Source organism: Ranitomeya variabilis, chromosome 1 (assembly GCF_051348905.1).
Source record: "Ranitomeya variabilis isolate aRanVar5 chromosome 1, aRanVar5.hap1, whole genome shotgun sequence".
NCBI classification, from domain to species: domain Eukaryota; kingdom Metazoa; phylum Chordata; class Amphibia; order Anura; family Dendrobatidae; genus Ranitomeya; species Ranitomeya variabilis.
The window spans coordinates 146,174,281-146,318,459 of record NC_135232.1 but is presented as its reverse complement, the minus strand read 5'-3'; positions in this window follow the sequence as shown (position 1 = coordinate 146,318,459).

The following is a 144,179-nucleotide window of genomic DNA, read 5'->3' as shown; positions in this document are numbered from 1 at the left end:
CACTATAAACTTGTGCATTTATTGAAGATGTAATGACAGCCATCTCCCCAGTGCCTTTACCTGACATGCAGCTCCATATCATCAATGACTGTGGAAATTTGCATGTTCTTTTCAGGCAGTCATCTTTATAAATCTCATTGGAAGGGCATCAAACAAAAGTTCCAGCATCATCACCTTGCCCAATGCAGATTCGTGATTCATCACTGAATATGACTTTCATCCAGTCATCCACAGTCCACAATTGCTTTTCCTTAGCCCATTGTAACTTTGCTTTTTTTTGTTTAGGTGTTAATGATGGCTTTCGTTTAGCTTTTCTGTATGTAAATCCCATTTATTTTAAGTGGTTTCTTACAGTTTGGTCACAGACGTTAACTCCAGTTTCCACCCATTCGTTCCTCATTTGTTTTGTTGTGCATTTCCTGTTTTGGAGACATATTGTTAGGTGTTGAGTTCCTGCCGCTGCACAGGGGGGATTCTCGAACCATCTCCGCTGCAGTCTCCCATTCTCTCCAGCCGCAGTGGAGCCTGCTCAGCAGAGACATCAGTCCCAGCGTCTGGCTTAAGCTGATACTGTGTGGCTGGTTACTGCTGTCCTTCCAGGCTCAGCCATTGTAACCAGTACTGATCAGCGGAGGGCAGGCGTCCCTGGGACTAAGGGTACTGTCACACAGTGCCATTTTCATCGCTACGACGGCACGATTCGTGACGTTGCAGCGTCGTATGATTATCGCTCCAGCGTCGTAGACTGCGGTCACACGTTGCAATACAAGGCGCTGGAGCGATAATTTCATGACATATTTGCGATGTAGAAGCCGTTGGTTACTGTGCGCACATCGTATACAACCTGTGTCACACGATGCAATCATGCCGCCACAGCGGGACACTAGACGACGAAAGAAAGTTTCAAACGATCTGCTACGACGTACGATTCTCAGCGGGGTTCCGGATTGCAGTAGCGTGTCAGACACAACGATATCGTAACGATATCGCTAGAACGTCACGAATCGTGCTGTCGTAGCGATGAAAATGGCACTGTGTGACGGTACCCTAAGTCCTGCTTTTCTTCTTCTGAGCATGCCCAAGGGACAACCTCTCATTGGAGGTTGGGGGTCACATGCTCAGGCCCTGTAGCAGCTCCTATTGGACCACTAGGAAGGTCCTGTGAGCTTCTGCTATAAAAGGTTCGCATGGCCACATGGCCATGGACTAGTACAATCTTATTTACGTGTGTGTGGATGTAAGCCTGTCGATGGATGAAAGCTCCGAATCATTCCCATCCCTAGTGTTGTTGACTGTTCGCGAATAGTGGAAGCTACCTAGCGCCTGACAGTGCTATTCCACACAGCTAGCACACGATACAGCATCTGATAGCAGTGACCGCCAGTGTGGCGCCGTGCGCTAATAAAGAGCTTTCCTGGCCTAAGTCTGGGTGGTTAGTGGCGTCCGCCAGAGCGGCACTGCACGCACTCTTGTGCATTAAATTATTATTTCTGTTAATCTCTGACACCCCAGTAGCGGTGTCGAGCGCAAGAGGTCTAGAGGAACTCTTTCCCTGAGTCTTGGGACAGAGTTCTGTGACTCCTTGCTTGCGCTCTTTGTGCGGTACGACGGCCCTGTGATGCAACAGGGATCGCTTCCTTCATACCGGGTGAAGCTAACCCATGTGTGTATCCACATTATACCATCATATAGTCCGTCATTACTCAGCAGCAGGTTCCATCTCTGCATGGTGGACCCCAGGCTGTGAACGCACCTTATACCATCCTTCTAATTATTTGGTGCGTTCCGCTAGCCCTAACATATATTGCTTGAAGTTTCCGGTCTTGACGCTTTGATGTCTTCCTTGGTCTACCAGTATGCTTGCCTTTAACAACCTTCCCATGTTGTTTGTATTTGGTCCAGATTTAAGACACAGCTGACTGTGAACAGCCAACAACTTTTGCAACATTGCGTGATGATTTACCCTCTTTTAAGAATTTTATAATCCTCTCCTTTGTTTCAATTAACATATCTCGTGTTGGAGCCATGATTCATGTCAGTCCACTTGGTGCAACAGCTCTCCAAGGTGTGATCACTCTTTTTTAGATGCAGACTAACGAGCAGATCTAATTTGATGCAGGTGTTATTTTTGGGTATGAAAATTTACAGGGTGATTCCATAATTTTTTCCTCAAAATTGAGTAATTCCATAGTTTTTCCCCTATGCTTGGTTAAAAAAAAGTTACCATTACTGACTAGCACATTTTTTATCTTGATTTCTTTTAGTGTTTCTTAAAGCCAGAAAGTTGCCATTTGAATTTATTTTAGTTTTTGCCATGTCTATGATCTGCTTTTTTTCTACAAAATGAAACAACTGAATGAACATCCTCCAAGGCTGGTGATTACATAATTTTTGCCAGAGGTTGTAGAATTTGCTTGACAGCATTGGCAAAATGGCAAGTATTAGTGAAGTGTAAAGGAAATGATACATGGTTATCTAATTTGTTTAAAAATAAAATAAAAAAATTGCGGAGTTCATTCAGCCCCTTTAACAGTACTTTGTAGGACCACCTTTCGCCTCAATTATTGCTGCAAATCTTTTGGAGTATGCCTCTACCAGCTTTGCACATCTAGAGAATGACATTTTTACTCGTTCTTTATTGCACACCAGCTCTAGCTCAGTGAGATTGGATGGAGAGCGACTTTGAACAGCAAGTTACAAGTATGGCCACAGATTTTCAATGGGATTACCACTATATCTTTCAAATAGTGCAATATAAATATCAAGTGAATAAACTCTGTCAAGGTCAGAAGCCATTTCACACTGTTAGCAGCGGGCTAATCAGCGTGATGTCCACAACGAGCAACAGAGAATGTTCATTTATTAAGAATTAAGAACATCCAGCTTACAACATGAGAACAGGATCAATCTGGTTTCTGAGAGAGAGAGAGATCTGCTGTGACCTTCAGCTTCAGCTGCACACACAAGAATGTGCTCACAGGGAAGGGGGAGGAGGAACATCCTGTCTGTAAATGAGGACTTTTTTTTTTTAACTTTGTTGACATGTGAACAATATGCATGCAGATATATAAATCACATCATATTAAACAAACAATAGTTGTTGCAATACATACAGATCAATATGCATTAGGCCAACACCCCCACTCAACAACTACTTATTCTGTCAGTCCCATAGTGGTTATTAATTCTTGGAACCTAGGTCGTGGCAATGGCTTGGTCAAAATATCAGCTAACATTTTATAGGTTTCACAATAAACAAACTGAATTACGCCACGATCTATTAAATCACGTAGATGATGACATCTGACGTCGATGTGCTTAGTTCTAGCACTGATCTTTTCACTGCATGCAAGTTTAATGCATCCTTGGTTGTCCTCATATATCACCGTTGGCTGAGTTAACAGTTTACCAAGATCATCCATGAGTTGTCTTAGCCAAATGATGTCCTGACTTGCATAGGCTGCGGATACATACTCAGCTTCTGTAGATGACAAAGCAACAGATACTTGTTTTCTACTGGACCAGGAGATTGAACTTTCTCCAAGTTTAAATACGTATCTGCTTGTGGATTTACGATCTTGCGAATCACCAGCCCAATCTGAGTCAACATAGCCGGTGAGTTTTAGATTTCCTGCTGCAGATATCTTTAAATTTACACCTTGTGTCCCTTTTAAATATTGGAGAACTCTTTTATCGGCATTCCAGTCCTTTTGGCGCGGTTTCTACACATATCTGCACAATATTCCAACTGCTGTTGTAATATCCGGTCGAGTCATAGTTGATATATATAGAAGTGCCCCCACTGCCTGTCGATATTTCTCATTGTTAGGCAACAGGACATCTTCTTCCAGTTTCAGGTAGGATGATTCCATTGGCGTTGATACACCTTTGGCCTCCGTCATTCCGAACTGATCCAAAATTGAATTAATCTTTGCACTTTGATTTAAAAGAAAACTTCCATCTTCCTCTCTGGATGTGGATTCCTAGATAATATGTCACATTTCCTAGGTCTTTCGTTTCAAAATGCTGGTTCAAAATTTTAGTAATTTTCCCAATTTCAGCTTCTTCTTGATGAACTACAATTACATCGTCCACATATAAGAGAATATACATCCATTTTCCATCTGTATATCTCGTGTACAGGCATGGATCCGCTTGACCTCTTTTAAATCCTTCTTCTAACAAGACTTTGTTCATTTTAGTGTTCCATGCTCTCGCCAATTGCTTAAGACCATAAAGAGATTTTTGTAGTTTGCAAACAAGATTCTGTTCACCTTCCTTTACATAACCTTCAGGTTGAGTCATGTATAAGTCCTCCTCAATGTCACCATTTAAAAATGCAGTTTTGATATCCAAATGTCTGACAAACATCCTTTGTACTGCAGCTACTGCCAACAATGCTCTAAATGTTGTCTGCTTAGCGACCGGGGAAAAAGTAGCATCATAGTCTTCGCCATATTTTTGAGAATATCCTTTTGCGACCAACCTCGCTTTAAATCTGTGGACTTTACCTTCAGAATCATATTTGGTTTTAAATACCCATTTGCACTTAATTACCTTTTTATCCTGTGGTAACTCAGTGAGTTTCCAAGTTTGAAGTTGATGAAGCGAGTTCATTTCTTCATTCGCGGCATTGATCCACTTTGTTCTTTCATGGGCGGGTAGTTTCTGCATTTCATCCCATGACTGTGGTTCTGACTCAGGCAGTGTCTTCACAACGTAGGATAAACGTTTAGCTGGTATTCCTTTGTTTGATCTTGACGACCGTCTAATTTCAGGTTCACTTAGGCCTTTTGTTGTTCCTTCAGTGGTTGAAGAGTCCAGCCAGACTTCTACATTCTTTTCTTCGTTGTCTTGTAATTATGATTGAGATTGTTGTTGTTGCTTCATCTGGACTACTGGCATAATGTCATAAAACTTGGATGACACGAAGTTTTCATCAAACACTACATCTTTACTTATTTTGACCTTGTTTGTCTCTGGGTGTAAAATTCTATAACCTTTCTGGGTTTCACTGTAGCCTACCAGGATGCCTTCCTTGGCATGAGATTCCCACTTAGTTCGTTTTTCTTTGGGAACATATGCAAATGCTTTACTTCCGAAAATCCTTATGTGTTGTAGTTTTGGTTTTGTACCATTCCATTGCTCAAATGGAGTTTTCTCTGTCGCTTTACTTGGTAGTCTGTTCTGAAGATAACAAGCCGTCATAGTAGCTTCGCCCCAATATACTGTAGGCAAATTTGCATCAAATAACATACTCCTTGCGCTTTCACAGAGTGTCCGGTTCCTTCTTTCTGCTACACCATTTTGCTCAGGGTTGTATAGTACAGTAGTTTGAAATATGATTCCATTTTTCTTTAAAATGCTCTGTGTTTCATTACTTGTATACTCAGTTCCATTATCTGCACGTAAAGTTTTTGGCATTCTTCCAAACTTGTTATGTACTTCAGCTAGATATATTTCAAGTTTCTCTGGAACTTCATTTTTGCTGTGAAGTAAATAGACAACTGTATATCTTGAATTGTCATCAATAAATGTAAGAAAATATCTATTTTTTCCAGGGGTCTGAGTACGCATTGGACCACAGATATCCGTGTGTACTAAATCTAGTGGTTGTTCTGTTCTTGTAGTACTTTTCTTAGGAAAGGCCTTTCTGGACATTTTCCCTTTGATACAGCTGGAACACCTCATTGTCTGATTACATGAATCAATTGTAATATTGTCAGCTAATTGTTCTTGAAATAACTTTCTTATTGCTTCTGGGTCTCTATGCGCAAGCCGCCTGTGCCATACATGAATACAGTTCTTGTGCCGTTCTTGCTTAGCTGTGCATACACACTCTTTACATTTCAGCTGATACAGTTCATCTCTGATTTTTCCTTTTGCTAATGTGTGACCCTCTTTTGAGATGATGCAGCTATCTTCCTTAAATGTAACTTCATTACCTTGTTTTGTGAGCTTTTTCACAGATAATAGATTACTTTCAAGACTAGGCACATATAGTACATCTTTTACATGGATCCTTCTACTTTGTGTTGCAGAGATGTTACAATCAATATAACCGTCTCCTATGCATTCTGAGTTCATGCACTGACCGTTCGCCATTATCACTTTCTCTGACTTATTTTGGTTAAGCTTAGTAAAGAAGTCTCTGTCATTGGTCATGTGACTGGTTGCACCAGAATCTATACACCACGCATGCTTTGATTTAAATGCATTGACTGACGTGAATGCAGCTTCAGTATTTGCCAAATCATTTTTTCCAGATACAGCACTCTTAACTCTCTGTTGACTGTTTTGCTTTTTCAGCTGATTCATTTTAGCTTTCCAGACTCTGCATTTAGCTTTTAAATGACCTGGCTTCTTGCATACAAAACATTCACGTGTCTCTTTAGGGTGGTTTCTGCTGGTGGGCACATCATGTGTTTGTAAAGCAGTTTCCTTGTTACATATCTTGCTGCTCACATTTTCTGCCTTTCTCTTATATTCATCTACAAGCTTTCCTCTGACGTACTCCAATGTCAGCTCATCATCTGGGAGTGCATCTAATGCAGTTACAAGCGTGTCATAGCTTTCTGGGAGACCACTAAGTAATAGTGCTGCTACATGGAAGTCCTTCATATCTTCCCCAATGCCCCGCAGGCGCTCCACGGTCTCCAGAGTATTTCTAATGTAGTCCTGCATGTCCTGGTCATTGTGTAGCTTAGACTGATACAGCTTTCTCATTAGATAGAGTTTATTACTTAAATTTATTCTCTCATGTACTTTCTGCAACTGCTCCCACATTTCCTTTGCAGATTCACACTTACACACATGCACAATCTGATCATCCTCTATACTGAGTGATATGGTGCTCTGTGCTTTCTGATCTATTTCCAGCCATTCCTGTGGTACTGGGTCAGGCTTAGGGTCCTGAGTGTATTTCCACGTACATTCTCTTATCAGCAGCATCTTCACCTTGAATTTCCAGGATTGGTAGTTCTGGTTATTCAGGCTTGGCACTGTGAACTTTGTTGAGTTGCTGCTGGCGGCCATTTTACTTCTTTTCAGTTTGCTGTTGTCTTTCTATCTCTGTGCTCTGGAGGTTTGGGATTGCTTTGACTCCTGGGCCATAACCTGTTAGCAGCGGGGTAATCAGCGTGATGTCCACAACGAGCAACAGAGAATGTTCATTTATTAAGAATTAAGAACATCCAGCTTACAACATGAGAACAGGATCAATCTGGTTTCTGAGAGAGAGAGAGATCTGCTGTGACCTTCAGCTTCAGCTGCACACACAAGAATGTGCTCACAGGGAAGGGGGAGGAGGAACATCCTGTCTGTAAATGAGGACTTTTTTTTTTAACTTTGTTGACATGAGAACAATATGCATGCAGATATATAAATCACATCATATTAAACAAACAATAGTTGTTGCAATACATACAGATCAATATGCATTAGGCCAACACACACATTATCGAAGATTACATCAGCCAGAGAGTAGACTCGCATGACATAAGACATAGTCACACAGGCTTCCCATAATGACTTTAGACACATCAAAATAAAACTGGAGCAATAATCCAATAAAAATATCACAATTTATTTATTCAAAAATAATTACATCAGCAAAAAAGTCAAAAAAGTAAAAGAAATACTGAAAAATTCAATACAAAGGTATGAACCAGGTGACAAAGGAGGGCATAGTGAGAATAAAATCTACCTACTCATCCATAAAACAAGTAAAATGAATATGGGAAGAACATACTAGAATATAAATTAATATCATATCGCAAGAATTTCCTTCAGTAAAGTGCAAGTGCTTATAGCAGTTCCTGATATCATAGAATACAGCATAATGTTGGTAAGGGGCATGTAATCAAATGTAAATTAACAACCACAAGTTTCCTAAGGTAAAATAATTAGTATCTCAGTTTCCTCATTACATCTAACGCGTTCGCCAGGGCTGTGGGGTACCCAGAATCGGACCGAACAGTTCTATGGGGGAGGTCACGGGGCCGTGATCCATTTCCGTGGCCCTGGCCGTGTCATAAAATGGAGGATAATGATGTGGTGTTTGGTCGTGACGACACCCGTGGTGTTCGGCAATGGGTGGCCGACGCTGCGGTTTAGGTCACCTGGGGTTGATGGTGATGCAGCAAAGTTGGTTCAGCTCCCCATGGGTAGAGCGAAGCCCCAGGGCAAATATAATTGATTGTTCAGATGGTGGTGAACGTTGGGGTGCAGAGATGTTATGATCTGGTGACCTTGGAGCCGCATGAAACTTTCTCTGGAGTCGGTGGAACCTGTACTGACCGCAAATCCTGAACTAACACCGCAACTAGAAGTAGCCGTGGGGTGTGCCTAACAAACCCTAGACACCTCGACACAGCCGGAGGACTAAATACCCCTATAGATGGAAATAGGAATGCTACCTTGCCTCAGAGCAGACCCCCAAAGGATAGGCAGCCCCCCACGAATAATGACTGTGAGTAGGAGAAGAATAGACACACGCAGGTAGAAAACAGGATTTAGCAAAAGAGGCCACTCTAGCTAAATAGGAAAGGATAGGACAGAATACTAGGCGGTCAGTATTAAAACCCTTCCAAAAATATCCACAGCAGAAAATACAAAAAGTTCCACAATCTAACTAAAGACATGGAATGTATATCTGCCACTCCAGAGAATCCAACAAGACTGAGAAGATACTGACACAATCTAAGCTGGACAAGAAAACACAAAGAATAGCACTGAATTGTGAAGCACATAGCATGTGTGCCACAGGAAAAAAAACCAGACACTTATCTTTGCTGATTTGGCAGAAAGGCAGGAGGAACCAAGCAGAGGTCCAACACCTCCCAACAACAATTGACAACTGGCAAGGACTAATGAATCCTGCACGCCTAAATACCCCAGTCAGAACTGCAATCAGCAGATACACCTGACCAGGACTGCAACTCAGGGGCAACTGCATTACCACCTACAACCACCGGAGGGAGCCCAAAAGCAGAATTCACAACAGTACCCCCCCCTTGAGGAGGGGTCACCGAACCCTCACCAGAGCCCCCAGGCCGATCAGGACGAGCCAGATGAAAAGCATGAACCAAATCAGCAGCATGGACATCAGAAGCAAAAACCCAAGAATTATCCTCCTGGCCATAACCCTTCCATTTGACAAGGTACTGAAGCCTCTGCCTCGAAAAACGAGAATCCAAAATCTTCTCAACCACATACTTCAACTCCCCATCAACCAAAACAGGGGCCAGAGGATCAACAGAGGGAACAACGGGCACCACATATTTCTGCAATAAAGATCTATGGAAGACATTATGGATAGCAAAAGAGGCCGGAAGCGCCAATCGAAAAGACACCGGATTAATAATCTCAGAAATCCTATAAGGACCAATAAACTGAGGCTTAAACTTAGGGGAAGAGACCTTCATAGGAACATGACGGGAAGACAACCAAACCAAATCCCCAACCCGAAGCCGGGAACCAACACGCCGACGACGGTTAGCAAAACGTTGAGCCTCCTCCTGAGACAACACCAAATTGTCCACCACATGAGCCCAAATCTGCTGCAACCTGTCAACCACAGAATCCACACCAGGACAGTCAGAAGGCTCAACCTGCCCAGAAGAAAAACGAGGATGAAAACCAAAATTACAAAAAAAAGGCGAAACCAAAGTAGCCGAACTAGCCCGATTATTAAGGGCAAACTCGGCCAATGGCAAAAAGGCCACCCAATCATCCTGATCGGCAGACACAAAGCATCTCAAATAAGTCTCCAAAGTCTGATTAGTTTGCTCGGTCTGGCCATTTGTCTGAGGATGAAATGCACAAGAAAAAGACAAATCAATGCCCAGCCTAGCACAAAAGGCCCGCCAAAACCTAGAAACAAACTGGGAACCTCTGTCAGACAAAATATTCTCCGGAATACCATGCAAACGAACCACATGCTGAAAAAACAACGGAACCAACTCTGAAGAGGAAGGCAATTTAGGCAAAGGCACCAAATGAACCATCTTAGAAAACCGGTCACAAACAACCCAGATAACCGACATCCTCTGGGAAACCGGAAGATCAGAAATAAAATCCATAGAAATATGCGTCCAGGGCCTCTCAGGAACCGGCAATGGCAAAAGTAACCCACTAGCACGGGAACAACAAGGCTTGGCCCACGCACAAGTCCCACAGGACTGCACAAAAGAACGCACATCACGTGACAACGAAGGCCACCAAAAGGACCTACCAACCAAATCTCTGGTACCAAAAATACCAGGATGACCAGCCAACACAGAACAGTGAACCTCAGAAATCACTCTACTAGTCCATCTGGCACAAGACTCCTCAGCCAGCCATAAATAAAGAGGGAAGAAAAGACAAAACAGACTACAGAAAAAAAAATGGCTCAACACCTTTCTTCCCTTCTTCTGAGATGCATTTAACTCATTATGGGCCAGTTGTACTGTTATGATCTGGTGACCTTGGAGCCGCATGAAACTTTCTCTGGAGTTGGTGGAACCTGTACTGACCGCAAATCCTGAACTAACACCACAACTAGAAGTAGCCGTGGGGTGTACCTAACAAACCCTAGACACCTCGACACAGCCGGAGGACTAAATACCCCTATAGATGGAAATAGGAATGCTACCTTGCCTCAGAGCAGACCCCCAAAGGATAGGCAGCCCCCCACGAATAATGACTGTGAGTAGGAGAAGAATAGACACACGCAGGTAGAAAACAGGATTTAGCAAAAGAGGCCACTCTAGCTAAATAGGAAAGGATAGGACAGAATACTAGGCGGTCAGTATTGAAACCCTTCCAAAAATATCCACAGCAGATAATACAAAAAGTTCCACAATCTAACTAAAGACATGGAATGTATATCTGCCACTCCAGAGAATCCAACAAGACTGAGAAAATACTGACACAATCTAAGCTGGACAAGAAAACACAAAGAATAGCACTGAATTGTGAAGCACATAGCATGTGTGCCACAGGAAAAAAAAACCAGACACTTATCTTTGCTGATTTGGCAGAAAGGCAGGAGGAACCAAGCAGAGGTCCAACACCTCCCAACAATTGACAACTGGCAAGGACTAATGAATCCTGCACGCCTAAATACCCCAGTCAGAACTGCAATCAGCAGATACACCTGACCAGGACTGCAACTCAGGGGCAACTGCATTACCACCTACAACCACCGGAGGGAGCCCAAAAGCAGAATTCACAACACAGAGAATAAGTGAAGGACACAAAGAGGTGCAGTTTTCTTTACCTTTTACTTGAAAGTAGATGCAACCTGGGGTACCAATTACAGATGATGGATTGAGTCCGGCTTGCCTGGAGGCTTTCAGGGGATCCACCCTGCCAGGTGGGGTTGGGTACCTTCCTTCTGCGCTCTCTTTTAGGGTCTTTGCTGCTTGTAGCTAAGCTGCGGCCCTCTCCTGCGTGATGATTTCTAACCTGTATGGCAGACAGCGTGAGCCTATTTCACGGGCACTGTCCTTTTCACCGTCAGCCCCGGACTTTTGGTCTGCTTCTGTGCCTTCAGGTGTTTGGTGTGGCCAGGGAACTTGCAGTCCCCTGCCCTCCAGATTCGGCTGTCAGGGCGTACAACACCCGCCCAGCCAAGGACTCTGGCATCCCTTTTTGTCAGCGCTCCGCTCTGGGGTCAGCTATATGCAGTTTTTATTCCCATGAGCTCTTGTCTCCGCTCCTGTCCTTTCCTTCTCCACAGACCAACTGCCAACTCTCCTCTCAACTGTCCTGTCATGACGTACAGCTGGCTCCCATTTCCATGACAACTCCCCTGTTTACTCTATCAGCTTACTTCTTTCTGACTTACTAACCCCACCTGCTGGCCAGAATTTATAAGGAAGCTCCCCTTTCTGGCCTGGAGCAGGAATTGACATGTACACTGTGTTACCTGGCATGGGGACCCCCTTCCTCAAGGCATAACATCACCCCTTGGAGAGAGGCAATGTCACTGTGGAAACCGGACTCTGGGGTGCCACATTCCCCTCAGTTAAATTCAGTACTCCTGGACTGAGGTAACATAACAAGAGCTGTTAACAACAACAATAAATGAAAATCTGCAGTCTTAAAAATGTAAAAATTATCAAAACCTAACAAAAAAACAACAGTTACTGCAGCAACCAGTCCTTACACTGCCGACCAGGAATTGTCTTTGTCCTTGTACCTGGGGTTTGGTTGGTGGGAATCGCCTTAGCCCACGTTGTGTGTCGTCTCTGGGCATGGCTACAGGGCACTCTGAAGATGGGCCTGTTTTTTTGGTTACTTATTTTCAAGGCCAAGTTAGGGTAACTATTTGCTAATAAAGTCCTGACCACACATAGTCCTGTGGTGAAATTGTCCTTCAACTGGTTACTGCGAATACTCAAAAAGTTCATACAGTAAGTCTCTGTAGGCTCTCATGCTTAATGGTTACAACTATACATTCTTATTAACTTGTTTATATTATGTATTCTCTATAACGGACAGGGATCTGACCTCTGGTACTACGAGTGGATCTACACAGTACAGGTATCTCCAATGACCTGACCTGTTCTCTAGTGTCTACTGCTGGTGCAGCGAGTGCACTGGTCGCTATGCTATAAGTGGACCTGTGTAGTATTGGTATTCTGGACTGCCTTCTCCTGACTCTTAGACTCACCATGAGACTGACAGATTCGCCTCTAGCAGGGGGCAGATTTCTGCTTTCCACTGCAGATGTGGCATCTGTTACTGGAGCCGTTTCATTAAGAGTCTCTGCTTCATCTGATGCAGTAGGCTGGTGAAAGGTTAGGACTGGTACTACAATAGCCTGATTCACTTGTGTCCACGACCGAGGAAATTCTCCAATGATAGTATGGATCTTCTCTTCCACCTCTACTGTGTGCCGAGGGGTGTCTTGGACTTCCTCTTCGTCTTTCAGTTGATCAGGGCACACTTTTAAATTCTATTTATTTTTTTGGTATATGGGATTTGGGTGTTTTTTGTTTGCAAATCATAGAGGGACTAACTAAGGATTGTCCATGTATTCTAGGGTTATTATTGGGTAAAGTAAAAGATTGAGCTCAGCGTCTACTTAATGTCCCTGTGGTAGTTACCATTTGTCACTCATCTCAAAGGGGATGCAATGTGATCTGCGTGTGTCTGTGTTGTAATGATAGGCGCCGTGTTCCCGACGGCGCCCAGGATGTGACGCGTGCGGGTCACTGACATCACTGGGGATTTCTCCTTACCCACGGCATCACATGGTATGCCGGAAGCAATGCTCAGAGCACATCTTAGGCTACTTTCACACATCAGGTTTTTGTCATCAGGCCGAATCTGGCGTCGCGCCGGAGCGACTAGCAGAATAAGCAAAAAAAACTGATCCATTTCATCAATTTTTCATCCGTTTCGTCCGTTTTTTAATCCTTTTTATGATGGAACCGGTTTTTAAAAACGCCCATGGGAGGCTCCCAAATGTGATTGGCTACTGGAAACCTATATATACTGTGTTCCTACAGCCCATCTTTGAAAGGTTGTAGAGGAGTAAGTGGCGAGGAAGGCGTAATGGCAAACATTCTGAAGATTAATGTGGATTTTACTGTTGAGAAGAATCATTTGAAAGTGATTGTTCTGGAGAGGGAGCTAGAGAGACAGCGCATCATGCGTCTGCGCTGATGACATTTGTGGATCCACCCCATCACAGCACACAGAATGACGCGTGGGGTGTATTCTACACTATACATGGAGCTAGAAGGAAACCCTGATAAATTTTACTTATATGTGCGGATGCAAATGGAGGACTTTGATTTATTGGTGGAACGAATTGGACACATCATCAGATGAAGTGACACATATTGCAGCTTCTCCATTTCACCGGCGGTGCGTCTGATGGTGACTCTTTGGTAAGCCATTTTTATTGTATCTCCTCCTGTTAAAGCACACTTATAACAGTAATGTTGTTGCTGGTAGTTTTTAATAATTATTTTTATTGTATCTCCTACTGTTAAAGCTGACTTATAATTGTAATATTATTGCTGGTATTTTGTACTCATTTTTCCCTTTTTTTCACAGATTCCTTGCAACTGGAGAATCCCTGTTGTCACTCCACTTCCAGTTCAGATTTGGGATTTCCACCATCTCTGGAATTGTGAAGCACACCTGCCATGCATTGTGGGACTCTTTACATGGCGAGTTTATACCACATTCCACAACGGAGAGTTGGCTGGAAATAGTGGAAAAGTTTCAACAAATCTGTCAGTTTCCCAATTTCTTGGGTGCAGTGGACGGGAAACATATTCGCATCGCCAAACCTGTTGGATCTGGATCGAAATATTTTAACTATAAAAAATATTTCTCCATTGTGCTCATGGCCATCGCTGAATACAAATTTATAGCGGTCGATATAGGGGCCTATGGCAGCTCCAATGATTCACAAGTTTTTAAATTGTCTGCAATGTAATCTCTATGAAAACACCTTCCAATTTCCACCCCCAAGACCGCTGCCTGAAACCTCTGGGCCACCAATGCAATTTGTTTGTGTTGGAGATGAAGCCTTCCAACTCTCAGAACACCTGCTGAAACCATACTCCAGTAGTGGATTGACGGCAACTAAAATAATTTTTAATTACCGCCTCACACGAGCACGAAGAATGGTGGAGTGTACTTTTGGGATTCTGACAGCCAAATGGCGAGTTCTATTGACCACTATCAACCTGAAGACTGACACTGTGGACGAGGTGGTGAAAGCTTGTGTGGTCCTCCACAATTTTGTTATATGCAAGTGCAGCGCCCCCACTGCCGCAGGGCCGAGGGGTACCCGGTACCGGGCCTCTGAGTCTCTGCTCTGGGGTTGTCACGGTGGCTAGGCCCGGTCCGTGACCCTGCCGAGGGGCGCACAATAAAAGGTGGTGGTATGGTGCTGATGTTATGGTGCGGTGTAGTGCCGGTCGCGGTCAATAACAAGGACACCAGGTTGCAGTCTCTTTACCTCTTTACTGAAGGCTTCTGAGTCCTCAATCCGGAATACGGTTAGCCGGGCTGCACAAGTCCGGCCGGTCCGATGGCACCTCCAGAGTTCCCTTTGCAGGTGGAAATCTGTGCCTACCTTCCTGCGCTTGTGTGTTGTGGTCCTCCCCTGCTGTGCTTACGGGATAGTCCCCACAACTGTTGTGTCTGTTTCTCGTGTTCCCTCACAACTCGATTCTGATGTTCTCCCTCTACGTCCTTCTGATCTTACGGATAGGACGCACCCGTATGACGGGGAGGCTCGGAGCTCTTCCGGGACTCCAGCGTCGCTCCACTCCTGTTGTTACCCCCCTGTGTCTTCCTGGGTCTGGGTGAGACAGCCTGCCTGTAACTGACTGTCCTGCCGTAGGTTTGAAGTTTGGCTTGGAGCTCTATACTTCCTCGGCGTTCCGGCCACCGGTTATGCGCCTCAATAGGATGTTGCCTCGTCTTACAGCACGACTCCTACTGGTATTCTCCTTGTTGCGTTGATCTCGTTTCTCACTCAGCACAATAAACCTCGCTTCTTGTCCTTTCTTGGGGTACCGCCGCTATATCGTGCAGGCGCGGTCCCGTAACGTTCTCTCTGGTTGCTAGGCCTCTGTCAGGATCCCACCTCTGACAGGGACCTCTCTGAATCTTCCCCTACAACACCCTCTGCCACAAGGTGTTGCCTGGTTCCAACCCAGTCAGCTTTCTCCCTAACTTCCTGCCTAACCCCCAGTTTTACCAGATTGTGAGGAGTGGCCTAATAAATAGAACCCTTAGCTCCCCCTGGAGGCCAGACTGTGAAATGTATTGGTGTCTGTGATACCTGGTCAGATGAACTCCTTCGGTGCCATCAGACGTACCATAGCCCCCCTTAGCGGCGGAGCAACAGTACTGCAACGACCAGGACTCTGGGGCGCTGCACAAGGAACAGATTTCCATTGATGGCCATGCTGAAGAAACCACCTTGCATGATTATCACAATGTTACTTATAGAAGTTCTGTGTCAGTTTCCAGAATGAGGGACAAATTTGCTGAATACTTTATTTCACCTCAAGGAAGAGTAGACTGGCAGGATGAGAGCGTTTGAAAAATTGTCTTGGACCTTGTTACCCAAAGTATTTGGCCTTCTTTACCCAAAGTATTGTACCTGGTTGGGTTTTCCTAAAGTATTTTACCTTCTTTACCCAAAGTATTGTACCTGGTTGGGTTTTCCCAAAGTATTTTACCTTCTTTACCCAAAGTATTGTACCTGGTTGGGTTTTCCCCAAAGTATTTTACCTTCTTTACCCAAAGTATTGTACCTTGTTTTAACAAAAGTATTTAACCTTATAAATTAATAAATGAAAGACAAAATTTTTAAACCAACAAACTGTGTTTTTATTAACAATTTTTTAACAAACAAAATCTTTATAAATTTAAATAGTGTGGGGTGGAGATAATACTGGAGGGGCTGTCAGATTGGGACACTTCGACATTGGGAGTGTGGAGAGAGGAATGTGGTGGTGTTGATGGATCAGTATGTAAAACAGGTGCAGGGGTGGAGAAAGAAAGAGAACGGGTGGACATGAAACCGGGAGTAGTGTTTGGAATTTGTAAGGTTTGGGGGTGGAGTGGGGGAATTGGGAGGCAGAAGAGGTGTTGGGTGGAGAAGAGGGTTGTGTTTGGGGCATGTTGGGTGTTGAAGAAGACTGGTGGTAGTGGGCAGGGATTAGAGGTTGGGCAGGGAGCGAGGCGCAGATGATGTGGTTGGGAACTGGTATGGGGCAGGATGCTGGTACGGGGCAGGATGCTGTTACAGGGCAGGATGCTGGCACGGGGCAGGATGCTGGCACGTGGCAGGATGCTGGTACGGGGAGGATGCTGGTATTCTCTAGGAGGGGGAGGAGAGACAGTGGCTGGAGGGGGGGCAGGTGCGGGAGGAACTAGTGGGGTGTGTTGTGGATTCTGTTTGTGGGCTCCCTCTGGTGGTTACTGCTGGTACTGGGTGACTTTGGTGGGTTGCGGCCTTTGGTTTCCACCTGTCCATCAGAGGCTGGGTGTTTCCTATTTTACCTGGCCTTTCTGTCATTCCCTTGCCGGCTATCAATGTATTCAGATGTGCTCTGTTTGGTTCCTGCCTACCTGCTCCCAGATCTTTCAGGATAAGCTAAGTGCTGATTTTCAGTTGTTTGGTTTTTTGTCCAGCTTGCTTATTATGTCTCTATGCTAGCTGGTAGCTCTAGTGGACTGAGGTTCTCCCCATGTGCCATGAGTTGGCACATGGGTTCTTGTAATCTCAGGATGGTTTTTTTGATTAGGGTTTTTTGCTGACCGCTCAGTCCCCTTTTGTATCGTTCTGCTTTCTAGTTTACAGCGGGCCTCAATTTGCTAAATCTATATATATCATCTCTATGTGTGTGCCTTCCTCTCATTTCACCGTCAATACATGTGAGGGGGCAACTATATCTTTTGGGGTTCATTCCTCTGGAGGCAAGTGAGGTCTTTATTTTCTCTGCAGTACTAGTTAGCTCTTAGGCTGGTGCGTGGCGTCTAGAACCAACGTAGGCACGCTCCCTGGCTATCTCTAGTTGCGTTTGTCAGGCGTAGGGCAGCGGTCAGCCCAGGTTCCATCACCCTAGAGCTCGTCCATTATTTATTTGTACTTTGCTTGCCCTGTGCTATCCCTAGCCATTGGGGATTCATGACAGTATAGCCGGCCCACAAAGTGTTAATTGTTTGGGCTGAAGCAGGAGAAAAAGAAGTGTTTAAGGGAAATTTTTTTTTTTTTCCCCTTCAGAGTTTTGCTGCCTAGCCCTTAATTGCTGTCTAGCTGCTTCTTACCTCCTCTTAACCCTTGAATGGCTCTGATCTTAGCTGTTTAACATGGATGTCCAGAGTTTGGCTTCCAGCCTGAGTAATCTCGCGGCAAAAGTTCAAAACATACAGGATTTTGTTGTTCACACTCCCATGTCTGAACCTAGAATTCCTATTCCAGAGTTCTTCTCTGGAGATAGATCTACCTTCCTGAATTTCAGGAACAATTGTAAATTGTTTCTTTCTTTAAAATCTCGCTCCTCTGGAGACCCTGCTCAACAGGTCAGGATTGTAATATCTTTCCTGCGGGGCGACCCTCAGAATTGGGCATTTGCATTGGCACCAGGGGATCCTGCATTGCTCAGTGTGGATGCGTTTTTTCTGGCATTGGGATTGCTCTATGAGGAACCCAACCTGGAGATTCAGGCTGAAAAGGCTTTATTAGCCCTCTCTCAGGGGCATGATGAAGCGGAAATATATTGTCAAAAATTTCGGAAATGGTCGGTGCTTACTCAGTGGAATGAGTGCGCCCTGGCTGCAAACTTCAGAAATGGTCTTTCTGAGGCCATTAAGGATATTATGGTGGGGTTCCCTACGCCTACAGGTCTGAATGAGTCTATGGCTATGGCCATTCAGATTGATCGGCGTTTGCGGGAGCGCAAACCCGTGCACCAGTTGGCGGTGTCTTCTGAACAGGCACCTGAGACTATGCAATGTGATAGAATTCAGTCCAGAAGTGAACGGCAAAATTATAGGCGGAAAAATGGATTGTGTTTTTATTGTGGTGATTCAGCTCATGTTATATCAGCATGCTCTAAACGCACAAAAAAGCTTGATAAATCTTTTGCCATTGGTACTCTGCAGCCTAAGTTCATTTTGTCTGTGACTCTGATTTTTTCACTGTCTTCCATTTCCGTTGATGCCTATGTGGATTCGGGCGCTGCCCTGAGTCTTATGGATTGGTCATTTGCTAAACGCTGCGGTTTTAGTCTGGAGCCTCTGGAAGTCCCTATTCCTCTGAAGGGAATTGACTCTACACCATTGGCTATGAATAAACCGCAGTATTGGACACAAGTGACCATGCGCATGACTCCCGTTCATCAGGAGGTGATTCGCTTCCTTGTACTGTATAATTTACATGATGTACTAGTGCTGGGTCTGCCATGGTTACAAACTCATAATCCTGTCCTGGACTGGAAAACAATGTCTGTGTTAAGCTGGGGATGTCAGGGGATTCATGATGATGCACCTCCGATTTCTATCGCTTCATCTACTCCTTCTGAGATCCCTGAGTTTTTGTCTGACTATAGGGATGTTTTTGAGGAGCCTAAGCTCAATTCGCTCCCTCCTCATAGAGATTGTGACTGTGCTATAGAACTGATTCCTGGCAGTAAGTTCCCTAAGGGTCGTTTATTTAATCTGTCACTGCCAGAGCATACTGCTATGCGGAATTATATTAAGGAGTCCTTGGAAAAGGGACATATTCGTCCATCTTCGTCCCCTCTGGGAGCAGGTTTTTTTTTGTGGCAAAAAAAGATGGTTCCCTGAGGCCTTGTATAGATTATCGCCTTCTGAATAAGATTACAGTCAAATATCAGTATCCATTGCCATTATTGACTGACTTGTTTGCTCGCATTAAGGGGGCTAGGTGGTTCACTAAGATAGATCTTCGCGGTGCGTATAATCTGGTGCGGATAAAACAAGGTGATGAGTGGAAAACCGCATTTAATACGCCTGAGGGCCATTTTGAGTATTTGGTAATGCCTTTTGGACTCTCCAATGCTCCGTCAGTCTTTCAGTCCTTTATGCACAATATTTTCCGTGAATATCTGGATAAGTTTATGATTGTGTATTTGGATGATATTTTGGTGTTTTCTGATGACTGGGAGTCTCATTTTCTACAGGTCAGGAAGGTGTTTCAGGTTCTGCGGGCCAATTCTCTGTTTGTGAAGGGCTCAAAGTGTCTCTTCGGAGTCCAGAAGATTTCTTTTTTGGGGTACATTTTTTCTCCTTCTACTATTGAGATGGATCCCGTTAAGTTTCAGGCAATTTGTGACTGGACACAACCTACATCTGTTAAGAGCCTTCAGAAGTTCTTGGGGTTTGCTAATTTTTATCGTCGGTTCATTGCAAATTTTTCCAGTATTGTTAAACCTTTGACTGATTTGACTAAAAAGGGTGCTGATGTTGCTAATTGGTCTCCTGCGGCTGTGGGGGCCTTTCAGGAACTTAAGCGCCGGTTTTCTTCTGCTCCTGTGTTGTGTCAACCAGATGTTTCACTTCCTTTTCAGGTTGAGGTTGATGCTTCCGAGATTGGAGCGGGGGCGGTTTTGTCACAGAGAAGTTCTGATGGCTCGGTGATGAAGCCATGTGCATTCTTCTCTAGAAAATTCTCGCCCGCCGAGCGCAATTATGATGTGGGTAATCGGGAGCTTTTGGCCATGAAGTGGGCATTTGAGGAGTGGCGTCATTGGCTTGAGGGTGCTAAACATCATGTGGTGGTCTTGACTGATCACAAGAATCTCATTTACCTTGAGTCTGCCAGGCGTTTGAATCCTAGACAGGCTCGTTGGTCGTTGTTTTTTTCTCGTTTCAATTTCGTGGTTTCATACCTGCCAGGTTCAAAGAATGTGAAGGCAGATGCTCTTTCCAGGAGTTTTGTGCCTGACTCTCCTGGAGACTCTGGGCCTACTGGTATCCTTAGGGATGGGGTAATATTGTCCGCCGTATCCCCAGACTTGCGACGTGCATTGCAGGAGTTTCAGGTGGATAAACCGGATCGTTGTCCACCAGAAAGACTGTTTGTTCCGGATGATTGGACCAGTAGAGTCATCTCCGAGGTCCATTCTTCTGTGTTGGCTGGTCATCCTGGAATATTTGGTACTAGAGACTTGGTGGCCAGGTCTTTTTGGTGGCCTTCCTTGTCTAGGGATGTGCGTACCTTTGTGCAGTCTTGTGTGTGCTCGAGCTAAGCCTTGCTGTTCTCGGGCCAGTGGGTTGTTGTTATCCTTGCCCATCCCGAAGAGGCCTTGGACGCACATTTCCATGGATTTTATTTCTGATCTCCCGGTTTCACAGAAAATGTCCGTTATCTGGGTTGTGTGTGACCGCTTTTCTAAGATGGTTCATTTGGTGCCCTTGCCTAAGTTGCCTTCCTCCTCTGAGTTGGTCCCTTTATTTTTTCAGAACGTGGTTCGTTTGCATGGGATTCCGGAGAATATTGTTTCTGACAGGGGATCCCAGTTTGTGTCTAGATTTTGGCGGACGTTTTGTGCCAAGATGGGCATTGATTTGTCTTTCTCGTCTGCATTCCATCCTCAGACGAATGGCCAGACGGAGCGAACTAATCAGACCTTGGAAACTTATTTGAGGTGTTTTGTTTCTGCTGACCAAGATGACTGGGTTGCTTTTTTGCCACTGGCCGAATTTGCTCTTAATAATCGGGCTAGTTCTGCCACGTTGGTCTCTCCTTTTTTTTGTAATTCGGGGTTTGATCCTCGTTTTTCCTCTGGTCAGGTGGAGTCTTCGGATTGTCCTGGAGTGGACATGGTGGTGGACAGGCTACATCAGATTTGGAATCAGGTGGTGGACAATTTGAAGTTATCTCAGGAGAAGACTCAGCAGTTTGCTAATCGCCGTCGCCGCGTGGGTCCCCGACATCTTGTTGGGGATTTGGTGTGGTTGTCTTCTCGTTTTGTCCCTATGAAGGTCTCTTCTCCTAAGTTCAAGCCTCGGTTCATCGGTCCTTATAGGAACTCGGAGATTCTTAACCCTGTATCTTTTCGTTTGGATCTCCCAGCATCGTTTGCTATTCATAATGTGTTCCATCGGTCGTTGTTGCGGAGGTATGAGGTGCCCGTTGTTCCTTCGGTTGAGCCTCCTGCTCCGGTGCTGGTGGAGGGAGAATTGGAGTATGTTGTTGAGAAGATCTTGGATTCTCGTGTTTCCAGATGCAAACTCCAGTATTTGGTTAAGTGGAAGGGTTATGGTCAGGAGGATAATTCCTGGGTGGTCGCCTCCGATGTTCATGCGACTGATTTGGTCCGTGCCTTCCATAGAGCTCACCCTGATCGCCCTGGGGGTTCTCGTGAGGGTTCGGTGACCCCTCCTCAAGGGGGGGGTACTGTTGTGGATTCTGTTTGTGGGCTCCCTCTGGTGGTTACTGCTGGTACTGGGTGACTTTGGTGGGTTGCGGCCTTTGGTTTCCACCTGTCCATCAGAGGCTGGGTGTTTCCTATTTTACCTGGCCTTTCTGTCATTCCCTTGCCGGCTATCAATGTATTCAGATGTGCTCTGTTTGGTTCCTGCCTACCTGCTCCCAGATCTTTCAGGATAAGCTAAGTGCTGATTTTCAGTTGTTTGGTTTTTTGTCCAGCTTGCTTATTATGTCTCTATGCTAGCTGGTAGCTCTAGTGGACTGAGGTTCTCCCCATGTGCCATGAGTTGGCACATGGGTTCTTGTAATCTCAGGATGGTTTTTTTGATTAGGGTTTTTTGCTGACCGCTCAGTCCCCTTTTGTATCGTTCTGCTTTCTAGTTTACAGCGGGCCTCAATTTGCTAAATCTATATATATCATCTCTATGTGTGTGCCTTCCTCTCATTTCACCGTCAATACATGTGAGGGGGCAACTATATCTTTTGGGGTTCATTCCTCTGGAGGCAAGTGAGGTCTTTATTTTCTCTGCAGTACTAGTTAGCTCTTAGGCTGGTGCGTGGCGTCTAGAACCAACGTAGGCACGCTCCCTGGCTATCTCTAGTTGCGTTTGTCAGGCGTAGGGCAGCGGTCAGCCCAGGTTCCATCACCCTAGAGCTCGTCCGTTATTTATTTGTACTTTGCTTGTCCTGTGCTATCCCTAGCCATTGGGGATTCATGACAGGGGTGGGTGGATGGGGTTGAGAGCTAACATGCGCTAGAGCAAGCTGGCACGATTGCATTACATGCATCTGCTGATCAGGAGATAGCTTGTCCATGCGCTCGAGTACTGCCTGGAAAAAGGAGTGGTTTGGTGATTTACTTGCATCTGAATGCATCCTATCCTGGTGTGTGTGCAACTCAAGAATACTGTTGCCGAGCAAATTAAATCCTGCAGTCATTTGCTCAGACAACAGTTTGAGACAGCTCTGGAAGGCTGCATTCAGATGCAAGAACTCGGGTGCATAGCTCTTTTCCTGACCAATCTGGCGCTGCCTCCCAGAACCCACAGGTGTTCTAGAGGTGGCAGCAGTGTCAGAGGGGTGGGGTAAAGGAAAAGCTATATCCTCACCAGCCGCTTCTTGTAACGCAGTCGGCCACAATGCTCCAGCGCTGGTGGATGGGACCGAGGGATCAGATGTGAGGGAAGGCTGGGAAGGTGCAGATGGGTCGGGACAGTCGAGGTGTCCCTCAGTGGCGGACTCCTGAGGGATCGCCCCAGAAGGATTCAACACGGCAGTCTCCCGAGTGCTGCAGATGGTGGTGAGGAGTAAAGAAAAAAAATATAGCTAATATATTGATATTGAATGGCACTGGTTGAAACCCAAAAAATATGTTAGACATGTAAACATTTTTATTAAATGGGGTGGGTAATATTTTCCTTCTGCTCACCATCGTTGACTGGAGGAATGACAGGGCCCTTGCATACTTGTACTTGCTCCTGTGTCCTCCCGATCCACTCGGGGCCTGCATTTCCTTGTTAAACTCTTTCTTGAAGTGATCCCTGATTGACCGCCACCGCTTGACAACGCTCTCGCCTGAAAAGGGAAAGCACAAATTGGTTAGTATACAACACATTACATCCAGCAACATAACTGAACTGTGAATACTTACACGCTTGATTCTGGGCCGAACAACAAGGTCCTCCCAGTTGTCCACAACTTCATGGCACATTTGCTCCCAGAGTCGACGGGTCACAACGATATCAGTGTGGTGTTGGTCCCCCATGTTCCACAGCGGCTCCCGCTCTCGAATTAGATCGATGAGGAGGTCGATGTTTAGCCCGGCCTCCTCACCGTCTGAGTCAGGAGCACGCTGTGAAGCCTGTTAAAAAGACAAAAAACAAAGACATTAGATTCAAAACAACAACATAAATTTGAAAAAAAAAGAAAAAAAAAAAGGTACTTACTCGATGGCGACCGCCCTGATGCTCACACTGACGACCCTGGGAGGTGCTTTGAGGACCTCTAGATTGAGCTGCAGAATAAGAAGCCTAAAAGAAAAAAAAAGAAAATTATGTGCTTGGATGTGCATACGGTGATGTCTGTAATAATTTATTTTTGTGTTGTGTGTACTGTGATGTGTGTGATGATGTGGTTCTGCAATGCATGTAAACTTACCAATTGCGAGCCCAGTCCGGGTATCTCTCCACCCCTTACGTCTCCTTCTAGAAGCACCTCTTCTGCTGCAGCTTCCTGTTATACAAAAATTATATATATATATATATATATATATATATATATATATATATATATATATATGCACTGCTCAAAAAAATAAAGGGAACACTAAAATCCCACATCCCAGATATCACTGAATTAAATATTCCAGTTGTAAATCTTTATTCATTACATAGTGGAATGTGTTGAGAACAATAAAACCTAAAAATGATCAACCTAAATCACAACTAATATCACACGGAGGTCTGAAGTTGGAATGATGCTCAAAATCAAAGTGGAAAATGAAGTTACAGGCTTATCCAACTTCAGTGGAAATGCCTCAAGACAAGGAAATGATGCTCAGTAGTGTGTGTGGCCTCCACATATGACCTCCCTACAATGCCTGGGCATGCTCCTGATGAGGCGGCGGATGGTCTCCTGAGGGATCTCCTCCCAGACCTGGACTAAAGCATCTGCCAACTCCTGGACAGTCTGTAGTGCAACGTAACATTGGTGGATGGTACGAGACATGATGTCCCAGATGTGTTCAATCGAATTCAGGACTGCGGAGCGGGCGGGCCAGTCCATAGCTTCAATAACTTCATCTTGCAGGAACTGCTGACACACTCCAGCCACATGTGGTCTGGCAATGTCTTTCATGAGGAGGAACCCAGGGCCAACCACTCCAGCATATGGTCTCACAAGGGGTCTGAGGATCTCATCTCGGTACCTAATGGCAGTCAGGCTACCTCTGGCGAGCACATGGAGCTCTGGCTCTGGTGGCAGGTTCAGCTCGGGCTCTGGTGGCAGGTTTAGCTCGGGCTCTGGTGGCAGGTTCAGCTCTGGCTCTGGTGGCAGGTTTAGCTCGGGCTCTGGTGGCAGGTTCAGCTCTGGCTCTGGTGGCAGATTCAGCTCTAACTCTGGTGGCAGGTTCAGCTCTGGCTCTGGTGGCAGGTTCAGTTCTGGCTCTGGTGGCAGGTTCAACTCTGGCTCTGGTGGCAGGTTCAGCTCTGGCTCTGGTGGCAGCTTCAGCTCTTGAGGCAGGTGTTCTCTGTCTTGATGGCTGCTAAATGGATGAGTGAAGGCCTCACTGGCATTGTTTACATCTGTTTCCTGGGGGCTGGCTAATTGTATCGGAGCATGCTCAGTTAAAAAAAATGGAATCTGGCGCCGGATCTGTAATTTTCCGGAACCAGTGCCTTTCAGCGCCCATAGGCTTCCATTCTAGCAAAAAGCCAGAAGCGCCGGTTGTTGTGAATTCCGTTCTTGGGCTCCATCCTGTGGTTATGAATGGTATTTTTGGGAGTTCTGCTCTTGGGCTTCCTCTGGTGGTTTCGAGTGGAACTTAGCAGCTGCTTTCACTAATTTGTTCCCTGGCCTTGTTATTTAACTGGGCTCTAGGCTGTAGTCGATGCCAGCTGTCAATGTTTTCCTGTTGGATTCTATCCTCTCCTGGAAGTTCTCTGTTGGCCAGTCCATTTCAGCTTAAGATAAGTTCTGTTAGTTCTTGGGTGTTTCCCTGCTTTTGACCTTCTATTCAAGTTACAGTTATGTCTCTTTTGTCCAGCTTGTCATTATGAAATATTTAGGCTAGTTGGAAGCTCTGGGGTAGCAGATTTGCTCCTCCACACCGTGAGTCGGTGTGGAGGTTATTTTTTGTAAACTCTGCGTGGATATTTAGTTTTTTATACTGACCGCACAGTATCCTTTTCTATCTCTGTCTATTTAGATAGTATTGGCCTCCTTTGCTAAATCTAGTTTCATTTCTGAGTTTGTCATTTCCCTCTCCACTCACCGTCAATATTTGTGGGGGGCTATCTTTCCTTTTGGGGGTTTCTCTGAGGCGAGATAGTTTTCCGTTTCCATCTTCAGGGGTAGTTAGTTCTTAGGCTGTGACGAGGCGTCTAGGCAGAGATAGGAACGTCCCACGGCTATTTCTAGTGTTGGTGTCAGGAGTAGGGATTGCGGTCAGTAAAGCTACCACCTCCTCAGAGCTTGTACATTATTTGTTTTACCCACCAGGTCATTTTCAGTGCTGCTCCGTAATCACCAGGTCATAACAGTGATTGCTGTCGGTAGAGCTGCCACCTCCTCTGAGCTTGTCCATGATTGGTTTTACCCACCAGGTCATCTCAGTGCTACTCCGTAATCACCAGGTCATAACAGCCGGTGTTGTCCGGTTTTTCGCCGCAGACAAAAAGCGTTACTGTCTACGTTTTTTCCAGACGCCGGCGAAAACCGGACGCAATGTGAGGCAATCCGGTGCTAATACAAGCCTATGAGAAAAATACGGATCCGGCGGCAGCTTTCGCCGGTTCCGTTTTGTTTTTTTTTAAATTCGCCGGATTCAGCCTGACGGCAAAAATCTAATGTGTGAGAGTAACCTTACTTCAGCACACATGCGCAATAGATGGGTCACTTGATAGATTTCACCTGGAGCTATGGGTATATTAGGTAGACTGGCATATAGTTGGATACAGCCCAATGCAAAATGCACTTAGGGGCTACGCTGGCTCATTCAGGTGGCACTAATATGGGTAAGAACCTGGATCATGTGATTTAAAATTAACTACAGTATATGGATGTAATGGGGAAACTGGGATACTGATTATTTTAGGGAAAGGAAACTTGTGGTTGTCAATTTACATTTGATTGCATGCCCCTTAACATCATTATGCTGCATTCTATGATATCAGGAACTGCTATAAGCACTTGCACTTTACTGAAGGCAATTCTTGCAATAGGATATTAATTTATTTTCCAGTATGTTCTTCTCATATTAATTTTACTTGTTTTATAGATGAGTAGGTGGATTTTGTTCTCACTATGCCCTCCTTTGCCAAATGGTTCAAACCTTTGTATTACATTTTTCAGTCTTTTTTTTTTTACTTTTTTGATGATGTAATTATTTTTGAATAGATAAATTGTGATATTTTTATTGGATTATTGCTCCAGTTTTGTTTTGATGTGTCTAACTCCATGCATGGAGTGTCCTTAGTATATTGGGCTGAACAAGACCACTTGTCTTGGTGGAGTTCCCAATCTAACTTACTATGTTTTCTGCTTTAGTATTATTGCTTTCCGTAATAGCTTGCAGCTATTGCATCACATAGTCTAGAGAAGTCAATCAAGAAAGACTATCAGAACCACTATAAAAGATGAGACAGGGAAAGCCATTTTAGGCCATGTGCACACGTTCAGTATTTTTAGCGTTTTTTTCATGTTTTTTCGCTATAAAAACGTGATAAAAACGCGAAAAAAACGCTAACATATGCCTCCCATTATTTTCAGTGTATTCCGCATTTTTTGTGCAAATGTAGCCTTTTTTTCCGCGAAAAAATCGCATCGCGGAAAAAAAAGCAACATGTTCATTAAAATGCGGAATTGCAGGGGATTCCACACACCTAGGAGTCCATTGATCTGCTTACTTCCCGCACGGGGCTGTGCACACCATGCGGGAAGTAAGCAGATTGTGTGCGGTTGGTACCCAGGGTGGAGGAGAGGAGACTCTTATCCACGCACTGGGCACCATATAATTGGTCAAAAAATAAGAATTAAAATAAAAAACAGTCCTTTACTCACCCTCGATGTCTTCCCGCCTCTCCGCTACATGCTGCCGCTTCGGTTTCTGTAGCTGGTGTGCGGTGAAGGACCTGTGATGACGTCACTGTCTTGTGATTGGTCGTGAGCAGTCATGTGACCGCTCACGTGACCGCGACGTCATGGAAGGTCCTGCGCGCACACACCAGCTATAGGAAGAGGAACGGACGTCGCTGAGATCGTCTGGGTGAGTATAAGCATTTTTTTATTTTTTTTATTATTTTTAAACATTCTCTCTTTTACTATAGATGCTGCATAAGCTGCATCTATAGTAAAAAGATGGTCACACTTGTCAAACACTATGTTTGACAAGTGTGACCAACCTGTCAGTCAGTTTTCCAAGCGATGCTACAGATCGCTTGGAAAACTTTAGCATTCTGTAAGCTAATTACGCTTGCAGAATGCTAAAAAAACCGCGAAAAAAACGGAAAAAAAACGGAAAAAAAAAATGCGGATTACTTGCAGAAAATTTCCGGTTTTCTTCAGGAAATTTCTGCAAGAAATCCGGACGTGTGCACATACCCTTAGTGTCTGACAGCTTTGATGTAAAAGGTTAGAGAGCATGGCTCCATATCAGAGATAAGGACATAAAGGTCTGAAAGTGTGATGTATTATTGCAGAGCTGTAGATTACAGAAAATGAGAGTGGTAGTCTCAGTTTGTGACTAATAATACATAGATTCAAGTGATAGATAGGCGTGGGACCTTCAGAGTCTATGTGACTGTGAATTAATTGACTCATGATAATATTGATTATTTTGGTTACCAATTTTCTTGTCAAAGGGGTGCAGATTTAATGGAGTAAAAAAATTAAAAGAAAAAAAGAAAAAGTTTAGCATTTTGCATATCTGTTTACTAATCCAAATTAACAACTGTATGTGCCACAACAATACTGTCAGATGTTACAAAATCTCCCTTTCCTTGCATGTAGTGTAAGATGGCTGCCCGGGCACATAGTGGATGGGAGATATGTGACACAGAGGTGGATGTCCTCTCTGATAGAAACCAGGAGTAATCTTCTAGTTCACATAGTACTAAGAGGGGTTAATTGGCCATGTTAAATCCAGCTCTAATTGTGAGCAGTTGAAGAGTTAGGGCTGGTAAGCTGCTCACCATATCTCCACCACTTTGTGTGGTTCACAAAATAAAATGGAGTCTGTTTGTTTGACACATGACATGTATGTCTGGAGGTAAGAAGACCTACTGTGTGATGCCTCCAGACTCAGCTGGTATGCTGGATGCAATATCTCCTTTCGAGTGATTGAAAAATTCTAACCCAGAGTCAGACAGGGAGATTTGGACCGCAAGATCAGCGTCGGACTGGGGTGTCTGGAGCCCACCAGAGGAATGGACTCTAGGGGCCCACCCTACAGCTATATGCAAATATCTGTCATTATAGTGGAGCATCAGCTGTAAAACACCGGCGACGGCCGCACATCTACTGTGTGCCCCAATAACTGGGATGTATAATTACGGTAGTTTACATTAATGTGGTTCTTGGTAAAACAAGTTATCACTGATCCATGGGCTCCACAGGATAGGTGATCGCTTAGATCCGACCATTAGAAACTGGGGAAGTTTTATCCCTGACAGGACACTTTTATCACTATTTTAAAATGCAGCGGCAGGTGGGATTTCTGACCGCATCTCCATTCATTCTCTTTGGGGCTTCCAGAAAAAAACAAGAGCAGCCACTAAGGGAATGAATGGATCAGAGATCTAGTCGGACATGCCACTCCAGTCTCATGGGGATAAAAAGTTCCACATTTTGCTGAATGGGTCAAAGCAATCAGACCCCCACCAATCAATATGTTATCACTTATCCTGTGGAGAGGTGATTACTTTTTTCCACAGGAAACCCCTGTAAGTGCATCTCCGCCGCTGTGTACAAAGCATCACAACTCTAATGGAAATAAAGAATCTTCTCCTAATTAATATCAGAGAGTGACGAATGACGGCAATACACAACACAATCCACTATACCAAGACCAATAATACCACATACAGGAAGAAATACCACCACACCATGACCAGACCACATAGTGACCGAATAATACTACATACAAGGGACAAATACCACCGCACCATGTCAAGACCACATATTACCACCGCTTGGTGACCAAATAGCACATACAAGGGACAAATACCACAACACCATTTTCAGACCACATATTACCACCACATAGTGACTGAATACTACAATACTGATCAGAAATAAAAAAAAACAAAAAAACCCACAATGTGTCTCCACATGTGCCCCAGTGTGTCTCCAGCATTCTGCCCCAGTGTGTCTCCAGCAATCTGCCCCAGTGTGTCTCCAGCAATCTGCCCCAGTGTGTCTCCAGCATTCTGCCCCAGTGTGTCTCCAGCAGTCTGCCCCAGTGTGTCTCCAGCAATCTGCCCCAGTGTGTCTCCAGCAATCTGCCCCAGTGTGTCTCCAGCAATCTGCCCCAGTGTGTCTCCAGCATTCTGCCCCAGTGTGTCTCCAGCATTCTGCCCCAGTGTGTGTCCAGTATTCTGCCCCCCCAGTGCCCCCCCGGCCGCCACCCACCCTCCTTGAAGACGATACTCACCCTGCTGCCTGCTCCAGCGATGGTCTCGGCGTCTGCTCTGCACTGCATCTTCTTCCTGCTTGAGCTTGTGCGGTCATGTGATACTGATTAAAGTCATGAATATGCACATATTCATGACCTTAATGAAGCGGTACCACGTGACCGCACAAGCAGGAAGAAGATGCAGTGCAGAGCAGACGCCGAGACCATCGCTGGAGCAGGGTGAGTATCGTCTTCAAGGAGGGTGGGTGGGGGTGGCCGGGGGGGCCCCCGGAGCAGTGGGGGCCCCTGGAGCAGTGGGGGCCCTGCCAGCAGGTGTCAGTGCCTGGGCCCACCGGAGGATCCTCCGGTTCTCCGGTGGGCCAGTCCGAGCCTGCGCAAGATTATCGAACATGAAACTCGCTGGATTCTCTTAGCCCTAAAGGGCTTAATGTGCAAAAGAGCTTCGCTAGTTTCATTTAGCAATATGGTCCCAGATAGGTCCAGCATGCTTTGCATATGTAAGTTCAGTCTTGAGCTATTATTAAAGGGAACCTGTCACTCCCAAAATCGAAGGTGAGCTAAGCCCACCGGCCTCAGGGGCTTATCTACAGCATTCTGTAATGCTGTTGAGGGCAGAGCAAAGTACTGCCTGCGCACTGCAGTACTTTGCTCTGCCCTCAACAGGGCAGATAAAGTACGCCTGCGCAGGAGCCGCAGCGTGAAGACAAGAATAGGATGTCATCGTAAGAAGATGGGAGGCCCCGGACCACGACACCCATGGGACCAGAACAGAACCGGGACCGCCCCTGGGTGAGTAAAATCTAACCTCTTTTTCTCATCTTTCAGGATACATGGAGGGCTTATCTACAGCATTAAAGAATGGGCTGGTGGAATGCATCCTGCGTCTCACGGCTCTCCAGGCCGATGCTTACTTCACTTCCAATGCGCGGGACTTCACTTCCAGTGCACGGGCCAGTGGTATGCATCCTGCATTCCATAGTCAAAGGCACAGGCCACACATGCTGGAGGTCGCAGAGATGTAGTGTACTTTGCGATCCACGTATGTATTCAATCCATGTGGAGGCAGAAGTAAGGGCATGGCCTGTTAATGGCACCAGATATAAATATACAATGCCAGCACCTTGACTCTGATGCACACAACATTAACTTTGGCCAGGGGAAACATTAAAGCTCCCAAACTCTGGATCCTCTGATGAACCCTTATATCTCTTAAGGGTGTAACGCGTCGGGAATAGTAGGGAGCTGAATAGTGGAAAAGTACCACAATTATGTGGAACCTTTCTTTCATGGTTATTAATAACTGTTTATGTACCCACTTGCTTGTTGGTTTTTGGGAGTTGAAGAGAGTGGATTGCTGACTAATATCATCACTGTGTGGGATCTTTGCATGGTCATCTGATATCCAGCTATGCATCCACCTCTTGGTTGCTCTCTGGCCATTAGAGAGAACAATATTGGGAATTTTCTATAAGTACCATGATTATTCGGAACTTTTTTTTGTGCACCCATTTGAATTTTGTTCTGTAGGAAAAAAAGAGATATCTATACTATAGGACTACATGACTATTATGGGCATTGTGCAATAGATTTACAGATAACAGATTTCTGGTCAGACTGCAGCCTGAAATGACCTAGTTACCACTAATGTGATTACACACTTAGGTCTAATCCATTTTTTTGTTTTGGGTTACTGATGTGACTACACATCTTGGCTGCACCTCCCTGAACTTAAAGCAATAATTACGAGACATTTATCTTTTTAACCAGACCTTGTTTGGTCTGTATGTTTAGGGTACTTTATCTAACTGTTTTTGTATGTGTGTGTTTTTGTGTATATTTAGTGTTTAGTATGCTAAAGGTACCTTCACACGAAACGACTTTGTAACGATATCGCTAGCGATCCGTGACGTTGCAGCGTCCTGGCTAGCGATATCGTTTAGTTTGACACGCAGCAGCGATCAGGATCCTGCTGTGATGTCGCTGGTCGCTGAATAAAGTCCAGAACTTTATTTGGTCGTCCGATCGCCGTGTATCGTTGTGTTTGACAGCAAAAGCAACGATACCAGCGATGTTTTACACTGGTAACCAGGGTAAACATCGGGTTACCAAGCGCAGGGCCGCGCTTAGTAACCCGATGTTTACCCTGGTTACCAGCGTAAAAGTAAAAAAAACAAACAGTACATACTCACCTGCGCGTCCCCCAGCGTCTGCTTCCTGACACTTACTGAGCGCCGGCCCTAAAGTGAAAGTGAAAGCACAGCGGTGACGTCACCGCTGTGCTGTTAGGGCCGGAGCTCAGTCAGTGTCAGGAAGCGGACGCCGGGGGACGCGCAGGTGAGCATGTACTGTTTGTTATTTTTACTTTTACGCTGGTAACCAGGGTAAACATCGGGTTACTAAGCGCGGCCCTGCGCTTAGTAACCCGATGTTTACCCTGGTTACCCCGGGACCTCGGCATCGTTGGTCGCTGGAGAGCGGTCTGTGTGACAGCTCTCCAGCGACCAAACAGCGACGCTGCAGCGATCGGCATCGTTGTCGCTATCGATGCAGCGTCGCTTCGTGTGAAGGTACCTTTAGGGACATCGATGTTGAGTCGGGGCGCCATCACGTCTACAACCAGGGTGCCAACCTCCGATGACAGGTAGGGCAATTATTAGGGCTCATCTAGGGAGAGAGTAGCCCTTTAGATATGTTACAGTGGGGAAATAAAGTGTTTAGTCAGCCACAAATTGTGCAAGCTCTCCCACTTAAAAAGATGAGAGAGGCCTGTAATTGACATAATTTGTAGACTACAACTATGAGAGTCAAAATGAGAATACAAATCCATAAAATCACCTTGTCTGATTTGGCAAGATTTTTTAAAAACATGCAAGATTTCTGGCTCTCACAGGCCTGTAACTTTTTCTTTAAGAAGCTCCTCTGTCCTCCACATTACCTGTAGCAATGGCACCTGTTTGAACTTGTTATCAGTATTAAAGACACCTGTCCACAACCTCAAACAGTCATACTCCAAACTTCACGATGGTGAAAACCAAAGAGCTGTCGAAGGAAACCAGAAACAAAATTGTAGCCATGCACCAGGCTGTGAAGACTGAATCTGCAGTAGGCAAGCAGCTTGGTGTGATGAAATCAACTGTGGGAGCAATAATAAGAAAATGGAAGACATACAAGACCACTGATAATCTCCCACGATCTGGGGCTCCACACAAGATCTCACCCCATGTCAAAATGATCACAAGAACGGTGAGCAAAAATCCCTGAACCACATGGGGGGACCTAGTGAATGACCTGCATAGAGCCGGCACCACCGTAACAAAGGCTACCATCAGTAACACACTACACTGCCAGGCTGTTTGGTAGAAACAAAACTCGTCGTGTTTGGAGGAGAAAGAATGCTGAGATGCATCCAAAAAACACCATACCTACTGTGAAGCATGGGGGTGGCAACATCATGCTTTGGGGCTGTTTCTCTGCAAAGGGACAAGGACGACTGATCCATTTACATGAAAGAATGAATGGGGTCATGCATCGTGAGATTTTGAGTGCAAACCTTCTTCCATCAGCAAGTGTAATGAAGATGAAACAAGGATGGGTCTTTCAGCATGATTATGATCCCAAGCACACTGCCAGGGCAATGAAGGAGCGGCTTCATAAGAAGCATATGAAGGTCCTGGAGTGGCCTAGCCAGTCTCCAGATCTTATCCCCATAGAAAACCTTTGGAGGGAGTTTAAAGTCCGTGTTGCCCAGCGACAGGCCCAAAACATCACTGCTCTAGAGGAGATCTCCATGGAGGAATGGGCCAACATGCCACCAACAGTGTGTGCCAACCTTGTGAAGACTTACAGAAAACTTTTCATCTCTGTAATTGCCAACAAAGGATATATAACAAAATATTGAGATTAACTTTTGTCAATGAGTCTGACCAAATACTTATTTTCCACCATAATTTTCTAAATATATCTTGCCAAATCAGACAAGGTGATTTTCTGGATATGTTTTCTCATTTTGACTCCGTTAGTTGTGGTCTAACTATGATGTCAATTACAGGCCTGTCATGATTCCCCAATGGCATGGGAACATCAGAAACACAAAATAACAGACTAGCCCTCGGGTGATGGAAACTCAAGCTGACCGTGACCTAAATCTACCACACAACTAACAGTAGCCAGGAAGCATTCCTACGGCTGCCTAGATGCCATGCGCCAGCCGGAGAACTAACTACGCCTGGAAGAGGAAGGAACAGACCTGGCTTACCTCTAGTGAAATTCCCCAAAGATGATAGTAGCCCCCACATATATTAACGGTGAGTTCAGAGGAAAAGACATACACAGTATGAAGGTAGATTTAGCAAAGCGAGGTCCACTTACTAGATAGAGGAAGGATACAAAAGAGGACTTCACGGTCAGCTGAAAAACCCTTTCAAAAACCCATCCTGAAATTACTTTAAGACTCCTGTGTCAACTCATGACACAGGAGTGGCAATTTCAGTCCACAAGAGCTTCCAGTGTTGTGAATTTGGTTTTTGGGCTCCCCCGGTGGTCGCTGGTGGTACTGGACTTGTGTGCTTCACTTTCTCTGTTCACCTGTTTCCATCAGGATGTGGGAGTATCCTATTTAGCCTTGCTGCTCAGTTATTCTAGTGCCGGCCATCAATGTAACCAGAGCCTTTCTGTTGCATGTTCCTGCTTCTAGACTACTATCAGCTAAGTTGGACTCTTAGTCCTAAGTTTGTTTGCATTTTTGTTCCAGTTCACAGTTATGTTATGTTTCTGTAGCTGGAAGCTCTTGTGGGCCGAAATTACCACTCCGGTGTCATGAGTTGACACATGAGTCTTTAAGTAATTTCTGGATGGTATTTTAATAGGGTTTTCAGCTGACCGTGAAGTTCCCTTTTGTATCTTCTTACTATCTAGTAAGCGGACCTCGCTTTGCTGAACCTACCTTCATACTGCGTATGTCTTTTCCTGTGAACTCACCGTCAATATATGTGGGGGGCTTCTGTCTCCTTTTTGGGGGAATTTCCCTAGAGGTAAGCCAGGTCTGTTTTTTCCTCTATTAGGGTTAGTTAGTTCTCCGGCTGGCGCTGGGCGTCTAGGGATAAAACGTAGGCACGTCACCCGGCCACTGTTAGTTGTGTGGTAGGTTTAGCTCACGGTCAGCTCGAGATTCCATCACCCAAGAGCTAGTCTGTTATGTAAGTTCTCTGACGTTCCCTTGCCATTGGGAACCATGACAGTATGGCCGGCCAAGGGTTAAAACCGTTGGCAGAAGAACGGAGAGAAAAAGAAGTCTGCAGATTTTTTTTTTTTTTCTTCTGAGCTTGCTCTATTGTTGACTCAGTTGCATTTCTGCTCTAATTGCAGCCTTTGCCTCTCTCTCTCCTTCTAATCCTTGAATGGCTCTGATCTCACCTGATTAAAATGGATCCTCAGAGTTTGGCTACAGGTTTGAATAATCTTGCTACGAAGGTTCAAAATTTACAGGATTTTGTTATTCATGCCCCTATATCTGAACCTAGAATTCCTATACCAGAATTTTTCTCCGGGGATAGATCTCGTTTCCTGAATTTCAAATATAATTGTAAATTATTTCTTTCCCTGAGATCTCGCTCCGCTGGAGATCCCGCACAGCAGGTTGGGATAGTGATTTCCTTGCTGCGGGGTGACCCTCAAGACTGGGCATTTGCATTGGCACCCGGGGATCCTGCGTTGCTCAATGTGGATGCGTTTTTTCTGGCTTTGGGGTTGCTTTATGAGGAACCTAATTTAGAGATTCAGGCTGAAAAGACCTTGATGGCCCTATCTCAAGGGCAAGATGAAGTTGAAATATACTGCCAAAAATTTCGTAAATGGTCTGTGCTTACTCAGTGGAATGAGTGCGCCCTGGCGGCGAATTTCAGAGAGGGTCTCTCTGATGCCATTAAAGATGTTATGGTGGGGTTCCCTGCACCTACAGGTCTGAATGAGTCCATGACAATGGCTATTCAGATTGATCGGCGTTTGCGGGAGCGCAAACCTGTGCACCATTTGGCGGTGTCTTCTGAGAAGGCTCCAGAAAATATGCAATGTGATAGAATTCTGTCCAGAAGCGAACGGCAGAATTTTAGGCGAAAAAATGGGTTGTGCTTCTATTGTGGTGATTCAACTCATGTTATATCAGCATGCTCTAAACGTACAAAAAAGGTTGATAAGTCTATTTCAATTGGCACTTTACAGTCTAAGTTTATTTTGTCTGTGACCTTGATTTGTTCATTATCGTCAATTACCGCGGATGCCTATGTCGACTCTGGCGCCGCTTTGAGTCTCATGGATTGGTCCTTTGCCAGGCGCTGTGGGTTTGATCTAGAGCCTCTGGAAGTTCCTATACCTCTGAAGGGTATTGACTCTACACCATTGGCTAGTAATAAACCACAATACTGGACACAAGTGACTATGCGTATGAATCCAGACCATCAGGAGACGATTCGCTTCCTTGTGTTGTACAATCTACATGATGTTTTGGTGCTCGGATTGCCATGGTTACAATCTCATAACCCAGTTCTTGACTGGAAAGCAATGTCTGTGTTAAGCTGGGGATGTCAGGGGGCTCATGGGGACGTACCTTTGGTTTCCATTTCGTCATCTATTCCCTCTGAGATTCCAGAATTTTTATCTGATTATCGTGATGTTTTTGAGGAGCCTAAGCTTGGTTCACTACCTCCTCACAGAGATTGCGATTGTACCATAGATCTGATTCCGGGCAGTAAATTTCCAAAGGGTCGTTTATTTAATCTGTCTGTACCTGAACATGCTGCTATGCGAGAATATATTAAGGAGTCCCTGGAAAAGGGACATATTCGTCCTTCTTCATCTCCCTTAGGAGCCGGTTTTTTCTTTGTATCTAAAAAAGATGGCTCTTTGAGGCCGTGTATTGATTATCGACTCTTGAATAAAATTACAGTCAGATATCAGTATCCTCTGCCACTGCTGACTGATTTGTTTGCTCGAATAAAAGGGGCGTATAATTTGGTGCGAATTAAGCAGGGGGATGAGTGGAAGACCGCATTTAATACGCCCGAGGGCCATTTTGAGTATTTAGTAATGCCTTTTGGTCTTTCAAATGCCCCTTCAGTCTTTCAGTCCTTTATGCATGACATTTTCCGGGAATATTTGGATAAATTCATGATCGTGTATCTGGATGATGTTTTGATTTTTTTCGGATGACTGGGATTCTCATGTCCAACAGGTCAGGAAGGTTTTTCAGGTTTTGCGGGCTAATTCCTTGTGTGTGAAGGGTTCTAAGTGTATTTTTGGGGTTCAAAAGATTTCTTTTTTGGGGTACATTTTTCCCCCTCTTCCATTGAGATGGATCCTGTCAAGGTTTGGGCTATTTGTGATTGGACGCAACCTTCTTCGCTTAAGAGCCTTCAGACATTTTTGGGCTTTGCTAATTTTTATCGTCGATTTATAACTGGTTTTTCTGATGTTGCTAAACCTTTGACTGATTTGACCAAAAAGGGTGCTGATGTTGCTGATTGGTCCCCTGCTGCTGTGGAGGCCTTTCGGGAGCTTAAGCGCCGCTTTTCTTCCGCCCCTGTGTTGCGTCAGCCTGATGTTACTCTTCCTTTTCAGGTTGAGGTCGATGCTTCCGAGATCGGAGCTGGGGCGGTCTTGTCGCAGAAAAGTTCCGATTGCTCCGTGATGAGACCTTGTGCGTTCTTTTCTCGAAAATTTTCACCCGCCGAGCGAAATTATGATATTGGTAATCGGGAGCTTTTGGCTATGAAGTGGGCTTTTGAGGAGTGGCGTCATTGGCTTGAGGGGGCTAGACATCAGGTGGTGGTATTGACCGATCACAAGAATTTGATTTATCTTGAGTCTGCCAGGCGCCTGAATCCTAGACAGGCGCGCTGGTCGTTGTTTTTCTCTCAGTTTAATTTTGTGGTCTCATACTTACCAGGTTCTAAAAATGTGAAGGCGGATGCCCTTTCTAGGAGTTTTGAGCCTGATTTCCCTGGTGATTCTGAACCTACAGGTATCCATAAGGATGGGGTGATATTATCTGCTGTTTCCCCAGACCTGCGACGGGCTTTGCAGGAGTTTCAGGCGGATAGACCTGATCGTTGCTCGCCTGGTAGACTGTTTGTTCCTGATGATTGGACCAGTAGAGTCATCTCGGAGGTTCATTCTTCTGCGTTGGCAGGTCATCCCGGAATCTTTGGTACCAGGGATTTGGTGGCTAGGTCCTTCTGGTGGCCTTCTCTGTCTCGAGATGTACGAGTTTTTGTGCAGTCTTGTGATGTTTGTGCTCGGGCCAAACCTTGTTGTTCTCGGGCTAGCGGATTGTTGTTATCTTTGCCTATTCCAAAGAGGCCTTGGACTCACATCTCTATGGATTTTATTTCTGATCTCCCTGTTTCTCAGAAAATGTCTGTCATCTGGGTGGTGTGTGACCGTTTTTCAAAGATGGTTCATTTGGTGCCCTTGCCTAAGTTGCCGTCCTCTTCCGAGTTGGTTCCTCTGTTTTTTCAAAATGTGGTTCGCTTGCATGGTATTCCGGAGAATATCGTTTCTGACAGGGGGACCCAGTTCGTGTCTAGATTTTGGTGGGCGTTCTGTGCTAGGATGGGCATTGATTTGTCTTTTTCGTCTGCGTTCCATCCTCAGACTAATGGCCAGACTGAGCGAACTAATCAGACCTTGGAGACTTATTTGAGGTGTTTTGTGTCTGCGGATTAGGATGACTGGGTTGCCTTTTTGCCGTTGGCGGAGTTTGCCCTCAATAATCGGGCTAGTTCTGCCACTTTGGTTTCTCCTTTTTTTTGCAATTCGGGGTTTCATCCTCGCTTTTCTTCTGGTCAGGTGGAGTCTTCGGATTGTCCTGGAGTGGATACTGTGGTGGATAGGTTGCATCAGATTTGGGGACAGGTGGTGGACAATTTGGAGTTGTCCCAGGAGAAGACTCGGCATTTTGCTAACCGCCGTCGTCGTGTTGGTCCTCGTCTTCGTGTTGGGGACTTGGTGTGGTTGTCTTCTCGTTTTGTCCCTATGAGGGTTTCTTCTCCTAAGTTTAAGCCTCGGTTCATCGGCCCGTATAAGATTTTGGAGATTCTTAACCCTGTGTCCTTTCGATTGGACCTCCCGGCATCTTTTTCTATCCATAATGTTTTCCATCGGTCATTATTGCGCAGGTATGAGGTACCGGTTGTGCCTTCCGTTGAGCCTCCCGCTCCGGTGTTGGTTGAGGGTGAATTGGAGTACGTTGTGGAGAAGATCTTGGACTCCCGTGTTTCCAGACGGAAACTTCAGTATCTGGTCAAGTGGAAGGGCTACGGTCAGGAGGATAATTCTTGGGTGACAGCCTCTGATGTTCATGCCTCTGATTTGGTCCGTGCCTTTCATAGGGCTCATCCTGATCGCCCTGGTGGTTCTTGTGAGGGTTCGGTGCCCCCTCCTTGAGGGGGGGGTACTGTTGTGAATTTGGTTTTTGGGCTCCCCCGGTGGTCGCTGGTGGTACTGGACTTGTGTGCTTCACTTTTCTCTGTTCACCTGTTTTCATCAGGATGTGGGAGTATCCTATTTAGCCTTGCTGCTCAGTTATTCTAGTGCCGGCCATCAATGTAACCAGAGCCTTTCTGTTGCATGTTCCTGCTTCTAGACTACTATCAGCTAAGTTGGACTCTTAGTCCTAAGTTTGTTTGCATTTTTGTTCCAGTTCACAGTTATGTTATGTTTCTGTAGCTGGAAGCTCTTGTGGGCCGAAATTACCACTCCGGTGTCATGAGTTGACACATGAGTCTTAAAGTAATTTCTGGATGGTATTTTAATAGGGTTTTCAGCTGACCGTGAAGTTCCCTTTTGTATCTTCTTACTATCTAGTAAGCGGACCTCGCTTTGCTGAACCTACCTTCATACTGCGTATGTCTTTTCCTCTGAACTCACCGTCAATATATGTGGGGGGCTTCTGTCTCCTTTTTGGGGGAATTTCCCTAGAGGTAAGCCAGGTCTGTTTTTTCCTCTATTAGGGTTAGTTAGTTCTCCGGCTGGCGCTGGGCGTCTAGGGATAAAACGTAGGCACGTCACCCGGCCACTGTTAGTTGTGTGGTAGGTTTAGCTCACGGTCAGCTCGAGATTCCATCACCCAAGAGCTAGTCTGTTATTTAAGTTCTCTGACGTTCCCTTGCCATTGGGAACCATGACATTCCAGTAACAGGAAATGACAAACTGTAAACTGGACAAAAAATACAAAACAAAAAGGACAAGAGTCCACTTAGCTGATCAGCAGACTGGTAGCAGGAACATGCAACTGAAAGACTCAGGTTACAATGATGACCGGCAAGGAAGTGACTGGAGAGCAAGGCTAAATAGGGAACTCCCAAAACTGATGGAAGCAGGTGAGCTGAGGCAGAAAAGAACACACAAGTCTCCAGTACCACCAGCCACCACTAGGGGAGCCCAAAAAGCGGATCACAACAGTACCCCCCCCTTAAGGAGGGGGCACCGAACCCTCACAAGAACCGCCAGGGCGACCTGGATGAGCCCTATGAAAGGCACGAACCAAATCCGAGGCATGAACATCAGAGGCAGTTACCCAAGAATTATCTTCCTGACCATAGCCCTTCCATTTAACCAGATACTGGAGTCTCCGCCTGGAAATACGGGAGTCCAAGATCTTCTCTATAACGTACTCCAATTCACCCTCAACCAGCACAGGAGCAGGAGGTTCAGCAGAAGGAACCACCGGCACCTCGTATCTCCGCAACAACGACCGATGGAATACATTATGGATAGCGAAAGATGCCGGGAGGTCCAAACGAAAGGAAACAGGGTTAATAATCTCCAAAATCCTACAGGGACCGATGAACCGAGGCTTAAATTTAGGAGAAGAAACTCTCATTGGGACAAAACGGGAAGACAACCACACCAAGTCCCCAACACGAAGGCGAGGACCAACCCGACGCTGGCGGTTAGCAAACCGCTGAGTCCTCTCCTGGGACAAATTCAAATTGTCCACCACTTGTTCCCAAATCCGAAACAACCGATCTACCACAGCATCTACTCCAGGACAATCCGAAGACTCCGCCTGACCAGAAGAAAAACGGGGATGAAACCCCGAATTGCAAAAGAAAGGGGAAACCAAAGTGGCCGAACTAGCCCGATTATTAAGAGCAAACTCCGCCAACGGCAAAAAGGCAACCCAATCATCCTGATCCGCAGACACAAAACACCTCAAATACGTCTCCAAAGTCTGATTAGTTCGCTCCGTCTGGCCATTAGTCTGAGGATGGAAGGCAGACGAAAAAGACAAATCAATGCCCAACCTGGCACAGAATGCCCGCCAAAATCTAGAAACGAACTGGGTACCCCTATCAGAAACGATATTTTCAGGAATACCATGCAAGCGAACCACATTTTGAAAAAACAAAGGAACCAACTCAGACGAGGAAGGCAACTTCGGCAATGGCACCAAATGAACCATCTTAGAAAAACGGTCACACACCACCCAGATAACAGACATCCTCTAAGAGACAGGAAGATCAGAAATAAAGTCCATCGAGATGTGCGTCCAAGGCCTCTTCGGAATAGGCAAGGGCAACAACAACCCGCTAGCCCTAGAACAACAAGGCTTGGCCCGAGCACACACATCACAAGACTGCACAAAAACACGCACATCTCGAGACAGAGATGGCCACCAGAAGGATCTAGCCACCAAATCCCTGGTACCAAAAATTCCAGGATGACCCGCCAGCGTAGAAGAATGAACCTCCGAGATGACTCTACTGGTCCAATCATCAGGAACAAACAATCTACCAGGTGGGCAGCGATCAGGTCTATCCGCCTGAAACTCTTGCAAAGCACGTCGCAGATCTGGGGAAATAGCGGATAATATCACCCCATCCTTAAGGATACCTGTAGGTTCCGAATCACCAGGGGAATCAGGCTCAAAACTCCTAGAAAGGGCATCTGCCTTCACATTCTTAGAACCTGGTAGATATGAGACCACAAAATTAAACCGAGAGAAAAACAACGACCAGCGCGCCTGTCTAGGATTCAGGCGCCTGGCAGACTCAAGATAAATCAGATTCTTGTGATCAGTCAAAACCACCACCTGATGTTTAGCACCCTCAAGCCAATGACGCCACTCCTCAAATGCCCACTTCATGGCCAAAAGCTCCCGATTACCGACATCATAATTTCTTTCGGCGGCAGAAAATTTTCGAGAAAAGAACGCACAAGGTCTCATCACTGAGCAATCGGAACTTTTCTGCGACAAAACCGCCCCCGCTCCGATCTCGGAAGCATCGACCTCAACCTGAAAGGGGAGAGAGACATCAGGCTGGTGCAACACCGGGGCAGACGAAAAGCGGCGCTTAAGTTCCCGAAAGGCCTCCACAGCGGCAGAGGACCAATTGGCAACATCAGCACCCTTCTTAGTCAAATCCGTAAGAGGCTTAGCAACACCAGAAAAACCAGTTATAAATCGACGATAAAAATTAGCAAAGCCCAAGAACTTCTGAAGACCCTTTAGAGAAGTAGGCTGCGTCCAGTCACAAATAGCCCGAACCTTGACAGGGTCCATCTCAACAGAAGAAGGGGAAAAAATGTACCCTAAAAAGGAAATCTTTTGAACCCCAAAAACACACTTAGAACCCTTTACACACAGAGAATTCTCCCGCAAGACCTGAAAAACCCTCCTGACCTGCTGAACATGAGACTCCCAGTCCTCAGAAAAAATCAAAATATCGTCCAAATACACAATCATAAATTTATCCAGATATTCACGGAAAATATCATGCATAAAGGACTGAAAAACTGAAGGTGCATTAGAAAGGCCGAAAGGCATTACTAAATACTCAAAGTGGCCCTCAGGCGTATTAAATGCAGTTTTCCACTCATCCCCTTGCTTAATTCGCACCAAATTATACGCCCCACGGAGATCAATCTTGGAGAACCACTTAGCCCCCCTTATGCGAGCAAACAAATCAGTAAGCAGTTGCAACGGATACTGATATTTGACAGTAATTTTATTCAGGAGTCGATAATCAATACAAGGCCTCAGCGAGCCATCCTTTTTAGAGACAAAGAAAAACCCAGCTCCTAAAGGTGATGAAGAAGGACGAATATGTCCCTTTTCCAGGGACTCCTTAACATACTCTCGCATGGCAGCATGCTCAGGTACAGATAGGTTAAACAAACGACCCTTTGGAAATTTACTGCCTGGAATCAGATCTATGGCGCAATCACACTCTCTGTGGGGAGGGAGAGAACCAATTTTAGGCTCTTCAAAAATATCCCCAAAATCCGACAAAAATGCCGGAACCTCAGAGGGAATAGATGACGAGATAGAAACCAAAGGTATGTCCCCATGAGCCCCCCGACATCCCCAGCTTAACACAGACATAGTTTTCCAGTCCAGTACTGGGTTATGAGATTGCAACCATGGTAATCCAAGCACATCAAACACCAAACACATCATGTAAATTATGCAACACGAGGAAGCGAATCATCTCCTGATGGTCTGGAGTCATACGCATAGTCACTTGCGTCCAGAACTGTGGTCTATTACAAGCCAGAGGTGTAGAATCAATACCCTTCAGAGGTATAGGAACTTCCAGAGGCTCCAAATCAAACCCACAGCGCCTGGCGAAGGACCAATCCATGAGACTCAGAGCGGCGCCAGAGTCCACATAGGCATCCACGGTAATAACTGATAATGAACAAATCAGAGTTACAGACAGAAGAAATTTAGACTGTAAAGTGCCAATAGAAACAGACTTGTCAACCTTCCTAGTACGTTTAGAGCATGCTGATATAACATGCGCGGAATCACCACAGTAGAAGCACAAGCCATTTTTGCGCCTATAATTCTGCCGCTCGCTTCTTGACAGAATTCTGTCACATTGAATTTTCTCTGGCGTCCCTTCAGAAGATACCACCAAATGGTGCACGGGTTTGCGCTCCCGCAAACGCCGATCAATCTGAATCGCCATTGTGATGGACTCATTCAGACCTGTGGGCGTAGGAAACCCCACCATGACATCCTTAACGGCATCAGAAAGGCCTTCTCTGAAAACCGCCGCTAGGGCACACTCATTCCACTGAGTAAGCACAGACCATTTACGAAATTTTTGGCAGTATATCTCAGCTTCATCTTGCCCTTGAGACAGGGCTATTAAAGCTTTTTCAGCTTGAATCTCCAAATTAGGTTCCTCATACAGCAACCCTAAAGCCAGAAAAAACGCATCCACATTGAGCAACGCAGGATCCCCTGGTGTCAATGAAAATGCCCAATTTTGAGGGTCACCTCGCAGCAAAGAAATCACAATCTTAACCTGCTGAACAGGATCTCCAGAGGAGTGAGGTCTGAGAGAAAGGAATAATTTACAATTACATTTGAAATTCTGAAACCGAGATCTATCTCCGGAAAATACCTCTGGTGTAGGAATCTTAGGTTCAGAAATAGGGGTACGTATAACATAATCTTGTAAATTCTGAACCTTCGTAGCAAGATTATTTAAACCTGCAGCCAAACTCTGAGAGTCCATCCTTAAACCGGAGAGATCAGAGCCATTCAAGGATTAGAAGGAGAGAAAGGCAAGGCTGTAAATAGAGCAGAAATACAACTGAGCCAACTAAGTAGCAAACATGTGAGGAAAAAAAAATAAAAAAAAAAAAATAAAAATCTACAGACTTCTTTTACTCTCCTTTCTTCTGCCAATTACTTTAACACTGGCCGGTCATACTGTCATGATTCCCCAATGGCATGGGAACATCAGAAACACAAAATAACAGACTAGCCCTCGGGTGATGGAAACTCAAGCTGACCGTGACCTAAATCTACCACACAACTAACAGTAGCCAGGAAGCATTCCTACGGCTGCCTAGATGCCATGCGCCAGCCGGAGAACTAACTACGCCTGGAAGAGGAAGGAACAGACCTGGCTTACCTCTAGTGAAATTCCCCAAAGATGATAGTAGCCCCCACATATATTAACGGTGAGTTCAGAGGAAAAGACATACACAGTATGAAGGTAGATTTAGCAAAGCGAGGTCCACTTACTAGATAGAGGAAGGATACAAAAGAGGACTTCACGGTCAGCTGAAAAACCCTTTCAAAAACCCATCCTGAAATTACTTTAAGACTCCTGTGTCAACTCATGACACAGGAGTGGCAATTTCAGTCCACAAGAGCTTCCAGTAACAGGAAATGACAAACTGTAAACTGGACAAAAAATACAAAACAAAAAGGACAAGAGTCCACTTAGCTGATCAGCAGACTGGTAGCAGGAACATGCAACTGAAAGACTCAGGTTACAATGATGACCGGCAAGGAAGTGACTGGAGAGCAAGGCTAAATAGGGAACTCCCAAAACTGATGGAAGCAGGTGAGCTGAGGCAGAAAAGAACACACAAGTCTCCAGTACCACCAGCCACCACTAGGGGAGCCCAAAAAGCGGATCACAACACAGGCCTCTCTCATCTTTTTAAGTGGGAGAACTTGCAAAATTGGTGGCTGACTAAATACTTTTTTCCAGACTGTATACTACACCGACACCGACTGCTTCTCCCTGGCTGAGGCTACGCTATGTCAGCTCCAGCAAGCAGACCGGCTGGCAGAGGAGTATTTCTCTGAGATTCACAGGTGGTACACTGACACTAACTGGAGTGACCCCTCGCTCTGTAGCCAGTTCAGTCAGGGGGTTTCTGTGAGGGTAAAAGTTGCCTTTTACCCTGTATGAGACTCCAGTTTCAATGAGATGGCCATGTTTCTGTCAATCGGTATGGACCGCTGTCTTTGCCAGAGACATAAATAGACACTCCAATTTGCGGGGGGGATGGTTAATGGAACCTAGGTCAACTTGGGAACCCTGTCCAGTGTTTGCCACATGCCTCTGCTATGTATACTCGCCTCTGGCAATCAGAATTGCCAGTGTTAGTTTTATACTGCCTGGTGTGGAGTTGGAGGCGTTTATTGAGAAGGCCTTTTGTGTGTTGTTCTAAAGACTGTTGCATGGTGATTTTGTGTGTTTATATCTTTATTATATACCATATTTGGTTGTTCCTTCCTTTTACTTTCCGGTGTTCCACTCTGTTGTTTGTGAGTGGATATTTGTATGATTGGTATATTCATTTATCCCTGTACATCTTCTCTTGTTAGTCTGGTTTGTGTATTCTTATATACAATTACTCCCCACCTCATTGGGTGGGGGAGGGGACAGATAAGGTTTGATTCTGGAGCTCAGCAAGGTTCGTGGCCCCGGCATCTTTATCATTAGAAGTAATCAGGGGACCAGGGATAGCTAGTGCGCCCCTTGCTTTAGGGATAAGGAAGGAGCTCCTAGCACTGGGATATTAAACTACAGTCACATGACAGAGGACTTCCCACACTCACTCGCTCAGTCACCTATCACAATAGGCTAATAATGAGATCACATTTTTTGCTGCCACCACTCGCCGTTTTGAAAGACAAACCGTACTGTGTCACACACTAGCACACACACAACCCAGCTTTCCAGAACACAGTGTTTGTTTGTACATTCATTTGTTCCTCAGGGTTTGTTCGTACGTTTAAAGCAGGAAGTAACAAACTTATTACATTTTTTTTAATATACAAAAAGAAGTTCAGTGCTTAAAAAGGTTATAAAATATAGAATAATAAAAAGACATACATAAAGGCAAACAGTATAACAGTATACAACAAAACAGTATAAAACAAAACAAAAGAGGTAAAATACAGTTATGGCTTCAAAATTGGATCCGTGAAATTTCTGGTGGAGGAGAATGCTGCTGGAAATAGGGACAGATCTTCAAATATTCATTATTTCTCCTAAGGTCTGACATAGATATACCTTAGAAGACATGTTATAAAGGATCTTACCAGATCCCTCAGTCGTCCCTTCGCTGAGGTAACAGAGGGACAGCTGATTAGATTTTAATTCAGTTTTAGGCTATATCCTGTCAGTCATATTTTCCCCCAGGAACCTCAGACAGAGACCATATAGCTGTCATCTTACTGAACATCCTTCAATCATCTAGACAGACACATGAACATGACATATCCACAATTTAGGGAGATATTGCATTTCTATACATTCTCACAGCTCTAAGCTTTACCAACAGATGTGAATATCCTCCCCGATCATGGATCTATATCTATGGATTATGTCAAACTCAGACATAGAATGAAAAATGTTGTACCTCAATTGCCTTGTATGGTCTCTGATATGGAGCCGTACCGCATGCATTAAGGGCAGATATTTTCACCTTGCATTGATTACCACTTTTTTTGTAATCGGGTTGTTCACAGTCAAAGTTTGCCCTTCCAACAACTGTCAGCTACTTGTTAATTACTCTGTATACATACTCAATGTCTGCTCTCCATCAGATAGCCTGTTTCAATTAATTGTTCACAGCAGAGGGTGTAGGAAGAGATCCAATGGCCCCAGCCTTAGCTGTGTCCAACTCATAACACCATTTATGACAATATTGTGTAGTTACTGCCTTGCCACTTCCGTTGCCCTACCCACACACATCTCCTACTTGTCCAGTGATTTGTATTGTTATACTATGATGCTGTTGGAAAGAGAACCCCTTTCAGGGTAACAAACATGAAACTGCTCCCAAAAATACCCCTTAGACCTCAGTCTAGAGCCTCTCTCCTAGACAAATGAGTTCTCATACTTTGCACTGATGACAGCCAATAGCCTGAAACACCGTGTTTGTAAATTGAGATTTTGATTTGACTTTTATCCTAAGTAGTGATGAGCAAGTGTACTTGTTGCTCGGGTTTTCCCGAGCACGCTCGGGTGACCTCCGAGTATTTATGACTGCTCGGAGATTTAGTTTTCATCGTGGCAGCTGAATGATTTACAGCTAGTAGCCAGCCTAAGTACATATGGGGGTTGCCTGGTTGCTAGGGAATCCCCACATGTAATTAAGCAGGCTAGTAGCTGTAAATCATTCAGCTGCCGGGAAGAAAACTAAATCTCCGAGCAGTCATAAATACTTGGAGGTCACCCAAGCGTGCTCGGGAAAACCGAAGCAACAAGTACACTCGCTCATCACTAATCCTATGTCATATTGCAATACACATTAAAGGGTTGATTGTGACTTGTCGGATCGCTACTTCCAACAGGTATAGAGTTCAAGTCCTCTTTCTCTCTGAAGAGGCAATTTGAATATTAAATTTCCCAGAGGAGCATTGCACGGTGAATACCTCCTTTCCTTGGCAAGCCAGAGCTGGTATGTCACTCTCCACAAGGAGAAATCTTAAGCCGGGTTTATACTGCGTTAAAGCAGCCCGTTCAACGCATAGCGTTGACGGGCTGCATTAACGTTATAGCATAGACGCCATCGCGTTATGCTATACCGCTAGCGCAGATGATTCATCTGTGCTAGCGGTGACAAAGCCTCAGACGCTGCAGCCCGCGTCCGAGGTTCCGTCACTGAATGACGGCACATCGCTAGGGCATGCCGATTATGGCATGCGTTGGCGATGCGCCCGATGATAGGGGGTAATGGCAGCGTTAACGGACTGCGTTACACCGCGTTATGCCTTTGTGTAACCTAGTCTGTCTAACGGACTGCCATAATGCAGTATGAACCCAGCTTTACCCCTTAGACCTCAGTCCAGAGTCTCTCACCTAGTCAAATCAGTTCTCATACTTTGCACTGATGAGGGCTAATAGCCCGAAACACCGTGTCTGTGCGAATTGAGATTCTGAGTTGGCTTTTATTCTAAATCATATTACACGACTCGTTAAAGGGTTGATTGTGACTTGTAGGATTGCTGCTTCCAACAGGTGGCGCCATAGAGTTCAAGTCCTCTTTCTCCCTGAAGAGGCAATTTTTAAAAAAAGCCATTGTAATTGCTTATTCATTTTTCAATAGCAAACCTATCATGGATCCCAAAAAAGGGATACATTTTTCACTCATATTTGAGAAGCCATTGCTTCTTCACTTATTTCTGTTCTGTTAATAAAAAAAGCAACTTGCATGGCTTGAGAATGCATCATTGTTTCTTGAATTTGCAAATAACAAACCTGTGATGAATCCCAAAAGAGTGATATTTTTTATACGGCTTGTTAAGAACTTGACATTGCTTTTTTTTGCCTGCCATCTGCTGATTCCTTTCCAGAACAGAGATAATTGTGAAAAAGCTATTATTTCTTGATTTAGCAAAGAACAAAACTCTTTATACACCCAAACAGTAAAATTTTTTTCAACACCTCTTGTGAACAAGGATTCTGCCTTGTGCATCACCTGCACATAAGTATCTGCCACCCAAAAGTCATACATTTTAGACTATTCGCACAATTAAAAAAAAGAATAAAGTGTGCTTGTGCAATATGTCAAATAGGTTGTTGCTTTCCACCAATTACTTTCTTTTTATATCATGAAGTCACTTTGAGGTTTCTAAGGCTATATGTGCATTAAAGGAAATTAAAGGAAAGGGGCTAAATACAGTTCTAGGAAACCTCAGAGTCTTACACATCTTTTCATGACAACTAAAGGCTTAAAAATACTAGAATTTCATGCAACTCTATTCATTACAAATTGTGTCAAACTTTTAATTTAATTTAAAATTTAATTTAATTTAAAACATTTAATAATTTCTAATTGTTTGCCATTTTTTCCCCAATAAGGCTGAAATGTAGAAAATAGCAATGGATATTTTTTCCCCACGAGGTTGAGCTGTAATAACAAACTCACATCTACTCAAGTTCCCCAGGTCCAGAGCTGCTGCTCTATTGCTGCTCTCATCTTTGTTGACAGGCTGCAGCATTTAGGGCACAACTACAGAACAGCAACAACAACAACAGCTAACATACTGTAGTTATGGAATCTTCCATAAAATCTGGCAGAAAAAAAGCTTTCTAAATATGAAATTTAATATTAACCATACAGAGAAAACATACTGTGCCAAAAGACTCCCATGGATTTGGCATTATGGCTCCCTTTCATCTTAGACTGTGTAAAGAGCCCAAATATCCATAATAACTTATTAAATATCAAATAAGTAAATATGTGAAATAGTAGTTTAAAAAATTATAGTCAACAGATGCAGATCAACTGGGTACATAATTTAGAGCTGCCAATGTTATTCTATATAGCTATACAAATCATCAACTCCTCAATCTTCAATAGTTTTGACGCTTTTGCATTTTCAGCCACTTTCTTTAGTGATACTTTCACATAAAGTAAACTGTTCCCCTGCAAAGTTTACTGTTTTACTTCCCAGCAGGGTTGTTCAGAGGCTCCTCTGAATCTGCAGAACTCCAGCTTCCCATCTAGAAATGTTCTTTTTCCACATGCCTTCCCTCTTTTATTAACAGTCACCTGCTGGTTATGATGTCGTCAACAATGTGACTTTCCACTAATTTATTTAACACTCTGCGATTTTTACAGCTCATCTTGTTTGGTCTTGAAACTAATTCCTAATTAATTGTACACAAGCTTACACATACTTTACTTTGCAGTAACCCCAGTAGTTCAGCCTCTGAAGGATTTCAGTGTTGCCAGAAGATGATTCGTCAAATAAAATGATTGACTAATTTGTTTCCAGGTCATAATAGTATTTCTGGCAGATGAAGAAGGGGATGTGTTTTATACAAATATCTCTTAAGTATTTTGCAATGTTTGTAAGAAAATACTGTAAAAGAATAGAAAAGATGTTTAGCTACTGGACTGTTAGGATAGGACTGCATGGCGAATTTATCTGTTACAATTGTCTTGTGCAGACCTGGGCAAAGTGCGGCCCAGGGGCTGGAAACCAGAGGTCCGTCCACGGGCTGCAGCGTGCCTGCTTGCTCTCTGTCTCCAACCGGCATCTGCTGTGACTTCTTTGGTGGAGGAGGGACCTCTGGCCACTTCCTCCACCAGTTAGTGTGTGAAATAGCTGACGTGATGACGTCATTTCATCGCGTCAGCTGTGTACTGTGGAGAGTCAGCACACAGGAGGCAGGGAGGGAAACAGAGCGCCGAGAAACAGGACCGAGGTGAGTATGTGGTGTTCTTTTTTTCATGTGTATGGGATGTTTGGGTGGGTATGGGAATGTCATGCTGCACATGGGGAGGCTATGGGGTTGTCATTCAGCATATGAGAAGGTTATGGGGGCGTCATACTACATAAGGGGAGGCTATGGGGGCGTCGTGCTGCACATGAGGAGGTTATGGGGGAATCATACTGCCCATGGGGAGGATATGGGGGTGTCATGCAGCATATGAGGAGGTTATGAGGACATCATACTGCACATGAGGAGGTTATTGGGGTGTCCTACAGCAAATGGGGTCCTACAGCAAATGGGGAGGTTATGGGGGTATCATACTGCACATGGGGAGGCTATGGAGGTATCATGCAGCACATGAGGAGGCTATGGGGGCATCATACTGCACATGGGGAGGCTATAGGGGTGTCATGCTGTACATGGGGAGGCTATGGGGGTGACATGCAGTATATAGGAAGGCTGTGTGGGGCTCATGTCATGTATATGGGGAGGCTGTGTGGGGCTCATGCAGTGTATATAGGGAGGCTGTGTAGGGCTCATGCTGTATATAGGGAGGCTGTGTGGGGCACATGCCGCACGTGGGGGAGGCTGTGTGGGGCTCATGCTGCATATGGGGGAGGCTGTGTGGGGCTCATGCCGTATATGGGGGAGGCTGTGTGGGGCTCATGCCGCATATGAGGGAGGCTGTGTGGGGCTCATGCCACATATGGGGGAGGTTGTGTGGGTTCATAACGCATATGGGGGAGGCTGTGTAGGGCTCATGCTGTATATAGGGAGGCTGTGTGGGGCACATGCCACATGTGAGGGAGGCTGTGTGGGGCTCATGCCACATATGGGGGAGGTTGTGTGGGTTCATGATGCATATGGGGGAGGCTGTGTAGGGCTCATGCTGTATATAGGGAGGCTGTGTGGGGCACATGCCACATGTGGGGGAGGCTGTGTGGGGGCTCTTACAGTATATAAGGGGCTGTGGTGGAGCTCATGTCATACTCGGGTTCAAACGATATGTAGAGGGATGTCAGCATATTTAATTCTGATCAATATTAAGGGATACAATTAATATTAATGTAATTATCATTATTATAATAATTATAATATATCGATATTAATATTGAGCATAATTAATTTCAACCTATTGGTTTGGCCCTCCACAACTGTCACGGTCTCTCATGTGGCCCCTCGGGAAAATTAATTGCCCACCCCTGGTCTTGTGGATAAAGATCGCACTGTGACAAAGCTATAGAGACACAAAAGGAACAAAAGTCCAAGTCATTTAAATATTTTTCACTACTTGTGCATCATTGTTACAGTCAGTGAAAATTATGCATTCACTTACATTATGATGCAACATAGCAGCAGCATACCATGGTCTTTAGCTGTGAGAGCTGTGCCACAGCCAAGGTTACCATGAAACTGCGGCCTTATGGTCATGCAGATGTTAAAACAATTTCAATCATCTGAATGAATAGGTTACTTACAGAGAAATATTCTGAACATTATTAGTGTCACGGAGTTACTGCGACAAAGCAGTGCCAGAAGACCACAGCGTCTGATGGCTCCTGCTTTGCACCTGAGAAGAAGCACTTCTCCAGTGTATTAAATGTGTTTGTTTTCTTTCAGTAGGACAGGGGTTAATTGGCCATGTGGAAATCCCTGCATTCAGCTGTGCTCGGTAAGCCACTCCTGTCTCCTATAAAAGCTAGGCTTTCTGGCCAGGTCCTTGTCTTAGTTAGTGGAGCGCCCCCAGACGCAGGGCCGTGGGGTACTCGGTACCGGGCCTCTCTGTCTCAGTTCTGGGGTTGTCACGGTGGCTAGACCCGGCCCGTGACCCTGCTAAGGGGCGTCCAATGAAAGATGAGATAATGGTGCGTGGTGTAGGTCGCGGTGAATAAGGAGGACACAGGGTTGAAGTCTCTTTACCTCTTTACTGAAGGCTTCAGGATCCTCAATCCAGAGTACTGTTAACAGGGCTGGCTGAGACCGGCCGGTCCGAAGGCACCTCCAGAGTTCCCTTTGCAGGTGGAAATCTGTGCCTACCTTCTAGTGCCTGTGTGTTGTAGTACTTCCCTGCTGAGCACCACGGGATAGTCCTCACAACTGTTGTGTCTGTTTCTGATGTTCTTTCTCACAACTTATATCTGTTCTGATGTTCTTCTCTGTCCCCCAGATGATATGGCTAGGACGCACCCGTATGACTGGTAGGCCTGGAGTTCTTCCGGGACCCTAGTGTCGCCCCTCTCCCACAGTTGCCCCCTATGTCTGCTTAGGTGATTTAGGTGAGACAGCCAACCTATAATTAACTGTCCTGCTGTTGGTTTGAAGTAATGCTTGGAGCCCAATACTTCCTCGGCGTTCCGGCCACCGGCTACGCGCCTCAGTAGGATGTTGCCTCGATCTTACGGCACGACTCCTACTGGTGTTATCTCCTTTTTGCTGTGATCTCGTTTCTCACTCTTCACAATAAACCTCGTTTCTTGTCCTTTCTTGAGATACCGCCGCAATGTAGTGCAGGCGCGGTTCCTTAACGCTCTGTCTTGTTCGCTAGGCCTCTGTCAGGATCCCACCCCTGACAGGGACCCACCTGAATCTTTCCCCTGCAACACCCCCTGCCACAGGATGTTGCCTGGTTCCAACCCAGTCAGCTTCTGTCTAACTTCCTATCCAACCCCCAGTTTTACCAGAGTGTGAGGAGTGGCCTAATACATAGAACCCTTTGCTCCCCCTGGAGGCCAGACTGTGAAGTGTATTGGTGTCTGTGATACCTGGTCAGGTGAACTCCTTAAGTGCCATAAGACATACCATCACTCCCCTTAGCGGCGGAGCATCAGTACTGCAACGACCAGGACTCTGGGGCACTGCACTCCCCCCCGGTTAAATCCAGTACTCCTGGACTGGGAAGAAAACAACAATACATGTCAGCAAAAGACATACAAATTTTGAAATGCAATAAACAAGTAATAAGTAATAATAACAGTGCTTCCCTTTATGGGAGGTGAGGACTCTTGAACGTTACAAACAAAACATGGTTAAATATTTTAAATAACATACTATAAATAACTTCTATTACCCAGCCGGGTATTCTACTAAGTGCAAATTCTGAACAATAATTTAACTTTGCCTTTAAGGACGTATAAGCTGGATCCACTAAAGGCTTATTATAAAACTCTAAAATATAAATTAACTTTTTCTTTATTTTTCTCTTTTAAGTGCAACATCTTCTTTTTCACTCTCTGATTTTTCATATGCAGGACCGTCTGTCTATCTGCCCAGGCCTACTGCCTCTTCTCTTAGTACAGGATCACTGAGCCATCTCTCTATGGCTCTTAGGAGGACTCCCCCACTAACCCCTATGGGTTTACTTCCTGTCCTCAATCTTTAACAACATTATCAAACATTTTCTATAACTGTCTAGCTAACTACATAATACTCCTATGTAAAACATTATTACTATTCACTTTCTTTTAAGGCAACATTATACATTAAGTGCAACTGGTGAACCTTCCCTTTAAGAGGGAACCAAGTCTCTTTGAGGTAGCGCAACTTCTCAAGTCGCAAGTCCGTGTACGGCAGGAACTCCTGTACTGTTTCCAGGAACAGTTTCTTCGAAAAGAGTCCCTTTTTCTTGTAAAACCAGTAGGGGGCACCCTTAATAAGATGCAAACTATTTACAATGCAGTTTGTGAACCATTCACCGTCCATGATTCGGTAGTCTTTGCAACATGGGTGAGCAAAAAGGAAAACAAAAGTTAAAATAAAAACAATAGGGATCCCGGGTAAACTAAGGGATCCCTTTAAGAACAACCCTGGTCGGGTAGTAGCAGCAGAAGACTCCAAAGATGAACAGTTAACGAACTATATACAATCTCAGCAGCTCAGGCTTATGAATCAGGAGGTGGTTTCCACCAGGGCTTTACCTCACAGGTAGCCCTCTGGGGCCTAGGGAGGCTTGGCCCCACATCCACCCCCCTCAGCCGAGGACGGGTGGAACTCACGGTCACATGTTGGGTTGAGACCGCCGGATGATCCATGGCGCAGGCGGTAATCGGCCCCTCAACAAGGGGTCCGGTCTCCTGGGCCTCAGGGGCTGCCGGAAGAGTTGCGCACCGCTGGACATCATGAGCCCTCCAACCAGTCCCTCGCTGCCACCGGGTATAGACCACAGCATCTCCAGGCTGCAGGTCGCGGTCCGCATCAATCATTCCGTGGCAGGGTTCCACTTCGCCCCGGGCGACATGTACCTTCAGCGGCTCCCCGGTCTCCTGAATAACTCCTCGTCCTTCCTGGGAGTTGAAGGTAATCACTACGCCGCACTTTGGCGGAGGATTCTGCACGTCGGCTCGCAAGTCGATCACAGCCACAGGTTGGGCTACCCTCTCCTTCCTCTCCCGCCACGCGGCCACCAGGCACGCTGGTGCTCCATCCATGGCATCAACTTCAGGTCCCGCTCCTGTGGTTCACGGCCTGGTGACGGGGTCCATGAGTCCTCCACGGTCGGGTCGGGTGAAGAAGGGAACACAGGGGACAGGCGAATCTCCGCAGAGTGGACCAGCCGGGAACTCACCCGGGCATGGGCTTCTCGGCACCGCTCCTCTTGCCGGGCCTTGGCCGCAGCCACCCATTCATCTGGCGAGCGGCTGCTGGGTCCTCCTCTCGCGAGCAGTTCCACAGCAGTCAGCGCTCGCTGTAACGGTGGGTCCTGGCTTTCTCCCACCGATGCGGGCTGCTTGGAGGCCGCCATGTCTGTCCCTTCTTTCAGATCGTCTTCCCGCGTTCTCTTTCGTGGGCGGCCCCGTCTCCATGGTCTCCACCCTCCAAAGAGGATAAGAAGGCGGACCTCAGCTGCTGACGGACACGTCCTCAGGATACAGCAATACTTAGACTGTGTGGCCATTATCTTTCGCGCTCTTCAGCTTGTCCACGCCCACTTCCACGCCCTTCTTCTCCTGCGCTCCTCTTAGCGCTGTAATGGCGGCAGGTCTGGCGGGAACTTTTGGCGGCAAGTGGCAATCCACAGTCTTTGCAATAAATCACAGTTCAAGCACAATTCAGACACAGTTCCAAGGCACACATGAACTGATTCTTCAGGTTTAAGTAGATCCTGTTCGTGACGCCAAGTTTGGAGCGCCCCCAGACGCAGGGCCGCAGGGTACTCGGTACCGGGCCTCTCTGTCTCAGTTCTGGGGTCATCACGGTGGCTAGACCCGGTCCGTGACCCTGCTAAGGGGCGTCCAATGAAAGATGAGATAATGGTGTGTGGTGTAGGTCGCGGTGAATAACGAGGACACAGGGTTGCAGTCTCTTTACCTCTTTACTGAAGGCTTCAGGATCCTCAATCCAGAGTACTGTTAACAGGGCTGGCTGAGACCGGCCGGTCCGAAGGCACCTCCAGAGTTCCCTTTGCAGGTGGAAATCTGTGCCTACCTTCTAGCGCCTGTGTGTTGTAGTACTTCCCTGCTGAGCACCACGGGATAGTCCTCACAACTGTTGTGTCTGTTTCTGATGTTCTTTCTCACAACTTATATCTGTTCTGATGTTCTTCTCCGTCCCCCAGATGATATGGCTAGGACGCACCAGTATGACTATTGGCCTGGAGTTCTTCCGGGACCCTAGTGTCGCCCCTCTCCCACAGTTGCCCCCTATGTCTGCTTAGGTGATTTAGGTGAGACAGCCAACCTATAATTAACTGTCCTGCCGTTGGTTTGAAGTAATGCTTGGAGCCCAATACTTCCTCAGCGTTCCGGCCACCGGCTACGCGCCTCAGTAGGATGTTGCCTCGATCTTACGGCACAACTCCTACTGGTGTTATCTCCTTTTTGCTGTGATCTCGTTTCTCACTCTCCACAATAAACCTCGCTTCTTGTCCTTTCTTGAGATACCGCCGCAATGTAGTGCAGGCGCGGTTCCTTAACGCTCTGTCTTGTTCGCTAGGCCTCTGTCAGGATCCCACCCCTGACAGGGACCCCCCTGAATCTTTCCCCTGCAACACCCCCTGCCACAGGATGTTGCCTGGTTCCAACCCAGTCAGCTTCTGTCTAACTTCCTATCCAACCCCCAGTTTTACCAGATTGTGAGGAGTGGCCTAATACATAGTACCCTTTGCTCCCCCTGGAGGCCAGACTGTGAAGTGTATTGGTGTCTGTGATACCTGGTCAGGTGAACTCCTTAAGTGCCATCAGACGTACCATCACTCCCCTTAGCGGCGGAGCATCAGTACTGCAATGACCAGGACTCTGGGGCGCTGCACTAGCACTTGCTACATGGATCTGAAGAGTGAGGAGCTGGTGTTTGGAGAGCTGGAGCAGTTTATTGTGCAACTGTTGCTTGTCTTGTACGCTTGGAAATTCCTCATCCTTACCTGCCTTATTTTCTTCTCCCGTCCTTCACACCCTGGTGAATACCTCTGTTATTTGTGAGAGTATATTTTGTGTGAGTGGAATTTTCTTTTACCCTTCTCTTTCTTCCCCTGTCTGTTAGGTTGGTGCACTGTGGTACACGGTAGCGCCTCTCTTCCCCGGGTTGGGGGAAGGGGACAGACGCAGGGCTACAGCTAGGAGACAGGGCAAGTGCGGAGGCCCCCGGCATCCTCGCCATCTGAGGTATCCCAGGGAACAGGGGGAGCTAGGGCGCCCCCTAGTGCTATGGCCAGGAAAGGTGCTGCTGGTCCCAGTTTACTCGCCAGTCCTATCTTGACAATTAGCTAGTTTGCCTAAAAAGGATGAGTGATGGTTGGTGTACATTCAGAGGCTGATGAGTAAATGGCTCTTTTCCAGATTCAGAACTCTATAGCTTTCACTGTACTGTGTGCAAATAATGAACATACTCAACAAGTTCAGTCAAATTCATGAAGATGTTTCTATATGTGCCTATGACTATGAACCTTCAAAAAATTGAAAACAAAATTGTAATGCTACATAGTTCTGCCAGGCCTTTTGGGATCAGAAGACAACCATTGTGCCCAAATTATCAATTAGTAAAGTTTGGTATTTTTGGTTAAAATCTGATCAGGTGAAACTTCTACACGCAGTTTGTATGTTTTCCTTGTGATTGTGTAAATTTCTTCTGGATACTCTCGATTCCTGCCAAACTCTAAAAAAATACCGATCAATTACCATATTTTTCAGAATATAAGATGCATTGGACCATAGGACACACCCCAAATTTTTAGGAGGAAAATAGGGAAAAAAATGTATTGCATCAAATGGAGGTCCATCTTAGGCCAGTGTGTTACACCCGGTCTGTTTACTGTACCTCCAGGGGGTCTCCGTCGGGTCTCTCGCTCTGTGCCGGCTTCACGCTGTCTGGACACAGCCCACACCCCTCCTTCCTCTCCTGCTTCCTGGTGTGTGGCCAGCAGGTTCCCTGGCAGAGTTCTTAGGTCGCACGAGTGCGCGCTCCCGGTCTCTTAAAGAGACAGAGTGCATTTTACAAATGTTGTCTCTAGCCAATGGTGTGTGTTTATCTGCCATTTCTGGCCCCTCCACCATAGGGAGGGCGCCGGAGCAACAAGTGCCTACTGTTGCTATCTTCTGGTTCCTGTTATCTTGCGCCTCTGTTTCTGAAGTATCTGCAAGGAACTCTGCTCATTCTGTCTGTCTCCACAGATCTTCTGCTACCAGTTACCCGGTTATTCTGGACTGCTTCCGCAGTATCTACACTGGACCCGTCTAGTCCTGCCAGTCCGCCAGCCTCACTTCCGGACCACGCCAGTACTCCCGGTGCCAGCTTCTACTCCTACACCCGGTATCCTCCAGTCAGCTCTGCAACTTCCGCTAACCTTGCTAGACCATCTGTTCCGCTGGGACAGCCGCCATGAGTTCAGGGTCTAACTGAAGGTTGCACCCGTGTCCTCCAGGAATTCCATTCTGTCCCTGTTTGAGGGGACTTACTACGGGTGTCTGGGGCTCATGCAGTAACGCCCCCTTCGGAGCCCCCCGGACCTTGGTCTAGTGGTTCCACATCTAACCTTAATAAATACGAATGTGAACTTCTACATCTGTGCCTCTGTTTCCATTCGTTACACAGTGTCACACCAATCATATGGAAAATTGTTCCAAGTCTCCCAGCCGAGAGTCGCACGAGTGGTCTCCATATGGTCATCTGTGTGTAATGCATTTACAATGCGATGATGCGATTTTCTCCCACCCATGTATCTGTATGGCATCCGTATGATATCCATATGACATGCGTATGGCTTTACATTTCTTACTGATTGTTACCATTGAATTATATTGCTCAATGGGCTGAAATGAGGAAAATGTGTGCGTATTTGTCGCAAGCTAGACGTATGGTCCGTGTGGTGTCCAAATTTTTCTCTCACCCATAGGCTTGCATTGGCAAGTCTCTGATGATATACGCGTACGATCGCAGCATGCTGTGATTTTACATGCACGTCGAATACGGCTGAGAAAAAAAATTCGGTGATGTGAGCTGCCCCATTGGACACTGGTCCAAGTGCTATGCAATGTTTTCTCGCATAGCACTCGCCTGTATTCTACGGTAGTCTGACTCTGGCCTTACAGTCTGAATTCAGCTTACCAGTGGTTGGGGACTGCGGCTGTGGAGGAACTGGTTCACAGGAGGTGTTCAGAGGTGTAACGCTGCTGAGTGATGCTGCAAGTCCCATCCCAGGCTGGTAGAAGGAGGTGATCGCCGGTGTGGGGGCTCCGTTGACATTTTGTGAAAGCCCAGCGCCTCTGCACTTTAGCGGTTTCAATTAGGTGGTCTCCGGGCAAATGGCCACCAGAGACACTGCAAGCATAGATGTTGATCTCAGGAGCCGATCACAATAACAATTCCAGTAGCCACGTTGGTAAGGGCACGGGTTCTGTTCCTGGACATGAGCTAGTACAAGGTGGGGAAGCCACAATGGGAGAAATAGTGGCGGCTGAGGAACAAGTACCAAGGAACCAAAATTTGTACACCTGTAGCAGGACAAATTTTTTTATTTCAAACCAATGAAATTTCACACAAACCAAGATCAACAGTAAATAAGACAACAGTCAATTTTTGAACAACCAAATTTGCACACTTGCAGCAGGCCATTTTTGGTTTATATGTCAAACCAGCATGATTAGTCAATAGCCAATTTTTGGAAGAAAACTATTTTGTGAATTGTACCAGTCCAAGCGTTTTTTACAAATTTTAATTCACAATTTTACACAGAGCATGTTATATAGATGACTAATTGAATCCAGAAATTTTCTTTGATTGTAAATATGAAAGTGTAGTTGATGTACTTCTACACTCATAAATGCTTTGCAGAAAGTGAAGAGCCAGGAAAAAATTTTAAGGAGTGTAATACAGTAATCCTCTTCAGGTGTCTGCTTCTTCTCCTTCCTCGGAAGGGTGAAGGGAATACATTCACCTGCTTCCTGGAATCCGATTCCCAGGTGCCTGGGCTGTAGGTGACCTGGCTTCAGGTAGTGCCGGAGTTCCGGACATATAGAAATGGCCAAGAGCCACCTGTGTCACCTGTACCATCGCCTCCATTAAAAAGTAAAATGGAGTTATGTTCATACCAATGTGCCAATACGCATACTCTCATAATCATAACATATAAATACATGATATAAGTCCCATTTAATCCCATTTAAACACATCCAGATGAGCCTTACTGTTATAGATCATCCAGTCGTATCCCCATGGAAAATCCACCAAGATTCAACTCCTAGAGCTTGCAGACCACGTAATAGTAAATGGATGAGTAATAAGAATACAGAAAAATGTTTCAATGCTTTTTGGGAGTGTTATATAACACCAAAATGTACCACAGGGAATGTATTGTTATATGTATGAGTAATTAAATCCAGAAAAATGTTTAAACGCTTTTTTGGAGTGTTATATGTCTCCAAAATTTACCACTGAACATTTAATAGTATATGGATGAGTAATTGAATTCAGAAGTTTTTTTCAATGTTTTTTTGAACTGTTATATATGGATGAGTAATTGAATATAGAAAAATGTTTCAATGATTTTTGGGAGTGTTATATAACACAGAAATGTAACGCAGAACATGTAATATTGTATATGACTGAGTGGTTGAATACCAAAAAATGTTTCAATATTTTTTTGGAGTGTTATATAACATAGAAATGCACAACAAAGATCCTAATACTCTATGGATGACAACTTAGGTTATTTTTTCATTCAAAGAATAAAAATGTGGTCAACTGCTGCAGTAATATATTTAGTAACAGACTGCAAAGCCCAAATCCCTGTCTATAGACTGTATTTAGCCAATATCCCTGCTTCTGCAACTCTCTCTCTCCTAAAGGTACCTTCACACGAAGCGACGCTGCAGCGATAGCGACAACGATGCCGATCGCTGCAGCGTCGCTGTTTGATCGCTGGGGAGCTGTCACACAGACCGCTCTCCAGCGACCAACGATGCCGAGGTCCCCGGGTAACCAGGGTAAACATCGGCTTGCTAAGCGCAGGGCCGCGCTTAGTAGCCCGATGTTTACCCTGGTTACCAGCGTAAAAGTAAAAAAAACAAACAGTACATACTCACCTGCGCGTCCCCCAGCGTCTGCTTCCTGACACTGACTGAGCTCCGGCCCTAACAGCACAGCGGTGACGTCACCGCTGTGCTTTCACTTTCACTTTAGGGCCGGCGCTCAGTAACTGTCAGGAAGCAGACGCTGGGGGACGCGCAGGTGAGTATGTACTGTTTGTTTTTTTTACTTTTACGCTGGTAACCAGGGTAAACATCGGGTTACTAAGCGCGGCCCTGCGCTTGGTATCCCGATGTTTACTCTGGTTACCAGTGTAAAATATCGCTGGTATCGTTGCTTTTGCTTTCAAACACAACGATACACGGCGATCGGACGACCAAATAAAGTTCTGGACTTTATTCAGCGACCAGCGACATCACAGCAGGATCCTGATCGCTGCTGCGTGTCAAACGAAACGATATCGCTAGCGAGGACGCTGCAACGTCACGGATCGCTAGCGATATCGTTACAAAGTCGTTTCGTGTGAAGGTACCTTTAGGCTAAATGCAGATTGTTTCTGATACAAATAGCAAAGCACATAATTAGCCCTTACAAGGACTGTTGGTATGATGGTGGTTCAGCTTCAGCACCAGTATCAACACTACAGGACTCTAATTCATTAAACTGTACATACACATATGCCTTGACAAGCACTCCTTCTCTCCAATAACAACTGTCACAGAGCTGTGCAATGGCGTCAGTGTGCCAAGCTTGGCAGCGCCTGTCCTTTTTTAACCCCTGATTATGTCACACAGCCAGCCATTCACAGTAATGCCACTGGCTGTGTAACAGGCACCAAACATGTGGAGCAGGGTTTTGAGTTTGAAATTGGGCACTGGCTAATTCTCGCTGAGTGCTGAGCACATTTGAGCACCCAGATACTCGAGTGATATCCGAGTTTCACCGAGCATGTTCACTCATCCCTAATTTTTATGCCATATCAGTCATACCATACAAAATAGTAAATAAATAACATTTCCCATTTGTCTACTTTACATTAGCATCATTTTTAAAATGCCCTTTTATTTTGTTAGTATGTTATAATGATTAAAATTTACCAGTAATTTTCATTTTTCAACAAAATTTGCTAAATCTATTTTTTTACAAATCTATTCCAATTTAGGGGTCTATGTGTTAGAAAAGCCCCCAAAGAGATACAATTTTAACATTTGCACCCCAAAAGTATGAAAAACTGCGTTCAGAAAGTTTGTTAATCCATCAGGTGATTCACAGGAATTATATTTAACTTTTGGGACTCAGGTTTGGCTACAATGGATTCTGAATGCTATGTCACATTTGCAGAGTGCCAAAAGTGCCAAAACAGCAGAAACCCCCATGTGTGAGCCAGTTTTGGAAACTACACCCCTCAACAAATTCATCTAGGAGTGTAATAATTTACAATTCCTACACAAACATTTATAACATTGGAACATGAAAATGAAAATTTTTTCCAGAAAAATTGTTATTTTACCACATTTTTGCATTTCACAAGAACAACAGGAGAAAATGGACCCTACAATATGCAAAGCAATTTCTCCTGAGTATACTGATACCCCATATGTGGTTGGCATCTATTATCTGGGCACACAATATAGCACATAAGGGAAGGTGCGCTATTTCCCTTTTGGAGCTCAATTTTGGGTAGAATAGAGTGTGGATGCCATGACGTACTTTCAGTGTCCTGTATGTGCCAAAACAGCAGAAATCCCCACAAGGGAAACCATATAGGAAACTATACCCCTCAAGGAATTTATCTAAGTTTGAGACTATTTTGAATTACATTTTTCAACTAAAATTATGCTTTGGACCCTTTTTTCTGTTTCACAAGTGTAATAGGAGAAAATGGACAACATATTATGTAAAGAAAATTCTCTCAAACATGGCTATAGCCCATATGTGGTCACAAACTACTGTTTTTACACTACTGCTAGGAAGAGAAGAAACAATATGTTTGGTTTTTGTAGTGCAAATTTGTCTTTGATACTTTGCGGGCACTACTTGCTGAGTCCTACAGGTGCCAAAACAGCATAAACCCCCCTCGAAGTGATCCCATTTCAGAAGTTTCACTCATTTAAGGGTGTGTTGAGCATTTTGAACCCACATATGTGTCACGCTCGCGCCCAGACTGGTTGGCGCGGGGGTGCGGGGGTGTGGCCCCACTGTGCCACAGACCAGACTACCCCGGAAGGGGCGTAACTAAGTAGCTTCCTTGGTATTCGCTGGAGCCTCTGATGGTGAGGTCAGGCTTGTGCGGCAGGAAGCTACCAGGTAACACTCTAGGGTGGTGTCTGGCTGTGGCTGCTGATCCCCACCAGGGAACGGAACACAGACAGGCAAGCAGGCATGGCTGGCACTCTGGTAGACAGGCGGGCATGGCTGGCTCTCTGGTAGGCAGGCAGGTATGGCTGGCTCTCTGGCAAGACAGGCGGACAAGGCTGGTACACTGGAAGAACCGGTAGGGACCGGTCTGCAGGCAGGTATGTAAAACAGGGAAGAACCTGTTGAGACAGGAGGACTTAAGAATAGGTAGAGAAAGACCGCAAGAGCGGATGCAGAGCGAAAGCACAGGAGCTAGAGCCAAGAACAGAAATGCAAGAGGCGGAGCAAAGAGCAGGAGGCGGAGCCACGAGCAGAAATGCAGGAGTCGGAGCCAAGGGCAGGAGGCGGAGCCAAGTGCAGAAACACAGGAAGCAGAGCCAAGAGCAGGAGCCACATGCAGAAATGCAGGAGGCGGAGCTAAGAGCAAGAGACGTAGAACCACAAGGAGCGGAGCCAGGTACAAACCGCAAGGAGCAGAGCCACAGAGCGAGAGCTGAGCGGATCCACAGAGCAAAGACACAGAGTGCAGAGCAAGGTCAGAGTGCAGAGCAAAGTTACAGAGAGCAGAGCTGAGCACAAAGCCACAGAGTGCAGAGCTGAGAGCAGAACAAAGTCATGGTGCAGAGCTGAGTGCAGAGCAAGACACAGAGTGCAGAGCAAAGCCAAAGAGTGCAGAGCTGAGTGCAGAACAAAGTCAGAGTGCAGAGCAAGACACAGAGTGCAGAGCTCAGAGCAAAACCACAGAGAGCAGAGCAAGGTCACAGAATGCAGAGCAAGGAGCAAAGCAAGGTCGCAGAGAGCCAAAATAAGAGCAAAGCAAGACACAGAGTAAGCACAGCAGGGAAAGGAAACCAAGGCAGGGATATAAACGGACACAGGAACAGGACTAGGCTAAGACTAAGGAACAGGACAAGGCAGGGTACGACGCCCCTCTGGGTGGTGGACATAGGCCAGGGTACAAAACCCCACTGGGTGGAAAACACAGGACACAGACCAGGGTACAATGCCCCCATGGGTGGCGGACACAAGATTAGCAGTGACAGGGCCTGGCACCTCAGCAGCTAAGAACTGACTGAGGGAGTAGGTTGCACAGGCCCCCTGTCATGAATCCCAATGGCTAGGGATAGCAAGGGACAAGCAAAGTAATACAAAATATCGGACGAGCTCTAGGGTGATGGAACCTGGGCTGACCGCTGCCCTACGCCTGACAAACGCAACTAGAGATAGCCAGGGAGCGTGCCTACGTTGGTTCTAGACGCCACGCACCAGCCTAAGAGCTAACTAGTACTGCAGAGAAAATAAAGACCTCACTTGCCTCCAGAGGAATGAACCCCAAAAGGTATAGTTGCCCCCCACATGTATTGACGGTGAAATGAGAGGAAGGCACACACATAGAGATGATATATATAGGTTCAGCAAATTGAGGCCCGCTGTAAACTAGAAAGCAGAACGATACAAAAGGGGTCTGAGCGGTCAGCAAAAAACCCTAATCAAAAAACCATCCTGAGATTACAAGAACCCATGTGCCAACTCATGGCACATGGGGAGAACCTCAGTCCACTAGAGCTACCAGCTAGCATAGAGACATAATAAGCAAGCTGGACAAAAAAACCAACAACTGAAAATCAGCACTTAGCTTATCCTGAAAGATCTGGGAGCAGGTAGGCAGGAACCAAACAGAGCACATCTGAATACATTGATAGCCGGCAAGGGAATGACAGAAAGGCCAGGTAAAATAGGAAACACCCAGCCTCTGATGGACAGGTGGAAACCAAAGGCCGCAACCCACCAAAGTCACCCAGTACCAGCAGTAACCACCAGAGGGAGCCCACAAACAGAATCCACAACAGTACCCCCCCCTTGAGGAGGGGTCACCGAACCCTCACGAGAACCCCCAGGGCGATCAGGGTGAGCTCTATGGAAGGCGCGGACCAAATCAGTCGCATGAACATCGGAGGCGACCACCCAGGAATTATCCTCCTGACCATAACCCTTCCACTTAACCAAATACTGGAGTTTGCGTCTGGAAACACGAGAATCCAAGATCTTCTCAACAACATACTCCAATTCTCCCTCCACCAGCACCGGAGCAGGAGGCTCAACCGAAGGAACAACGGGCACCTCATACCTCCGCAACAACGACCGATGGAACACATTATGAATAGCAAACGATGCTGGGAGATCCAAACGAAAAGATACAGGGTTAAGAATCTCCGAGATCCTATAAGGACCGATGAACCGAGGCTTGAACTTAGGAGAAGAGACCTTCATAGGGACAAAACGAGAAGACAACCACACCAAATCCCCAACAAGAAGTCGGGGACCCACGCGGCGACGGCGATTAGCAAACTGCTGAGTCTTCTCCTGAGATAACTTCAAATTGTCCACCACCTGGTTCCAAATCTGATGCAGCCTGTCCACCACCACGTCCACTCCAGGACAATCCGAAGACTCCACCTGACCAGAGGAAAAACGAGGATGAAACCCCGAATTACAAAAAAAAGGAGAGACCAACGTGGCAGAACTAGCCCGATTATTAAGAGCAAATTCGGCCAGTGGCAAAAAAGCAACCCAGTCATCTTGATCAGCAGAAACAAAACACCTCAAATAAGTTTCCAAGGTCTGATTAGTTCGCTCCGTCTGGCCATTCGTCTGAGGATGGAATGCAGACGAGAAAGACAAATCAATGCCCATCTTGGCACAAAACGTCCGCCAAAATCTAGACACAAACTGGGATCCCCTGTCAGAAACGATATTCTCCGGAATCCCATGCAAACGAACCACGTTCTGAAAAAATAAAGGGACCAACTCAGAGGAGGAAGGCAACTTAGGCAAGGGCACCAAATGAACCATCTTAGAAAAGCGGTCACACACAACCCAGATAACGGACATTTTCTGTGAAACCGGGAGATCAGAAATAAAATCCATGGAAATGTGCGTCCAAGGCCTCTTCGGGATGGGCAAGGATAACAACAACCCACTGGCCCGAGAACAGCAAGGCTTAGCTCGAGCACACACTTCACAAGACTGCACAAAGGTACGCACATCCCTAGACAAGGAAGGCCACCAAAAAGACCTGGCCACCAAGTCTCTAGTACCAAATATTCCAGGATGACCAGCCAACACAGAAGAATGGACCTCGGAGATGACTCTACTGGTCCAATCATCCGGAACAAACAGTCTTTCTGGTGGACAACGATTAGGTTTATCCACCTGAAACTCCTGCAATGCACGTCGCAAGTCTGGGGATACGGCGGACAATATTACCCCATCCCTAAGGATACCAGTAGGCCCAGAGTCTCCAGGAGAGTCAGGCACAAAACTCCTGGAAAGAGCATCTGCCTTCACATTCTTTGAACCTGGCAGGTATGAAACTACGAAATTGAAACGAGAAAAAAACAACGACCAACGAGCCTGTCTAGGATTCAAACGCCTGGCAGACTCAAGGTAAATAAGATTCTTGTGATCAGTCAAGACCACCACACGATGTTTAGCACTCTCAAGCCAATGACGCCACTCCTCAAATGCCCACTTCATGGCCAAAAGCTCCCGATTACCCACATCATAATTGCGCTCGGCGGGCAAGAATTTTCTAGAGAAGAATGCACATGGCTTCATCACCGAGCCATTAGAACTTCTCTGTGACAAAACCGCCCCCGCTCCAATCTCGGAAGCATCAACCTCAACCTGAAAAGGAAGTGAAACATCCGGTTGGCGCAACACCGGAGCAGAAGTAAATCGACGTTTAAGCTCCTGAAAGGCAGAAACAGCCGCAGAGGACCAATTCGCAACATCAGCGCCTTTTTTCGTCAAAACAGTCAAAGGTTTAACAATACTGGAAAAATTAGCAATGAACCGACGATAAAAATTAGCAAACCCCAAGAACTTCTGAAGGCTCTTAACAGATGTAGGTTGTGTCCAGTCACAAATCGCCTGAACCTTGACGGGATCCATCTCAATAGTAGAAGGAGAAAAAATGTACCCCAAAAAAGAAATCTTCTGGACTCCGAAGAGACACTTTGAGCCCTTCACAAACAGAGAATTGGCCCGCAGAACCTGAAACACCTTCCTGACCTGTAGAACATGAGACTCCCAGTCATCAGAAAACACCAAAATATCATCCAAATACACAATCATAAACTTATCCAGATATTCACGGAAAATATTGTGCATAAAGGACTGAAAGACTGACGGAGCATTGGAGAGTCCAAAAGGCATTACCAAATACTCAAAATGGCCCTCAGGCGTATTAAATGCGGTTTTCCACTCATCACCCTGTTTTATCCGCACCAGATTATACGCACCGCGAAGATCTATCTTAGTGAACCACCTAGCCCCTTTAATGCGAGCAAACAAATCAGTCAATAATGGCAATGGATACTGATACTTGACTGTAATCTTATTCAGAAGGCGATAATCTATACAAGGCCTCAGGGAACCATCTTTTTTTGCCACGAAAAAAAAACCTGCTCCCAGAGGGGACGAAGATGGACGAATATGTCCCTTTTCCAAGGACTCCTTAATATAATTCCGCATAGCAGTATGCTCTGGCAGTGACAGATTAAATAAACGACCCTTAGGGAACTTACTGCCAGGAATCAATTCTATAGCACAGTCACAATCTCTATGCGGAGGGAGCGAATTGAGCTTAGGCTCCTCAAAAACATCCCTATAGTCAGACAAAAACGCAGGGATCTCAGAAGGAGTAGATGAAGCGATTGAAATCGGAGGTGCATAATCATGAACCCCCTGACATCCCCAGCTTAATACAGACATTGTTTTCCAGTCCAGGACAGGATTATGAGTTTGTAACCATGGCAGACCAAGCACTAGTACATCATGTAAATTATACAGTACAAGGAAGCGAATCACCTCCTGATGAACGGGAGTCATGCGCATGGTCACTTGTGTCCAATACTGCGGTTTATTCATAGCCAATGGTGTAGAGTCAATTCCCTTCAGAGGAATAGGAACTTCCAGAGGTTCCAGACTAAAACCGCAGCGTTTAGCAAATGACCAATCCATAAGACTCAGGGCAGCGCCCGAATCCACATAGGCATCGACGGAAATGGAAGACAGTGAAAAAATCAGAGTCACAGACAAAATGAACTTAGGCTGCAGAGTACCAATGGCAAAAGATTTATCAACCCTTTTTGTGCGTTTAGAGCATGCTGATATAACATGAGCTGAATCACCACAATAAAAACACAATCCATTTTTCCGCCTATAATTTTGCCGTTCACTTCTGGACTGAATTCTATCACATTGCATAGTCTCAGGTGCCTGTTCAAAAGACACCGCCAACTGGTGCACGGGTTTGCGCTCCCGTAAACGCCGATCAATCTGAATGGCCATAGCCATCGACTCATTCAGACCTGTAGGCGTAGGGAACCCCACCATAATATCCTTAATGGCCTCGGAAAGACCATTTCTGAAGTTTGCAGCCAGGGCGCACTCATTCCACTGAGTAAGCACCGACCATTTCTGAAATTTTTGACAATATATTTCCGCTTCATCATACCCCTGAGAGAGGGCTAATAAAGCCTTTTCAGCCTGAATCTCCAGGTTGGGTTCCTCATAGAGCAATCCCAATGCCAGAAAAAACGCATCCACATTGAGCAATGCAGGATCCCCTGGTGCCAATGCAAATGCCCAATTCTGAGGGTCGCCTCGCAGGAAAGATATTACAATCTTGACCTGTTGAGCAGGGTCTCCAGAGGAGCGAGATTTTAAAGAAAGGAACAATTTACAATTGTTCCTGAAATTCAGGAAGGTAGATCTATCTCCAGAAAAGAACTCTGGAATAGGAATTCTAGGTTCAGACATGGGAGTGTGAACAACAAAATCCTGTATGTTTTGAACTTTTGCCGCGAGATTACTCAGGCTGGAAGCCAAACTCTGGACATCCATGTTAAACAGCTAATATCAGAGCCATTCAAGGGTTAAGAGGAGGTAAGAAGCAGCTAGACAGCAATTAAGGGCTAGGCAGCAAAACTCTGAAGGAAAAAAAAAAAAAATTTCCCTTAAACACTTCTTTTTCTCCTGCTTCAGCCCAAACAATTAACACTTTGTGGGCCGGCTATACTGTCATGAATCCCAATGGCTAGGGATAGCAAGGGACAAGCAAAGTAATACAAAATATCGGACGAGCTCTAGGGTGATGGAACCTGGGCTGACCGCTGCCCTACGCCTGACAAACGCAACTAGAGATAGCCAGGGAGCGTGCCTACGTTGGTTCTAGACGCCACGCACCAGCCTAAGAGCTAACTAGTACTGCAGAGAAAATAAAGACCTCACTTGCCTCCAGAGGAATGAACCCCAAAAGGTATAGTTGCCCCCCACATGTATTGACGGTGAAATGAGAGGAAGGCACACACATAGAGATGATATATATAGGTTCAGCAAATTGAGGCCCGCTGTAAACTAGAAAGCAGAACGATACAAAAGGGGTCTGAGCGGTCAGCAAAAAACCCTAATCAAAAAACCATCCTGAGATTACAAGAACCCATGTGCCAACTCATGGCACATGGGGAGAACCTCAGTCCACTAGAGCTACCAGCTAGCATAGAGACATAATAAGCAAGCTGGACAAAAAAACCAACAACTGAAAATCAGCACTTAGCTTATCCTGAAAGATCTGGGAGCAGGTAGGTAGGAACCAAACAGAGCACATCTGAATACATTGATAGCCGGCAAGGGAATGACAGAAAGGCCAGGTAAAATAGGAAACACCCAGCCTCTGATGGACAGGTGGAAACCAAAGGCCGCAACCCACCAAAGTCACCCAGTACCAGCAGTAACCACCAGAGGGAGCCCACAAACAGAATCCACAACAGCCCCCACCAATGGGTGGGGATATCTTAAATACAGGAAGCCTCATGGCAATTGGCCAGGGACACCTTAGCAAGGTGCGCACAGTCTCAATAAGACACAGGAGTTGCCGGCGCCGCCCCCCTATGCACACAGACAGAGCATGCACAGAGCAAGCAGCAGACATGAGGCACACAGCATGGAGCTGGCAGCAGAGAAAAGTCACAACAAGGCCCAGAGAAGTAAGTGAGTTTGAGTGTAATGCAAGTGGGGGATGGGAGGCCATGCAGTGATGCCAGAAGGATTGTTACAATATGCTTCAAAGTATTTTGTAATGCTAGGACAAGGAAATAAAAAATTATGTTTTATCCACTGTTTTAGCCCCAATTTTTTTTAATTTTTACTAGGAATAATAGAAGGAATGTGCTCCAAAAATGTATAAAACAATATTTCCTGAATGCAGCCATATTTGATACTAGATGTTTCCAGCCAGCTAACGCTCGGCGCGCTCATTGCTATCTAATTAACGCTGCTGGTGATTAAACTAAAGTAAATAATGATAACATTCAATAGCGCTTAAAGTTAATAACAATAGTGTGGTGATGTGTTGGGGGCGGGATTATGTCTGGTGATGTGGGGGGGGCGAGATTATGTGTGGTAATGTGGTGGGGGGCGGGATTATGTGTGGTAATGTGGTGGGGGGCGGGATTATGTGTGGTAAAGTGGTGGGGGGGCGGGATTAAGTGTAGTAATGTGGTGGGGGCGGGGTTATGTGTGGTAATGTGGTGGAGGGGCAGGATTATGTGTGGTAATGTGGTGGGGGGCGGGATTATGTGTGGTAATGTGGTGGTGGGGGGCTTATGTGTGGTAATGTCGTGGGGGGCGGGATTATTTGTGGTGATGTGGTTTGGTGGCGCGGTATTATGTGTGATGATGTGGTGGGGGGCGGGATTGTGTGTGGTAATGGGGTGGGGGCGGGATTCTGTGTGGTGATGTGGTGGGGGGCAGGATTATGTGTGGTAATGTGGTGGGGGGCGGGATTATATGTGGTGATTTGGTGGGGTGGTGGGATTTGTGGGGGGCGGGATTGTGTGTAGTGATGTGGTGCAGATTGTGTGTGGTAATGGGGTGGGGGGCGGGATTATGTGTGGTGATGTGGTGGGGGGTGGAGCTACTGTGAAGGGGGCAGGATTAGCGAGTAATCACGATGCCTCATATATATAGATATAGATGAGTTTGGAAACTACTGTTGGTGCACTCAGCGGTGCATGAAAGAGATAAATTGCTATTTTGCTTTTGGAACACAAATTTGGCAGTAATAGTTTGTGTCTGCGACATGCAGGACTCCAGGGTCACAGAACAACAGAAAACAAGCATAGTGATCCCATTTTCAAAACTACACCCCTCCCTTTCAAGGAATTTATTTTGGGATGTAATAAGCATTTTAATCACAAAGTCACAAAGATGTTTCTTGGCTTCAGAGGCTCACTGCGCATGTCCTGAAACTAAGAAGATCAGTTCCGGTGACTCAACTTCGGCTCTTCCTTGGACATTAGCCATTTTCCTTTCTTTCAGGTATGCGCAGTGCACCTCTAAACCTGGGAAGCGTACACCTGGCTTCAGAAATGCAATGACGTATAGGCAAGAAAGTCTCATATATGTGCTAAATTTACAGAGAGCAGGGAATGACACCGACTCTTACAAATCATGTTATTATCATGTTATTATCCCCATGGGCATGATAGCATGCTTAGTGGGACTATTAATCTGGGGAAACAAATGCCCCATCAACTATTCAAGTGGAAATTTGCATGTTATAAATGGACGGTAAAAAGACTTTACATCTGTTTATGTGTCAAATACTATGAAGGGGCTTTAGAATGTAATATACAAATGCTGGGGGGTTGGAAGGCGTGAGGGACCTGTCAGTTTCCCTTCAAAAATGATTATTATTATATGAGCACTTAGAGCACTAGCACTATGAGCGCTCTGCTGCCCGGGCTTCAGGAAAATGGCCGCCGCGATCTCCATCTGCGCATGCGCGGAATCCTGCGGCCATTTTCCTGAAGCCCGGGCAGCAGAGCGCTCCATCTGCGCACGCGCGGCCACAAGAAAGATGGCCGCGCCCACCGGTAAACGGCGAATAGCGAAGCCCGCGCTGTTTTGAATCTCCTGGGCAGTGGATCTTCGCTTTGGACATGCACACACCACTACGCCACCAACGTAATGATGAGCAGGTTTCTGGAGGAGAAACAGCGCTGTAACCACGCCCATCCGACCTGACCAACTTGAGTGACAGGACAAAACGGCCACTTCACACAGGTATTTCGGCAGCCTAACGGGGGAATAAAGGCAACAAAAAGGCACTAATGTAAAGCCCAGCTCTGCCCCTATTTCACACTATTTTTAACTAATCTTTAAAAAACGGGGTGATAGGTTCCCTTTAAGTATGAGTTTAATCTTAAATGCATGGTCATCTTTAGTTTTTGTAACACAAGTACAGTGGACATAAAACGTCTACACATCCCTGTTAAAATGACAGGTTTTTGTCATATAAAAAATGATATCAATAAAAATCATTTTAGAACTTTTTTCCAGCACAGATATTTAGTGAGGATGGAGCTGGTTTTATGGCATTTCTAAGGGGTATATATTGTAATTTACAAGAAGCACTGAATGTAACTAATTGCATATAACTGTAAATCTGCAGTGTTAATTGCATATAATCTCTCATACAACACAATACACACATTGTAAAAAATTTGCAAAAAGTAATTAGAATGTGCCATAATTAGAAATGTAAATGACAGACAAAGATGATGACAGCATTCATGGTCCAAATAACTTATGGGACTCAAGAAACATTTTGATTTCAAAACATAGAAAGATCTTCTTCAAGTAATGTCAGTAACAATGCACAGCACATATATATAAACCCCACTCAAACCAATGGAATCATAACACCAATTCGCCATTCAGTAAAATGCATAATAAAAAAACATGATCACTACAACAAATAAACCACCAAAAATGTTTAAAAATACATTACATACAGCATATACATAAAATAAAATATTTTTAAACATTTTTCATGGTTTGTTATTTCATAGAATGTTAGAGTTGGAAGGGACCTCCATGGTCATCGTGTCCAACCCTCTGCTCAGTGCAGTATTCACTAAACCATCTCAGACAGATGTCTGTCCAGCCTCTGAAGGCTTCAACTGAAGGAGAACTCACCGCCTCTCGTGGCAGCCTGTTCCACTCATTGATCGCCCTCACTGTCAAAAAGTCAAAATTACTTCACGTGATCTAGACTCTATGCTTCTATTAATACATCCTAGAACTGTGTTTGCCTGTTTTGCTGCTGCATCACACTGTTAACTCATGTGCAGTCTGTGATCTATCAGTATACCCAAGTCTTTTTCTCACGTGCTATTGCTTAGTTCTATTCCTCCAATTCTATAGATGCAATGTTCATTTTTCTTGCCCAGTTGCAGAATCTTGCATTTTTCCCAGTTAAATACCATTCTATTTGTCAATAAAGATATTTTGTATATTTTTCCTATATTGAGGTGTGCACCTTTTATGCATTGGTCTTTTTCTTCATGCATATTGATATATTTTCTATGCAGTTTGCAGCACCCTCTTTTTAGATTTCCCATAGAATTTTGTGTAGTGCACCCTACCTTTTAGTCATCAATTACTGTATTTTCATTCAAGAAGTAAGGCTCATTGGCCTGTATTTATTTATTACTTATATTTAGTTATATTTATGTACATACATATATTTAATTTTATATATGTATATACACTGCTCAAAAAAAATTAAAGGGAACACTTAAACAACAGAATATAACTCCAAGTAAATCAAACTTCTGTGAAATCAAACTGTCCACTTAGGAAGCAACACTGTTTGAAAATCAATTTCACATGCTGTTGTGCAAATGGAATAGACAACAGATGGAAATTATTGGCAACTATCAAGACACACTCAATAAAGGAGTGGTTCTGCAGGTGGGGACCACAGAGCACAGCTCAGTACCAATGCTTTCTGGCTGATATTTTGGTCACTTTTGAATGTTGGTTGTGCTTTCACACTCGTGGTAGCATGAGACGGACTCTACAACCCACACAAGTGGCTCAGGTAGTGCAGCTCATCCAGGATGGCACATCAATGCGAGCTGTGGCAAGAAGGTTTGCTGTGTCTGTCAGCGTAGTGTACAGAGGCTGGAGGCATTATCAGGAGAAAGGCCAGTACACCAGGAGACATGGAGGGGGCCGTAGGAGGGCAAAAATTCAGCAGTAGGACCGCTCCTCAGCCTTTGTGCAAGGAGGAACAGGAGGAGCTCTGCAAGAGCCCTGCAAAATGACCTCCAGCAGGCCACAAATGTGCATGTGTCTGCACAAACGGTTACAAACCGACTCCATGAGGATGGTCTGAGTGCCTGACGTCCACAGATGGGGGTTGTGCTCACAGCCCCAAACCGTACAGGACGCTTGGCATTTGCCACAGAACACCAGAATTGGCAAATTTGCCACTGGCGCCGTGTGCTCTTCACAGATGAAAGCAGGTTCACACTGAGCACATGTGACAGACATGACAGAGTCTGGCCCTGGGTTCCTCCTAATGCAGGAAATGCCAGACCTCATGTGGCTGGAGTGTGTCAGCAGTTCCTGCAAGATGAAGGCATTGAAGCTATGGACTGGCCTGTTATGGACCTGGTGGTTAGGTGCACCTGGAATGACCTGATGGTTAAACTAGAAAACAGGACGAGCTCTGGGAAGTGGGAACTCTGCTGACCGCAAATCCTAATCCTATAACACACACACTAGAAATAGCTGTGGAGCGTACCTAACTCTCCCTAGATGCCTCTTCACAGCCTAAGAGCTAACTACCCCTAAAGATAGGAAAATAAGCCTTACCTTGCCTCAGAGAAATTCCCCCAAAGGTAAAGGCAGCCCCCCACATATATTAACTGTGAGTTAAGAGGAAAGTCACAAACACAGGGATGAAACAGGTTTCAGCAAAGGAGGCCAGACTTACTAGATAGATTGAGGATAGGAAAGGGATCTATGCGGTCAGCACAAAAAACTACAAAAAGCCACGCAGAGTGTGCAAAAAGACCCCCGCACCGACTCACGGTGCGGAGGTGCCACTCTGCAACCCAGAGCTTCCAGTTAGCCAGGCAATATCATGTTAGCGAGCTGGACTAGAACTTAGCAAGTACTAAGAAATATATTCAGTACACAATGAACAACAAATGAACTAGCAGGGACTTAGCTTCTGCTGGAGTAGACAGGTCATCAGAAAGATCCGAGAGAGATCTGAACCAGTGCTAATACATTGACAGCTGGCATGGAGTAATGATCTGAGTGAAGTTAAATAGAGAAGCCAGCCTAGCCGCAAACGAGGGCAGCTGAGGAAGCAACCTCAGAACCAGCAGTTCCACTCACAGCCACCAGAGGGAGTCCACGGACAGAACTCGCCGAAGTATCATTCATGACCACAGGAGGGAGTTCAAGAACGGAATTCACAACAGTACCCCCCCTTGAGGAGGGGTCACCGAACCCTCACCAGAGCCCCCAGGCCGATCAGGACGAGCCAAATGAAAGGCACGAACCAACTCGGCCGCATGGACATCGGAGGCAAAAACCCAGGAATTATCCTCCTGACCATAGCCCTTCCATTTGACCAGGTACTGAAGTTTCCGTCTCGAAATACGAGAATCTAAAATCTTCTCCACCACATACTCCAACTCCCCCTCGACCAACACCGGAGCAGGAGGGTCAACGGAGGGAACCATAGGCGCCACATATCTCCGCAACAGTGACCTATGGAACACATTATGGATGGCAAAAGAAACTGGAAGGGCCAAACGAAACGACACAGGATTGAGAATTTCAGAAATCTTATAAGGACCAATGAAACGAGGCTTAAACTTAGGAGAAGAAACCTTCATAGGGACATGACGAGACGACAACCAAACCAAATCCCCAACACCAAGTTGGGGACCAACACAGCGACGGCGGTTGGCGAAACGTTGAGCCTTCTCCAGGGACAATGTCAAATTATCCACTACATGAGTCCAAATTTGCTGCAACCTGTCCACCACAGAATCCACACCAGGACAGTCCGAAGGCTCAACCTGCCCTGAAGAAAAACGAGGATGAAAACCAGAATTACAAAAAAAAGGCGAAACCAAAGTAGCCGAACTGGCCCGATTATTAAGGGCGAACTCAGCCAATGGCAAGAAGGTCACCCAATCATCCTGATCAGCAGAAACAAAGCATCTCAGATAGGTCTCCAAAGTCTGATTAGTTCGTTCGGTTTGGCCATTTGTCTGAGGATGGAAAGCCGAAGAGAAAGACAAATTAATGCCCATCTTAGCACAAAAGAACCGCCAAAACCTTGAAACAAACTGGGAACCTCTGTCCGACACGATGTTCTCCGGAATGCCATGCAAACGAACCACATGCTGGAAAAATAGTGGAACCAAATCAGAGGAGGAAGGTAATTTAGGCAAGGGTACCAAATGGACCATCTTAGAGAAGCGATCACAAACCACCCAGATGACCGACATCCTTTGAGAGACAGGGAGGTCTGAAATAAAATCCATGGAAACATGCGTCCAAGGCCTTTTCGGGACTGGCAAGGGCAAAAGTAACCCACAGGCACGAGAACAGCAGGGCTTGGCCCGAGCACAAGTCCCACAAGACTGCACAAAAGAACGCACATCCCGTGACAAGGAAGGCCACCAAAAGGACCTAGCCACCAAATCTCTGGTACCAGAAATCCCAGGATGACCAGCCAACATCGAACAATGAACCTCAGAGATAACTCTACTAGTCCATCTATCAGGGACAAACAGTTTTTCTGCTGGACAACAGTCAGGTCTATCAGCCTGAAACTCCTGCAGCGTGAGATGGCAGACAGAATTACCCCCTCTTGAAGAATACCAGCCGGCTCAGGAACTCCCGGGGAATCAGGCACAAAACTCCTTGAAAGGGCATCGGCCTTCACATTCTTAGAATCCGGAAGGTATGAAACCACAAAATTGAAACGGAAGAAAAACAGCGACCATCGAGCCTGTCTAGGATTCAACCGCTTAGCAGACTCGAGATAAGTCAGATTTTTGTGATCCGTTAAGACCACCACGCAATGCTTGGCTCCCTCAAGCCAATGTCGCCACTCCTCGAACGCCCACTTCATAGCCAACAACTCCCGATTGCCAACATCATAATTACGCTCAGCAGGCAAAAACTTTCTAGAAAAGAAAGCAAATGGCTTCATCACAGAGCCATCAGAAGATCTTTGAGACAAAACAGCCCCTGCTCCAATCTCAGAAGCATCAACCTCGACCTGAAATGGGAGCGAAACATCTGGCTGACACAACACAGGGGCCGAAGAGAAACGACGTTTCAACTCCCGAAAAGCCTCAACGGCCGCAGAGGACCAATTCACCACATCAGCACCTTTCTTGGTCAAATCAGTCAACGGTTTAACAACACTAGAAAAATTAGCGATGAAGCGACGGTAAAAATTAGCAAAGCCCAAGAATTTCTGAAGGCTCTTCACAGATGTAGGCTGAGTCCAATCATAAATGGCCTGAACTTTAACAGGATCCATCTCGATAGTAGAAGGGGAAAAAATGAAACCCAAAAAGGAAACCTTCTGAACTCCGAAGAGACACTTAGACCCCTTCACAAACAAAGAATTAGCACGAAGAACCTGGAACACCATTCTGACCTGCTTCACATGAGACTCCCAATCATCCGAAAAGACCAAAATATCATCCAAATATACAATAATGAATCTATCCAAATACTTTTGGAAGATGTCATGCATAAAGGACTGAAACACAGATGGAGCATTAGAAAGCCCGAATGGCATCACCAGGTACTCAAAATGGCCCTCGGGCGTATTAAATGCTGTTTTCCATTCATCGCCCTGTTTAATACGCACAAGATTATACGCCCCTCGAAGATCTATCTTGGTGAACCAACTAGCCCCCTTAATCTGAGCAAACAAATCAGACAGTAGAGGCAAAGGGTACTGAAATTTGACCGTGATTTTATTGAGAAGGCGGTAATCTATACAGGGTCTCAGAGAACCATCCTTCTTGTCCACAAAAAAGAACCTTGCTCCCAACGGTGACGACGATGGGCAAATATGCCCTTTCTCCAAGGACTCCTTTATATAACTCCGCATAGCGGCGTGTTCCGGCACAGATAAATTGAAAAGTCGTCCCTTAGGAAATTTACTACCAGGAATCAAATTAATAGCACAATCACAATCCCTATGAGGAGGTAGGGCACTGGATTTGGGCTCATCGAATACATCTCGGTAATCCGACAAAAACTCAGGGACTTCAGAAGGAGTAGAAGGAGAAATAGACAACAACGGAACGTCACCATGTACCCCTTGACAACCCCAACTGGACACAGACATTGATTTCCAATCCAATACTGGATTATGGACCTGTAGCCATGGCAAACCCAACACGACCACATCATGCAAATTATGCAACACCAAAAAGCGAACATCTTCCTGATGTGCAGGAGCCATGCACATGGTCAACTGAGTCCAGTACTGAGGCTTATTCTTGGCCAAAGGCGTAGCATCAATTCCCCTTAATGGAATAGGATACTGCAAGGGCTCCAAGAAAAAACCACAGCGCCTGGCAAACTCCAAGTCCATCAAATTCAGGGCAGCGCCTGAGTCCACAAATGCCATAACAGAGTAGGACAACAAAGAACAAATCAGAGTAACGGACAAAAGAAATTTAGGCTGTACAGTACCAATGGTGACGGACCTAGCGAACCGCTTAGTGCGCTTAGGACAATCAGAGATAGCATGAGTGGGGTCACCACTAGTGTTGAGCATTCCGATGCTGCAAGTATCGGGTATCGGCCGATACTTGCTGTATCGGAATTCCGATACCGGGATTCCGATACTCTTGTGGTATCGGGTATCGGGTATCGGAACAACATTAATGTTAAAATGTGTAAAATAGAGAATTAAAATAAAAAATATCGCTATACTCACCTGTCCGACGCAGCCGGGACCTCAGCGCAGGAACCGGCAGCGTTGTTTGTTTAAAATTCCCGCTTTTACATGGTTACGCGAAGTCCCGGCTTGTGATTGGTCAGGGCGGCCATGTTGCCGGGCCGCGGACCAATCACAGCAAGCCGTGACGAAAATACGTCACGGCTTGCTGTGATTGGTCCGCGGCCCGGCAACATGGCCGCCATTAACCAATCACAAGCCGTGACGTCACGGGAGGCTGGAAACGCGCTCATTTTAAAAAGGGCGCGTGTCCAGCCTCCCGTGACGTCACGGCTTGTGATTGGTTGCGTCGCGGTCAACCAATCACAAGCCGGGAGGCTGGACACGCGCCCATTTCAAAATGAGCGCGTCCAGCCTCCCGGCTTGTGATTGGTTGATCGCGGCGCAACCAATCACAAGCCATGACGTCACGGGAGGCTGGACACGCGCCCATTTCAAAATGAGCGCGTCCAGCCTCCCGGCTTGTGATTGGTTGATCGCGGCGCAACCAATCACAAGCCGTGACGTCACGGGAGGCTGGACACGCGCCCATTTTAAAATGAGCGCGTGTCCAGCCTCCCGTGACGTCCCGGCTTGTGATTGGTCAGGGCGGCCATATTGCCGGGACGCGGACCAATCACAGCAAGCCGTGACGTAATTTCGTCACGGCTTGCTGTGATTGGTCCGCGTCCCGGCAACATGGCCGACCTGACCAATCACAAGCCGGGAATTCACGTAACCAAGTAATAGCGCGATTTTTAAACAAACAACGCTGCCGGTTCCCTCGCTGAAGTCCCGGCTGCGTCGGACAGGTGAGTATAGCGATATTTTTTATTTTAATTCTTTCTTTTACACATTTATATGGTTCCCAGGGCCTGAAGGAGAGTTTCCTCTCCTTCAGACCCTGGGAACCATCAGGGATACCATCCGATACTTGAGTCCCATTGACTTGTATTGGTATCGGGTATCGGTATCGGATTGGATTCCGATACTGTGACGGTATCGGCCGATACTTTCCGATACCGATACTTTCAAGTATCGGACGGTATCGCTCAACACTAGTCACCACAGTAAAAACACAGCCTATTCTGACGTCTGTGTTCTTGCCGTTCAGCTCTGGTCAAAGTCCTATCACATTGCATAGGCTCAGGCCTCTGCTCAAAGGACACTGCCAAATGGCGCACAACCTTGCATTCACGCAAGCGCCGATCGATCTGAATGGCCAAGGACATTGATTCATTCAGACCAGCAGGCGTGGGAAACCCCACCATAACATCCTTAAGGGCTTCAGAAAGACCTTTTCTGAAAATTGCTGCAAGGGCACACTCATTCCATTGAGTAAGCACAGACCACTTTCTAAACTTCTGGCAATATACCTCCGCTTCATCCTGACCTTGACACAAAGCTAGCAAGATTTTCTCAGCCTGATCCACAGAGTTAGGTTCGTCATAAAGCAATCCAAGCGCCAGAAAAAAACGCATCTACATTAAGCAATGCAGGATCCCCTGGTGCAAGGGAGAATGCCCAGTCTTGTGGGTCGCCACGTAACAAAAGAAATAATGATTTTTACTTGCTGAATGGGGTCACCAGAGGAGCGGGGTTTCAAAGCAAGAAACAGTTTACAATTATTTTTGAAATTCAGAAATTTAGATCTATCTCCAAAAAACAAATCAGGAATTGGAATTCTAGGCTCTAACATAGGATTCTGAACTACATAATCTTGAATGCTTTGTACCCTCGCAGTGAGGTGATCAACACAAGAGGACAGACCTTGAATGTCCATATCTACACCTGAGTCCTGAACCACCCAGAGGTTAAGGGGAAAAGAAAGACAAAACACACTGCAGAGAAAAAAAAATGGTCTCAGAACTTCTCTCATCCCTCTATTGAGATGCATTAACACTTTGTGGGCCAGCTGTACTGTTATGGACCTGGTGGTTAGGTGCACCTGGAATGACCTGATGGTTAAACTAGAAAACAGGACGAGCTCTGGGAAGTGGGAACTCTGGTGACCGCAAATCCTAATCCTATAACACACACACTAGAAATAGCTGTGGAGCGTACCTAACTCTCCCTAGACGCCTCTTCACAGCCTAAGAGCTAACTACCCCTAAAGATAGGAAAATAAGCCTTACCTTGCCTCAGAGAAATTCCCCCAAAGGTAAAAGCAGCCCCCCACATATATTAACTGTGATTTAAGAGGAAAGTCACAAACACAGGGATGAAACAGGTTTCAGCAAAGGAGGCCAGACTTACTAGATAGACTGAGGATAGGAAAGGGATCTATGCGGTCAGCACAAAAAACTACAAAAAGCCACGCAGAGTGTGCAAAAAGACCCCCGCACCGACTCACAGTGCGGAGGTGCCACTCTGCAACCCAGAGCTTCCAGCAAGCAAGGCAATATCATGTTAGCGAGCTGGACTAGAACTTAGCAAGTACTAAGAAATATATTCAGTACACAATGAACAACAAATGAACTAGCAGGGACTTAGCTTCTGCTGGAGTAGACAGGTCATCAGAAAGATCCGAGAGAGATCTGAACCAGTGCTAATACATTGACAGCTGGCATGAAGTAACGATCTGAGTGAAGTTAAATAGAGAAGCCAGCCTAGCCGCAAACGAGGGCAGCTGAGGAAGCAACCTCAGAACCAGCAGTTCCACTCACAGCCACCAGAGGGAGTCCATGGACAGAACTCGCCGAAGTATCATTCATGACCACAGGAGGGAGTTCAAGAACGGAATTCACAACACTGGCCCACCCGTTCCCCAGACCTGAATTAAATTGAACACACCTTTTTATGCCTAGGCACAGCCTACAAAACTAAACTGAATTACCACTCCAGAGCTCATGCATATGGCTGTTTAGTATGGAGCCACAATAAGAGTCCATGTGCGTTATATTCTGCTGCCATATACATCTCATTTCATGGATAACACACAGATCTTACAAAATAAAAATGTGGTATTCTTCAGTATAAGAGATCATTACCTTTTCATATATACAAATGACACCTGGTGGCAACAAATGAAAAATGTATCACTGTGGACTTAGCAGTCATGAAGCCTCTTATTTTTCCTTAGTGCCTCTGTGCAATGGGTCCTGCTGTTTGTCTATAAGATAACGATCCTGGAGCATAATTTCTTAGAACTCTAAATTGTGCTGTTCCTCTGTCATTTCTCTTAGAAAATGCTTGAATGCATTTAAAAGTAGGTGCTAAGGAGTGTAAAATGGGTGTACCCCCAACACTCTGAAAGCACTGATTGGACAATGTCAAAATACATAGAAATACGCCCCAAAATGTTAACAACAAATTATCAAGTTATTGAAATGTTACATTTTCAGCTGCAGCTAGAGTATGTGGCAAAAATTCTGAGTATCTCCTCTTGACATGCCAAAGCAAGTGGGTGGCACAAACACTTTTCAGCCATTTATCATTACCATTCATTGAATTATAAAGTCAGAGATCATTTAGCTCAGAAATCCTCTTTGCTAATTGGAACATATAGGAAGCATTCGTAATGTGTTAGCTAATAAAAATGTGATAGGGCAAAGCTAGGAGTCATGAACAACTACTGTGATGATCTAAAGGGTAGGTGATTTGTCCTATAATTACATGTCCAGACTTATCATATAGTTTAATTCAATATCATGTAATTGACAATGTAAAGGCTTCCTAACATTTCTACTCTTTTACTCTGATTATAGCTAAAATCAAGGTGTAATATAATCAGCCACTATAAAGAAATAAATGTATGATATGAAGGTCAACATGTCTTCACAACATAAAATAAAAACTAAGCCGCTGTATGTAAATAATAAAACATATTAAACATCACAATGTGATGGGACATTGATCCATCAATCTATAGATTAATATACAATGCCTTGAAAAAGTATTTATACCCCTCAAACTTTTCCACATTTTTTTTACATTACACCCCCAAACTTAAATGTATTTTACTGTGATTTTATGTGATATACCAACACAAAGTAGCAAGCATTTGTGAAGTGTAAATGAAATTATGCTTGGTTTTCTAAATATTTTAAAAATCTATAAAATCTATATGTGAAAATTGTGATGTGAATTTCCATTCAACCCCCCTGAGTCAGTACTTTGTAGCAGCAACTTTCACTGCAATTACTGCTGCAAGTTTTTAGGGGTATGTCGCTACCCATCTAGTGGCTGAATTTTTCGCCCATTTTTCTTTGCAAACTAGCTCTATCTCAGTGAGATTGTATGGAGAGTGTCTGTGATCAGCAATTTTCATGTTTTGCCACAGATTCCCAATAAGATTTCGGTCTGGACTTTGACTGGGCCACTCAAACACATGATTATGGTTTAATCCATTATACAGGGTGGGCCATTTATATGGATACACCTAAATGATATGGAATGGTTGGTGACCCAGATCGGTGCGCTGAATTTGCAGAATAGGCAAAACAAAAGTTAGAGCAGCACCCTCAGTTTACACAGAACATTATGTTCAATGATCAAGCAAACTTTTTTGGGTGGGCCATTTATATGGATACACCTAAATAAAAAGGGAATGGTGACAGTTTTCTTGCGTAGGGTGTCTTGCATTGAAATCTGCTGCAATGACCCGGGTACTGCGTTCACTAGACATCATACAATTTCTATCTGCTCCTCATGTGTTAACGTATGCGACATGTCAATGGCTGTAAACAAAGAGAAACTTGTAAATAACTCATGAAAGAATAAAGTTACTTTAAAACCAAGCACACCATTGTTTTTCTCGTGAAATTCTCAATAAGTTTGCTGTGTCACATGACCCCCTTCCCATTGAAAAAAATAAAGCTGGATCCAAAATGGCCAACACCAAAATGGCCGCCATGGTCACCACCCATCTGGAAAAGTTCCCCTCCCATATACTAATACGCCACAAATACGAAGTTGATATCACCAACCATTCCCATTTTATTTAGGTGTATCCATATAAATGGCCCACCCTGTAGTTCTGGCAGTATGTTTAAGGTTGTTTTCCTGCTGGAAGGTGAACTTACAGCCCGATCTCAAGCCTTTAGCATCCTCTAACACAGGACTGCGCAATTAATTTCCCAAGGGGCCATATGAGAAACCGTGACTGTTGTGGAACGGTGAGTCAATAAGTTGAAATTAATTCTGCTCAATATTAATATTAACATGCTAATTATAATTATTTTATATTATTATTAATTGTATTACTTATTATTGAGTAGAATTAAGTATGTTGACATCCCCTTAAATAATATTTCAGCCCTCACACATCCCCTTCCATTAACTGTAAGAGCCCCCACACAGACTCCTCATATACAACATGAGCCCCATATAGCCTCCGCATATGCAGCATGAGCCCTACATAGCCTTCCCATATACACTATGAGCTCCCCATAGCCTCACCATGTCCAGCATGAGCCCCCATAGCCTTCCCATGTCCAGCATGAGCCCACATAGCTTCTCCATGTCCAGTATGAGCCCCCATAGTCTCCCTATGTAAAACAGGAGCCCCCTATATCCACAAAGAGCCCCCTATAGCCTCCCAATGGTCAGCAGTAGCCACCATAGCCACACCATATCCAGCAGGAGACCCCCATGTCCAGCAAGAGACCCCCATAGCCTCACCAATGTCCAGCATGAGACCCCATAGCCTCCCTATTTCCAGCATTATACCCTCATAGCCTCTCCATGTCCAGCTGGAGACTCCCAAAAGCATTTCCATGTCCAGCAGGAGCTCTCCATAGCCTTCTTATGTCCAGCAGGAGACTCCCATCGCCTCCCTATTTCCTGCATGATATCCTCATAGCTGCCCCATGTCTAGCTGGAGACCCTCAAAGCCTTCCCATAACCAGCAAGAAACCCCCATAGCCTTCCCATGTCCAGCAGTAGACCCACACAGCCTTCCCATGTCCATCATGAGACCACAATAGCCTTCCCATGTCCATCAGGAGACCTCCATAGCCTCCCCATGTCCAGCAGGTGAACTACCATAGCCTTCCCATGTCCAGCAGGAGACCCCAATAGCCTGTCCATATCTGGCCAAACATCCCATACACTTGAAAAAAGAACACCACATACTCACTTAGCTCTCATTCCCCCAATGCTCTGCTCCTGTCTCGGATGCACTGACTTTCTGCAGTGCACAGCTTATGACATGAAATTACATCATCGCATTAGCTATTTCATGCGCTGATTGGTGGAAGAAGAGGCTGGTGGCCCCTCCTCCACCAATGCATTCACCGCAAATGCAGAGGGAGGGTGAGGGTACAATGTGGCCCACAGATTTCAGCCCATCAGCTGTCTCAGGATGGACTGGAACAGTCAGAGGCCCAAATGTTACCCACAGGCAGCACTTTGTCTAGGACTGTTCTAGCAGGTATTCCCGTGCTCTCAGATGACAGCGTGAGCCAGCTGCTGTGACCGACAGTAACAAGTTTACCGATGGTCACAAGTGTCTGCTGATGAGATAGTACTACTCCCTTCAGCCTACGCCTGCTGTCGCTGATAACAGCAAAAGCAGGTGTTGCTGATGGGAGTATTCATCAGCTGGCACCTGTGCTATAAATAAATAAATGAATAAAAAAATGAAGTGGGTTCTCTTTTGTTTTTGATAACCAGTGCAGGCAAAACTGCAGCTGTGGTCTGCAACCCTAAGCTGTAAGCTGTATCATGGCTGGTTATCAAGAATAGAGGGGTCCCCAGGACATTTTTTAAAATAAATTAAATAAATAATTTAAAAAAATGGAGTGGTCCCCACATTTATGACAAGCAGCCAAGCTAAAAAAAAGACATAACTTAAAGTAAAGCCAGAGTTCAGTAATCCAGAAGAACAAACAGAGTAACACACAGAGAGCAAGAAAAACAGAATGCAAACCAAGCACACACTCCAAGCACACAGACTAAAGCAGAATGTATAGCTGACAGAGAAACCCAGTTTGGAGTGAGTATAAATACCTCTCCCATCTTGAAAGAGAGGTCACCAACATTAACCCTGAGAGAACAGGACATTAACCATGTCCTAACCATGACACAAAGTAGGAAATCTCCAGGAGCTCTAAACTGAACAGATTAACCCCTGCACTGCTACCTGAAATTTGCACTGTGTAAGATTGTAGTAGCATCGTACGTAGTGAAGAGGCAGTGACCCACAAAGTTCCAACACAAAAAATCTCTTTAATGTGTTTCCTCACAGCTTTAAAGTCCAATTCACACAAATGCATATAACTTCAGTGTATATTATCAGTGTTCAGTTCACACCAGTTCATAGCAATACATATCATATGGCTTCAGATTTACAGTCCCTAAACAGTCCAGACTTCCCTTGTCCAGATTCCCTGGGCAACCGCACGCCATGTTACAGTCTCCATACACACAGCCTTATATGTTGCAGACACTGTTGTGAACTGTATTTCTTGGCTCCCTCTTGTGATCACTAGCGGTATGACACTTGGATTGTCTTTCTCCAGGTTGGTACCCACCTGGTTCGTTAGGCCTTGGGTGTTCCTATTTAGACTTCCTGGAAACTCAGTCTAGTGCCTGGAATCGATGTAGTCAGTCTATGTCTGTTTGCTCCTGTCTCCTGGTCTCCTGCTTTTTGCAAGATAAGTTAAGTCCTGCTTTCCTATTTTTGTTTATTCGCATTACTGCTATTTTGTTCCAGCTTGTTACAATGTGATTCCTGATTTTTGCTGGAAGCTCTAGGGGGCTGATTTCTCCTCCCACACCGTTAGTCGGTGCGGGGGTTCTTGGATATTCAGCGTGGATATTTTTGTAGGGTTTTTGCTGACCGCATAAGTCCTCTTTCTATTTTCTGCTATTAATTAGTGGGCCTCACTTTGCTAAATCTAGTTCATACTTATGTTTGTCTTTTCTTCTTACCTCACCGTTATGATTTGTTGGGGGCTTGTATCATAACTTTGGGGTCCTTTCTCTTGAGGCAAGTGAGGTCTTATTTCCTCTGAAAGGGTTAGTTAGTTCTCCGGCTGGTGCGAGACATCTAGAATCAACATAGGTACGTTCCCCGACTACTTTTAGTTGTTGTGCTAGGATTAGATATACGGTCAGCCAAGTTACCACCTCCCTATGAACTAGATTTTGTGTTTGCGGACTTAGCTGGAAATTCTGCGATCCTCTACCACTAGGATCACAACAGTATTCCAGGCCGAAAGTGAATATTCAATGCATTGCAGAAGCGGGATTAAAAGAAAAGAAGTTCTCTGATTAGACTCTGATTACTAGTGTGGATCAGCTTGCTGCACGAGTGCAGGGCATTCAGGATTTTGTTACTAGTAGTCCTATGTCAGAGCCTAAGATACCTATTCCTGAGCTTTTCTCTGGTGATCGATTTAAATTTAGGAATTTTAGGAATAATTGTAAATTGTTTCTATCTTTGAGACCGCGTTCGTCTGGAGACTCAGCTCAGCAAGTTAAAATTGTTATCTCTTTCTTGCGTGGCGACCCTCAGGATTGGGCTTTTTCATTGGCGCCAGGAGATCCGGCATTGGCAAATATTGATGCGTTTTTTCTGGCGCTCGGATTACTTTATGAGGAGCCCAATCTTGAAATTCGGGCAGAAAAAGCGTTGCTGGCTATCTCTCAGGGCCAGGATGAGGCTGAAGTGTATTGCCAAAAATTTCGGAAATGGTCCGTGCTCACTCAATGGAATGAGTGTGCTCTGGCCGCAAATTTCAGAAATGGCCTTTCTGAAGCCATTAAGAATGTGATAGTGGGTTTTACCATTCCTACAAGTCTGAGTGATTCTATGGCTCTGGCCATTCAGATAGATCAGCGTTTGCGGGAGCGCAAATCTGCTAATCCTCTGGCAGTGTTGTCTGAACAGACACCTGACTCAATGTTATGTGATAGAATTCAGACTAGAACTGAACGACAAAATCATAGACGTCAGAATGGGTTGTGTTTTTACTGTGGTGATTTTACACATGTTATCTCAGCATGCTCTAAACGCCTAACAAAGATGGTTAGTCCTGTCACCATTGGTAATTTGCATCCTAAGTTTATTTTGTCTGTAATTCTAATTTGCTCATTGTCTTCCTACCCTGTTATGGCATTTGTGGATTCAGGTGCTGCCCTGAGTCTTATGGACTTGTCATTTGCCAAGCGCTGTGGTTTTGTCCTGGAGCCTTTAAAAAATCCCATTCCTCTTAGAGGAATTGATGCTACGCCATTGGCGGAGAATAAACCGCAGTATTGGACACAAGTGACCATGTGCATGACTCCTGAACATCGGGAGGTGATTCGTTTTCTTGTTCTGCATAAAATGCATGATTTGGTCATTTTAGGTCTGCCATGGTTACAGACCCATAATCCAGTCTTGGATTGGAAGGCAATGTCTGTGTCAAGTTGGGGTTGTCAGGGAATTCATTGCGATTCTCCGTCGGTGTCTATTGCTTCTTCTACTCCTTCTGAAGTTCCGGAGTATTTGTTGGACTATCAGGATGTATTTAGTGAGTCCAGGTCCAGTGCCCTTCCTCCTCATAGGGACTGCGACTGTGCTATAGATTTGATTCCTGGTAGTAAATTTCCTAAGGGACGATTATTTAATCTATCTGTACCTGAACATGCCGCAATGCGTTCTTATATAAAGGAGTCTTTGGAGAAGGGACATATTCGTCCATTCTCTTCCCCTCTTGGTGCAGGATTCTTTTTTGTAGCCAAAAAAGACGGGTCTTTGAGACCTTGTATAGACTATCGGCTTCTGAATAAAATCACGGTCAAATTTCAGTATCCTTTGCCACTATTGTCGGACTTGTTTGCTCGGATTAAGGGTGCCAAGTGGTTCACCAAGATAGATCTTCGTGGTGCGTACAACCTTGTGCGCATTAAGCAGGGAGATGAATGGAAAACTGCGTTTAATACGCCCGAAGGTCATTTTGAGTACTTGGTGATGCCTTTTGGGCTCTCTAATGCTCCTTCAGTGTTTCAGTCCTTTATGCATGACATCTTCCGGAAGTATCTAGATAAATTTATGATTGTTTATCTGGATGATATTCTGTTTTTTTCTGATAATTGGGATTCTCATGTAAAGCAAGTCAGGATGGTGTTTCAGGTTTTGCGTGATAATGCTTTGTTTGTGAAGGGCTCAAAGTGTCTCTTCGGAGTGCAGAAGGTTTCCTTTCTGGGTTTCATTTTCTCCCCTTCTACAGTGGAGATGGATCCAGTCAAGGTCCGAGCTATTCATGATTGGACTCAACCCACGTCTGTTAAGAGTCTTCAGAAGTTCTTGGGTTTTGCTAATTTCTACCGTCGTTTTATTGCTAATTTCTCTAGCGTTGTTAAACCTTTGACGGATATGACCAAGAAAGGTTCTGATGTGGCTAATTGGGCTCCGGCAGCCGTGGAGGCTTTCCGGGAGCTGAAGCGCTGGTTTACTTTGGCGCCTGTTTTGTGCCAGCCTGATGTCTCACTTCCCTTTCAGGTTGAAGTGGACGCTTCTGAGATTGGTGCAGGGGCTGTTTTGTCGCAGAAAGGCTCTGGTTGCTCTGTGATGAGACCTTGTGCTTTTTTTTTTAGGAAATTTTCGCCTGCAGAGCGGAATTGGTAATCGGGAGTTGTTGGCCATGAAGTGGGCATTTGAGGAGTGGCGTCATTGGCTCGAGGGAGCTAAGCATCGTGTGGTGGTCTTGACTGATCACAAAAATTTGATGTATCTCGAGTCTGCTAAGCGCCTGAATCCTAGACAGGCTCGTTGGTCGTTGTTTTTCTCCCGTTTTGACTTTGTGGTCTCATAACTGCCTGGTTCGAAGAATGTGAAGGCTGATGCTCTTTCTAGGAGTTTTGTGCCTGACTCTCCGGGAGTCTCAGAGCCAGCTGGTATTCTTAAAGAGGGAGTAATCTTGTCGGCCATTTCTCCTGATTTGCGACGTGTGTTGCAGAGATTTCAGGCTGGTAGACATGACCCTTGCCCACCTGATAGACTCTTTGTTCCTGATAAATGGACCAGCAGAGTTATCTCCGAGGTTCATTCCTCAGTGTTGGCAGGGCATCCTGGGATTTTTGGTACCAGAGATTTGGTAGCTAGGTCCTTTTGGTTGCCTTCCTTGTCGCGGGATGTGCGTTCTTTTGTGCAGTCCTGTGGGATTTGTGCTCGGGCTAAGCCTTGCTGTTCTCGTGCCAGCCGGTTGCTTTTGCCCTTGCCCGTCCCGAAGAGGCCCTGGACACACATTTCCATGGATTTCATTTCAGATCTTCTGGTGTCTCAAGGAATGTCTGTCATCTGGGTGGTGTGTGATCGCTTTTCCAAGATGGTCCATTTGGTGCCCTTGCCTAAGTTGCCTTCCTCTTCCGATCTGGTTCCTTTGTTCTTTCAGAATGTGGTTCGTTTGCATGGCATTCCTGAGAATATCGTGTCTGACAGAGGATCCCAGTTTGTGTCCAGGTTCTGGTGATCTTTTTGTGCTAAGATGGGCATTGATTTGTCGTTCTCATCTGCCTTTCATCCTCAGACTAATGGCCAAACGGAGCGAACTAATCAGACGCTGGGGGCTTATTTGAGATGTTTTGTTTCTGCGGATCAGGATGATTGGGTGACCTTCTTGCCATTGGCTGAGTTTGCCCTCAATAATTGGGCTAGTTCCGCTACTTTGGTTTCGCCATTTTTCTGCAACTCTGGTTTTCATCCTCGTTTTTCCTCGGGTCATGTTGAATCTTCTGACTGTCTTGGGGTGGATTCCGTTGTGGATAGATTGCAGCGGATTTGGAATCATGTGGTGGACAACTTGAAATTGTCACAGGAGAAGGCTCAGCGTTTTGCCAACCGCCGCCGCGGTGTGGGTCCCCGACTTCGTGTTGGGGATTTGGTTTGGTTGTCTTCTCGGTATGTCCCTCTTAAGGTTTCCTCTCCTAAGTTTAAGCCTCGCTTTATTGGTCCTTATAAAATTTTGGAAATCCTTAATCCGGTTTCTTTTCGTTTGGATCTTCCGGTGTCGTTTGCCATTCACAATGTGTTCCATAGGTCTTTGTTGCGGCGGTATGTTGTGCCTGTGGTTCCTGCTGTTGACCCTCCTGCTCCGGTCTTGGTTGAGGGCGAGTTGGAGTACGTGGTGGAGAAGATCTTGGATTCTCGTCTCTCTAGACGGAGGCTTCAGTATCTGGTCAAATGGAAGGGCTATGGTCAGGAGAATAATTCCTGGGTGGTCGCCTCTGATGTTCATGCGGCCGATTTGGTTCGTGCTTTTCACGCTGCTCATCCTGATCGCCCTGGTGGTCTTGGTGAGGGTTCGGTGACCCCTCCTTAAAGGGGGGGGTACTGTTGTGAACTGTATTTCTTGGCTCCCTCTTGTGATCACTAGCGGTATGACACTTGGATTATCTTTCTCCTGGTTGGTACCCACCTGGTTCGTTAGGCCTTGGGTGTTCCTATTTAGACTTCCTGGAAACTCAGTCTAGTGCCTGGAATCGATGTAGTCAGTCTATGTCTGTTTGCTCCTGTCTCCTGGTCTCCTGCTTTTTGCAAGATAAGCTAAGTCCTGCTTTCCTATTTTTGTTTATTCGCATTACTGCTATTTTGTTCCAGCTTGTTACAATGTGATTCCTGATTTTTGCTGGAAGCTCTAGGGGGCTGATTTCTCCTCCCACACCGTTAGTCGGTGCGGGGGTTCTTGGATATTCAGCGTGGATATTTTTGTAGGGTTTTTGCTGACCGCATAAGTCCTCTTTCTATTTTCTGCTATTAATTAGTGGGCCTCACTTTGCTAAATCTAGTTCATACTTATGTTTGTCTTTTCTTCTTACCTCACCGTTATTATTTGTTGGGGGCTTGTATCATAACTTTGGGGTCCTTTCTCTTGAGGCAAGTGAGGTCTTATTTCCTCTGAAAGGGTTAGTTAGTTCTCCGGCTGGTGCGAGACATCTAGAATCAACGTAGGTACGTTCCCCGGCTACTTTTAGTTGTTGTGCTAGGATTAGATATACGGTCAGCCAAGTTACCACATCCCTATGAGCTAGATTTTGTGTTTGCGGACTTAGCTGGAAATTCTGCGATCCTCTACCACTAGGATCACAACAAGACACTACACAAGCTAGCCCCCTCCGACTAGTTCCCTTGGGTGTCCTGCATCACTGTATCACAGTCTCTTACACTCTCTTTACTCACACAGCTGTACACAGCCAAGGATATCCTCCGGATAGCAACCGGGCACCATATCCACCTGTTTGCAATTGTTACACATGCTAGTCCTCTTTCGGGCACAGGACATCCACCTCCGGGCACAGGACTATCCACATCTATCTCTTTCGGGACAGGACATCCACCTCCGGGCACAGGACTGTCCACATCCAAGAACAGTACCATGGATGACTTGCATTGCTGTATACGCTGCAGGTGCCAGGCTATTCAGCTGCCCTGGGTGCTAGCTCCGCTGGCCTGTGCCTCCATGCACTCAGGCAGCGCTCTGCAGGCCCCTGCTCTGCACACCAGCACACACCAGTCTGACACTGATGTGCACCTCACACACCTGACACACCCATACATCTTACTGCAGGGCTTTTAACACACACAAACCTGTAGCCTTCAGCCACATGGAAAACTCAGACTGGAAATCCATGACTCCCATGCACACCTATGGACTTCATCCGTCTGCATGCACAATCTGGGGAGAAGACACAGCGACCCCTACCTGTGACATGAGTCACTGCCTCACATTACAATCACAGCTACACCTGCGACTGCCATGCACACCTGTGGCCTTCATATGCCTCTGTGCACATTTTGGGGAGCAGATACAGCTCCCCCTAACTTTAACCGGGGTCATTGCCTCACAACTGTTTAATATAAGGTGTGAGGACAGATCATTGTATCTTAATTAACATCTGTTTTCAGCAAGCCAAGACTTTTGCTTGTGTAAGTCTGTAATATTGACTTACTTGTAAGCTGACAATTTGTTGTGACACATTGTGCTCTTGTCCTGGATGACTAGTAGTGATGTTTGCTGATATGCTGATTAGACATTGTCCCGGCCAGCCAGTTTGTTGACTTGGAAAATAGAGGAGGTAAAATTATGCAAATAGATTACACCAAATCAAACAATTTGAGTTGGTCTTAAAACATTCTTCCCCTTTACCTGTAAATACTGAATGAAGGACACTTGTTATTTATGAAAAGAGGTTATATGCCTCTATAAGATAGACATAGATTCAACCAAGACATCAATATATCCAAAGGACCAGAGACAGGACAGCAGCTGAGACATCTTGGCTCCATCATGAGGGACACGAATTTATCATTCTACTGGATGCCAGCTTAGGGGAACTTGGCCCTGGCTGGAGGAATACAGTTCTTCTTCATTGACCATTGCGAATCCATGGATACATTTGGAGAAAGCCAGGATTCAGACCCTCGGGTTGCCTGGCTCCATGGAGATATTCGAAGAAGCCAGATTGGGACCCTGTGGTCAACTGGTCTGGTACCTAAATGGGCTGTCATCTCCCTAAGATTGTTACTACCTCTTCTCTGTGCTTGCTACAGGTGGGGTAGTCAGCCCTGGAAGCTCTGAAGTCACAGCTGCTCTTATCCCGGCGAATCAGCGGAAGGTTGAGACTCTGCAATGTGCACCATCTTGGGTATTTGCTGGGTTTGTATTTTGTGCTATCTGCCTGTTTTGTGGTTAAAATAAGCATTGTCACACTGTTTTACTCTCACACTGTGTTGTCTGAGTAGTATTATGCCCACAGATAAAGGAGAGCAGGCATTTGGTGGGATGATTCCTGGTCCATGTGGTTTCAGCTAGCAGACTGGGGCGCCCACTGACCACCCATATCTACAGATAAGGTTATGAATCACTTCAAAACACATCAACCAGGACCCTGACTCTTTTTTGGGGACTTTTTTCTCAGATGATATAACGGCTAATTTGATGATGTGGATTTTCCTTTGAGTAATGTTTCTATCAATGGAATAAACTTTACATTTTATCTGAAGTGCTGGATCAAATTCCCCTTTTTTTTGGACTCTTTAATATGTGTCACTCTGAGTCACCTCTCACAGACAAGCCAGGAGATGGGAAAGTCAAGGTGTCCGAGGTCAGAAGCCAAGAGGGTGCGTCATAAACAGAAGTAAGCGACAAAGGCGAAGTCAGGTAACGTTCTGAAGTCAGAATACCAGGAGATGGTGGATCACAGCAGAAGGGTAAAACAGACGGATGGTCAGAACGAGGTCCAAGGTCAAGAAATTAAAAATCAGCAAACAGAATGCAAGGCACAGTGAGAACAAACCACAAAGTAGCTAATTGTACTGTACATCTGGCAGAGGTCTAGGAGAAACAGCCCAGTTAAGTAGCCTGCCAATCACGTGAGACAATGAACAACTACAGACAGTCAGCTCCTCACAGTCACATGTGGGACCGAGCTGTCAATCAACTCACAGACAGCTCAGCATGCCCCTGCACCAGACTGGATGTCTGAGCTATAGGTAACTGCATCCCAGACACACTGAGGGGTGTTACTGGGACACTATGATGGTGAAGTTCTTCTAATTAGTGCCTGAGTATGTGAAATCAGGCACAGGGGTCTTCTGGCCCTACTGTAGTGGTAAACCTGTGACAGCAACTCTGGGGTGGGGTTAAAGATACATCTATCAACTAGTTTGTTGACTGTTTCAATGGTGACTAGGGTAAAAAACGCAACTTGACTCACTTAACCCCTTAATCCCATATGATGTACTATCCCGTCGAGGTGAACTGGGACTTAATTCCCAGGGACGGGATAGTACGTCATAGGCGATAGGCCACGATCACGGGGGGAGCGCGGCTGATTGCCACCAGGTGTCAGCTGATTATTACAGCTGACATCCGGCACTATGTGCCAGGATTGGTCACGGACCGCTCCCGGCACATTAACCCCCAGAACACTGCGATCAAACGTGATCGCAGCGTTCCGGTGGCATAAGGAAGCATCATGCAGGGAGGGGGCTCCCTGCATGCTTCCCTGAAACGCTCAGTACAACGCAATGTGATCGCATTGTACTGAGCGTCTCCTCCCTGCAGGCCCCGGATCCAAAATGGCCATGGGGCTCCTTCTGGGTCCTGCAGGGAGGTGGCTTACAAGCGCCTGCTCAGAGCAGGCGCCGGAAAGCCTCCTTGCAGTGCCTGTCAGATTGCTGATCTGACACAGTGCATTGCAAAGTGTCAGATCAGCGATCTGACACTATACTGTGATGTTCCCCCGGGGAAATGTTATAAAGTAAAAAAAAAATATTTACATGTGTAAAAAAAAAAAGACCTAAATAAAGAAAAAAAAATATTGTTCCAATAAATACATTTCTTTATCTAAATTAAAAAAACAATAAAAATATACATATTTAGTATCTCCGCGTCCATAACGACCCGGCCTATAAAACTGTCCCACTAGTAAACCCCTTTAGTGAATACTGTAAAAAAAACGAGGCAATAAACAACGCTTTATTATCATACCGCCAAAAAAAAAGTGGTATAACGTGCAATCAAAAAGACGGATACAAATAACCATGGTACCACTGAAAACATCATCTTGTCCTGCAAAAAATGAGCCACAATACAGCATCATCAGCAAAAAATGTAAAAAGTTATAGTCCTCAGAATAAAGTGATGCAAAAATAATTATTTTTTATATAAAATAGTTTTTATCGTATAAAAGCGCCAAAACATAAAAAAAATATAAATGAGGTAATGCTGTAATCGTACTGACCCGGAAAAATAAAACTGCTTTATTAATTTTATGAAACGTGGAACGGTATAAACGCCCCCCTCCAAAAGAAATTCATGAATAGCTGTTTCTTTGTCATTCTGCCTCACAAAAATCGGAATAAAATGCGATCAAAAGCTGTTACGTGCCCGAAAATGGTACCAATAAAAATGTCAACTCGTCCCGCAAAAACACCTCACAAGACTCTGTGGACCAAAATATGGAAAAATTATTGCTCTCAAAATGTGGAGACGCAAAAACTATTTCTTGCAATAAAAAAGCATCTTTTAGTGTGTGACAGCAGCCAATCATAATAAATCTGCCAAAGAACCTGCTATAAAAGTAAATCAAACCCCCCTTCATCACCCCCTTAGTTAGGGAAAAATAATAAAATTAAAAAATGTATTTATTTCCATTTTCCCATTAGGGTTAGGGTTGGGGCTAAGTTAGGGTTGGGGCTACAGTTAGTGTTGGGGCTACAGTTAGGGTTGGGGCTAAAGTTAGGGTTAGGGCTAAAGTTAGGGTTAGGGTTGGGGCTAATGTTAGGGTTGGGGCTAAAGTTAGGGTTAGGGCTACAGTTAGGGTTAGTGCTACAGTTAGGGTTGGGGCTACAGTTAGGGTTAGGGTTGGGGCTAAAGTTAGGGTCAGGGCTAAATTTAGGGTTAGGGTTGGGGCTAAAGTTAAGGTTAGAGTTGGGGCTAAAGTTAGGGTTTGGATTACATTTACTGTTGGGATTAGGGTTGGGATTAGGGTTAGGGGTGTGGATAGGGTTATGGTTGGGATTAGGTTTAGGGGTGTGTTGGAGTTAGGGGTGTGGTTAGGGTTGGGATTAGGGTTAGTGGTGTGTTGGGGTTAGGGGTGTGTTGGGGTTAGGCGTGTGGTTAGGATTAGGGATAGGGGCATATTCGGGTTAGGGGTGTGGTTAGGGCTATGGTTAGGGTTGGGATTAGGGTTAGGGGTGTGTTTGGGTTAGGGTTTCAGTTAGAATTTGGGGGGTTTCCACTGTTTATGCACATTAGGGGCTCTCCAAACGCGACATGGCATCCAATCTCAATTCCAGCCAATTCTGCGTTGAAAAAGTAAAACAGTGCTCCTTCCCTTCCGAGCTCTCACGTGCGCCCAAAAGGGGTTTACCCCCACATATGGGGTATCAGCGTACTCAGATCAAATTGGACAACAACTTTTGGGATCCAATTTCTCCTGTTACCCTTGGTAAAATACAAACCTGGGGGCTAAAAAATAATTTTTGTGGAAAAAAAAAGGATTTTTTATTTTCACGGCTCTGTGTTATAAACTGTAGTGAAACACTTGTGGGTTCGAAATTCTCACAACACATCCAGATAAGTTCCTTGGGGGTCTAGTTTCCAATATGGGGTCACTTGTGGGGGTTTCTACTGTTTAGGTACATCAGGGCCTCTCCAAATGTGACATGGTGTCCTATCTCAATTCCAGTCAATTTTGCATTGAAAAGTCAAACAACGCTCCTTACCTTCCGAGCTCTGTCATGCGCCTAAACAGTGGTTTACCCCCATATATGGAGTATCGGAGTACTCAGGACAAATTGCACAACTTTTGTGGTCCAATTTCTTCTGTTCCCTTGGAAAAATAAAAAATTGGGGGCCAAAAAAATCATTTTTGTGAAAAGATATGATTTTTTATTTTTACGGCTCTACATTATTAACTTCTGTGAAGGACTTGGTGGCTCAAAGTGCTCACCACACATCTAGATAAGTTCATTAGAGGTTTACTTTCCAAAATGGTGTCACTTGTGGGGGTTTCAATGTTTAGGAGCATCAGGGGCTCCCCAAACGCGACATGGCGTCTCATCTCAATTCCAGTCAATTATGCATTGAAAACTCAAATGGCGCTCCTTCCCTTCCGAGCTCTGCCATACGCCCAAACAGTGGTTTACCCCCACATACGGGGTATCAGCATACTCAGGACAAATTGCACAACAACTTTTATGGTTCAATTTCTTCTGTCACCCTTGGGAAAATAAAAAATTGGGGGCAAAATATAATTTTTGTTAAAAAATATTAAACTTCTGTGAACCACTCGGTGGGTCAAAGTGCTCACCACACATCTAGATAGTTCCTTAGGGGGTGTACTTTTCAAAATGGTGTCACTTGTGGGGGTTTCAATGTTTAAGCACATCAGGGGTGCTCCAAACACGACATGGCTTCCTATCTCAATTCCAGTCAATTTGCTTTGAAAAGTCAAACGGCGCTCCTTCCCTTCCGAGCTCTGCATGCGCCCAAACAGTGGTTTACGCCCACATATGGGGTATCAGCGTACTCAGGACAAATTATACAACAACTTTTGTGGTCCAATTTCTCCTGTTACCCTTGTTAAAATAAAACAAATTTGAGCTGAATTAAATTTTTTGTGATAAAAAGTTAAATGTTCATTTTTTTAAACATTCCAAAAATTCCTGTGAAACACCTGAAGGGTTGATAAACTTCTTGAATGTGGTTTTGAGCACCCTGATGGGTGCAACTTTTAGAATGGTGTTACACTTGGGTATTTTCCATCACATAGACCCCTCAAAGTGACTTCAAATGTGATGTGGTCCCTAAAAGAAAATGGTGTTGTAAAAATGAGAAATTGCTGGTCAAAGTTTAACCCTTATAACTCCCTAACAAAAAAAATTTTGGTTCCAAAATTGTGCTGATGTAAAGTAGACATGTGGGAAATGTTACTTATTAAGTATATTGTGTGACATATCTCTGTGATTTAAGGGCATAAAAATTCAAAGTTGGAAAATTGAAAAATTTTCAAAATTTTCACCAAATTTCCATTTTTTTCACAAACAAACACAGGTAACATCAAAGAAATGTTATCATTATCATGAAGTAAAATATGTAATGAGAAAACAGTGTCAGAATCATCAGGATTCGTCGAAGCGTTCCAGAGTTATAATCTCATAAAGGGACAGTGGTCAGAATTGTAAAAATTGGCCCGGTCATTAACGTGCAAACCACCCTTGGGGGTTAATGGGTAAATGCAATTGCTTTATAAACTTACACATATTTGATATACACTCACTGGCCACTTTATTAGGTACACCTGTCCAACTTCTTGTTAACACTTAATTTCTAATCAGCCAATCACATGGCGGCAACTCAGTGCATTTAGGCATGTAGACATGGTCAAGACAATCTCCTGCAGTTCAAACCGAGCATCAGTATGGGGAAGAAAGGTGATTTGAGTGCCTTTGAACGTGGCATGGTTGTTGGTGCCAGAAGGGCTGGTCTGAGTATTTCAGAAACTGCTGATCTACTGGGATTTTCACGCACAACCATCTCTAGGGTTTACAGAGAATGGTCCGAAAAAGAAAAAAAATCCAGTGAGCGGCAGTTCTGTGGGCGGAAATGCCTTGTTGATGCCAGAGGTCAGAGGAGAATGGGCAGACTGGTTCGAGCTGATAGAAAGGCAACAGTGACTCAAATCGCCACCCGTTACAACCAAGGTAGGCCTAAGAGCATCTCTGAACGCACAGTGCGTCAAACTTTGAGGAAGATGGGCTACAGCAGCAGAAGACCACACCGGGTACCACTCCTTTCAGCTAAGAACAGGAAACTGAGGCTACAATTTGTACAAGCTCATCGAAATTGGACAGTAGAAGATTGGAAAAACGTTGCTTGGTCTGATGAGTCTTGATTTCTGCTGCGACATTCGGATGGTAGGGTCAGAATTTGGCGTAAACAACATGAAAGCATGGATCCATCCTGCCTTGTATGGAGCATCTTTGGGATGTGCAGCCGACAAATCTGCGGCAACTGTGTGATGCCATCATGTCAATATGGACCAAAATCTCTGAGGAATGCTTCCAGCACCTTGTTGAATCTATGCCACGAAGAATTGAGGCAGTTCTGAAGGCAAAAGGGGTCCAACCCGTTACTAGCATGGTGTACCTAATAAAGTGGCCGGTGAGTGTATGTCTTACACTATATAGTCAAAAGTATTGTGGAAATTAGACATTACATTTAAATGATCTTATTTGATATCCCATTCTATATCTATATGCATTAATATTCAATCTGTAATTCCTTTGCAACTATAACAACTTCTGCACTTCTGGTAGGACTTTCAACAAGAATTTATCATGTGTCTGTGGAAACTTCTGTCCACTCAAAGGGAAGAACATTTGTCAGGTCAAATTGTTATGACTCTTGATGAGAGGGCCTGTCTCCATTCTAGTTCATCACAAAAGTGTTAAATGCAGTTTAGGTCTAAGCACTATGTGGGACAGTCAAATTATTCCACACCAAAGGCACCCTAAAAGGCTTTTCACAAACTGTTACTACAAAGTTGAAAGCTACAAATGTTCAAAATCTCTTGGTATAGTATACTGAAACATTAATATTCCCATATGCCATCCATTGAATAACAATCCCATAGTATTATTCCTTCTCCTTTAAGCTTCATAGTTGACACATTTCAGTCAGGAAGGTAATGTTCTGGCATGTGCAAAACCCAAACTCATTTATCAGGCTTCCAGATAGAAAAGTGTGATTTGTGAGAATATGTTTTCTGTTGTGAATTCTGCTTTTGGGTTCCCTCCGGTGGTAGTAGGTGGTAATGCAGTTGTCCCTGGGTTGCAGTCCTGGTCAGGTGTGTCTGCTGACTGCAGTTCTGACTGGGGTATTTAGGTGTGCAGGATTCATTAGTCCTGGCCAGTTGCCAATTGTTGTTGGGAGGTGTTGGACCTCTGCCTGGTTCCTCCTGCCTTTCTGCCAAATCAGCAAAGATAAGTGTCTGGTTTTTTTTTTCCTGTGGCACACATGCTGTGTGCTTCACAATTCAGTGCTCTTCTTTGTGTTTTCTTGTCCAGCTTAGACTGTGTCAGTATTTTCTCAGTCTTGTTGGATTCTCTGGAGTGGCAGATATACATTCCATGTCTTTAGTTAGATTGTGGAACTTTTTGTATTATCTGCTGTGGATATTTTTGGAAGGGTTTTAATACTGACCGCCTAGTAATCTGTCCTATCCTTTCCTATTTAGGGGGGCTGTTATCCTGGTGGGACTCCACTCCTCTACTCCCCTCTCTGTACCCCGGTAAGCTGACTTGGCCTTATTTGGCTAATATATACTCTTTTGCTGTATTTTGTCACTTTTACTGACTACTTGCTAGTCACCTTGCCTGGCTGCATCGTATGGAAGGGATCTCCCTCCTGGATTAGAGTATATATATGGGGAGTTTAAAGGGGTGGATGCCTTCTTGTTTTTGTATATCATGGTATTCACCACCTACTTTTTAAGTGTTATTGCTGTTTTTATTGTCTTTTGTTATAATAAAGTATATCTTTTTCTATATAAACATGCTCCGGTTCCTCCTGTTTTCTTATCCTTTCCTATTTAGCTAGAGTGGCCTCTTTTGCTAAATCCTGTTTTCTACCTACGTGTGTCTATTCTTCTCCTACTCACAGTCATTATTCGTGGGGGGCTGCCTATCCTTTGGGGGTCTGCTCTGAGACAAGATAGCATTCCTATTTCCATCTATAGGGGTATTTAGTCCTCCGGCTGTGTCGAGGTGTCTAGGGTTTGTTAGGCACACCCCACGGCTACTTCTAGTTGCGGTGTTAGTTCAGGATTTGCGGTCAGTACAGGTTCCACCGACTCCAGAGAAAGTTTTCATGCGGCTCCAAGGTCACCAGATCATAACAGTTCAACTGGCCCATAATGAGTTAAATGCATCTCAGAAGAAGGGAAGAAAGGTGTTGAGCCATTTTTTTTTTCTGCAGTCTGTTTTGTCTTTTCTTCCCTCTTTATTTGTGGGTGGCTGAGGAGTCTTGTGCCAGCATGGATGTTCAGGAATTAGCTTCTCGTGTAGACCAGCTTGCTGCTAGGGTACAGGGTATTTCTGATTATATTGTTCAGACTCTTGCTTTAGAGCCGAAGATTCCTACTCCTGATGTGTTTTTTGGTGATAGGTCCAAATTTTTGGGTTTTAAAAACAATTGTAAACTGTTTTTTGCTGTGAGACCGCGATTGTTGTGAATTCTGTTTTTGGGCTCCCTCTGGTGGCTACTGGTGGTACTGGTTGACTTTTGTCTTGTGTTTCCAGTGCACCTGTTTTCATCAGGAAATTGGGAGTTTCCTATTTAGTCTGGCTTCTAAGTCACTCTAGTGCCGGCAATCAATGTTACCAGAGCACCTCTGTTGCTTGCTACCTGCTCCAAGTCTGCAATTCAGCTAAGTTGAATTTTTTGGCATTTTTTGTGTTTGTTTTGTCCAGCATGCATTTGTATTTCTCGTGCTGCTGGAAGCTCTAGTGATCTGAAATTACTACTCCGGTGTCATGAGTTGATAACGGAGTCAAGGTAGTTTCAGGATGGCTGCTTAGGGTTTTGAGGTAACCGCGAAGTCCTCTTTTGTATTTTCATCTATCTAGTCAGAGGGCCTCACTTTGCTGAATCTATATTCATACTGCGTTTGTGTTTTCCTCTTACCTAACCGTTATTATATGTGGGGGGCTACTATAACTTTTGGGGTTTCCCTGGAGGCAAGCCAGGTCTGTGTATTCCTCTTCTAGGGGCAGCTAGATCTCCGGCTGGCGCGAGGTGTCTAGGGATAAAACATAGGCACACCCCCTGGCTATTTTTATTTGCGTGTTAGGTTCAGCATCGCGGTTACCTGAGATACCATCTTCCTAGAGCTAGTCCGTTTTTTCCCGTGTCCCTGCCATTGGGAATCATGACAGTATTGCCGGCCATAATGTATTAAAGGTATTGGCTAAAGAAGGAAAAAAAAAAAAAAGAAGTTTCTGACACTTTTTTTTTTTTACTCAGAAGTTCTGTCTAGCCATAATTGCCATCTGCTGTTTTTTTTTTTCTTCTCCTCTTAACCCCTGAATGGCTCAGATCTCTGCTGTTGAGAAATGGATATCCAGAGTTTAGCTTCACATCTTAATACTCTTGCCTCTAAGGTTCAAAATATCCAAGACTATGTTATACATGCTCCTATGTCTGAACCCAAGATCCCTATACCTGAGTTCTTTTCTGGAGATAGATCTCGTTTTCTGAATTTTAAGCACAATTGTAAATTGTATCTTTCTCTGAGATCTCGCTCCGCTGGAGACCCCGCTCAGCAGGTTAGAATTGTTATTTCCTTGTTGCGGGGTGACCCCCAGAATTGGGCATTTGCATTGGCACCAGGGGATCCTGCACTGCTCAATGTGGATGCGTTTTTTCTGGCACTGGGGTTGCTCTATGAGGAACCTAATTTGGAGATTCAGGCTGAAAAGGCCTTGATAGCCCTCTCTCAAGGGCATGATGAAGCTGAAATATATTGTCAAAAATTTCGAAAATGGTCGGTGCTTACTCAGTGGAATGAGTGCGCCCTGGCGGCGAATTTCAGAGAAGGTCTCTCTGACGCCGTTAAAGATGTCATGGTGGGGTTTCCTACGCCCACAGGTCTGAATGAATCCATGACTATGGCTATTCAGATTGATCGGCGTTTACGGGAGCGCAAACCTGTGCACCATTTGGCGGTGTCTTCTGAGCAGGCACCGGAGATTATGCAATGTGATAGAATTCTGTCCAGAAGTGAACGGCAGAATTATAGGTGTAAAAATGGGTTGTGCTTCTACTGTGGTGATTCTGCTCATGTTATATCAGCATGCTCTAAACGCACAAAAAAGGTTGATAAGTCTTTTGCAATTGGCACCTTACAGTCTAAGTTTATTTTGTCTGTAACTTTGATTTGTTCATTATCAACTATTACTGTGGATGCCTATGTGGATTCTGGCGCTTCCTTGAGTCTTATGGATTGGTCCTTTGCCAGACGTTGTGGGTTTAGCCTAGAGCCTTTGGAAGTTCCTATTCCTCTGAAGGGTATCGACTCCACACCTTTGGCTAGGAATAAACCACAATTCTGGACACAAGTCACAAGTGACTATGTGTATGACTCCTGACCATCGGGAGGTGATTCGCTTCCTTGTGTTGCATAACTTGCATGATGTCTTAGTGCTTGGATTGCCATGGTTGCAAACTCATAATCCAGTCCTTGATTGGAAAACAATGTCTGTGTTAAGTTGGGGATGTCAGGGGGCTCATGGGGAAGTACCTTTGGTTTCCATTGCTTCATCTACTCCCTCTGAAATTCCGGCATTTTTGTCTGATTATTGTGATGTGTTTGAGGAGCCTAAACTTAGTTCTCTCCCCCCTCACAGGGATTGCGATTGTGCTATAGACTTGATTCCGGGCAGCAAGTTTCCCAAGGGTCATTTGTTCAATCTATCTGTGCCTGAGCATGCTGCTATGCGAGAGTATATTAAGGAGTCCTTGGAAAAGGGACATATCCGTCCATCCTCATCCCCTTTAGGAGCAGGTTTTTTTTTCGTGGGTAAACAAGATGGCTCCCTGAGGCCCTGTATTGATTATCGCCTGTTGAATAAGATTACAGTCAAATACCAGTATCCATTGCCACTATTGACTGATTTATTTGCTCGTATTAAAGGGGCAAAGTGGTTCTCTAAGGTTGATCTTCGGGGTGCGTATAATTTGGTGCGGATTAAGCAGGGAGATGAGTGGAAAACTGCATTTAATACGCCCGAGGGCCATTTTGAGTATTTGGTAATGCCTTTTGGTGTTTCTAATGCTCCTTCAGTCTTTCAGTCCTTTATGCACGATATTTTCCGTAAATACCTGGATAAATTTATGATTGTGTATTTGGATGATATTTTGATTTTTTCGGATGACTGGGAGTCGCATGTTCAACAGGTTAGGAAGGTTTTTCAGGTTTTGCGGTCCAATTCTCTGTTTGTAAAGGGTTCAAAGTGTATCTTTGGGGTTCAGAAGATCTCCTTTTTGGGGTATATTTTTTCCCCTTCTTCTGTTGAGATGGATCCTGTCAAGGTTCGGGCTATTTGTGATTGGACGCAGCCTACTTCCCTGAAGAGTCTTCAGAAGTTCTTGGGCTTTGCTAATTTCTATCGTCGATTTATAACTGGGTTTTCAAGTGTTGCTAAACCTCTGACTGATTTGACTAAGAAGGGTGCTGATGTTGCCAATTGGTCCTCTGCGGCTGTGGAGGCCTTTCGGGAGCTTAAGCGCCGCTTTTCTTCTGCCCCTGTGTTGCGCCAGCCTGATGTTTCGCTCCCTTTTCAGGTTGAGGTTGATGCTTCCGAGATTGGAGCGGGGGCGGTTTTGTCGCAGAAAAGTCCCGATTGCTCAGTGATGAGACCATGTGCATTCTTCTCTCGAAAATTTTCGCCCGCCGAGCGAAATTATGATGTCGGTAATCGGGAGCTCTTGGCTATGAAGTGGGCATTTGAGGAGTGGCGTCATTGGCTTGAGGGTGCTAGACATCAGGTGGTGGTCTTGACTGATCACAAGAATCTGATTTACCTTGAGTCTGCCAGGCGTCTGAATCCTAGACAGGCGCGCTGGTCATTGTTTTTCTCTCGGTTTAATTTTGTGGTTTCATACTTGCCGGGCTCGAAAAATGTGAAGGCAGATGCTCTTTCTAGGAGTTTTGAGCCTGACTCCTCTGGTGATTCGGAGCCTACGGGTATCCTTAAGGATGGAGTGATTGTGTCTGCTGTCTCCCCAGACTTGCGACGTGCTTTGCAGGAGTTTCAGACTGATAGGCCTGATCGTTGTCCGTCTGGGAGATTGTTTGTTCCAGATGAGTGGACCAGTAGAGTCATCTCAGAGGTTCATTCTTCTGTGTTTGCGGGCCACCCTGGAATTTTTGGTACCAGAGATTTGGTGGCCAGGTCCTTCTGGTGGCCTTCCCTGTCTCGGGATGTGCGTACCTTTGTACAGTCTTGTGATGTTTGTGCTCGGGCCAAGCCTTGCTGTTCTCGGGCTAGTGGATTGTTGTTGTCCCTGCCTATTACGAAGAGGCCGTGGACGCACATCTCTATGGACTTTATCTCGGATCTCCCGTTTTCTCAGAAAATGTCCGTCATTTGGGTGGTGTGTGACCGTTTTTCTAAGATGGTTCATTTGGTACCCTTGCCCAAATTGCCTTCTTCATCGGAGTTGGTTCCTTTATTTTTTCAGAATGTGGTTCGCTTACATGGTATCCCGGAAAACATCGTGTCTGATAGAGGATCTCAATTTGTGTCTAGGTTCTGGCAAGCGTTCTGTGCCAGGATGGGCATTGATTTGTCTTTTTCATCTGCGTTCCATCCTCAGACTAATGGCCAGACGGAGCGAACTAATCAGACTTTGGAAACTTATTTGAGGTGTTTTGTGTCTGCTGATCAGGATGATTGGTTCACCTTTTTGCCGTTGGCAGAGTTTGCCCTCAATAATCGGGCCAGTTCTGCTACTCTGGTTTCTCCTTTCTTTTGCAATTCTGGGTTTCACCCTCGTTTTTCATCTGGTCAGGTGGAATCTTCGGATTGTCCTGGAGTGGATTCTGTGGTGGATAGACTGCACCGGATTTGGAGTCATGTGGTGGACAATTTGAAGTTGTCTCAGGAGAAGACTCAGCAGTTTGCTAATCGTCGTCGTCGTGTGGGTCATCGTCTCCGTGTTGGAGACTTGGTGTGGTTGTCTTCTCGTTTTGTCCCTATGAAGGTCTCTTCTTCTAAGTTCAAACCTCGGTTCATAGGTCCTTATAAGATTTTGGAGATTCTTAATCCTGTATCTTTTCGTTTGGACCTTCCAGCATCTTTCACCATTCATAATGTCTTCCATAGGTCGTTGTTGCGGAGGTACGAGGTACCGGTTGTTCCTTCTGTTGAGCCTCCTGCTCCTGTGCTGGTGGAGGGTGAATTGGAGTATGTTGTGGAGAAGATTTTGGACTCTCGCATTTCCAGACGGAGACTTCAATATCTGGTTAAATGGAAGGGATACGGTCAGGAGGATAATTCTTGGGTGACTGCCTCTGATGTTCATGCCTCTGATTTGGTTCGCGCCTTTCATAGGGCGCATCCAGATCACCCTGGTGGTTCTCATGAGGGTTCGGTGCCCCCTCCTTAAGGGGGGGGTACTGTTGTGAATTCTGTTTTTGGGCTCCCTCTGGTGGCTACTGGTGGTACTGGTTGACTTTTGTCTTGTGTTTCCAGTGCACCTGTTTTCATCAGGAAATTGGGAGTTTCCTATTTAGTCTGGCTTCTCAGTCACTCTAGCGCCGGCAATCAATGTTACCAGAGCACCTCTGTTGCTTGCTACCTGCTCCAAGTCTGCAATTCAGCTAAGTTGAATTTTTTGGCATTTTTTGTGTTTGTTTTGTCCAGCATGCATTTGTATTTCTCGTGCTGCTGGAAGCTCTAGTGATCTGAAATTACTACTCCGGTGTCATGAGTTGATAACGGAGTCAAGGTAGTTTCAGGATGGCTGCTTAGGGTTTTGAGGTAACCGCGAAGTCCTCTTTTGTATTTTCATCTATCTAGTCAGAGGGCCTCACTTTGCTGAATCTATATTTATACTGTGTTTGTGTTTTCCTCTTACCTAACCGTTATTATATGTGGGGGGCTACTATAACTTTTGGGGTTTCCCTGGAGGCAAGCCAGGTCTGTGTATTCCTCTTCTAGGGGCAGCTAGATCTCCGGCTGGCGCGAGGTGTCTAGGGATAAAACATAGGCACACCCCCTGGCTATTTTTATTTGCGTGTTAGGTTCAGCATCGCGGTTACCTGAGATACCATCTTCCTAGAGCTAGTCCGTTTTTTCCCGTGTCCCTGCCATTGGGAATCATGACACGCGATCCTCCGGTGATTCCATTCAGCAGGTTAAAATTGTTATCTCCCTGCTGCGTGGCGATCCACAGGATTGGGCATTTTCCCTGGAATCTGGGAATCCGGCCTTGCTTAATGTAGATTCCTTTTTTCAGGCTTTAGGATTATTATATGATTAACCGAATTCTGTGGATCAAGCGGAGAAAACCTTGTTGGCCCTGTCTCAGGGTCAAGAGGCGGCAGAATTGTATTGTCAGAAATTCAGAAAATGGTCTGTGTTGACTAAATGGAATGATGATGCTTTGGCGGCAATTTTCAGAAAGGGTCTTTCTGAATCCGTTAAAGATGTTATGGTGGGGTTTCCCACGCCTTCCGGTCTGAGTGATTCTATGTCTCTGGCCATTCAGATTGATCGGCGCTTGCGGGAGCGTCAAACTGTGTGCGCTGTGGCGTCGTCCTTAGAGCAAAGTCCTGAGCCAATGCAGTGTGATAGGATTTTGTCTAGAACGGAACGACAAGGATTCAGACATCAGAATAGGTTGTGTTATTATTGTGGCGACGCTTCTCATGTCATTTCAGTCTGCCCTAAGCGGACAAAAAGGATTGCTAGTTCATTTACTATCAGTACTGTACAACCTAAATTTCTGTTATCGGTGTCCTTGATCTGCTCATTGTCATCATTTTCTGTCATGGCGTTTGTGGATTCAGGCGCCGCCTTGAACTTAATGGATTTTGAGTTTGCCAGGCGTTGTGGTTTTCCCTTGCAGCCTTTGCAGAACCCTATTCCTTTAAGGGGGATTGATGCTACACCTTTGGCTAAAAATAAGCCCCAGTTTTGGACACAGGTGACCATGCACATGGCGCCAGCCCATCAGGAAGATTGTCGATTTCTGGTGTTGCATAATTTGCATGATGTTATCGTGCTGGGTTTTCCGTGGTTGCAGGTACATAATCCTGTGTTGGATTGGAAGTCTATGTCTGTGACTAGTTGGGGTTGTCAGGGGGTTCATAATGATGTTCCTTTGATGTCAATCTCCTCTTCTTCCTCTTCTGAAATTCCAGAGTTTTTGTCTGATTTTCAGGATGTATTCGATGAGCCCAAGTCCAGTTCCCTTCCACCGCACAGGGATTGTGATTGTGCTATTGACTTGATTCCAGGCAGTAAGTTTCCAAATGGCCGACTTTTCAACCTGTCTGTGCCTGAACATACCGCCATGCGGAGTTATGTTAAGGAGTCTTTGGAGAAAGGGCATATTCGGCCATCTTCTTCACTGTTGGGAGCAGGTTTTTTTTTGTTCCTAAGAAGGATGGCTCCTTGAGACCTTGTATTGATTATCGCCTCTTGAATAAGATCACGGTCAAGTTTCAATACCCTTTACCCTTGCTTTCCGATTTGTTTGCTAGGATTAAGGGGGCTAGTTGGTTTACGAAGATTGACCTTCGGGGGCATATAATTTGGTTCGTATTAAGCAGGGTGATGAATGGAAAACTGCGTTTAATACGCCCGAAGGCCATTTTGAATACCTTGTGATGCCATTCGGGCTCACTAACGCTCCATCTGTTTTTCAATCCTTCATGCATGATATCTTCCGGACTTATATTGATAAATTCTTGATTGTATATTTGGACGATATTTTGATTTTTTCCGATGATTGGAAGTCTCATGTGGAACAGGTCAGGATGGTATTTCAGATCCTTCGTGACAATGCTTTGTTTGTTAAGGGGTCTAAGTGTCTCTTTGGGGTGCAGAAGGTTTCTTTTTTGGGCTTTATTTTTTCTCCCTCATCTATGGAGATGGATCCGGTTAAGGTTCAGGCCATTCATGATTGGATTCAACCCACATCCGTGAAGAGCCTTCAGAAATTTTGGGGTTTTGCAAATTTTTATCGCCGGTTCATTGCTAACTTCTCCAGCGTGGTTAAACCCTTGACTTATTTGATGAAAAAAGGCACTGATGTGGCGAATTGGTCCTCTGCGGCTGTCTCTGCCTTTCAGGAGCTTAAATGCTGATTTACTTCTGCTCCGGTGTTGCGCCAACCAGATGTTTCTCTTCCGTTTCAGGTTGAGGTTGATGCTTCTGAGATTGGGGCAGGGGCCGTTTTGTCTCAGAGGGATTCTGTTGGTTCTTTGATGAAACCGTGTGCCTTCTTCTCCCACAAGTTTTTGCCTGCTGAATGCAATTATGATGTCGGCAATCGGGAGTTGTTGGCTATGAAGTGGGCGTTTGAGGAGTGGCGACATTGGCTTGAGGGAGCTAAGCACCGTATTGTGGTCCTGACCGATCATAAGAATTTGATTTACCTCGAGTCTGCCAAACGGCTGAGTCCTAGACAGGCTCGATGGTCCTTGTTTTTTTCCCGTTTTGATTTCGTGGTTTCGTATCTTCCGGATTCTAAGAATATTAAGGCTGATGCCCTTTCTAGGAGTTTTTTGCCTGATTCTCCTGAGGTCCTAGAACCGGTCGGCATTCTGAAAGAAGGGGTTGTCCTTTCTGCCATTTCCCCTGATTTACGGTGGTTCTTCAGGAATTTCAGGCTGATAGACCTAACCGCTGTCCTGTGGGGCAATTGTTTGTTCCTGACAGATGGACTAGTAGAGTGATTTCTGAGGTTCACTGTTCTGTGTTGGCTGGTCATCCTGGTATTTTTGGTACCAGAGATTTGGTTGGTAGGTCCTTTTGATGGCCTTCGTTGTCACGTGATGTGCGTTCTTTTGTACAGTCCTGTGGGACTTGTGCGCAGGCCAAGCCTTGTTGTTCCCGTGCTAGTGGGTTACTTTTGCCATTGCCGGTTCCTGAGAGGCCCTGGACGCATATTTCTATGGATTTTATTTCTGATCTTCCGGTTTCCCAGAGGATGTCGGTTATCTGGGTTGTTTGTGACCGGTTTTCTAAGATGGTTCATTTGGTGCCTTTGCCTAAATTGCCTTCCTCTTCAGAGTTGGTTCCGTTGTTTTTTCAGCATGTGGTTCGTTTGCATGGTATTCCGGAGAATATTGTGTCCGACAGAGGTTCCCAGTTTGTTTTTAGGTTTTGGCGGGCCTTTTGTGCTAGGCTGGGCATTGATTTGTCTTTTTCTTCTGCATTTCATCCTCAGACAAATGGCCAGACCGAGCAAACTTATCAGGTTTTGGAGACTTATTTGAGATGCTTTGTGTCTGCCGATCAGGATGATTGGGTGGCCTTTTTGCCATTGGCCGAGTTTGCCCTTAATAATCGGGCTAGTTCGGCTACTTTGGTTTCGCCTTTTTTTTGTAATTTTGGTTTTCATCCTCGTTGCAGCAGATTTGGGCTCATGTGGTGGACAATTTGGTGTTGTCTCAGGAGGAGGCTCAATGTTTTGCTAACCGTCGTCGGTGTGTTGGTTCCCGGCTTCGGGTTGGGGATTTGGTTTGGTTGTCTTCCCGTCATGTTCTTATGAAGGTCTCTTCCCCTAAGTTTAAGCCTCGGTTTATTGGTCCTTATAGGATTTCTGAGATTATTAATCCGGTGTCTTTTCGATTGGCGCTTACGGCCTCTTTTGCTATCCATAATGTCTTCCATAGATCTTTATTGCGGAAATATGTGGTGCTCGTTGTTCCCTCTGTTGATCCTCCAGCCCCTGTTTTGGTTGATGGGGAGTTGGAGTATGTGGTTGAGAAGATTTTGGATTCTCGTTTTTCGAGGCGGAGGCTTCAATACCTTGTCAAATGGAAGGGTTATGGCCAGGAGGATAATTCTTGGGTTTTTGCTTCTGATGTCCATGCTGCTGATCTGGTCCATGCCTTTCATCTGGCTCGTCCTGATCGGCCTGGGGGCGCTGGTGAGGGTTCGGTGACCCCTCCTCAAGGAGAGGGTACTGTTGTGAATTCTGCTTTTGGGTTCCCTCTGGTGGTAGTAGGTGGTAATGCAGTTGTCCCTGGGTTGCAGTCCTGGTCAGGTGTGTCTGCTGATTGCAGTTCTGACTGGGGTATTTAGGTGTGCAGGATTCATTAGTCCTGGCCAGTTGCCAATTGTTGTTGGGAGGTGTTGGACCTCTGCCTGGTTCCTCCTGCCTTTCTGCCAAATCAGCAAAGATAAGTGTCTGTTTTTTTTTTTTCCTGTGGCACACATGCTGTGTGCTTCACAATTCAGTGCTCTTCTTTGTGTTTTCTTGTCCAGCTTAGACTGTGTCAGTATTTTCTCAGTCTTGTTGGATTCTCTGGAGTGGCAGATATACATTCCATGTCTTTAGTTAGATTGTGGAACTTTTTGTATTATCTGCTGTGGATATTTTTGGAAGGGTTTTAATACTGACCGCCTAGTAATCTGTCCTATCCTTTCCTATTTAGCTAGAGTGGCCTCTTTTGCTAAATCCTGTTTTCTACCTACGTGTGTCTATTCTTCTCCTACTCACAGTCATTATTCGTGGGGGGCTGTGTTGTGAATTTGGATTCTGGGCTCCCCCGGTGGCTACTGGTGGAATTGAACTGGTGTCTTCATCTTCTCTGTTCACCTGTTCCCATCAAGATGTGGGAGTCGCTATATAACCTTGCTGCTCTGTTAGTTGCTTGCCGGTCAACAATGTTATCAGAAGCCTCTCTGTGCTTGTTCCTGCTCCTAGACAACTACTAGATAAGTTGGACTCTTGTCCATGTTTGTTTTTGCATTTTGTTCCAGTTCACAGCTGTAGTTTCGTTACTGTGTCTGGAAAGCTCTTGTGAACGGGAATTGCCACTCTGGTGTTATGAGTTAATGCCAGAGTTTTAAAGTAATTTCTGGATGGTGTTTTTGATAGGGTTTTCAGCTGACCATGAAAGTGTCCTTTCTGTCTTCTGCTATGTAGTAAGTGGACCTCAAATTTGCTAAACCTATTTTCATACTACGTTTGTTATTTCATCTCAACTCACCGCCAATACATGTGGGGGGCTTCTGTCTCCTTTCGGGGTATTTCTCTAGAGGTGAGCTAGGACTAATATTTTCCTCTGCTAGCTTTATTTAGTCCTCCGGCTGGGCTGGGCATCTAGAATCAACGTAGGCATGCTACCCGGCCACTGCTAGTTGTGCGTTAGGTTTAGTTCATGGTCAGCTCAGTTCCCATCTTCCAAGAGCTAGTTCCTATATATGCTTATGCTATGTTCTCTTGCCATTGAGATCATGACAGTTTGACCGGCCTGCAAAGTGTTAATTGTTTGGGCTGAAGCAGGAGAAAAAGAAGTGTTGAAGGGAATTTTTTTTTTTTTCCCCTCAGAGTTTTGCTGCCTAGCCCTTAATTGCTGTCTAGCTGCTTCTTACCTCCTCTTAACCCTTGAATGGCTCTGTGTCCACCTGTTTGTAATGGATCTTCAGAGTGTAACTGCAGGTTTGAATAATCTCGCCACGAAGGTACAAAATTTGCAAGATTTTGTTTGTCATGCACCTGTATCTGAGCCGAGAATTCCTTTGCCGGAATTTTTCTCGGGGAATAGATCCGGGTTTCAGAATTTTCGAAATAATTGCAAATTATTTTTGTCTCTGAAATCTCGCTCTGCCGGAGACCCTGCACAGCAGGTCAGGATTGTGATTTCCTTGCTCCGGGGCGACCCTCAAGACTGGGCTTTTTCATTGACACCAGGGGATCCTGCGTTGCTCAATGTGGATGCGTTTTTTCTGGCCTTGGGGTTGCTTTATGACGAACCTCATTTGGAGCTTCAGGCAGAAAAAACTTTGATGTCCCTATCTCAGGGGCAAGATGAAGCGGAAATTTACTGCCAAAGATTCCGTAAATGGTCTGTGCTTACTCAGTGGAATGAGTGCGCCCTGGCGGCGACTTTCAGAGAGGGTCTCTCTGATGCCATTAAGGATGTTATGGTGGGGTTCCCTGTGCCTGCGGGTCTGAATGAGTCCATGACAATGGCTATTCAGATCGATAGGCGTTTGCGGGAGCGCAAACCAGTGCACCATCTGGCGGTGTCCACTGAGAAGTCGCCAGAGAGTATGCAGTGTGATAGAATTCTGTCCCGAAGCGAGCGGCAGAATTTTAGACGGAAAAATGGGTTGTGTTTCTATTGTGGTGATTCTACTCATGTTATATCAGCATGCTCTAAGCGCACTAAAAAGCTTGGTAAATCTGTTTCCATTTGCACCTTACCGTCTAAATTTATTCTATCTGTGACCCTGATTTGCTCTTTGTCATCTATTACCACGGACGCCTATGTCGACTCTGGCGCCGCTTTGAGTCTTATGGATTGGTCCTTTGCCAAACGCTGTGGGTATGATTTAGAGCCTTTGGAGACTCCTATTCCTCTGAAGGGGATTGACTCCACCCCATTGGCTAATAATAAACCACAATACTGGACACAAGTAACTATGCGTATTAATCCGGATCACCAGGAGATTATTCGCTTTCTGGTGCTGTATAATCTACATGATGATTTGGTGCTAGGATTGCCTTGGCTGCAATCTCACAACCCAGTCCTCGACTGGAGAGCTATGTCTGTGTTGAGCTGGGGATGTAAGGGGGCTCATGGGGATGTACCTGTGGTTTCCATTTCATCATCCATTCCCTCTGAAATTCCTGAGTTCCTGTCTGACTATCGTGACGTCTTTGAAGAATCCAAGCTTGGTTCGTTACCTCCGCACCGAGAGTGCGATTGTGCCATAGATTTAATCCCGGGTAGTAAATACCCAAAGGGTCGTTTATTTAATCTGTCTGTGCCTGAACATGCTGCTATGCGAGAATATATAAAGGAGTCCTTGGAAAAGGGACATATTCGTCCATCGTCATCTCCCTTAGGAGCCGGTTTTTTCTTTGTGTCAAAAAAAGACGGCTCTTTGAGACCATGTATTGATTATCGGCTTTTGAATAAAATCACTGTTAAATATCAATACCCATTGCCGTTGCTGACTGATTTGTTTGCTCGCATAAAGGGGGCCAAGTGGTTCTCTAAGATTGACCTTCGTGGGGCGTATAATTTGGTGCGAATCAGGCAGGGGGATGAGTGGAAAACCGCATTTAATACGCCCGAGGGCCACTTTGAGTATTTAGTGATGCCTTTTGGTCTTTCTAATGCTCCGTCAGTTTTCCAGTCCTTTATGCATGATATTTTTCGCGATTATTTGGATAAATTTATGATTGTGTATCTGGATGATATTCTGATTTTTTCGGATGACTGGGACTCTCATGTCCAGCAAGTCAGGAGGGTTTTTCAGGTTTTGCGGTCTAATTCTTTGTGTGTGAAGGGTTCTAAGTGTGTTTTTGGGGTACAGAGGATTTCCTTTTTGGGATATATTTTTTCCCCCTCTTCCATTGAAATGGATCCTGTCAAGGTTCAAGCTATTTGTGATTGGACGCAGCCCTCTTCTCTTAAGAGTCTTCAGAAATTTTTGGGCTTTGCTAACTTTTATCGTCGATTTATTGCTGGTTTTTCGGATATTGCTAAGCCATTGACCGATTTGACTAAGAAGGGTGCTGATGTTGCTGATTGGTCCCCTGATGCTGTGGAGGCCTTTCGGGAGCTTAAGCGCCGTTTTTCCTCTGCCCCTGTGTTGCGTCAGCCTGATGTTGCTCTACCTTTTCAGGTTGAGGTCGACGCTTCTGAGATCGGAGCTGGGGCAGTGTTGTCGCAGAAAAGTTCTGACTGCTCCGTGATGAGGCCTTGTGCCTTCTTTTCTCGTAAATTTTCGCCCGCTGAGCGGAATTATGATGTTGGGAATCGGGAGCTTTTGGCCATGAAGTGGGCTTTTGAGGAGTGGCGCCATTGGCTTGAGGGGGCCAGACATCAGGTGGTGGTATTGACTGACCACAAAAATTTGATTTATCTTGAGACCGCCAGGCGCCTGAATCCTAGACAGGCGCGCTGGTCATTGTTTTTCTCTCGGTTTAATTTTGTGGTGTCATACCTACCGGGTTCTAAGAATGTTAAGGCGGATGCCCTTTCTAGGAGTTTTGAGCCTGACTCGCCTGGTAACTCTGAGCCCACAGGTATCCTTAAGGATGGAGTGGTATTGTCAGCCGTTTCTCCAGACCTGCGGCGGGCCTTGCAGGAGTTTCAGGCGGAGAGACCTGATCGTTGCCCACCTGATAAACTGTTTGTTCCTGATGATTGGACCAGTAGAGTCATCTCTGAGGTTCATTCTTCTGCGTTGGCAGGTCATCCTGGCATTTTTGGTACCAGGGATTTGGTGGCAAGGTCCTTCTGGTGGCCTTCCCTGTCACGAGATGTGCGAGGCTTTGTGCAGTCTTGTGACGTTTGTGCTCGGGCCAAGCCTTGTTGTTCTCGGGCTAGTGGATTATTGTTGCCCTTGCCTATTCCTAAGAGGCCTTGGATGCACATCTCGATGGATTTTATTTCAGATCTGCCTGTTTCTCAGAAGATGTCTGTCATCTGGGTGGTGTGTGACCGTTTTTCTAAGATGGTCCATTTGGTTCCTCTGCCCAAGTTACCTTCTTCTTCCGAGTTGGTTCCTCTGTTTTTTCAAAATGTTGTTCGTTTGCATGGTATTCCTGAGAATATCGTTTCTGACAGAGGGACCCAATTCGTGTCTAGATTTTGGCGGGCATTCTGTGCTAGGATGGGCATAGATTTATCTTTTTCGTCCGCTTTCCATCCTCAGACGAATGGCCAGACCGAGCGGATTAATCAGACCCTGGAGACATATCTGAGGTGTTTTGTGTCTGCTGACCAGGATGATTGGGTTGCTTTTTTGCCATTGGCGGAGTTCGCTCTCAATAATCGGGCCAGCTCTGCCACTTTGGTGTCCCCGTTTTTCTGTAATTCGGGGTTTCATCCTCGATTTTCCTCTGGTCAGGTGGAATCTTCGGATTGTCCTGGAGTGGATGCTGTGGTGGAGAGATTGCATCAGATCTGGGGGCAGGTGGTGGACAATTTGAGGTTGTCCCAGGAGAAGACTCAGCTTTTTGCCAACCGCCACCGTCGTGTTGGTCCTCGGCTTTCTGTTGGGGATTTGGTGTGGTTGTCTTCTCGTTTTGTCCCTATGAGGGTCTCTTCTCCTAAGTTTAAGCCTCGGTTTATCGGCCCGTATAAGATATTGGAGATTCTTAACCCTGTTTCCTTCCGTTTGGACCTCCCTGCATCCTTTTCTATTCATAACGTTTTTCATCGGTCATTATTGCGCAGGTATGAGGTACCGGTTGTGCCTTCCGTTGAGCCTCCTGCTCCGGTGTTGGTTGAGGGTGAGTTGGAGTACGTTGTGGAGAAAATCTTGGACTCTCGTGTTTCCAGACGGAGACTCCAGTATCTGGTCAAGTGGAAGGGATACGGCCAGGAGGATAATTCTTGGGTGAATGCATCTGATGTTCATGCCTCCGATCTGGTTCGTGCCTTTCATAGGGCCCATCCTGATCGCCCTGGTGGTTCTGGTGAGGGTTCGGTGCCCCCTCCTTGAGGGGGGGGTACTGTTGTGAATTTGGATTCTGGGCTCCCCCGGTGGCTACTGGTGGAATTGAACTGGTGTCTTCATCTTCTCTGTTCACCTGTTCCCATCAAGATGTGGGAGTCGCTATATAACCTTGCTGCTCTGTTAGTTGCTTGCCGGTCAACAATGTTATCAGAAGCCTCTCTGTGCTTGTTCCTGCTCCTAGACAACTACTAGATAAGTTGGACTCTTGTCCATGTTTGTTTTTGCATTTTGTTCCAGTTCACAGCTGTAGTTTCGTTACTGTGTCTGGAAAGCTCTTGTGAACGGGAATTGCCACTCTGGTGTTATGAGTTAATGCCAGAGTTTTAAAGTAATTTCTGGATGGTGTTTTTGATAGGGTTTTCAGCTGAACATGAAAGTGTCCTTTCTGTCTTCTGCTATGTAGTAAGTGGACCTCAAATTTGCTAAACCTATTTTCATACTACGTTTGTTATTTCATCTCAACTCACCGCCAATACATGTGGGGGGCTTCTGTCTCCTTTCGGGGTATTTCTCTAGAGGTGAGCTAGGACTAATATTTTCCTCTGCTAGCTTTATTTAGTCCTCCGGCTGGGCTGGGCATCTAGAATCAACGTAGGCATGCTACCCGGCCACTGCTAGTTGTGCGTTAGGTTTAGTTCATGGTCAGCTCAGTTCCCATCTTCCAAGAGCTAGTTCCTATATATGCTTATGCTATGTTCTCTTGCCATTGAGATCATGACAGGGCTGCCTATCCTTTGGGGGTCTGCTCTGAGACAAGATAGCATTCCTATTTCCATCTATAGGGGTATTTAGTCCTCCGGCTGTGTCGAGGTGTCTAGGGTTTGTTAGGCACACCCCACGGCTACTTCTAGTTGCGGTGTTAGTTCAGGATTTGCGGTCAGTACAGGTTCCACCGACTCCAGAGAAAGTTTTCATGCGTCTCCAAGGTCACCAGATCATAAGAGTTTTGACTTCTGGAAAGTCCAGTGTGTTTTATACTACTACATCCGATGCTATTGTGCTTGCTGATGTAAGTTTGCAGGGAGCTGCTTGGCCATGGAAACCAACCAACATAAAGCTCCATTTTGTGCTGATGTATGGCCATTGGTGACTCCATTCTGTAACCTTTAACAGGTCTGTCCATTAATGGTTGAGTTGTTGTTGTTCCTAAAAGTTTCCAATTTTCAATCATCCCTCTCACAATTGGTCATCTTGAAATATTTTGAAAGGAAGAAACTAACTTGTTACAGCGGTGAAACTCTACTACAGTCCCACACTCAAATTCAGTGAGGTCCTTAGAACAATACATTTTTTATAAGTCATTGTAAAGGCAGACTGTATTTTTCGGGGATGAGATTTATACACTTATAAGAAGACTGAATTAAAATCCCAAATTAAATGATGTAGAATTGTGTCCCATACTTTTGTCCATATAATATCTCTCTGTATAGCAGCCATTACTTAGTGGGGTTATAGTCATAATCTGTAAATCATGTATTTGTTTCACCTTTAAGTTTCAGGCCTCATCTTTTTTTGGCTCATTTGGATAACCTTCTACCTCACTTGCTCTACACTTAACCAACAACTCCACTTAGGATTTATTATTTTCACTAAAAAACTGGAAATTGCTCTTACATACATGTTATGTGTGAATGGGAGAAAATGTACTAATGCAATAAAAGCAATTTCCTAGAATTTGGTGAAGCATGTAATTCCTAAGAGGAGCTGTACTTTAATGCTCATGAAATAAAGTAGCCGTCATAAAAACACTTGCTGTACATGGGTATTCTCCGACAGATTAGGTGAGAATATTAGCGATTTGAGTAAGAGAGGTAAGAGCACATTTCATCTCACTTGTTGAAATGTCTGACAGGATATCTGTGAAGATAACAAAATGATCTTCTCGAGAAACAACGGCTCATTTAGTGTTCACTGTCTGTTTTCTCACATTACTTCAAAGCTGTTATTCAATATGCATTGAATAGCAAATGAAAAAAAGCCTTTGATAACTGTTCTGTTCTTTACCATGTGTTCCTAAATCTGATTTCAAATGTGGACTGAAATCCATAAAGGAAACATTATTATCATATAACTAGCAAAAAACCCTTTAATAAAGAAGCACTCCCATCAAACCTTTTATCATCTTAATATACTGCAATCATCATATTATATAGCACTGTGTACTTCCAATCTTACAATTGCTCATTTTGCCCTTCTAGCTAATTCTTTTCCATTAGGTCTATGACATCACATGATTAAAAACAGACTAGCTGACTTCTAAGGCCTCTTTCACACTTCCACCTTTTTTTTCCGTCACAATGCGTCGTGTTGTGAAAAAAACAAATCCAGCAAATGTTTCTGCTGGATCTGTTTTTTTCTCATAGACTTGTATTAGCGACACTTGTATTAGTGACGGATTGTGATGGATGGCCTTCCGTTTCATCCGTCGTGCACTGGATCCGTCATAAAATGAGCATGCGCGGAAGAATTTCCAGTCAGAGAAATTCTCTCTCACTCTCGCTCTGTCTCTCTCTTTTTACTATTGCAGCATCAATAGTAAAAAGATATAATGTTAAAAATAATAATAAACAAAGAAATCTTGATATTCTCACCTTCCGGCGTCCCCCGCAGCGTTCCCGATGCTCGCGATGCTCCCGTTCCCAGTAATGCATTGCTAGAATGACCTGTGATGATGTAGCAACCTCGCGAGACCGCTACTTCATCGGGTCATTTCGCAAGGCTTTACTGGAAACGGGAGGATCGCATCGGGAAGGCTGCGAGGGATGCCGGAAGGTGAGAATATCCTACTTAGGACCAGGGGACACTCATCACTGGCCAGTGGCTGGCATCGCTGTGCAGAGAGCTTGTCTCTGCACGGCAACACATTTCAATTGAATGTGCAGCTGCACATCGAACTGAAATAAAATGCTCATGTTGACGGCTCCTGGACAGGGCTGCGATCATCAAGTGGTCTACAGTGTCTGCGGGTAGCATGTGCAGAAAATACACCAAGGGAATGGAGGATAGGTGAGAAGAATCTTTTTTCTTTCTTTTACTTGTATGTGAGGAATGGCACAATAGGGGACATTACTACAATATGGGGACCAGAATAGGCATTACCACAAAATGATGACCAGGATGGGACATTACTGTAAGATGGGGACCGGGATGGGGTATCACTATAAGATGAGGACCAGGATGGAGCATTACTATAAGAAGGGAATTAGGATGGGGCATTACTATAAGAAAGGGACCAAGATGGGATATTGCTATAAGAAGGGGATCAGGATGGGGTATCACTATAAGATGAAGACCAGGATGGAGCATTACTATAAGATGATGACCAGCATGGGGCATTACTATAACAAAGGGGGTTAGGATGGGGCATTACTATAAGAAAGGGACCAGGATGGGACATTACTATAAGAAGGGGACCAGGATGGGACATTAACCCCTTTCCGACATTGGGTGTAATAATAAGCCCATGTCGGACTCCTTCCCTTTGAGCGCTGAGCCCACATCTTTCCCGGCACATGTCACTACAAGATGAGGGCCAGGATGGGGACATCACTACAATATGGAGATAAGGATTGTGATATTACTACAAGAAGGGGACCAGGATAGGGAATTACTATAAAAAGGGGAGCAGGATGGGGCATTACTACAAGAAGGGGACAAGGATGGGGTATTACTACAAGAAGTAGACCAGGATGGCGCACATTACTAACAGATGTTTGCTGGAATTACTATATGGTGCTAATTGTGAGACAATATTACTGTGTGTGTCCGATTGGGGGAAACAAAATTGTTAAAAAAAAAATCACATTTGATATCGTCACATCAATGACAGCCCAAGACATAAAACTGTACCACAACTCACACAATGAATGACATTTAAAACATGAAATAAACACAAAGAAAATGTTCTAAAAAAATTATCGAAAGGTGTATATAAAAAAAATGGTATCACTAAAAATGTCACTTTGTCCTGCAAAGAATGCAACCCTCCAAATTCATTTTTTTTCTGTGTGCGGCCCGTATACTCAGCCGAGTTTGAGACCTCTGCTATAAACCTTGTAAAACAACTTGGCACACACGTGATTCAAATGCAAGGTGTGATTTTAATATAAGAGAGTACATACACAGGACGTTTCGGTCATAATAGACCTTCTTCAATGTACCTCTCTCAAAGAGATGATGAATGGATAAACGGGCGAATAACCCCTTAGATAATCCAGTGACAATTGAGTCAATCTGTGTGCTTGTACCGCACTACTGATCTCCTTTCCTGGACGCGGTATCCACACTCAGGACGAGTATGACACTCAGGACGAGCGGTGGATACCGCGTCCAGGAAAGGAGATCAGTAGTGCGGTACAAGCACACAGATTGACTCAATTGTCACCGGATTATCTAAGGGGTTATTCGCCCGTTTATCCATTCATCATCTCTTTGAGAGAGGTACATTGAAGAAGGTCTATTATGACCGAAACGTCCTGTGTATGTACTCTCTTATATTAAAATCACACCTTGCATTTGAATCACGTGTGTGCCAAGTTGTTTTACAAGGATATACGGTTTGGGCACCTACTTGCGCACCACCCCCAATAGGAGTGCCTGCGGCTATCTCTCTCTGCTATAAACCGACATTTTTACAGGTGCCCTAATCTACGTGTCTTTCCCATTTGATGATAAAGTGAGTCATATCTGATTTGTGAAAGAATGCAAAAGCAAATTATAAAAAACTAAAAAGTATTAATGAATTCTCAATTGCCAGATAGGAACCTGGCTATTGTAAAAGAGAAAAAAGTATAATTACAGACAAGGTCAGAAATGACTTCATTTGGGATTCTGACCTTGATCCATCATTATTTTCATAGGATAAAGTGGGTCAGATCATATCTTTCCTTTTGTGGAGTTCATTTGCAACGTATAAGCAAATGTTAAATATTTTGTGTACTGAAAAGGCAGGCAATATGTTGAGACATATGAATGAAAGCAGATGTTACTCCACTCAGTTGTTAGTTTGTTGATTTAGAAAGCTGAAATAGAAATAAAACAGCAACAGAAAGATTGCAAATGTTACAGATGTCACATCTGTTCATTCATTTCCCCGAGGCATAATCACTCTATGCTCTGTAGCCAAGCAATGAACATTCCACCCCACCCCCCCACAACCGACTTCCACAATTATTGGGAAAAGATAAACTGGTTCCAATTAAGTTCACATGGTTTGAAGCAGGTGTGCATAGTGACCTTCTGAGTGGGAGATGACTAAAAAGCCATGCATTCTGCCGTGTACCATCTCCAGCTGCAGCCCCTCTCCAGAGACTCCTCCACGCAGCAGTAGAACTGGAATGAAGATGACGATTGTCTGATGCATCCTCGGATTCTTTAGATGATTACCCATTGCCTAACAGATAGGTTTGAAAGACAGTTGTATAGAGTCACTGAAATCCAAACGTTACGTGCTACATCAAATTAGTCATGAAGAACTCGGTCAAAATTTGGTACTCAATGGAAAGTAAGAAAAGAAGAACGTGTTATTTTCTTTAATGGTAAATTAATAATATGTATGTACCGGTATAATAAATCTGAGTTAAATCATAAAGTCCTTGAGGAAAAGACATCAGTTTTCTTTTCACTCACTGCCTCACTAATTTGTCAAATGGCTATCATGTAGGGATTTCCACAATTGTCATGACAGCAAATGGTGACATACAACCATAGTTAAGTGGATTTTCTATAAAAGCTATGTAAAAACATACAAAATCTATCCTGGAATTATTGTCATCCATAAAGTGTAATATATGTGAAGTCAGAAATTAAGTATAATAAAATACCATGCAATAGTACTCTAAGACATAATACAGTCTACAAAACGATTGAAACGATACAATATTTATTTGCCAGTAAGACGAGTCCAAAGGAAAGACAAAAGCTTTACAGATTCGGCATAATAATAGTGATGTGCCACAGTGATCAAGTCAGAATTTGGACCTCAATTTAACTTGAAAATAGATGTTTGCTTAGGCTACTTTCACACGGCGGATGTCCCAATGCGTCGTTTAGGAGAAAAAACGCATCCTGCAAAGTTGTCTGCAGGATGCGTTTTTTCCCCATAGACTAACATTACCGACGCATTGCAACGCAGTGCCACACGTCGCAACCGTCGTGCGACGGTTGCGTCATGTTTTGGAGCACCGCAGCCACAAAAAAAGTTACATGTAACGTTTTTTTGTGCTTCGGGACCGCCATTTTCTCCGCCCCCTCCTACCCGGACCTTACAATGAAGCAGCGGAAGCATCTTAATACAGCTTCCGCTGCCAACGTCGGGCATTTTCTTCACAGTATGCGTCGGTACATCGGGCTGACGCAGTGCGACGGCCCCGTACCGACGCTATTGTGAAAGCAGCCTTAGGGTATGTGTCCACGTTCAGGATTGCATCAGGATTTGGTCAGGATTTTTCATCAGTATTTGTAAGCCAAAACCAGGACTGGAACAATTAGAGGAAAAGTATAATAGAAACATATGCACCACTTCTGCATTTATCACCCACTCCTGGTTTTGGCTTACAAATACTGATGAAAAATCCTGACCAAATCCTGATGCAATCCTGAACGTGGACACATACCCTTAGAGTTCAACAGACAAGTTGACATGAACATGAACAGGTTTTTACAGTGTCTGCACTTACAAAACTGTTAGAGACTTTCCCACTTATCCAAAATTAGTGATGAGTGAGTATACTCATTGCTTGGGTGGTCTCCAAGTATTTGTAACTGCTCGGAGAGTTAGTTTTCGTTGCCTCAGCTGCATGATTTACGGCTGATAGACAGCTTGAATACATGTGAGGATTCCCTAGCAACCAGGAAACCCCCACATGTACTCAGGCTGGCTATCAGCCATAAATCATGCAGCTGCGTCAACAAATACTAAATGTCCGAGCAGTTACAAATACTTGGAGACCACCCGAGTGTGCTTGGGAAAACCCGAGCAACGAGTATACTCGCTCATCACTATCAAAATATATCTTGTACCATGTATAAGCTAAATATTGTCTATTAGCAATTTGTGTTTAAAATGTTGGAAATATTAGCTGTAGCTATATATTTCTTTACTAGCAGCAGAGAATAATTTTTTCCCACCAGACCTAAATCTAAGTGCCATTGTCAAGACAGGCCTGTTGGTACCCCTTCAGGCACTTAATGCCAAATTAATTCCAATTTTCTAGTTACCTCCCAGGAACATAGATCATTTTGTTACAAGAAAAATGTACAGATTGTATTCTGTATTTATTTTGAGGTCCTCGGTCTGAATTTATTTTGGGTTCTGAAATCAGAAAATGTTTTGAGTTTAAGTCTAGAGTCTTTAAATTTTAGAATGTGAAAAATGTTCCTCTTTCACCAAATTTTTCTTGTTGTACTGGACACACAATGTAATAATGACTGCAGAGCAGAATAAAACATTTCTATTATTAATTTTGTTTCTCCATTGCGAGAGAAATAAAGTATTTGTCAGCTAATGATATGTCATACGGGAAGTGTGTACCTCTGCCTGTATTACACAGCCCATTCATAAGCAGACAGTAACATGATAGCTGAGAGACGGTTTCTCAGTGTGTGGGACATATGATGTCAGACACCCTGATCTCCTGGTCTAATTTATGATTTGAAAATGATGGGAGTAGTTATGTTACAGTTAAATTCAGCAGTGCTACCCCCCCCTCCACACACACACTGACTGCTGGGACCTTATCTTAAAGATATTATTCATGTATGATATAGTCATAGCACTCATAGCACTTTCTAATCATGCACAACTAACAAATAAAATTGCACTCTGTTGTGCTATAGCATTACTGCTCCAGATAATAAGACAAACATGAAGATACCTAGCACATAGTGTGGCCAATTCATGCATGCCCAGCAACTAATGACAAAGCATTTTCCGTTTGAAAGGGACTTATCCTAATGTGAATCCTCTGACAGGCTGAAGCCTACAGTTATTTGGGTAGGTAGGACCCTGCTGTAAAACCACCATGGACTGATGGGTGAAGTGCCGAGTCAGAGAGCCTATATATAAATAGAAAAGACTGATCGCCACTTCCAAATAAAAAATGGGTTTGTATAGGTGCATACTAAGTGTAGGTACATTTCTGTACATAACTACCAAATAAAGCTGCACTCTGTAGTGCTATCGCATGCAAACATGAAATATATGAAATGCAACATGAAAAATCTGGTTAAAGGTCCTCTTTATGGCTGAAAGTGTTTGGAGTCATGTTCTATGTAAATCGAAAAACAAGCATTACAAATTCTTTGTATCACTTAGACTGCTTCTTGGAGTTGGTGATTTACTTGTTCAAAAATAAACAAGTACGATATGTATCAATTTGTGTGTTTGTATACTCTAAACTGATGCTAGTGAAGTCTATTCCTATATATCCATGTGTATGTTTACGACAACATTCCAATCCCTGGCTCGCTGTATGACATGACATGATTCTTGCACCCTCTTCTTCTGCCAGCCAAGTTAAAGACCAGACAGTGGGGCACAAGCATTGATGCATCCTGAGAAGGTGAGTAAATCAATACAGCCTAGATGTTAGGAATTGTGGTTCTATTTTCCCACCTGGGAATGGACCATGTGTCATGCTACACTACTTTGGTTCAGGGTGCTGCCATTGTCCTGACCCTGGAGGCGGAGCTACCATGCAAGCAGGGAAACCATCTCAATCTTATGGAGTGCTGTGTTCTGGAATACTAGGATGTGTGGAGACGCGGGACGCCATATCTTTTACGGATTTCACTGGCTGAGAAATATGGGTCACTGTGTTCCCCAGTTTCTAGGCAATGCAGAACGCTACTGTGTCTGGGACAAGGCAGTGGTGGAATTATGTCCAATCTGCAGTGCAAGTTAGCAGGGAGTAGTTATATGGGGGTGATTGGTAGGTATTCAACACCTGATCATTTCATTCAGCACCAGATGGGCTTTTAACCCTGTTCCCAGCTCAGGAACTGCAATAAACAGCAAAGACCTATGTGTTGTTGTGGTGTGTGGTGTGTGGTGCTTGGAGTCTTGGTTACTCTCTTTGAGGGTTGGTCTTAGAGTTTGTTTCCCTTTCTCTTCATACTACTTTCCCAGGGTTTCGCACAGAGGCATCTACCTGATTTTGACTAGGTTCCGGCTGCGTCCCCAGACGCCAGCTGGCCTAGGAATGGTTCTGCCAAAGTTCCCCTCCCATTTACTGGAAACTGGGTGACGTGTATGCTGGCCGTTAAGGCTCGCTTAGCTTGGGCTGCCTGCACCAAGTGTGTCTGTGGCTGCGCGTTTGCTGGTTTGGTGCCAGTCTTGCCAGTCCCTCTGTGCATAACCCTAGGTACCTGACTTGGAAATGCTTCCATAAAACCCCCCACTATCAATGACTAAATCACTGCCAATTATAATTGTTTCTATGACTGGGCACTGGACAGTTTAACTTACCTATCAAGGATAACAAAATACCTTGTCCTCTATCTATCTTATTACTGAAATTTTAATAGAGATGAGCTAATCGATCCAAAGAGGCAGGGCTGCCACTAGAAATTTCGGGGCCCCATACTGGCAAAATTTTCGGGGCCCCCTTGAGACTCCGCCCAGGCTCCACCCCAGCCCCGCCTCCACGCTCCACCCCTCAAACTGTCCACAGTCCCACCGCTCTCTCTTGGAAAAACTCCACTTCTCACCAATCACACATTGAGGGTACGTATTCACCTTCAGGATGGCCGGCGGTTGCGTCGGAGCGGCAAACCCGCTCGGCGCTAAGCCCCGCCCCCTACTGTGACGCGATGATGCCGGATGTGTTCATTGCACACATCCGGGATCATCGCACCCCACACATAGGGCCCTGTGTTATAGCTTGCGGCGGCGCAGCTGCCGCAAGGAACACGGACATGCTGCGATCTTAAAAGAAGCGCCGCATGTCCGGAGTCGCAGGGCCGCCGGGTGCGTGTTACCACGCATAGTGGAGACGGGATTTCATAAAATCCCCTTCACTATGCTGGAACATCTGGACACTGCGTGTTTGACGCTGTGGCCCCACGCAGCGTCAAACACGCAGCGTTTACTTAACGTGGACACATACCCTAACAGTTCCCATCACCAGATCACACATATAGCCGGCAGCTTTTGTTTTGGCCAAAAGATTTTGTAAGCCGCCACCATAACACGGTAGACTCTTTTGGTGAGGCCCTACTCTGCTGTAACCTATTAAATATTTGTTAAAATATGCAATACAATTTAGGTATATTTTTATTTATTTTTCAATTTTTAAAATGACCAATAATATCACATAAAGAGAACAAATACCGCTACACCATGACCAGATGACATATTACCACCACAGTGATCGAATAATATCACATACAAGGGACAAATACCGCTACACCATGACCAGACCGCATATTACCACCACAGTGATCGAATAATATCACATACAAGGAACAAATACCGCAACACCATGTCCAGACCACATATTTCCACCACATAGTTACTGAATACTACAATTCTGATCAGTAATAACAAAAAAGCACCACACTATCACCATAAGTGCCATTATACACAGGAGATCTGTACTTAGTATGCAGTGTCTGTGTACAGATAATACAGTGATCACTAGTGAAATTATACAAAGGACCTCTGTATATAGTATACAGTGTATAGTGTCAGTGTATAGGTAACACTGACTTACCAGTGACGTCTCTAGGTGAAGTCCTTCATCTTTCATCCAGCACAGACCACCATCATGTCTTCCAGCCAGTTTCTGCAGGAAATAACACAGTTATCTCGAGCTCCGCTTGTAGAACACATTACTTAATTTTTCCCAACTTCTACATTACACCGCATAAAGAAAAAGAGGCGACAAAGTGTCACTCTACACAATAACAGGACCGCCCCCTCATTTAAAACAGTGTCCTCAAAAAATAAATACATCACTGCAGTAATAATATCCCTTAATTAGTCCCTATGGTAATAATATTCCCCATCCTGGCCCCCGTGTGTCTCATTCCTGGCGTCAGCCATATGTTCTCCCATCCTGCCCTCATGAGTATCCATCCTGCCCCATATGATCTCCCCATCCTGCCCCATCTGTCTCCATCGTATCCATCCTGCCCCATGATCCTGCACAATCTGTCTCCAATTCTGTCCCCAGTGTCTCCAATCATGCCTCCTGTGTCTCCAATCCTTCCCCATCTGTCTCCAGTCATGCCCCCATGTCTTTCATCATATCCCATATCTCCATTCTGCCCCTGTGTCCAGCATCATTCATAGCCCCTGTGTTCAGCATCTCTGCCCCTGTGTCCAGCATCTCTGCCCCTGTGTCCAGCATCTCTGCCCGTGTCCAGCATACTGCCCGTGTCCAGCATACTGCCCCGTGTCCAGCATTCTGCCCCGTGTCCAGCATCCTGCCCCCTGTGTCCAGCATCCTGCCCCTTTGTCCAGCATCCTGCCCCTGTGTCCAGCATCTCTGCCCCTGTGTCCAGCATCTCTGCCCCTGTGTCCAGCATCTCTGCCCCTGTGTCCAGCATACTGCCCCTGTGTCCAGCATACTGCCCCTGTGTCCAGCATCTCTGCCCCTGTGTCCAGCATCTCTGCCCCTGTGTCCAGCATCTCTGCCCCTGTGTCCAGCATACTGCCCCTGTGTCCAGCATCCTGCCCCTTTGTCCAGCATTCTGCCCCTGTGTCCAGCATCTCTGCCCGTGTCCAGCATCTCTGCCCGTGTCCAGCATCTCTGCCCCTGTGTCCAGCATCTCTGCCCCTGTGTCCAGCATCTCTGCCCGTGTCCAGCATCTCTGCCCCTGTGTCCAGCATCTCTGCCCCTGTGTCCAGCATCTCTGCCCCTGTGTCCAGCATACTGCCCCTGTGTCCAGCATACTGCCCCTGTGTCCAGCATCTCTGCCCGTGTCCAGCGTCTCTGCCCCTGTGTCCAGCATCTCTGCCACTGTGTCCAGCATCTCTGCCCCTGTGTCCAGCATCTCTGCCCCTGTGTCCAGCATACTGCCCCTGTGTCCAGCATACTGCCCCTTTGTCCAGCATTCTGCCCCCTGTGTCCAGCATTCTGCCCCGTGTCCAGCATACTGCCCCCTGTATCCAGCATCTCTGCCCCTTTGTCCAGCATTCTGCCCCTTTGTCCAGCATTCTGCCCCCTGTGTCCAGCATTCTGCCCCGTGTCCAGCATACTGCCCCCTGTATCCAGCATCTCTGCCCCTTTGTCCAGCATACTGCCCCTTTGTCCAGCATTCTGCCCCTTTGTCCAGCATCTCTGCCCCTTTGTCCAGCATTCTGCCCCCTGTGTCCAGCATTCTGCCCCGTGTCCAGCATTCTGCCCCCTGTGTCCAGCATTCTGCCCCGTGTCCAGCATTCTGCCCCGTGTCCAGCATCTCTGCCCCTTTGTCCAGCATTCTGCCCCCTGTGTCCAGCATACTGCCCCCTTGTCCAGCATACTGCCCCCTGTGTCTAGCATCTCTGCCCCCTGTGTCCAGCATCTCTGCCCCCTGTGTCCAGCATCTCTGCCCCCTGTGTCCAGCATCTCTGCCACCTGTGTCCAGCATCTCTGCCCCCTGTGTCCAGCATTCTGCCCCCTGTGTCCAGCATTCTGCCCCTGTGTCCAGCATTCTGCCCCCTTGTCCAGCATACTGCCCCCTGTGTCCAGCATCTCTGCCCCCTGTGTCCAGCATCTCTGCCCCCCATGTCCAGCATCTCTGCCCCCCGTGTCCAGCATCTCTGCCCCCTGTGTCCAGCATCTCTGCCCCCTGTGTCCAGCATCTCTGCCCCGTGTCCAGCATCTCTGCCCCTTTGTCCAGCATTCTGCCCCCTGTGTCCAGCATACTGCCCCCTTGTCCAGCATACTGCCCCCTGTGTCCAGCATCTCTGCCCCTGTGTCCAGCATCTCTGCCCCCTGTGTCCAGCATCTCTGCCCCATGTCCAGCATCTCTGCCCCCTGTGTCCAGCATCTCTGCCCCCTGTGTCCAGCATCTCTGCCCCCTGTGTCCAGCATCTCTGCCCCCTGTGTCCAGCATCTCTGCCCCCTGTGTCCAGCATCTCTGCCCCCTGTGTCCAGCATCTCTGCCTCCTGTGCCCAGCATACTGCCCGTGTCCAGCTTTCTGCCCCAGCACGTCCAGCGTTCTGCCCCGGGCCCCAGCGTGTGTGTCCAGCATTCTGCCCCAGGCCCCACCCCCCTGGGATCGCCGCTCTCAAAAAAAAAAAAAAAAAGAGTTCTTACCTTGCCATGCTCCTGCGGCGGGGAACCACCTCACTTCCTCCACGCAGGTGAAGGACGCACTCGCCGGCGGCTGACAATGATGTCAGATGCCGGCGAAGTGCGACTGCGCACTGCGGCCGCTCACTTCAGCTTCCAGCCTCCTACTGGCTGGCGGCGGCGGCTGTTAACCATTGACGTGTGGGCACGGGCCCGCACGTCAATAGTGGCCCGCAGCGCCGGCAGGGGGGGGCCCGCAGCGCCGGCAGGTGGGGGGCCCGCAGCGCCGGCAGGGGGGGGCCGCAGAGCCGGCAGGGTGGGGCCCAGTGAGCAGATTAGACGGGGCCCGATGCGGGCCCCCTCTGCTCACCGGGCCCCATACGCCAGTCATGGCTGTCATGCCCTGATGGTGGCCCTGCACAGAGGACCAAGTTCGAGTTGAATTTCCTGAAATTCTTGGATTCATGCAAATTCAAACATTGTGAAATTAAGCTTTTTTTTAAAAAAAAAAAATTCCTTGCCCATCAACATTTCCTATACTGCTGAAGCATCAGAAAGCAGTCTTCCCAAGAATGTCTTGAAGGTATGACATCTTGAAAGTCATCATACATTTTATAGTGGTTGTGTTAGGTGTCAAGTTCCTGCCGCTGTACAGGGGGAATCTTGAACCACCTCCGCTGTGGTCTCCCATTCTTCTCCAGCCGCAGTGGAGCCTGCTCAGCAGAGACGTTGGTCCCATTGTCTGCCTCAGGCAGATACTGTGCACTTAGTTACTGCTGCTCTTCCAGGCTCAGCCATTGTAGCCAGCACTGATCAGCGGTGAGCAGACGCTCCTGGGACTAAGTCCTGCTTTTCCTCTACTGAGCATGCCTAAGGGACGACCTCTCATTGGTGGTCGGGGGTCATATGCTCAGGTCCTGTAGCAGCTCCTGTTGGACCACTAGGAAGGTTCTGGAGAGCTTCCACTATGAAAGGTTTGCATGGCTGCACGGAAGGTAATATCCAAAATGCGCGTCGGGGAGGACGGGAGACGGCATGACACACTGTGTTCCCCCATTTGGTATGTTGTTGCTTTTCTTCACCTGTAAATTATGTTAATGTACTGTGCTGATTAATATACACATACTTATGGGAACTCTTTGAATGTTTCTAAATATTTTTTGGTATTATATGATGTGTTTGTTGTATAACATCAGAGTGGGTGTTAGCATCAGGATGAGCTTTACTCTATTAAAGCAGATGTGTCACCCTGTCTTCGTTGTCATGTAGTGTGCACTTGATTGCCAATTTTAGTCCACCTAGCTGCTAGAGACCTTTTTGTATTTTGGTATATTTAATAAACTTTGTAATATGTATCTAATTCTTGGACTATTGCACTGATTTATTCCTGCGGGTTTTGTTGTTCTAATTTTCAGTGTGTCCCACACTTCCATGTACTGAGGCTCCATGATTAGACATCTGTAATTATAATGCTTATACATTTTAGGGGCCTTTTGTGTTTTCCTTGTCTTTAACCATTCCTAGTGTTGTTGCATGCTCGCGAATGTTGGAGCTATCTAGCACCTGACAGTGCTATCCTAGACACAAGAGCACGAACCTACTGCGTCAAGCCAGCAGCGACCGCCAGTGCAGCACTGTGCGCAATCAGTGTGCTTTCCTAGCCCTCGTTAGGGTGGTTAGTGGCAACCACCAGAGCAGCGCTGTACACACTCTGTTCCATAATCATTAATCAGACCTGACAACCGATCAGTGTAGGGGTGGGAACTCCCACTTGATCTCAGCATCTGACTCAGGGCATCCTCAGGCGTGGGCTCAAAAGCCTTCGAGGGTCAAAGTGAGATCAATCACCAACATAGTGGGGGTGAGTTTCAGGCATCCCACCAGCGTCCATCTGCTGCACCCTGTGACTGCTAACAGGGCACAGCATTTCCTTTGTTTCCCTATGACTCTGTGAAGCAACAGAGCTCACATCAGTTCATACCGGGTGATGGAACCCATGTTTGTTCTGGCGTAGTACCACTATATAGTGCCGCCATTACCTAGCAGCAGGTTCCATCTCTGCACGGTGGACCCCGGGCTGCGAACGCACCTTTTGCTATCTTTATATTTATTCGGTGTGTTCCTCCAGCCCTAACAGGTTGTCAGTACCTTGGCCATCATAGATCAGCTGTCCTTAGCCGAGCACAGTTTATATAGCAGTCGTTTTCCATAATTGGCAATTCTCTTCTATAGAGTCTAAGCTCTTATGGTCAATGAGGTCCTTTCTCTCTCTCTTGTGTAGTGTGTAAGCTCTTACAGCAGGGTTTTCTCTCTTTTGCTGGTAAAGTATAACCTCTTATGGTCAGCAGGGTTCTTTCTCCTCCTCTCCTCCACATCAATTTAAAAAAATTACAAGCTTTCTAGAATTGAGAGTAGCACAAATATATTTGCCACAGATCAAATTTTTTATGAAAATTTGGCAAAGTTGAGATTCAAAAGTTCCAGTCATCTGTATTATTTTTTAAAAATAACTATTAGTTTATCAATATAACATTTGAATGATTCCTTAACTGAGCATTATGTTGTGGTTGTATCATCACCCTGCTGTCTATCTATTCTTGTCTCTATTTCTTCTGAGTAGCCTCTATTTAATAAAAAAAATGGAAAACATTTTGAGTCAAATAAAATTAATACAGGTTTCATGAGCTTGACAGAAATCCATTTGTATTCCTGCATTGAGAGCACACAGTTCAAGCATTCCCTGAAAGCAATGTCAAAAAGAATATCTTCTTTGATAGGACATGAATTATCCTCCTGAAAGTTGCTCATGATGCAGAATAAATGCATGAATTTTGTGTTGCTGTCACAGGAGAAGAGAAAGTTTAAATTAAAAAGGAATGATGTCATCAATATTTAAACAGCAAGAGGGCATGCATCACTGTGGGAATGTATTTTGTGATTTGGTGAGAGCTGTGCCTGCCAAAAAGAAGCATGGATAGACAGCCTGTTTTCAACCATCGGGAGGAATAAGGTTCCTCAAGAGCACTAATCAATTTAAAGATTGGAGGAGGGAAGGGCATATTGGTGTCGGTGGCCAGAGTCGGTGTCAAGAGGGCCAGCATGACTTTCAGCAGTATCCATGTCTGCAGGATGCCAAAAAAGTTGAAAGCTGTGGCAAAGCACAGAGACAAATCTGTTCTGCCATTTAATCGTGCAAGACACAGGCTTCTTTAAGCTTGTGGTTTGCCAGAAGTCCTCAGTGGTATGCAGAATATGCAAGTGGCAAGGTGACATCACTTCATCGGGTTGCCAGGACGAAGGATGCAAACAAAGATGATGTAACCACTCATTACACTAACAAAGTTAGGTGAGATAAAGGTCTTATTTTGCTATGAATAGTGGAACTGCTAATGTTTGGGGATGTAGAGGGGTCGTTGTTACTCTGAAGAAGTGCAAAAGAGGACTATTATTGTGTCAGCAAAAAAGGTATGAAAAAAGGAAAAGTCAATGGGAAAAGGAAAAGTCAGCTCATTGAACTTGTTGAGAAGAAAATCACAGCACAGAGCCGCCCTAGTCCGGGGCATGTAGGCAATACAGAGAAACAAGAAAAAATTCTCCGGGTATGGTTGTAGATAAAATGTCACATTTATTAGTCAATTTTTTTCATTAGCACATTTTTTAAAAACAGCAACGGTTACAGAAAAATCAACGTGTTTCGGCTATGGAGCTTTAATCGTGGTATATTTGTGAAGGATATAGCCATGCGTACATCCCACTTCCTGATAGTCACCTGTGTGCATAATTGTAATTATTTGTAATTAACCAAATGTTAATAAATAACCCTATTGCTGTATTGAAAATGTACTAATAAATGTGAAATTGTATCTACAACCATGCCCATTATCGCTGGAGAATTTTTCCTTGTATCTGCATTATTGTGTCAGGGTACAGAGAGGACATTATTACTATGTGGAGGCACAATGGGGGCACAATTACCATGTGGCAGCACAATGAGGCATTATTACTATGTGGAGGAACAGAGAGGGATATTATTACTATGTGGAGGCAAAGTAGGTACACTATCAACATGTGAAGGAAAAGTAGGGGCATCATTAATATGTGCAGGGACAGCACTGCAGGAGCATTGTTATTATGTGGAGGTGCAATAAGAGTATAATTATTATTATGTGAGTGTTATTACTAGGAGAGAAACAGAGGCAGCATAATTAATGCTTATATTCACAAATTACAGGAGTCTAGCAAGCAAAATGGGATAGCTTGAGGTTTTGATATTTGAGGAACATTTTGATGTGGTAGGTAGGGTTGAGCGAAACGGATCGGTCATTTTCATAAGTCGCCGACTTTTGGCAAAGTCGGGTTTCATGAAACCCGACCCGATCCCAGCGTGGGATCGGCCATGCGGTACACAATCTTCGCGCCAAAGTTGCGTTTCCTATGACGCTTAAAGCGCCATTTCTCAGCCAATGAAGGTGCACGCAGAGTGTGGGCAGCGTGATGACATAGGTCCTGGTCCCCACCATCTTAGAGAAGGGCATGGCAGTGATTGGCTTGCTTTCTGCAGCGTCACAGGGGCTATAAAGGGGCGTTCCCGCCGACCGCCATCTTACTGCTGCTGATCTGAGCATAGGGAGAGGTTGCTGCCGCTTCGTCAGAAGCAGGGATAGCATTAGGCAGGGTAAATTAAGCCCCAAACCGCTTGTGCTGTAGCGATTTCCACTGTCCAACACCACCTTTTCTTTTTGGGACAGTGGAGGCTCGATTTCTGTGCAACAGCTCTGTAGCTTATAAGGCTCCCTGATAGCTGCGTTGCTGTGTGTACGCCGCTGTGCAAACCAACTGCTTTTTTCAAAGCACAAATCCCGTTGCTCCTTCCTTTCCGCACAGCTATCTCGTTTGTTTGTCCACACTTTTGACTTTTGTGTGCAGCAGTCCATTTTATTGCTGCCTGACATACTTTTCTGAGATAACTGTAGGGAGATAGTAATTGTAGTACAGTCCTTTTTTTTTTTTTGGTTATATCTCTTCAAGCTACTTTTTGCCACAGAAAATATACTCTAATACAGTGGCCCCGATTTATTCACAATTCTCCCAGAAAAAAAAATGAAAGTGGGAGATTAAGATTGTCAAATCTGCATCAGTGCCAGTCCTGTGTGTGGCATCTGTCTTTGTTTTTCTGCCACAGAAAACCTACCTTTTTAACAGTGGGCCTGATTTCTTCACAATTCTCCCAGAAAAAAAAATAAAAGTGGGAGATTATGATTGGCAAATCTGCATTAGTGCCAGTCCTGTGTGTGGCATCTGTCTTTGTTTTTCTGCCACAGAAAACCTACTGTGTAACAGTGGGCCTGATTTCTTCACAATTCTCCCAGAAAAAAAAATGAAAGTGGGAGATTAAGATTGTCAAATCTGTATCAGTGCCAGTCCTGTGTGTGGCATCTGTCTTTGTTTTTCTGCCACAGAAAACCTACTGTATAACTGTGGGCCTGATTTCTTCACAATTCTCCCAGAAAAAAAAAATAAAAGTGGGAGATTAAGATTGGCAAATCTGCATTAATGCCAGTCCTGTGTGTGACATCTGTCTTTGTTTTTCTGCCACAGAAAACCTACTGTATAACAGTGGGCCTGATTAAATCACTTGTCTCACATATCCCCAAAAAAAATTAAAATAAAGGGAGAATAATCTTGCCACACCTGTGCATCTGTGCGAGTGCTGTCTGTGGTATCTGTGAGTCATTTTGTGCCACAGGAACTATACCGTGATATAGTGGGCCTGATTCAATCCCTTGTCTCCCATATAAAAAAAAGAGGGACATTTCTATTGCCAGTGTGTGCATCTGCGTCAGTCCGGCTACTGCCATATCTGCCAGCCTCTTTCTGCTAATCAAACTGTGTTGTTGTGTAATACAGTGGGCCTGATTTTTCACTGCATTCTCCCACACATAAAGAGGGACATTTCTATTGCCAGTGTGTGCATCTGCGTCACTCCTGTTAGTGTCATATCTGCCAGCCTATTTCTGCCAATCAAACTGTCTACTGTAATATAGTGGGCCTGATTTTTCACTGCATTCTCCCACACACAAAGACGGACATTTCTATTGCCAGTATTTTTATCTGCGTCACTCCTGTTAGTGCCATATCTGCCAGCCTCTTTCTGCCAATCAAACTGTCTAGTGTAATACAGTGGGCCTCATTTTTCACTGCATTCTCCCACACATAAAAAGGGAGATTTACATTCACAACAAGTTCACGCACACCTTGTACCTGGTTTTACAGGACCACATAACGGTTGTTAGTTTGGTAACATTTTTCCAAGAATGAGGAAGTCTGGTGGAAGAGGTCGTGGCCGTGGGCGTTCATTGCCAGCTGGTAATGATGGTAGTGGTGGTGGTCGTGGAGCATCAGGTGGTCGTGGGAAAAGCAATATAGCCCCTAAGTCTCGTTGTTGAGCCAGCGTCATCGTCTGGCTACACAAGGCCTCGAAGGCTCCCTTTTCTGGGAGTAGGAAAACCACTTTTGAAGCCAGAGCAGCAGGAACAAGTATTGGCTTTCATTGCTGACTCTGCCTCTAGCTCTTTCGCCTCCTCCTCGGAAAGTGCCAAATGTCAGAGCAGTGTGTCGTCAGTGGATGCTCCCGGTCAGGAACAAGTCACTTCCTTGTGTCCTTCACCCAGAACAACAGTGAAGGATGCGTCAGGCGACACAACTGGTTACTCCATGGAGCTCTTTACACATACCGTGCCTGGGTTAGAAAGGGAAATTGTTAACAGGCCATGCCCATTACAAGATGAATCGGACATGGAGTGCACAGATGCACAGCCACAGCCAGATTATTATGCTGTTCCTTTGACTCAGATCAGAACATTGCCCTCACAGTGTACTGATCCAGAATCTGACCCCGATGAGACTATGGAGCCCCGTCACGAACGCTATAGCACCGGCTTACACGGTGACCCAGAGGAAGGTGCACAAAACATAGAAGAAGAGGTCATAGATGACCCAGTTGTTGACCCCGATTGGTAGCCATTGGGGGAACAGGGTGCAGGCGGCAGTAGCTCTGAAGCGGAGGAGGAGGAGCCACAGCAGGCATCAACATCGCAACAGGTTCCATCTGGCAGGCCCGTATCTGGCCAAAAACGTGTGGCAAAACCAAAACCAGTTGTAGGACAGCGTGGCCATCAGGTTAAAGTAGCTTAGTGTGCAATGCCTGAAAAGGTATCCGATAGGAAGAGTGCAGTCTGGAATTTTTTTAACCAAGAGCCCAATGATCAGCACAAAGTCATCTGTAAGAAATGCTCAAGGACCTTCAGCAGAGGTCAGAATGTTAAAAATTGAAATACAAGTTGCATGCATAGACATTTAACCACCATGCACTTGCAAGCCTGGACAAACTACCAAACGTCCCTTAACGTTGTAGCACCCTCTCACAATGAAGCTAGTCAGCAACGCGACATCCCTTCCCTCACTGTAAGCCCACCGTTTACCACACCACCTGCAGGTAATGTTGCGGTTTCGTCGCAAGGCCAAAGCAGTCAGGGAATCACCAGGTTCATGGTCGGAAAAACTGTATGTAGGGCACCATCAAGAATACCATCACCAACCCTCTCTGTCACCCATGTCCACCGGCACCCCCGCTAGTTCCACCGTATGCAGCTCTCCAGTCCAGCTCACCCTACATGAGACTCTCGTTAGGAAAAGGAAGTACTCTGTTGTGAATTAAACTTTTTGGCTCCCTCTTGTGGTCACTAGCGACATGACACTTTGATTTTCTTTCCCCAGCTTGGTACCCACCTGGTTCGTTAGTCCAGGGGTGTTGCTATTTAAACTCCCTGGATTCTCAGTCTGGTGCCTGGCATCGTTGTAATCAGTTCCTTTTTGTTTGCTCCTGTCTGCTGGTCCTGGTTCTTTGCAAAATAAGCTAAGTCCTGCTTCCTTATTTTTTGGTTATTTGCATTGCTCTTATTTTTGTCCAGCTTGTACTAAATGTGATTCCTGATATTGCTGGAAGCTCTAGGGGGCTGATATTCCCCCCCCCCCCGTGCCGTTAGACGGTTCGGGGGTTCTTGAATATTCAGCGTGGAAATTTTGATAGTGTTTTTGCTGACCGTATAAGTCATCTTCCTATATTCTGCTATTAGTCAGTGGGCCTCTCTTTGCTAAAACCTAGTTCATTCTTACGTTTGTCTTTTCTTCTTACCTCACCGTTATTATTTGTTGGGGGCTTGTATTCAACTTTTGGGGTCTTTTCTCTGGAGGCAAGAAAGGTCTATTGTTTCCCTTCTAGGGTTAGTTAGTTCTCCGGCTGGCGCGAGACGTCTAGAACCAACATAGGAACGTTCCCCGGCTACTGCTATTTGTTGTGCTAGGATCAAGTATACGGTTAGCCTAGTTACCACTGCCCTATGAGCTGGTTTTTTGTGTGTGCAGACTTGGTAATAACCTCTGAGACCCTCTGCCATTGGGGTCATAACAGTATGCCAGGCCAAAAGTAATACTTAATGCATTGCAGAAGTGGGATTATAAGAAAGGAAATTCTGAGTTTGTTTTTTTTTTCTTTCTTCCTCCCCTTTATCTCTGAGTGGCTTGAGCTTGCTGCAGACATGAATGTCCAGACTTTGATTACTAGTGTGGATCAGCTTGCTGCTCGTGTGCAGGGCATTCAAGATTTTGTTACTTGTAGTCCTATGTCAGAACCTAAAATACCTATTCCTGAACTGTTCTCTGGAGACCGATTTAAGTTTAGGAATTTCAGGAATAATTGTAAATTGTTTCTATCTCTGAGACCTCGTTCGTCTGGTGACTCAGCTCAGCAAGTAAAAATTGTTATCTCTCTCTTGCGGGGCGACCCTCAGGATTGGGCCTTCTCGTTAGCGCCAGGAGATCCGGCATTGGCAAATATTGATGCGTTTTTTCTGGCGCTCGGGTTGCTTTACGAGGAGCCCAATCTTGAAATTCAGGCAGAAAAAGCTTTGCTGGCTATCTCTCAGGGCCAGGATGAAGCTGAAGTGTATTGCCAAAAATTTCGGAAATGGTCCGTGCTTACTCAGTGGAATGAGTGTGCTCTGGCCGCAAATTTCAGAAATGCCCTTTCTGAAGCCATTAAGAATGTGATGGTGGGTTTCTCCATTCCTACAAGTCTGAATGATTCCATGGCGCTGGCTATTCAAATTGACCGGCGTTTGCGGGAGCGCAAAGCCGCTAATCCTCTGGTGGTGTTGTCTGAACAAACACCTGATTTAATGCAATGTGGTAGAATTCAGACTAGAAATGAACGGAAAAATCATAGACGTCAGAATGGGTTGTGTTTTTACTGTGGTGATCCTACACATGTTATATCAGCATGCTCTAAACGCTTAACAAAGGTGGTTAGTCCTGTCGCCATTGGTAATTTGCAACCTAAATAAATTTTGTCTGTGACTTTAATTTGCTCATTGTCTTCCTACCCTGTTATGGCGTTTGTGGATTCAGGTGCTGCCCTGAGTCTTATGGATTTTTCATTTGCCAAACGCTGTGGTTTTGTTCTTGAGCCGTTGGTAAATCCTATCCCTCTTAGAGGTATTGATGCTACGCCATTGGCGGAAAATAAGCCGCAGTTTTGGACACAGGTAACCATGTGCATGACTCCTGAACATCGGGAGGTGATTCGTTTTCTGGTTCTGCATAAAATGCATGATTTGGTCGTTTTGGGTCTGCCATGGTTACAGACCCATAATCCAGTTTTGGATTGGAAGGCAATGTCTGTGTCAAGTTGGGGCTGTCAGGGAATTCATGGCGATTCCCCGCCGGTGTCTATTGCTTCCTCTACTCCTTCGGAAGTTCCTGAGTATTTGTCTGATTATCAGGATGTTTTCAGCGAGTCCAGGTCCAGTGCTCTTCCTCCTCATAGGGACTGTGACTGCGCTATAGATTTGATTCCGGGTAGTAAATTTCCTAAGGGAAGATTATTTAATCTGTCTGTTCCTGAGCATACCGCAATGCGTTCGTATATCAAGGAGTCTCTGGAGAAGGGGCATATTCGTCCATCCTCTTCCCCTCTTGGTGCGGGATTCTTTTTTGTGGCCAAGAAGGACGGATCTTTGAGACCTTGTATAGACTATCGGCTTCTGAATAAAATCACTGTTAAATTTCAGTATCCTTTGCCTTTGTTGTCGGACTTGTTTGCCCGGATTAAGGGTGCCAAGTGGTTCACCAAGATAGATCTTCGTGGTGCGTACAACCTTGTGCGCATTAAGCAGGGAGATGAATGGAAAACTGCATTTAATACGCCCGAAGGTCATTTTGAGTACTTGGTGATGCCTTTTGGGCTCTCTAATGCCCCTTCAGTGTTTCAGTCCTTTATGCATGATATTTTCCGGAAGTACCTGGATAAATTTATGATCGTTTATCTGGATGATATTCTGGTTTTTTCTGATGATTGGGACTCCCATGTAAAGCAGGTCAGGATGGTGTTTCAGGTTTTGCATGAGAATGCTGTGTTTTTCAAGGGCTCAAAGTGTCTGTTTGGAGTGCAGAAGGTTCCCTTTTTGGGTTTTATTTTCTCCCCTTCTGCGGTGGAGATGGACCCAGTCAAGGTCCGAGCTATTCATGATTGGACTCAACCCACGTCAGTTAAGAGTCTTCAGAAGTTCTTGGGTTTTGCTAACTTCTACTGTCGTTTTATCGCTAACTTTTCTAGCGTTGTTAAACCTTTGACGGATATGACCAAGAAAGGTTCTGATGTTGCTAACTGGGCTCCTGCAGCCGTGGATGCTTTCCAAGAGCTGAAGCGCCGGTTTACTTCGGCGCCTGTTTTGTGCCAGCCTGATGTCTCACTTCCCTTTCAGGTTGAAGTGGATGCTTCTGAGATCGGTGCAGGGGCCGTTTTGTCGCAGAGAGACCCTGGTTGCTCTATAATGAGACCATGTGCTTTTTTTTCTAGGAAGTTTTCGCCTGCTGAGCGGAACTATGATGTTGGCAATCGGGAGGTGTTGGCCATGAAGTGGGCATTTGAGGAGTGGCGTCATTGGCTCGAGGGTGCTAAGCATCATGTGGTGGTCTTGACTGATCACAAAAATCTGATGTATCTCGAGTCTGCTAAACGCCTGAATCCTAGACAGGCCCGTTGGTCATTGTTTTTCTCCCGTTTTGACTTTGTGGTCTCGTACCTACCGGGTTCAAAGAATGTGAAGGCTGATGCTCTTTCTAGGAGCTTTGTGCCTGACTCTCCTGGAGTCTCAGAGCCAGCTGGTATTCTTAAAGAGGGAGTTATCTTGTCGGCCATTTCTCCGGATTTGCGACGTGTGTTGCAGAGATTTCAGGCTGGTAGACCTGACTCTTGTCCACCTGACAGACTGTTTGTTCCTGATAAATGGACCAGTAGAGTCATTTCCGAGGTTCATTCCTCGGTGTTGGCAGGGCATCCGGGGATTTTTGGCACCAGAGATTTGGTGGCTAGGTCCTTTTGGTGGCCTTCCTTGTCACGGGATGTGCGGTCGTTTGTGCAGTCCTGTGGGACTTGTGCTCGAGCTAAGCCTTGCTGTTCTGTGCCAGCGGGTTGCTCTTGCCCTTGCCTGTCCCGAAGAGGCCTTGGACACACATTTCCATGGATTTCATTTCAGATCTTCCTGTGTCTCAGGGCATGTCTGTCATCTGGGTGGTATGTGATCGTTTTTCCAAGATGGTCCATTTGGTGTCCTTGCCTAAGCTGCCTTCCTCTTCCGATCTTGTTCCTTTATTCTTTCAGAATGTGGTTCGTTTGCACGGCATTCCTGAGAATATCGTGTCTGACAGAGGATCCCAGTTTGTTTCCAGGTTCTGGCGATCCTTTTGTGCTAAGATGGGCATTGATTTGTCGTTTTCGTCTGCCTTTCATCCTCAGACTAATGGCCAAACTGAGCGAACAAATCAGACTCTAGAGGCTTATTTGAGGTGTTTTGTTTCTGCAGATCAGGATGATTGGGTGACCTTCTTGCCATTGGCTGAGTTTGCCCTTAATAATTGGGCTAGTTCCGCTACTTTGGTTTCGCCATTTTTCTGCAACTCTGGTTTTCATCCTCGTTTTTCCTCGGGACATGTTGAGCCCTCTGACTGTCCTGGGGTAGATTCTGTGGTGGATAGGTTGCAGCAGATTTGGAATCATGTGGTGGACAACTTAAAGTTGTCACAGGAGAAGGCTCAGCGTTTTGCCAACCGCCGCCGCGGTGTGGGTCCCCGACTTCGCGTTGGGGATTTGGTGTGGCTGTCTTCTCGGTTTGTTCCTATGAAGGTCTCCTCTCCTAAATTTAAGCCTCGCTTCATCGGTCCTTATAAGATTTTGGAAATCCTTAATCCAGTGTCCTTTCGCTTGGATCTTCCGGTGTCGTTTGCCATTCACAACGTGTTCCATAGGTCTTTGTTGCGGCGGTACGTTGTGCCGGTGGTTCCTTCTGTTGAGCCTCCTGCTCCGGTGTTGGTTGAGGGCGAGTTGGAGTACGTGGTGGAGAAGATCTTGGATTCTCGTCTCTCCAGACGGAGGCTTCAGTATCTGGTCAAGTGGAAGGGCTATGGTCAGGAGGATAATTCCTGGGTGGTCGCCTCTGATGTTCATGCGGCCGATTTGGTTCGTGCCTTTCACGCTGCTCATCCTGATCGCCCTGGTGGTCTTGGTGAGGGTTCGGTGACCCCTCCTTAAGGGGGGGGGTACTGTTGTGAATTAAACTTTTTGGCTCCCTCTTGTGGTCACTAGCGACATGACACTTTGATTTTCTTTCCCCAGCTTGGTACCCACCTGGTTCGTTAGTCCAGGGGTGTTGCTATTTAAACTCCCTGGATTCTCAGTCTGGTGCCTGGCATCGTTGTAATCAGTTCCTTTCTGTTTGCTCCTGTCTGCTGGTCCTGGTTCTTTGCAAAATAAGCTAAGTCCTGCTTCCTTATTTTTTGGTTATTTGCATTGCTCTTATTTTTGTCCAGCTTGTACTAAATGTGATTCCTGATATTGCTGGAAGCTCTAGGGGGCTGATATTCCCCCCCCCCCGTGCCGTTAGACGGTTCGGGGGTTCTTGAATATTCAGCGTGGAAATTTTGATAGTGTTTTTGCTGACCGTATAAGTCATCTTCCTATATTCTGCTATTAGTCAGTGGGCCTCTCTTTGCTAAAACCTAGTTCATTCTTACGTTTGTCTTTTCTTCTTACCTCACCGTTATTATTTGTTGGGGGCTTGTATCCAACTTTTGGGGTCTTTTCTCTGGAGGCAAGAAAGGTCTATTGTTTCCCTTCTAGGGTTAGTTAGTTCTCCGGCTGGCGCGAGACGTCTAGAACCAACGTAGGTACGTTCCCCGGCTACTGCTATTTGTTGTGCTAGGATCAGGTATACGGTTAGCCTAGTTACCACTGCCCTATGAGCTGG